Raw genomic sequence first — 144,179 nt, forward strand, 5'->3', positions numbered from 1 at the left:
GCTCCTTTCCTTCATCTGTCTCTTTGCAAAGTCAATTCTAGAGCTCTGGAAGAAGATCAATAGATGCTGCACCTTACAGACCAGACCTCCTGTGGTAATTTTACAGATGAGGGGACAGATCCCCACTACACCAAGCAAGTACTCAGCCTCAACTAGCCCCAGCTCCCCACTAGGTGTATGGCCAGTGTTTCTCAAGGTTGGACTGAGGAACTGAATAAACCTCATTGAAGTGTAGAAAGGATCTCTGATCTGATTGTATGAAGGATGTATTTTTAGAACAGCCTGGGTATATATCCTTACTGAGGAAAGAAGTGAGCCTTTCTTAAGCACCAGGGAACTCTGTAAGGCAGTAGCTATGCTTGGTTCAGATAGCGGCACAGATCATGGTGTGAGGAATAAAGCCATCAGTATCTTCTTGGGCATGAATGTGCTGAGAGCCATCCACTTAACAGTTTCAGTTCTCCTCCTCCTGCCTAGATGGCAGTCACAGCAACCAACTCCCAATCTGCAAAGGATTTGCTTTCTCCTGAAGAAGCTCTTGGTTGCTAAGCAGCAACTATGTGGGCATTAGACATCCACAAAATCTTGAGGATCTACCTCACCAGCATGTCATGGTGAAGCTCAAACATACCACTATGTGATTACATGCAAAGGTTCCATTATAAAGTGCTAATTTTACTGCATCAGCTTAAAATACCTTTTTTTAAAAAAAAGGGGATTAGAGACAAGACTTCTGTTGAGAGCTTGGGCAGGTGGATTCAGTATGGTGATCAATGGAATGAAGTCTAGTTGGAGGCCAGTAACTAACCCCAGGGATCAATACTGGGTCCAATATTGCTCTATATCTCCATTAATGAGTTGGGTGATGGGGCAGAGTGTACCCTCAGCAAGTTTGCTGATGACACAAAACGGAGAGGAATGGCTGATATGCTAGAGGTTGTGCTGCCATCCAGGGGGACCTCGACAGGCTGGAGGAGTGAACTGAAAGGAAGATCAAGTTCAACAAGGGGAATTGCAAAGTCCTACACCTGGGGAGGAACAAGCTTTTGGACCAGTATATGCTGGGAGCTGATTGACTGGAAAGCAGCTTTGCAGAGAAGGACCTGGGGGTCCTGGTGGACACCAAATGAAAGATGAGCCAGCAAGGTGCCCTGGTGGCCAAGAAGGCCAACAGTCTACTGGGCTGCATTAGGGGGAGTGTTGCCAACAGGTCGAGGGAGGTGATCCTTGCCCTCTCCTCAACACTGATGAGGCCACACCTGTGTCCTGTGTCCAGTTCTGGGCTGTCCAGTACAAGAGAGACATGGTTATACTAGGGAAAGTCCAGCAAAGGGCCACAATGGTGATGAAGGAACTGGAGCACCTCCAATAGGTGAAAGGGCTGAGTGAGCTGAGGCTGCTCAGCCTGAAGAAGACAAAGCTCAGAACAGGATCACATCATGGTGTACAAATGTCTGAAGGGAGAGTGAAAAGAAGACAGGCTCTTTCCAGTGGTGCCCAGTGACAAGAGGCAATGAGCACAAAAGGAAACACAGGAAATTCCTCTTGGACATCAGGAAACACTTTTACTGTGAGAATGAAGGAACACTGGCACAGGTTGCCCAGAGAGCTATTGGAGTCTCCATCTGTGGAGCTCTTCAAAATACATCTGGACATGGTCCTGGGAAATCTGCTATATCTGTCCCTGCTTTAGCAGGGGCATTGGATAAGATGATATTCAGAGGTCCCTTCCAAATTATAGAGGCTTTCCCACAGCAGATAAGGGGCAAATACTTCTCCTCTGACAGGACTTGGAGCAGTCAAGTCAGGGTTCTCTGTTTCCTTCAAGGAGATCATCAGGGTTCCCTGTTTGCATTATTGGGCTCTCTGTTCCCAGGCCCTTGTGCCCAGGGGCACCAGTCTCTCACCATGGAACCTGACAAGCCTGAGGTTAACCCACATTGACAAGGTCAGGAGAATATGGTCAATATCTTGCAAAGCAGGCTTTCCCCCTTTGGGGCATTTGCCATCCTCGCTGAGTGGCGGTTCACCAGATGCCGCAGTCAGGAACGGGCTCAGACAGCAATTAAGCAGGGAAAGGCACTTGGCATAAGGTACAAGGCAAGGCACAAGGCAACTTTATTGCAACAGGTTACAGATATTTATACTCTTCACACAATACACGCCAACCTGTTATTGGTACTTTCATGTAAACATACATCACACCATACGCATGTCAACCTACTATTGGAACACATACATCAGGCCATCAGGTCATACACGTCAATCTACTATTGGTGTTTTCATGTATAAATATATTAGGATTGGTTGCAAAATAGCAAAGTCATGGTGACTTGAAAAAAGTCCAGGAAAGTTGTTTACATTCTTTACAACTTCACAGCTGCAGCTGCTCAAATTCAAGGCCTACCATCCAGTCGTTTCCCACAATTCCCCCTTTTTATTTTTAAATTGAAAAACAAGGCTTGGGAGAAATTCTGACCAATCACTCGTTGAACACAAGATATCAAACAGGGGACACATAATAAAATGCACAAAACTTCAAATAATGGTACAATGACTATATTCCCAAATTTAGCACTAACATAAAAAATAATTAACTTATCAAGAAAGACTATCAAACATTTGTTAGATATAGAAAGGTACACAAGAAACAAATGCAAAAGAAAGAATTTCAAACAATGTCAAACCAAATAACTATGGATCAATACAAAACATGTTTAGTTAGCTTAAACAAATTACTTAACTTATTCTCACTATTCTCTATCAGAAATTAACTTTATTTTAGTTATTGTTTCAACACTTTACCAGAACCGACCTATAAACAAATGGCCTTGAACCAAACTTAACGATTTGATGACCTCAGGGTTTGTGTTTCTTAACTTTTGTTTAAAGGTGTTTCTAATATAGGGTTTGTTCTTGAGAGCTTTTATTCAATCTAAAAATATTTCTGTAAATGGAACTCCATTCAATTTAGGGTTATGTGTTTTTTGTTTTTATTTTAAGGGTGTTTGTGTATTTGTGAGCAAAACCAAAACATACACACATACAAACTCTCACAGTGAGAGTCACTGTCACTGTCAAACACACTTTCATACAGACATACTTCTGAGTTTCATATCACTGTGTTTTATGAACTAAGGAATTATCATTCTTGTGTTTTGCCCTGAGATAAGATCTAATTATGCATTTATGTTTTATGAAAATATAACTTGTAAAACACAAACATATTTCTGTTGGATGTTCAATTCAAAACTCAAATACACACAAACATTTCTATAGTTCAAAGATAAATGTATACTCTTTCTATTTCTAAAGCAAGACCGATACTTCCCCATGCTAATGGACTTTTGGACTTCAAAGAGAACCTGTTAGTAGTCACTACAAAATATTTCAAAAAACTCTACTTCTCCACCATGTTTATGCATGCATCTTAAAACAATTTTAGCTATTTAGATAAACAACTTCAAAAAACGGTTAGTAAGACCATCTCATGAACCTGTGTTTCCTTACTCCCCCCTTTTTTTCTTTTTTCTCAATTGGAGGTTGGGGGTGAAGGAAAAAGGATTGTTGTGTTGTCTTTCCGCTGTCAGTGTTCATGTCCTGAAATTGAACTGTTAGGTTAATTGTTACATGAATAATAAGATTTGCTTTGGTTGCTGTTAACTTTTGAGCTTAGTGTTCCATGTAAGGACAACTTTTGTTCTACAGTTCTTTAAGTATGAATTATTTGCTTTTTATATAAGTTGTTTGTGACATCTACTTGGGTAGATGTGGCCAGTATCACTCAGTCACAGGCCTTCAGTTTCTCTCTCATCATGTAAGTGGTACTTCTTCTGCGCTCGGGTGCTGTATTTTGGGGGTCTTTCTTAACATCATTTTTCACTTTCTCTTTCAAATGTTTTTGGAGGGCTGTCAACTAGTAGTAAAATAGAATTAATTTCAAACTATACAAGATGTTTGCTTCAGGGACGAAGTTCTTTTCTATTAGTGCTTGCTCTAGACTAAACACAGACTAAAGTAGTATTATCTAATTAAGTACAAATACATTCTCCCGCATGGTTTGTGGTTGGACCATGCTACTGTTGAACAATTTAAACAGTATATTGATAAAAAACAAGGAAAACAACATAAAAAATTCATCAGCAGTTAGAGAGGAGAGAGATATTCCAAATAATTCTCGTTACTCATTATAAAACTACTGGGACGAAACATATATAAACATAAGCATTGTAAAACAATCAGTGTAACAAAACAATACCAATTTTTATAAAGGCAACAGAAATATAACATCAATAACTATAGTATTGTCTGGTAATTTGACAGTATTATTCAAACTATACTGGCAATTAATTCTTTTAAAGTTTTTCTAGTTTGGATATGATATAGAATATTGAGTTTGTTTTCAAATTCCAGCTAAATTCATAATACAAATTTAATCATGTTATAACTTTCTATACTGGAGACAAATGCAAGTTTTGATTCTAACTCTGATTCTTGCTTGCTAGCAATATAACACTACATAAAAAAAGAATAAGTTCAAACACATTGTTGGTGACAGAGACTTTCTTAACTCTGGAATAGTAGATTCAGGGATCTATTAGGGCAAGAGGCCTGCTACGCAAGAAAGAAAAAACCAATGCATTTTGTTCTTCAAGATGCATGGCCTGCATTGAATGGCTAATGCATGGCTGTAGTTACTGTTCTGATTAATACAAAGATGACAAAAGCAATTAGAACAGTTTCTCTAATTTACTGTATTCTGCATCATCTTCTCAGTCTCAGGCTAGGTTCACCGGAGCCACAGATTGGCTCCTCTTATTCATGAGAATTATTAATGAAAGATTGAGAATGAATACTTTTTGATTTGTGATATAACTAAACGAATAAGGATTACTCGAAGGCATATTAAAGGTATTGTTAGTCATACTAATTACAACATCAGGTGCATCTCAGGTTTTTTCAATACAGACCATACATTTCTTGCACTTGGGATCAAATTAAAGATTTTGTTTTGTTTTCTCTCTTTTTCCAAAATTATAATCAATATTATCTCAGTAGGAAATTAAAAATATAACCACAAAACTAAAAATATAACCACAAAGGTCTTTCCCTTTAGAACACTGTAGAAATGTTGCCCACTATTCCAAGAGGGAAGGAAAAGTTAATTTATTTACTTTCTAATATATTTAGTATGTTTGAGTCTACAACAGTGAAAAAATACTGTTTGATTATTCTTTTTTATACTCAGCTTCAAGCTACATGTGCAGTTCAGAAGGATGGAGAAGGCCAGATTCCAGCTTACAGCTGGTTCTTCAGATGTGATCTACATTATCTGCTTGTATTTTTAGTTCTTTTGTCTGTGAAATTCTGGTAAGAGAACAAAATTCACAACATAAGCAGCACAAAGGAGAACAAATAACTGGTTGTAAGATCATGTAAAAATCAGTTGAGTAAACTTTTCAAACACAATTCTAAAGATGTGATCAGTGTAATGCCAACCCAGGGTAAGGTCTCTGGCTTCAACCACTTGTATTCACAGCACTAACTGTGGGGGTGTTTCAAGAAGACAGTTTTCCCACCCCTGCAGACTGAGGGTTTAGAGAAGCACTGAGCAAATGTAGTAGCAAAAATATAAGAGGAGTCACAGTTGCTTCACTTGTTCAGTACACATAGAACCTGACAGGATCACTCCACTGTCACAGTCACTTCTCAGTCTATAACAGGGAGATAGATGTTTTATCTAAGAGTTAAGGAAATCCAGGGCTCCCCTGGTGGTCTAGTGGTTAGGATGCGGCGCTTTCACCGCCACGGCCCGGGTTCGATTCCTGGTCAGAGGAGTTTCCTGGGCAGATGGAGCTCGTCAGCCCTGTAAGGCCATCCATCTAAGAGAAGGTCACTCTAAACAAACAAACCTACGTCCTGAGCTCGCTGCCACCGAGCTTCGCTCGGCCCCGGCAGTTGAACCTCAGGATTAAAGGGTGGGCTCAATTCAGCGCACACTATGTCTCACCTAAAAAAATCCACTGTGCAGGCTCGAAGGGTAATGACCTTTCCCAAATCTTCGTTCGTGAAGACGCGAAGACTGGCCATACATAAGGAAATCCTCAGCCTGCTGGCTTTTCATTCATCCTATTTGCAAAGTTGTAGTTTTTGTAAGGTAGGAAAGTTCTACTCTCTCCCTAGTTCTGAGAAACTGCTGGAGGGGATTTAAACTTCCCACTCGGTTGCTAGGCAACAAATTATCTCTATTGTGTGAACACGCTTCTAGTTTTAAGTTATCTACAAGTGATTAGAAGGACTAAAGAGAGAGATTCTGCTTTCTTTTCTCAACCACTTACATGCTTGGTTTCTGCGGGGCAACTCCCCCGCGAGCCGGTCTCTCACTAATTCCCAAATGCCAGAGCAAAGGAGCTAAAGATGGAAACGAGAACTATGGAAAGGTGTGTACTTGTTTGTTTTAAATACTTATTCCCCAAGAGTAACAGAAAAGGGAAAGAAGACTGTTTTGTTTCTCTTTCTGACTGCAGCCTCTGCTGCCGTTCCTACTCACTCTCTCCCCCCTCCCCCTTCCCCGCGGGGCGGGGAGGAAGAGAGAAAAGGCTGGAGCTACTTTTCGTTTCTTTTCTTGCTGCTGCAGTCACTGTCGGGCTCGCCGTCGGTCTGCTGTTCCTTTGGCCGCTCCGCGCGCCGTGGAACTCCTGGGGACCCCCGCAGAAGTCTGGCTGGCTCTGCAGAAGCAGCTCTCGGTGCTGCCGCCTGCTTAGCCGCCGCCTCTGTCGCTGGGGTCCCTCTGCCGCTCTGCCGCCTCCTGCCGCGGCTGCCAGCGCTGCCTTCCCCCCGACCCGGCTTGGCGCGGCGGCAGCCCCAGCGCACAGCTCCCAGCCCTGGCGTGCGGCCCCGGCACGCCAGACTCAGGCAGCAGTTTGAATAATCCTAAAGTGAATTCCTATGCTCTTGCGTTCACCTGAGACACTCTAACAGGAGGAGATTTTCCCAGACTCTCATCTCTGGGTTTTAACAGTTACTAACAAACTTATGGTCGCTTCTCCACACACACACACAACCCCCAACACACACACACAGTAGCACGGTACCGTTAGCAACACTGTGAGCTCACAACGACATTGGACACACAACACAATTAACACGAGAGTTAACAGAAATATGGGAAGGCAGTTCTCTAGCCTTCCTCTCCTGTCAACGAGAAGTGGCACTTTTTCGGGGTTGCTCTGTTCTTATTTCCCTCTGGGGCTACTCCGTTCCTGTTTTTTTCTTGCATTGTTGCTGCCGGGCTGCCCTCCGGGTACTCCTGCCCTACCCACGCGGCGCTGCCTAGTGCTGCTCCGCCACGCCGTTAGGATTCTCCGGCAGCCGTAGTGGCTCTCTGGTGTTCGTCTGCACCACAACTCCGCGCGGGATGGCAGCGGTCACGATTCGAACTCGCACTGTTCGATTGGTGCAGTGTACGCTGGGCAGCAATGTGCTCCCCCCTCCAGCAGGGCGACTGCATGGCCGAAAAGTCTTGTATTAGCGGCAAGGAGGGGTGGCCTTTCTCTTTTTACTGTCACCGAGGGTGATTTGCTAGGTTTTTCTTCATTTTCTGGCTTGAAGGGTGGTGATTTTTTTGAAGCATGATCTTTTAAAGTTTTAAAGACAGTTCGCCACAGTTTCAGGATGCTGGCAGCCTGCTTAAGAGACTCAGTGGCTGCATTAAAAAGCACTCTCCCTGCAGAGTCCCAAATGTCTGTACAAAACGCTGACTGAGCATCTACCCCATTTCTTTTGCACCAACTATGTAAGGTGCAGAGCGCACATTTCTGATATCTCACACCGTGCTTCTCTGTTAGCACTATGCCAACAGATTCCTTCTCCACGGATATCTGTGCTTCTGTTATTTATTCCCCAATGGCTCACCTTCTTTCCAGGTGTCCGTAAATGAAGTCCAGACTTCCTTTTCGGCTCTAAGGTCCACCGGTCAGCTCTCAGGTCCGCTGACAAATGCTATGTTGCCACCGCTCCCAGGTCCGCAGTCTAATGCAAGAAATCCTCCTTGCAGTAAATCTTCTTCGCAATAAATCGCATCGGGGTTCACCAGATGCCGCAGTCAGGAACGGGCTCAGCTCAACAGGGAAAGGCACTTGTCATAAGGTACAAGGCAAGGCACAAGGCAACTTTATTGCAACAGGTTACAGATATTTATACTCTTCACACAATACACATGTCAACCTGTTATTGGTACTTTCATGTAAACATACATCACACCATACACATGTCAACCTACTATTGGAACACACATCAGGCCATCAGGTCATACACATGTCAATCTACTATTGGTGTTTTCATGTATAAATATATTAGGATTGACTGCAAAATAGCAAAGTCATGGTGACTTGAAAAAAGTCCAGGAAAGTTGTTTACATTCTTTACAACTTCACAGCTGCAGCTGCTCAAATTCAAGGCCTACCATCCAGTCGTTTCCCACAGGAGGGCAGTGCCAGAGACCCCCGGGATGTCACTGGGTAGCGCCTGTGACAGCCCCAAACTCACTGATGTTCAGCAACTGCATGCTCTGTCCTGGCACACTTGGACCAGGCCTCCTACAAGTGCATATGCATGGCGTGCAAGCTCCATCAGGACTGTGGTCCTCCACTTGGAGTACTCTCTTTGTGCAGAGACTTGGCAGGCAGATGTGCTGTGGGTCCTGCACAGTGGCCATCCTGGGGCTGTGGGTACCACTGAAGACTCACAGACAGTTCCTTCAGGTACCTCCTTTAGGTACTGCTGCAATCAGGTCAAGACTCTCAATGCAGGTACAAAAACGAAACTTCACTTTATTGATTACAGAGGAGTATATATATCTGAGTATACACTTCAAACAGCATCTGATTGGTTGGTTCTGAGTACACAGCTGGTCTTTTTGAGTTTTCTTTCAAGTCCCTTTATCGTACTTAAACATCCTGGTCTGTGACATCCCTCAAGTTTTATGGCTTTGTTTACTTCGTTTCCTGCGCGTCCAAGGTCACTTCGCCCTGGGTCAGTCACGACATCTTCTTGAAGAATGGCTTCCACATTACAGCACCTGTTAATCCCGCAACATCTCCCCCTCTCTTATCAAAAACTGCATCAGCTATACTATGAATTCTACTAACAAAGCACTGAATAATACAAGGTGCCATACAGAGTACAATTCCAATAATTAATACAATGATACATATCCACTTCAAAACATCCTTGACCCATGAAGATAAACCTAATGATAGTAACCAATCGTCCAAAGGATTTGTGCTCACAGTGATCTTTTTTGTATGTTCTTTTAACCACTTCAATTGCTCCTGGATGGACTCTGAGTGATCTGAGAGATTAAAACAGCAGAGTCCTTGGTATTCCTCACAACCTTTTCCTTGTACCAATAGCAAGTAATCAATGGCAGCTCGATTTTGGAGCACAGCCTTGCGCATGCTGCTCATATCTTGTGCCAATTGGGATAGTACATTAGTGGTGACATTAGCTTGTTTAGCAGTCCAACACGCAAGGTGTTGTAATTGGGTCAACGCTTCCTCTGCTGCGATTTGGGGAATTATGGCAGCAAACACTCGAGCTGTGGTTCCCCACAAGCTTACCTCATCAGAACAGTCTGAGGGCAATTGTTCGAGACTTCTACGAGCTCTTTGTGTTTTGCCATGCAGTATGATTTGCCATTGCTCCTTAGAAGGTGCTAGGAGAGCAAGTTTTCCAAGATAACAAGCTCCCCCATGAACTTCTTTGGGGATGCCTTGCCACGCTCTATCACCACAGATAAGGTATATCTGATGTGGCAAGGAGGTAGCATAGGAATAATTAAGGTGAATATGGCCTGAATCCCATCCATAAACACGATCAGGAGAACAATATTGAGATGTGTTGTAATTTTTATGAGGTGTTAACCAGGTACGTCTTTTCTTTTCTGTTAAATTGTACGATCCAAAAAAGACACATCCTGAACCATTTGATGGTCGACTATCCAGTAGGTTTAACTCCTGAGGATCCCAAGGCAAAGGTTCTTTAAAACTTTTTAACACCATACCTAAGCAATAACTAGCATTTCGTGCAGTACAATTTATACTTACTACATTCTTAGCAAGCTCAAATGGACTTACAGGAACACCGATTAGGCAAGTCTTAAAAGGATTAGTTGCTGCCGTGAGATGCAAGCAAAAGGCAGAGGTGTTTGTCTGAATTGCCCATTGAATCCACAGATTTTCTTGGGCTTGCGTCTCACCGATGGCAAACAACAGGAGAAGAAAAGAAAGAGTCAGGAAGGTAATGCCTTTTTGATCCACGGTCGAACCCATTTGGCTGGGATCCAGATGGTATCGTTACCTGTAGAGACACAAGCGTAGCCACGACCCCAGGTTATTAATTGCTGTGGACCTTGCCAAGCATTCTGTTTGGGATCCCATATTTCAACAGACACATCTGGATATTGGACAGTAGAGGATAAAAAGTGCAAAGACATTGGTGCTATATATTGCGTTTTGGGAGCTTTTGGCGATTCAACAAGATTTTTCCAATTGTGGACATATAATGCTTTTAGAACTACCTGTTGTGGTGACAGGGTCTGCTCCCCCTCTTTCATTAAAACACGGAATAAACGTTTAAGGTCTTGGTGCTTTCGCTCAACAATAGCTTGACCGGTGCTGTTGTATGGAATGCCGGTAGTATGTCGTACATTCCAGCGTGAGAGAAAATCATTGGAATAAGTGCTAGTATAATTTGGGTCATTGTCAGTTTTAATTTCTTCAGGAACACCTAAAACAGCAAAGGCTTGTAGCCAATGTAAACAAGTGGATTTACTGGAAGTACTCGTTAGTGGCGTAGCCCAAGTCAGTTTACTGAACGTATCCACGGTAACGTGAACATATTTAAATCTGCCAAACGAGGGAACTAATGTAATGTCAGTTTGAAAAAGGGAACGTGATGAAAGACCGCGGGGATTCGTTCCCATCTGCTGTAAAGGAGGGAGACGGGCACAATCAGGGCAGGCAGAAATAATGGATTGCGCTTCAGGCTTTGAAATATTAAACTCTGCACTGAGGCTGGGGGCGGATTGATGAAAAAACGCATGCGATTGTTGAGCGGAAAGGAAAGCAGTGGACTGAACTGCAGGAGCACTAACAGCGGTATCAATCATGGTATTACCTTCTGCAAGGATTCCAGGAAGCAGAGAATGACTTCTCAAATGAGTTACAAAAACAGGATGGTGTCTAAGATTAACAACATTTAGTAATTCTAGTAACAGATCAGCAATGACAGGGTTAGCTACTTTTCCCAAAAGAGAGTCTTCGATACGGTTAACAATAGAATAAACATATAAAGAATCAGTTACTAAATTAAAAGGTATAGTAGAAAAGGTAACAAATGCTAATACAACAGCTTTTAGCTCAAGGACTTGCACAGAAACATTTGGAAGTGAGTCAGTAACAACTTTCCAGTTGCTGTCCTGTAAATAGGCATAACCATATTTGTGAGTACGTCCACTAGCATCAGTAAAAACAGTAAGGGCATCTGGGAGGGGAGAGTCAGAGAGGATTTTCAAGGGTACAAATGGGAGATTGGCTGAAAATATAGGAGACGCAGGAAAGTGATTATCAATGTTTAATCCAACTATAGCTGTAGCAAAGGTGACAGAAGTATCTGCCCATTCTTCGACCAATTGCAGGTTAGAAATAGGCAAGATAAGGTAATCGAGATCTCTACCAAATAAACAACGAGTCCTATGTTTAGCTTTGAGCAGCAAATCACCTAATTGATCTACTCTTTTCTGGATAGATGTTGTTGGGGTGGATTTTGTAAATACCCATTCAAGAATATAGCATGCTTTGTGATCAGCCTCTAATTGCCCAATAAGGGCAAAAAATTCTCTCGCAACATTGAGGACAAACAGATAAAGAGGTAAATGCGCATCATAGCGATGGGCACACACATTCTCTAATTTCGTAGAGATATGTTGAAGAGCTTCTTGTGCAGCTGGAGTTAGGGTCCTGGGCTCTGCTATAGAGGTTGAATTTTTAAGGAGGTCAATTAGTGGCTCTAATTCTGTATTAGAGATTCCAGCCCAAGGGCGAACGCTTTGAATGTCCCCAATTAACTTTTGAACATCATTGACTGTCTGAATTGTAGGATGAAGTGATAATTTTAAAGGTCGAAAGCGATTTTTCGTGACTTCAAAACCCAAGTAATGCCAGGGATCTATCTGTTGAATTTTTTCAGGAGCAACAGATAGGTCCCAATTTTGTAGTTCTGACAATAATTCATTTTGTTCCTTTTCTGGTAGGGGTTCAGGACTGGCAACAAGGATGTCATCCATATAATGATAGGTAATGTAATTGGGGTGACTTTGACGCCAATTTTGTAAAGCTTGATTGACATACCATTGACAAATGGTTGGACTATTTTTCATACCTTGCGGTAATACAACCCATTCGTATCTCGCCATGGGTGCCGAATTGTTGATTTGAGGAACACTAAAGGCAAAACGTTTAGTATCGTCAGGATGAAGGGGAATGCTAAAAAAGCAATCTTTAATGTCAATAATGAACAAGGAGTAATCTTTGGGAAGACCAGCTGGAGAAGGAAGGCCAGGTTGGAGTGCCCCTAAAGGAAGCATTTGGTTATTCACTTCTCTTAAATCATGTAAGAATCGCCATTTACCTGATTTCTTTTGAATAACAAAGACAGGTGTATTCCATGGACTCTGAGAAGGGACAATGTGTTTTTTCTCCAGTTGTTCTTGTACTAAAATATGTAATTGTGTCAATTTTGCTTGAGGAAGTGGCCACTGAGCAACCCAAATAGGGTCATCGTTTATCCAGCCTAACTTGATCAGTGGTTGCCCTTGAAGTTGCTCAGTGGCCCCTACTAAAGATGGTTAGAAGTGAGAACCATACGTCATTGACTCAAAGCATCACGACCCAATATCCATAAAGTTGTCTGCAAGATGTATGGACGTACAAAAGCGACGTTGCCTTCATTATCTGAGATCTGAACAAAATTTTGACTTTGAATGGTTTGGGCTATTCCGGAGACACCTAGAATAGATTCTTTTTTCGCATGTTTTAACCAAGTATCTGGCCATGCATCTGCTGGAATTATAGTAACATCAGAACCCGAATCTAGCATCATTTCGGCTTGTAAGTGAATTGCAGGGTCATCTGCAGAGGTGACAAGGACTGATCGGAGTGGTTTGTTATTTGAGAGTATTTCTGTGAAGGCAACTAAAGGTCCTGTACTTCCAAAACCACCTGTTCTTTCAGTGTTAGTGATACAATGCTGAGGCACCTGAGGATAAAATGGTATTAGTTGAGCAATTTTACTGCCTGTAGGGAGAAAAAAGGGTGGATGTAAAACTCTCAGCATAATTTGAACAACACCATTATAGTCAGCATCAATAACACCAGGTTGAACAAAAAGCCCTTGTTTGGTGGCAGAAGAACGTCCTAAAAGTAAAGTGGCAAGTCCGTTTCCAATGGGTCCCTTAAAAGTGGTAGGAATTAAATGAACTGAGTTATCTGTGATAGTTACAGATTGAGAAGTTACCAGGTCAAGCCCTGCACTGCCCCGGGTGGCTGCTTCGGCAGCGTACTCGGGTTGGGGGGGGTTTGGATAGGGTTCACCGCCGCGCCCCCCACGCGGCTCCTGAAGTTTCCCTGGTCTTGCTTTGTTGGTCCAAGTAAGGGTGTCCCATCCTTTTTGAATTTGGATCGACAATCCGCGGCTCTGTGACCGGGTTTTTCACATCGATGACACATTCCTGTAAAAGAACTCATAGAAATAGCTTTAAATCCCCCCTTAAAGCGCTGGGGACACTGTTTACGAAAGTGCCCAAGTTGTCCGCAGCTAAAACATTTTTCCGGATTTTTATCTCCACAACCTTGCAGCTGCGCTTTTGTAAGCGCAGCAGCTAGAGCAGAGGCATGAATAGTTGCTTTCTCTTTCTCTAACTCTAAAGGAGCTCGAGCACACTGTTCAATAATTTGAGTAAGAGAGGCCCCTGCTGGTAGAATAGTGATCATCCTTTTACAGGCTGTGTTAGCATTTTGAACAGCTATTTCACACACCATAGTGTCTTTCATGTTATGTGGTATGTCCGGTGCTACTTCAACTCCTTCTTTCACTCTATCCACAAAGGAGAGGAAAGGTTCATCATCCTGTTGCCTAATATGCAGATAAGGCTGCTTTGGTTTACCCATCTGTGGTAATGTCATGAAGGTTTTGAGAGCAGCTGCTTTGCTTTGCGCAAGAATACGAGCGTCCAGGGCGGCTTGCATCTGCGGGTCTACAAATTGCCCTTTTCCCATTAATTGATTTAAAGTAGCAGTACGCAGGGGATCTCCGATTGGCAAATCTAAGTTCGCTACCTGAGCTACTTCTAATCTCTCTTGCCATTTCGTCAAAAACAGTAAAAAACTTGTGGGTCCCAAAATTAACTCAAAAATGCTGCGTATATCAGCAGGTACCAATTCCTGATAGCGAATGATCGTTTCAACTTGTTTTTTGACTAATCGGTTATCTATACCATAGTCAATTACTGCTTTTTGGACTCGTGTGACTAGATTCCAATCCAGAGGTGCCCATTGCCGTTGGTTCCCCTGTACAAACACAGGGGCTGCGGTAAAGCTAAAATCACCTGTGAGTTCTGCATTTGTAATGATTCCCTTCCATCTCTTGTGATGATCAAAATTCGGATCACGGGGAGGTACTGAACTATCAGGTAAGGGAACCTTGGGGGTAGCACCCGAGTCCACAAGGGATCGCCCTGGTAGTGTTCGTTTTGGCAGCGGCGATTTATTCCACCAATCTTGTAATTTTTGCGGCAAACTTTGATTCTGACTCGCTGAAGGAGCTGCATCATCATACACATCTGGAGGATAGTGTTTTTGATAAGCAACTATCTCTCCTTTTTCTACCGCACTTAACGGAGGTGCTCCCTTTGAAGTAAGAAAGTCATCAGCGGTCTCTTCATCCCAGTGTCTTTGTTTAACCATATTAAGGACCCAGTAACGCCGTTCAGGAGAAATGCTTTCCACAACAAATTCCTTATTTAATTGCTGTTCAATATTTTTTAGTCCCTCAACGATTGCTTTATGGGCTGCTTTATACTGACTCTTTATTGCAGGCTTAGTTGCAGCTTCCTTATCTAAAGCTTTCATTTCTTTTAACAATTTTGTCATGACATTTGTTTGGGCTTGCAAAAGCGTTGATAGATTAGGATTAGTATCAACTTCCATAGGTTCAGACGGCAGTGGAACATGGGTTGGGTCAATCGGGGGTGCGGAAGGCACGGGTTCGGGCAGGGGATTCCACAGGGGAATAAGATCGTCATATGGTCCCCGTTCAGCTGCTGCAGCAGTATAAGCTGGCACCCCGAGGTCGATGAGAGACTATTCCTAGTCCTCCTCTGCATGTTCAGGGTTAGTATCTGGGCCGGCATCGTGTGGGGTGGGCTCTTCCACCTCCGGTGCAGACGGCACTGGGGCGGCAGCTGCTGTAAACACAGCAGCATGTACAGCAGCTTCTACACTCGCTTCAGCGCCTAACCGTTCAATAAGCAATCGGACCTGCCGATATGTCGGCGCAAGAGCCTTGGCTTCTTTATTATTTGTTTGCACCGCTTCCCATAATTCTGCCCCAACTTTACGCCAGGTATCGTCCTTAAAAACATCCGTGGAATCATGTAAAAATCCGCGACGTTTCGCCCAGAATAATAAGTCCACTACTTGAGTACGCAACAAAGTTTCATCTGCCTTTTTCCCCAAGTTCATTACTGCATCAACAGTAGCACGCTCTACTGCAGAAATAGACGACCCCATCCCGAGCAATTCAAATCAGCCTCGATGGGCTCCGACTCACCGGTCGACTGTGGCCACAAAACACGTCTCTCTCGGACGTCCGGTCGCAACCGCACCTCGGGAATTTGCAGGTATCAAGTCGCACAGAGCAGGATCACGTCGCGGGGTCACCAAGATGCCGCAATCAGGTCAAGACTCTCAATGCAGGTACAAAAACGAAACTTCACTTTATTGATTACAGAGGAGTATATATATCTGAGTATACACTTCAAACAGCATCTGATTGGTTGGTTCTGAGTACACAGCTGGTCTTTTTGAGTTTTCTTTCAAGTCCCTTTATCGTACTTAAACATCCTGGTCTGTGACATCCCTCAAGTTTTATGGCTTTGTTTACTTCGTTTCCTGCGCGTCCAAGGTCACTTCGCCCTGGGTCAGTCACGACATCTTCTTGAAGAATGGCTTCCACATTACAGCGCCTGTTAATCCCGCAACAAGGTACCTTGTGCTAGCTTGAGTCATGCTGGTTGTCTGGGGGAAGCATGGGTTGTGGAAGGTGTTTGACTGCGGTTCAGCATCCCTGGGGGTATGTGAGAGGGGAGGGAACTTGGAGAGGGCAGTATCACAGCGCATGAGACAGACACAGCAAACTAGATGCTGAATCAGTTTAATAGATAAAGAAATCATGCTTATATGTTCGCAATACACTTTGATCCTATACATTGACAGATTTATAGTTTTGTTTTCCTACATAACTAAAAATAACTAAAGTCCATCTGGACACCCTAATCTATTGTTTTGTCTCCTATCGTCCATGTCGTTCCTACACAACATTCCATCCTCTGGGTCAGAACACGGTCAAAACATCTTGTCCAAGTTTTCTAGCACATTCGCAGCACGCATTTAGGCCAGGCGATGTCCACAATTCCCCCTTTCTGTTTTCAACAATAAGTTCATCATAACTTGGTTATGAGTTTGCCACATACCTTTAACAACTTGAATCACAACAGTAATTACAATCATGCAGATAATAAACATCAAGATTGCAATTCCAATAAAGGCCCAAGTTCTCAAATTCAATACAGTAAACCAGTTTTTCGGGTTTATCCATGATACACTATCCTTAAGAGTTTGTAACACTGAGTTTATAGCTGTTGCAGTCGGTGTAATTGATCTTTTAATTGGAACTTCAAAGTTTCTACATGTCCCCGTAAGGATGTGTCAAAAGCACCCTGAATGTGTTGCTTGACTAGGTCTCAATTGTGTACACTTTCATTCCAGGGCAATGATATAACACACAAACCTTGCTTTTGAAACTCCCAGTCACATTGTAAACTAATGTGAGTGTGCAAAGCATCCTGTCTCCCAACCACATTACCGCTGTCTCTAAGGCTCCTAGTCTTACCATAATTTCTTCATCTATTGTTTCTTGTGTTCCAAATTCCTTTGTAACATTCATGAGAGCCTCACTAACTGTTTTTGCAGTTTGTATGCATGTAGTTAAGTAAGCAACAGCTACAGATGCAGTCACTAGTGTAATTATTGCAGAAATCTGTGCAAACAAACCAGCCCCCAAAAACATTTGGACCTTTTTCCTTTCGTTTCTTCCTCTAAGATTTGGACTATCTGTTCCAGACCCCCTTCTCTTTCCCACTTACGTGTCAAATTCACAGAAATCCATACATCAGCCCTTCTTCTAAAAGGCAATAAAGCTGTGTGAGGAGTAATGTCCTGAGGCTGAACACATTTTAAAAACTGTTTGCACAGAAGTTATCTGAAACAAAGAATCATTTTGTATAAGAGTAACATTTTCCAGTAAACCAAATATATATGGATGTGAGGTACAAATAATAGAACGATTATGATTAATAGGAGAAAACACTAAAGACTGATTATCATGTTCGATCCATTGATTAGTACGATTTACAACAGGAAGGCCTAAGCGCCAAAGGTTATATTTGACTGTAGATTGATTGAAAGAATCTTTTAACAGTAACTGAAGCACTGGACCTGAAGAACCCCCATTCCTCCATGTGAATTTACTAATATATGTTCCATTAGGTCCCCAATCAATAACCCATCCATATGACATGTTAAACAAATGAGGTTGCTTGCCTAGACAAGGTTTCCATTGAAATTGATGTAAAGATGTATATTTGGGGTGAAAGCAGTTTGGAAGAGGGGGATGTCCAGTAATATTAACATAATCTCCCACTACCCCAGGCCAATCTATCTGAGTATACTTTGTCTGATCTCTAGAAATTTGATGTCCGACTATGTGTGGATATGTTGTAAAAGACAGGCAGTGATTTGATTGATTTTTTGTTACACAAATAGGTGGCATGTCAGTATAAAAAGTCCTATTAAACATTGTCAGATTCTCATGCAGATCCCTCCATGTGGGCTCAATCCAAAATCCTCCAACCCATCTAGTGTCAGAATTGCTCAGGGGCATTTCTGCATCCCACCTTGTAAGAGGTTGAAACAGCAGTGAGTCAAGTACATGCGCCCAATAAACATCTGTCTGTATCATTAGTAATTGTACCAAGAGTACTGTGATGATGATTTCCATAACTGTTCCATCTGCCTCTTTAACCATCCTTGTTGACATTCACTGGGCGAATTCTTTTCGCAGGTAGCCAATACGGTCCTGTTGAAAGAGAAACATGACCGTAACCTCGACCCCATGTTAACAAAGGTACTGGTCTGATCCACTGATCAGACTGAAGATCCTTATACATAACATATGGGTTTTGTGTATGTGGTTTTGATAAGAATCGTTGTTCATGAGCTGTAAGAGAATCAAAAGCAGAGACATTCAAAAAATTCAAAACATACTGTGCTTTAAGCAGTCTTTCATGTGGGGACATCACAGCTCCCCCTTTCTGTTTTTCTAGCATGCGTTTCAGGTTGCCATGAGCTCGTTCAACAATGGCTTGCCCTGTAGGTGAGTGTGGAATACCTGTAACGTGTCTGATATCCCAGTCATTAAAAAATCTATGTAGTGCTCCCGAGGTATATGCAGGTCCATTGTCAGTTTTGACCATATTTGACAATCCCAAAACCACGATAGCTCGAAGAAAGTGAAGACAAACATCTTTGGCCTTTTCACCTGCATGTTCAGTTGCAACTAGGAAAGAGGAAAATGTATCAACAGTAACATGAACATAGTTTACCAAATTCAGGGATATGAGTAACATCTGTTTGCCATATTTCATTCACAGGGAGCCCTTGAGGATTTGCTCCAGTCTGAGAAGGCAAAGGTGTTACCTTTTGGCAATTCGGGCACATATTTACAATTTCGCAAGCTTGCGAAGTAGTGATCTGAAAAGTCTTCTGAAGTGCCTTAGCATTTTGATGATAAAAACTATGTGAAAGACAAGTTTGTTCAAGAATGTGAGGAACTTGTGTTGCAGCTGCTGTAAGTTTTTCTGCAAGTCGGTTTCCTTCGACAATAGTTCCCGGTAGTGTGTGATCTAATGTGAAAAACATAAAACCTGCACTTCCTTTGAGAGATTAAGAGAAACAAAGCTTTAAGAAGGTGATGCTTTAAGACTCTTTTAGTTTTTTATTTTTCTAATTTTGTAAGCTTTATAAGTTTTATAAGAAGTAGAAGCAGCAGCCCTTGTTCCCTCACCCTCTAGTACTCTTTAGTTTACACATTCCTTAACCCTCTTACCCCATTCTATGCTCCCCATATCAATCCTACCCCTGAATTCGGTAGAAATGTTTATTCTTTTGTCAAGGCAAGGCCTATGCTGTTTAGAGAACACTCATATCTGGGCCTGAACAACAGAACAGAATCAAGAACTAGGTGACCGTGTACCCTTTGTGCTCTGAGGATGATGAGAATGATGAAAAGGTGGTCCCAAAAAGCCCACAAACCCAATTCCCATGGGGTGGGCCAGGGGGTGGACCAGAGCAAAGGCTACAGGATGGGCAAAACTTGGATTGGTCAAGCAGTATTATAAAATGTAACATCTCAGGCACAGCCAGCGCGCGTCCTGTAACATCTATGTCTTGGCACAATTAAACCCTTTCCTTATCTCACCCTCAATTAACTGCTCCTGAGTTATTTTTTCTTTTAGCATCAACATTTCAGACATCAAAGGTCAAATAACATTCTGTTGTGTACTTCTTTTACAAAGCTAAATTCTAAACATTGTAAAATACCACATACATAAAAAGAATCTGAAACAATATTTACAGCCTCATTGTCAGAGACAAAACACCTCAAGTGCTGCTCTGAGTTCTACCATTTGTGTAGAACCCTCTTGTTTTACAATGTGTGACTTCCAATCATCATCACTTTCTTCCACTCAACTACTGCTTTATGTGATTTACATGAACCATCAATAAAGAAAGTAACAGCATCGGTAATGGATGAATCAGAACAGATAGGAGCATCTGATAATTGTAAATTAGAAAGAGATCATAACAGTTTATGTGAAGGTAAAGAATAAATAATTTGCCCTGAGAAATCTGCAAATGCAATCTGAATTGGCATTGACATTTACAATAAAAACTCCAAATATTGTTTTGGAACAGGAATGTAGATAACCTCTACATCTCTGCCTACCAACTCATGTATTCTGATTCTGCTTTTCATCAGCAGTTCTTCCCACATCTCGACTTGTGACCAGACTGTTTTCGGAGAAGTGTGTGCTAAAAATGACCATTCAATGCAGATGAGTTAATTTCCTTTCAATTGGCCTATTAAAACAAAAGGTTGAAATTTAGCATTAATTAAAAAACAACATAGCTGCAAAGTAGGAACAAACCATCCAGCAAATGTATTCTGAATTTTTTCTGATACCAATTGTAAATATTTCCTGCCTTCAGGTGTCATTTCTCTAGGAGAATTTAAATCTGCGTCACCTTTTAATAGTGAAAACAGAGGAGACAAATATTCCATAGTTATTCCCAACATAGATCTGACCCAACTGATTGTGCCTAAAAGTTTTTGCAAATCATTTAAAGTTGAAACAGTAAACTGAATGTTTAATTTTTGAGGTCTTACCATGTGTTGCAGCAAAAGCCACTCCAAATATTTCTGGGGGGTTACATTTGAATTTTTTCTGGAGCCAATTTTAACCCACACTTTTCCAATTCGAATTTTAAATGTGCAAAAACCAGTTGTGTATCTGATTCAGTTTGTGTTGCTATTAAGATATCCATATAGTGATAGATGATCGCATCAGGGTACATCATTCAAGTGGGTTGTATGGCAGAACCGACCACAGATTGACAAATGATAGGGCTATTTTTCATGCCCTGCGGTAAAACAGTCCATTTATATCTGTTCATGGGTGCCTGATTATTGATAGTTGGAACAGAAAATGCAAAATGTTTACAATCATCAGGATTTAACAAAATAGTAAAAAAGCAATCCTTTAGGTCAATTACATACAGTGACCAATCCTCAGGAATTACAGAGGGGTTTGGAATTCCAGGTTGTAAAGGACCCATATTTTCCATTACATTATTTACAGCTCTTAAATCTTGCAACAATCTCCATTTACCTGATTTTTTTGGTATTACAAAAATTGGTGTATTCCAAGGGCTAGTTGAGGGACAAATGTGACCTGCAGCTAATTGTTCTGCTACTAATTCCTTCTCTTTTTGCAGCCTCTCTCCCTTCAACAGCCACTGATCAATCCACACTGGCTTCTCAGTGAGCCGGGTTAATTTAAGGCGAGGCTGCTTAACTTCAGTGGTCGCTTTTATAAATTGGTTGTCAGAGACAATCCCCATTGCTTCAATAAATCCCAACCCCATAGGGTGCAGGAGCTGTCAAGGACAAAAAGACGAATGTACCCGTTTTGACCATCTGGTCCAGTCACACGCAACAATTTTAAAGACTGTATGGGTATCGTGGGGCCCACAACACCCTCCACCGTAGCTACGGTAGCTGTGAGGGGCCAATCTTGTGGTCAGTCCTTTTTTGCAATAATAGTAATGTCAGCACCGGTGTCAACTAAGCCTTGAAATACTCTGTCATTAATTTTCAATGATAACATAGGTCTTTCATCTGTAAGTGATTGTGTACAAAAGATCTGAAGAGTGTCAGAACTACCAAAACCCCCTGTACCCCTTTGCTGGATATTTGACGGAATTGCTGACAAGAGGTCTGGTATAGGAACTAGCTGAGCAATTTTTTGTCCATCTGGTATGTTACAGGGAGGTGTTGGTGTCCACACCATGATCTTTATGATCCCTTCATAATCTTTATCAATTACTCCAGGCAAAACAAAAAGACCTTGTTTTGTAGTTGACGAGCGCCCTAGCAGTAAGGCATGGGTGCAGAAAGGAAGCGGTCCCTTTAAGGTTGTGGGAATGAGGGTAACAGAGCAATCCTCTATGTTTACAGTAGTTGCTGTAATTCCATCCATGCCCGCACTGCCTGCGATTGCTTTGGAATAGGACTGAATTCTTCTGCAATTTGCAAAGTCGTGGTCCTGTTGTTTTTCGGAATGCTGGACTGGGCACCCCTCCTCCCATTTCCCAAATGTGATAAGGGTTTACCTTCCTTATCAAATTTTGATCGACATTGACTAGCCCAATGAAATCCTTTCTTACACTTAGGACATCATTTGGTAGGGGGCTTTCCTTCTTTTCCAGATTTTTGTGGACAATTTCGCAAAATGTGCCCTTCCTTTCCACACCCATAACAAGTAACTGCTACTTTGTTAACTGTTAAGTGTTGTGCGAGGGCTGTTACTAACATATCAGCCTTAAAATGTTCAGTACCTATATGAGCACAAGCCTTAATATAATCGATCAGTGTTGGTGATTTCATGCTGCTCCGGAGGGACTCTAGGACCCTGTGGCAATCTGCATTAGCATTTTCAACTGCAAGCTCTTTTAGCAGAGCCTTGGCCGCTTCTGCAATGTCTACCTGACATTCTATAGCTCGTTGTAATCTATCAATAAACTGAATAAAAGGTTCTTGAGGTCCCTGTCGTATCACATAGAAAGACCGATCAGCCTTTCTTGTATCTGTTATTTTACGAAACGCCTTAAGTGCTAATTTAGCAACTAATTGCAATAATTCTTTAGTAAAATGAACTTGAACATCTGCAGAAGCAAATTGTCCTTCGCCTAATAATTGGTCAGGATTTATGGCATTTCCCCCTTGCATTAGTAAAGTAAAGCTGCGCGGCCACCAGTGGAGATTGCGCCCTCGTGGAAGAGGAGAGGAAGAACTATGGAGCGCACAGAGGTTTGCCAGTCCAATTTAGGGGAGGGGAAGGGTGTCGGGCGGGCCGTGGGGGTCCTCAGACCGGTGGGAGGGTGGGCAGGGCAGTCCTCTATGGAGTGTTGCAGGTGAGCAGTGCAAGGGAAGATCTGTGGTGACACAGTGGGGGGAGGATAAGGCCAGGGTGGATAGTGGGAGGTTGGGGAGTTTTTGGCTGGGCTGGGGTCATGGGAGGCACCCGAGCCCCGGGTGGGTGCAGGGGCCAGAACCATCTGGTTTTGGCTCACCTACAGCTACTGCCCAGGTTCGGTTTGTTTTGGATTTATTTATTGCATTCCGAAAGGGTGGTCAGGACAAAGGGATGTTCCTGGCTATTTCCCTGCATTTGAGTATAGATGGGTGGCAGAAAAGTAGGGAATGAAAGGCTTGCCCTAACCATTTTGAGTGGGAAAGTAGCCTTTGTACCCCTATGTGGTTGCGAGCTATGCTGGCGGATGGTACATACCTTCGGTAGGGTCTCCCATGTCAGACAGGTCCAATCTGAAGGGTCAGATAAAATATGTCCATGGGCAGGATGAGCTCGCTAGCCTTCTGGCAGTCATCCTAGGAGGACAACTCTAATTCCAAACCTGGGCAGATGGAACTTGCTTAGCCCTGTAGGGCCATCCATCTAAGAGAAGGACACTCTAATCAAACCTACGTCCTAAGGACCTCACTGTCAGCCTCTAAGCTTGCTAGACCCTGAAAGATGAACCTTAGGATTAAAGGGTGGGTCCAGTTCTGCGCATGCTGTGTCTCACCTAAAAAATCCATTGCGCAGGCTCGAGGGTGATATCCACTTTTGTAAAGCCCTGTAGTGACAGGCAAGGGTCGAAACTGCAGGTGATAAGGTGCACTGGAAGCCGCAGACCCAACCCTGCATGCCGGCAGTTCAGGACATTGGTCACTAGAGACGGACCTCGGAGATGACAGTCTCTTTGGGCAGCATCCTGAATGACCAAGAAGCCTTTTTCAAGGAGAACAATGCTTGCTCCACTCAGAGAGGGGCCTAGAAAAGGTGGCCTAAACAAAGCTCATCTCCATCTTTCACCCAGACAACGGGCATCTTCTTCTAATGCGGTCACACAAAGATCAAGAGACAAAGGCATATACCTGCCTTCAAAGGTGTACCCAAATTGACTCTCGCATGCTGGAACATCAGAACTATGCTTAATACTGTGGATAGTGGATGTCCTGAGTGTCGTTCTGCCCTAATTGCCCACGAACTATCATGTCTCAACATCGACATCGCTGCTCCCAGTGAAGTTCGTCTCCATGAAGAAGGCAGCCTTAGAGAACATGGTGCCGGTTACACACTCTTTTGGTCAGGTAAACCCAGAACTGAAAGGCATCTCTCAGGAGTTGGCTTCATGATTAAAAACTCTATTCTTCCTAAACTCGAAAATCTGCCGACAGGTCATTCTGATCGCATTATCTCCCTGCGCCTTCCATTACACAACAAGCAACACGTTGTCCTCTTTAGTATATATGCCCCAACTCTCCAAGCTCACCCTGCTGAAAAAGAAAAATTTTACACCGACCTGCGCTGCCTTACCCAAAAGGTTCCTGCAGATGATAAGATCATTATCCTTGGTGATTTCAACGCCAGAGTAGGAAAGAACTTTGAAGCCTGGAAAGGAGTATTAAGCAAGCATGGTGTTGGAAACTGCAACGATAATGCTTACCTTCTGCTAGAATTCTGTGCGGAGCAACAGCTCACCATCACTAATACTATCTTTCAGCAGAAAAATAGTCTGAAGACAACCTGGATGCATTCTAGATCTAAGCATTGGCACCTCATTGATTATGTCTTGGTGCAACGGAGTGATGTCTGTGATGTCCACCATACCCACGTGATGCCTAGTGCAGGATACCAAACAGACCATCGACTTGTGCGCTGTAAACTTAACTTCAATCTTAAGTTCAAACCTAAAAGGGGCGGTATCCCAAGGAGGAGACTCCAAGTTAACAATCTCCAATCAGCCACAGTGAGAGACAGATTCCAGGCAAATCTTCAAACTAGGCTTGAAAATCATTCTATAGATTCTGTAGATGCCTCTACTGAAACACTTTGGCACCATATTAAAAACAGCATCCTGCAGTCCTCTGATGAATCCTTAGGGTTCTCCTTCAGGAAGAACAAGGACTGGTTCGATGAAAACAATCAAGAGATCCAGGAATTGCTGAGGAAGAAGAGATCTGCTCACCAAGCACACCTTGCACTGCCATCCTGTCACGCAAGAAAAGCAGCCTTTCGTCTTGCATGCAGCAAGCTCCAATAGAAACTCTGTGACATCCCGAACAAGTGGTGGATCAATGTAGCTGGAAAAACTCAATTATGCACAGATACGGGTGATCACAGAGGATTCTATGAGGCCTTGAAAACAACATACGGGCCTACTTACCAGGCCCAAAGCCCTCTACTCAGTGCAGATGGTCAAACGCTTCTTGACAGATAAAACCTCCGTTCTGAATCAATGGTCTGAACACTTTCAGACTCTTTTTAGCACTACTCGTGTAGTTCAAGACTCAGCAATTCAGTACATCACACAGCAACCAGTGAAGGATGAATTGGATATTGCCCCCTCTTTGGGAGAAACTCTTAAGGCCATACAGCAGGTGAAAATTGGCAAGGCAGCTGCGGTTGATGGAATTCCACCTGAAGTCTGGAAACATGGGGGCCAAGCACCCCATGCTAAATTTCACAAGTTTGTGGTGCACTGTTAGGAACTAGGTGAACTACCATCAGACCTTTGTGATGCAGTCATCATTACCTTGTATAAGACGAAAGGAGTTAAATCAGACTGTTCAAATTACCATGGTATTACTCTGCTCTCCATTGCTGGCAAAATCCTGGCAAGAATACTTTTGAACAGACTAATACCCGCTATAGCAGAAGGAATTCTACCTGAAAGCCAATGTGGTTTCAGAGCCAACAGGAGTACCATAGACATGGTATTTGTTCTCAGACAACTGCAAGAGAAGTGTAGGGAACAGAACAAAGGTGTCTATGTAACCTTTGTCGACCTCACCAAGGCTTTCGATACTGTGAGCAGAAAAGGTCTATGGCAGATTTTGGAACGTTTAGGATGTCCCCCCAAGTTGCTTAAAATGATCATCTCACTCCACGAGGATCAGCACGGCCAAGTCAGATATGGCAACGCACTTTCTGAGCCCTTTCTAAACAAGGTTGCGTTCTTGCACCAATCCTATTCACAGTCTTTTTCCGCAGGATGCTCCAAAGGGCAACGGCAGACCTTGATGATCAGGACGATATCTACATTCGATATCGCACTGATGGAAGCCTATTCAATCTAAGGCGACTGAAGGCCCATACTAAGACCTTAAACCATCTTGCCCGGGAGCTGCTTTATGCTGATGACGCTGCCCTTGTCGCCCACACAGAAGTAGCTCTGTAGTGTTTAACATCCTGCTTTGCAGACGCTGCTGAATTTTTGGGCTGGAAGTCAACTTAAAGAATACAGATGTTCTCTATCAACCTTCAACTCAGGACGTCTTCCATCATCCCCATATCACCATTGGCGTATCAGACCTCAAATCAGTCCAGCAGTTTAATTACCTAAGTAGCCTCATGTCCTTGGATGGTAAGATTGACGGAGAGATAGACAACAGGTTAGCTAAGGCATACAGTGCTTTCGGAAAACTCCATAAAAGAGTTTGGCGAAATAAACACTTGAAGAAAAGTACCAAGATCAATGTTTACAGAGCCATTGTGCTGTCTACTCTTTTATATGGATCTGAATCCATATAGTGCTTCCATCAACGCTGTCTCCGTACAATCCTAAACATCCACTGGTCAGATTATGTGACTAGTACATCTGTTCTAGAACAAGTAGCAGTTACAAGTATTGAGGCCATGTTGCTGAGAACACAGCTGTGTTGGGCAGGACATGTCTCAAGGATGAAGGACCACCGCCTCCCTAAGATCCTGCTTTATGGTGAACTTGCCGCTGGCTACCGCAAGAGAGGAGCCCCAAAGAGAAGATACAAGGACTCCCTGAAACAACATTTCAGCCTTGGCCATATTGATCAACATAACTGGTCTACTCTGGCCTCCAGTCGGGAGGTCTGGAGACACACCATCTATAACACTGCTGCTTCCTTTGAGAATGCATGCAGGATCACTCTTGAGGAGAAAAGACAATGCAGAAAGAATCGTTTCTTGCAGAATATACCACCTAAGGAGTCCTTCTGCTGTGCCTTTTGCAACCTAACGTGTCTATCTCGTATTGGCCTTTTTAGCCACCAGCACGCTTGTAACAAATGTGGGTAGAGCCCTTCCCAAATCTTTGTTCGTGAAGCCTAGCCATGATGATGAATAAAGTAGCCTGTGCCAAACACAAATCCTTATATTCCACCGACCACATAGTATATTGACTAGAAGTAAGAATAAGTTTAAAAATAACTTTCCAGTCATGTGGTACTAATAAGTACACCTCAGAGATTGCTTCCAACAAATTTTCCATGTATGCTGACTGCAAACCATTATTAGTAACAGTACATCGCAACTCCTTAATTAAATCATAAGTGACATTTTCATGCCGAGGTGCTTGTCCCAGTGTAACAATAACTGGCATAGCATGTAGCACATCCTCGTCTCTATTATTGATAATATCTCGCAAGGATATTTGTACTTTAGAACCTGCCACTCCAGAGATCCAGATGGGCTCTGCAATTCTGTGTCTTGATGGCATCAGTGTGCACTGTGCAATAGTATCTACTAAAGCTCTGTACCTCTGTGGATCTGATGTGCCAGGCCATCAAATCCATGCAGTCCAGTATGCCCGATCATCCCTTTCCTCCTCCTGGTCGAAGGCAGGGATCCTCTATTCCGGTTCCCAGTCAGAGTATTCACTGTCTGACCTTTGCGATGCCAGATAAGAAGTCCCCTCACCAGGATCAAAGGAGGTGATTTCAGCTCTTCTATGTCTGGAAGATCACTGATTGCCTTCTTGTGTCTCTGCAGTCACTACACTGACAGCCTTCTTGGGTGATCCCTTCTTAACAGCTCTCTTCCCTGTCAGTTCACGTACCTGGGCTTCCAGCTTAAAGGTGGGTTCACCATCCCACTTCCTCATGTCTTCCCTCTGGTCACACAGAAAGAACCAGAGTTCTCCATGTGGCCTGCATTTGGGGATTCCTTTCCCTCTGACTGGGGCAGGAGAGAACTCTTGGGCTGTCACTGAGAGCTGAGGTGCTGGCCTGAGGGGATGCGGAAGTACCCAGAGTTTCATCTATGTTTTGGAGCCAGGAGAACACCACCTCTACAGTTGGTGTATTCATTTGCGGGTAATATAATGCTGCCAGGTTGTTGGAATATGATGCAGGGGCGCTTTGAACCACCTTCCTCCATATGGCCATTGTGCAAGGGACATCCTCTGGATCTTTAGGGACGTTATCGCTTCTTAGATTATTATAAACAATTTCCAGCACTGCTAATTCTCTCAGGTACTGGATACCTTCATCTGCAGTGGTCCACTTTCCTGGGGAGTTGACACAATCTTCCTTAAATGGATATCTTGGTCTCACACTTGAGAGAAACCATCTCCAGAGACTGCAAATTACTCCTTCTTTTCCAATTCGTCTTTCAATTTCCTATTTTCTAACAAGGGATCCCAGCTGTTGGGCTTCACGACCTTCTAATTACTGACTATAGGCCCCATCATCCCTGCATTGAAACATCCAAGTAGAAATCTGCTCACCTGGCTGGCAGTTGTTATCTTTTTGCAAGTTCTGATGAGGTCAGGGACTGGGTAACTTTGGTTTCCTGTTTGATTTGTCTCAGTCCTTTCAATTTCTTTGTTGAAGGACCAGCTTCTTGATCTGCCCCCTCCCCTCCTGATTCTCCTCCTTCTCCTTCTTCTTCTTTTTCTTCCTCCCTTACTAATCGATGATATCGACCTGTAGCTTGCCTTATCCATTTTTAATTTTTCACTACTGGTGCAATTACTGTAGTTGTTGTGGTTTGAGTTCCTATCTCAGCCATAGTGTCCTCCAGTGCAGTTTGGGTCCCTGCCTCTACTACAGTCCACTGAGAGTACTAAACTGTGGCTTGATAGTCACCGACCAGGCCCCAGTACAGGGCGAGAAGCTGCTGGCTTTTGTTGGGGTAGGCAAGGCACCCTTCCATCAGGTGATGCATCAGTTTTCTAGGGTTGATTACCTGTTCTGTTGTACAGTCTCAGGTAATGGAAAGTGATAACTGCCCTAGGAACCTGCCCAAATTCTTCCACACACCCTGCCACCCAGGAATTGGACTCCTCAGGGCACATTTCAATATATCCTCACCTAAAGGCTGTTTTCTCTTACACCAGGATGACACCAGATTCCATGAACCCCATAGTGTGCCAACAGTATTAGTTAATAATATTAACAGTATTAAACAGCTTACATAAGGATTAGCAAAGACCATGGGAGACTTCATTACAAAACCATTCACATGAATCTCAGGCAGGGAGAGGAAGTTGTATTCCCTCATCGTCCCCAGAAGATATCTCCCCCAGCATGACAAGGCCGTCAGTGCAAGGGCAAAGAATGGAGCCATTATTCATATTAGTATGTTCCCAAACACAGCAAAATAGAGATATAAGCAGTGCAGCTGACAAATTCTGTGTCCTGCACAGGAACTTGCTACTCGATAGTTACTATTACTATAGCATGCAATATATATATAACTGTCTTTGTCTCTCCCCATGTTCGGGTATCAAAAAGACTGGTGGGTTGACCTTGGCTGGATGCCAGGTGCCCACCCAGCCACTCTATCACTGCCCTTCCCAGCCAGACAAGGGAGAGAGAATAAGATGGAAAAATGCCTCTTAGGTTGAGATAAGGCAGTTTACTAAAGCAAAAGCAAAAGTTTGTGCTTGCACAAGCGAAGAGGAAAATAACAAGGTTTATTCTCTACTTCCCATTAGCAAGTGATGTCTGGCCACTTCTGAGAAGCTGGGCTTCAGCATGCATAATGGTTTCTTAGCAGGCAGCCATTGGAAACAACGAATGTCCCTCTTCCTGCTCCTTTCCTTAGTTTTTATATCTGAGCTGACGTCATATGGTATGGAATATCCCTTTGGTCAGTTTGGGTCAACTGGCCTACATGTGTCCCTTCCCAGAGGGAATGTTACAGTGCTGACGCTGTGCTCAGCACTAGCCAAAACACTGGTGTGTTATCAACACCCTTCTAGCTACCAATGCAAAGCACAGCACCGTGAGGGCTGCTATGGGGAAATGAACTTCATCTCAGCCAGACCCAATACAAGGTGCTAGGCTCCTTCCTATGGTGAAACTCCAGAATCTTTAAATGCCAGCTCATAGCAAGGCCATTACAGTTGGAGATGGTTTGCTTTAAACCTTGCAGAGCCCTAATGAGCAACCTGTTGGACATGTTGCTGAAGCACAGACCCTATGAAAGGCTCATGATTAAGAATGATAACAGCAAAGGAGAAGAGCAGAAAATGATTTACAAGTGAAGACAGGGAGTCAAAAGACCCCAAATTTGCTGCAGAACTGAGTTCATGCACAGAGCTTTTTGGACTGGGGTGATCTATAGTGTAGCCCATGATTCTCATGAGACCCTATAGGCACCTAGATTGAAGTTACTGTGACCTGGCACCTCACTCCTTTCCAGCAAGTGCAAGGGATGGTCAAGTTCATGCTCCCCCATTTTTGGGTAATAGATAAATTTAAAAGAATAAGGAGTCCAGAAGAAAAAAAGCCATATGGCATCTGCTGGACGCTGATATAAGGTCACTTAATCTCATGAAGTTCCTCAAACTTTGATAAACACATGCTATGATCTGATGAAAACGTGGGAAGGGATGATGTGAAGACATCATAGCTTTTCCTCGCAAAACGTCCTGCAGGAAGGGAACATGGTGACACTTTTGATCTCTGTCATTTGTCCATCAAAAAAGAATAGATGTTAACACTACCCAGAGTTAGCACTTATGACTGAAGTCATGCAAACTCCAAGGAAAAAAGTATAAAAGGAGATTGGAATGGGGAAAAGATGGGAGGAAGATCTTCCATCCAAACTGCTGGGGTTGACTGGTAAGTTGTACTTGCCTTCCTCCTCCCCCAGGGATGCCTGTGTTGGGTAAGAAGTTAAGCTATACATGCTAATTACTGCTTTGAGGGCTAGAACTTGTTTTGTGGTCACTATAGATATTAGTAGATGCTTTTGTATTAGAGCTTGTGTTTGTGCTTGTTTTGTGTTACTGATAGATTTTTTTAAACCTATTTTTGTAGCTAGACACTATCACCAATGACTTACAAATCTTATTAACCTGCCACAATTTGCATTAATAAAAAGTGTGTTCCCTGTATACTGTTAGAGTGAGTGCTAACAGTTGCCGGCAGTTGGGAAGGCTCACTTTGTGGACTTAGCTCCCCCCACCCAAGAAAGGGCAATCGGAACATAATCTCCAGTTATGTGAATCTGTTCAGTGAAGTTCCCTTCGAATTAGGGAAGTTGACAGACTGATTGGACATTAAAGGGTTTCAATTTCCTGGAGGCACTGACAGACAAATCTCTGAGGGTTGGAAAATCTCCCCTCTCTAAGGGTCAGGCATATCCCATCCCTTTTTACGTGACACCCATGTTTCCTGCCGGGTATGCAAGGAAGTGTCATGATTCCAGACAGGACAGGGTTAATTTTTGCAGCAGCCAGGAGGGAAGTTATTTTATACCACCTCACATCATTTCCGGGAGCAGGGGGAAGGGAGTCTTTTCTGGGGAGAAGGGGTTCCTTCCAGTTGAGAAAACATGGTGGATGGAGTGGTCCTGTATTGTTTTATTGTTGGAGGATTTCCATGTAAATTGTTTCTTTTCCTTATACCTTTCATTATTAATATTGTTGCTGTTTCTGTTTGTTTTCTTATCTCATTGCTATTTCCAGTACATTGTTCTTTTCTCGACTTGTGATCTTTGCCCTTTGTGCCTCCAACTGGGGGAGGGAGAGATGGGAAGTGGTACGTGGTTTTAGAGGGAGTACTAAATTGGAGAATGCCATTCCTAAACCATGACACAAGGCATGAAGCATTACAGGTTGTGGGTTGGAGTTGCTGCTTTGTGGAGAGCAGCTGTTTCATGTGCCAGCACCTTTTCATAAATTCATAGAAGGGAAAATGCAGGAATGGAAATAGGGTGATCCACAAGAAGATTGCTGGCAATTTGACTGTTCTTCAAGGTCCCAGGTGACAACCTTCCCTTTACCATCAAAACCACCTACCATCCATATGATTTCACACTAAAAAACCACACTTGTTTAGATCAAGAGTACCTTTACACAGTTAAGAGGGTTATGTCTTCCAAACCTCCAAATCGCCTGGCACTGACCTGCTGAAGGCCCCAGTTCTACCACAGTGGCAGGTGGGTGCCTGTTGCTGCGAAGGACAAGTCAGGAAAAGGACAAACTGAGAACAAAACCCATAGGGGAAGACTTTTACCACTTCTATCAAGTTTCTTCATACATGTGTTTCTTGAGTACCTATTTACAGGTACAGATATTTACTGACGCAGTCAGTCTGGTGTGAACAGGGTAGGTAGTGTGGTGGTTCCCCCACACACACCTCCTTAGGCCGCACTACGATCTCAGAAATGCTCATTAGGCCTCGGCCTAAGTTACCAATCCAAATTGCAGCCAGGATGGAAAATTACTATTACTAAAGCCAACTCTCTTTGTGACCCTTTAAACAGTGGTCCTAAGTGAGACCCTTTGAGCTCTCCTGGACTGCAGTGGGCTGTGACCAGCTAGCGAACTCTCACATTCACTATCCTTGGAGGACTGCCACCACTGACAGATGCTGTATGAATATGCTGTATTTTGGTCTGTGTCTGGCCTTGCAGCCTCCGAGAGTCAGTTCTTTTCTTGCCAAGTTATGAGAAAACAGGAACTGATAAACAGAACTTTGTCCTTGAAGGGAAACATCTTGTGTACACTGAAACTGTTTTGTGGTCTGGCTACTTGCCGACAGCCAGTCAATGACAAGTCAAGGAGAAAAAGGAGACTGATGAAGTAATGACCACCAACCCATAAAGGGAGATCCCTGATGTACACTGCCCAAGCGCAGGGGGATTTCCACTTACATAAGGGAGGAGGGACTGGAGACCTCCTGCTGGGCATGAGCTGGCCACATACGCCCAGATAGATGTCACAGACTGATTGTATGAAAGACAGACAGTTCCTGCTCCAGGCTGAGGCTGCTAACACCGAGAACAACGTTGCCTCCGCAGGGATGCCCGCTAAGTGTGTTAAGCCTACCGAAGCCCAAGGATGCAGCAGCTAGTCATACTCGGAATCTTTACCATATTGTGGTCGGTATGTACAGCAACTGTGTGAATAATGCATGAGTGAGTGGGAGTTGTCTTGGGGTTTGTGGGGTTTTTTTCCTTGGTTTTTCTTTTCATTTACTACTTCTTTGCAATAAATGTTGCTTTCCTGAATTTTAAACGGTGTCATCGTTTTGCCTCAGAATCCTCTCATTAATAGAATGTTCCTCTCTTAGATTCTTAAGTATGTTAGATTCATAAGATAGGCCTATAAATGAGTTACTGTTGTGATATACTAAATTCTATATGCATCTTTTGTTAAATTGTTTAAATTAGACTATTGATTAAGTGCTGTTAAGTTTAAGTGCTGTTAAAACCTTAAGGCCAAAACTGTTGGGCAAGTCCAGGACTAAGTTTGGAAGGGAGTCCACTCTGAATCTTGTGGCTTAATGGGAGGATCTCCCTTATGCCTTTTTATCCCTTTCCCATCCTTACCCTTTTTTCAACCCCAGCCTCTATGTAGATCATTTCTGGTTGATTTTAGTTTTAGACTGATTGATTGGTTTTAGATTTTAGCTTGTTTTTTCTCTGTGTGTTTTAACCATCTAGTAAGTAGTAGAGTGAACTTGCCAACTAACTTTGTCACACTTTCACTTTAAACTGGCTTTTGCCAATACCTTTGCTGGTGATTCTTTAAGCTACCTAAAACACTCATTCATGACAAATTTGTGTAGTTGGCAGGATGGCAAGCGATATCACTGACTACTTATGAAAGCATGGAATAAGTCCAAGTCCTAGGGTTCTTGGACACATGAGCTCGGGATAACTGGCAGGATTGGAAATCTGTGGAGGAACATCTAAAAGTGGTTAGGGGCTGTTTAAAGCCTAGGAAAGACTGCGTTAAAAAGTTTTGGAAAGATAAGAGCATAGAGCATCTTGAGCAGTTGTATTGGGTCTGGCTGAGATGGAGTTCATTTCCCCATAGCAGCCCTCACGGTGCTGTGCTTTGCATTGGTAGCTAGAAGGGTGTTGATAACACACCAGTGTTTTGGTTAGTGCTGAGCACAGCGTCAGCACTGTAACATTCCTTCTGGGAAGGGACACATGTAGGCCAGTTGACCCAAACTGACCAAAGTGCATGCTTGGTATGGACTACCTAAGAAGAGGATACTTTAAGGACCCGAAAGGGTACCGGTGGGCTTTTGGAGTAGCCACGGTGATTGAAGAGGAGTCTAAGCAATTGTCTGCCCTTCCTGGTCTCTCAGAAGACCCTTCCATTTTAGGACTACTGCACGTTAAAGATCAAGAAGTGCCAATAGCCACGACAACTGTACACAGATGACAGTATCGGACGAACCGAGATGCTGTGATCCCTATCCACAAAATGATCTGAAAGTTGGAGAGCCAAGGGGTGGTCAGCAGAACTCATTCACCCTTCAACAGCCCCATCTGGCCTGTTGTGGATAATATATTCAAATTGTCTATATATATAATTGTAAATATATACTTTTTTGATAGAACCCCTTTTCGTTCAAACTTCTTTCAGTTTTTTTCTGTGGTTCGGTTTTTTCTTCCCTCTCTGGGAAGCAGACCTTGTTGTCAAGTTTCGGGGACTTGGCGGGAAGCCAGCTCGAAACTTGCACAGTAGCCCTATTCAGATGTTCGAAGAGATATGATAACCATGAACAATAACAGGATCCTTTGGCAGGAAAACTCCAGTGGGAAAATTCTGGTGAGAACTTCTGGTGGAAAACTGACACAGAATTTTTTGGTAGGAAGTTTTTTGACAGGCAGAAACAATGGCGAAACATAATTTTTGGCATTTGTATGTTATCTGTCTGTTACACGCCACCCCGTGGTTCAACATTGTTTTTTGGCATATCAAGGTAGTTTTCTTCAGTGGTGGTAATACGAATATAGTGAACAGAGGGGGAGAAAGAAACAAGCAAGTGGTCTATCATGCATTTAACCAGGCCAATGCCAATAATTAGGAAAAAAATTCCAATGACAATTGCTATTGCAATTTGTGTTATCCATTTTCCCCATCCAGTGAGTCCAAAAGACTCTAGGATGTTGGTAACCCATGTTCCATCTAATACTTCTTGCAGCTGCATTGCATAAAACAAATTTTTAGTGTGATTACTTATTTCTCTCGTTGTTCGTGTCTCCTCAAAGGAGGTCGAAGCATTATAAATTGTTACACAGCATTCAGCTTCTGATAAATTTAACATTCCACAAACACCTTGTTCTTTTAACAATAACATATCTAATGCAAATCTGTTTTGCAATGTCATCTTAGTAGTTTGCTGGACTTGAGTGTTTAATTCTCCAAATGTTGTGTCCAATTGCTTAAAACACTTAATTGCCAGGTAATATCTTCTAATACAAATTGGTGTCTTTTTAAGGTGACATAGGGGGTAAAGAAATTCTCAAGAAAAAGGGATGCTTTTTGCCCCGTGGTGTAATAATCTGGAAAACCAACTCCTTTAATTGCCCATTCTGGCCTTTGTGTTGCTTTTGAAGAGGGAATAATACTGCGATGATGAAGACGTTCTTTAGACCCTTTAGTGAAAGTAAAGACATGTCTGGGGCAAAGAGAGGGAATTCCAGGTCCACACCTAAGTCCAGCATGCTGCTCTAATGACAAATGTGAATAAAACTTTCCATCAGAGCATCCCCAAGCCATTCCCAGAGGGGCTATATATTTTGCAGTTTTACAGTCAGTATTGTCTGCATGATCAAGGATGGTGATTTTTGGTTTAGTATTTATTGGAGTACCGTGGATTGGGTAGTAGGTGTAGGGAACTCCACAGGGATTAAGAAGATATCTGTAGGTCGAGTTACAGGATTCATCCTGATTTCTCCAGCCTTTAGAAGGATATCTCCAACAAGTACACATATCTCTTAGCAAAGTTCTGAGGGAAAACCACGTTTCTGGAGGATCTCCTGGTCCTTCTTTGCATGTTATAACCTTTGAGCAATTGAATAAAGGACTTTCTTCTACCTGAGGCACGGTAAATTTGGGTTCTGTAAATTTGGATTCAAAAAATGCTTGTACAGACCATGCCCACATTAAGTTTTTCTGGTTAATTGGAGTTATATTGGTTACATTAGGAAGTTGTACACACCAGGAAGGACTAAAACCTGTGGCATATTTACTTTTGTATACATCTGGTGAGTATAATGGGTCAAAGAGTGGATCCCATGTGTAAATAAGACAGGGTTGTCTAGCATTATATTTCTCAACGGTTATTATTCCAGGTTTAAATTCACCTTTACTTGATGTAATAGATGACTGAGGGGATTCAATTTGAGATAAGATGGTTACATTTACCTTTGGACGTATTGTTTTACAATATTTGGTGCGTGACATGCAGTCTTAAGTCATATTAGGAGGTGGGGTGTAAGTTTGGTAAAGGCCATGCACTATAGGGATACCTTTCCAGAGTATTTCAGCTCCGTTGGTCTTGTTGGTCCACTTTTCGGGTAGGGGCAATGGGGCTGTCACATTAGCCATGTTAAAAACAAAAGATAAATTCAAAGATATCATAAAAAATCACAATCCTTGTTCAGCAGTTACACATATACCCTGATTGGTATGATTCCATATTTTTGCAAACCCTTTGACTAGTTCCCAGGCAAGGTTCCTTTGATTTTCACTTTTAACAGTCTGTTCTGCTGAGCACATGTACAAGGTAAGTAACCATACAAACATAACTAACAAATTATAACTACAGTTACCAGTAAATTGAACCATAGTCCAAATTTGAGATTATTCATTCACAGTTCTGAATACTTTTCTCCGTTGGACAGTTACCTGTAAAAGAAAAGACAAAGGTCTGTCTGGCCCCTTTTAGGGCCCAATATTAAAATGTAGGAACAATCCACCGAGAGCTTATTTTGTGTTCTTTGCCATAAGCATCTTTTGCTTTCCAGGTGTATATGTTCAAGGGAGTGGTGAATACCATTGGTACAGCTCCTACAGAAGGTAGTTCCACTAATACAGGTTGTCCAGGAAGGTGAGAGGGTTTCTGATTACTCTCAGGCTTTGATGTTGCTGGTATCAGAGAGGGAGGCTGTGGATAAAAAGCTGTGAGTCTGGGACAGCCATTTACTCCCCATCTGTCATTCACCATTTTTACAGCATCCCATAGTCGCTCAGTCCAGTTGGATTTCTGAGGTTTTAGAAATCGTTTAAGCAGGCCATTTGTTCTTTCCACTATGCCATTTGCTTGTGGATAATATGGTGTGTGAAATATCCACTGGATTCCTTCTTCCTTGGCCCACTCCTGGACGATGGCAGCTGTGAAGTGTGACCCGTTATCTGATTGGATAGATACAGGTTTGGGGAAAAAACTGAACCACATTTTAAGAGTTTCTAGAGTGTTTGTACTGGTTGCTCGAGGGAAAGCTTCTACTTGCACTAATCCTGACCTGACTTCCACTCCCACTAACACATACTGTTTTCCCTCAGACTTTCGAAAGGGTCCAATATAGTCTATCTGCCATGTGTCCCACAACCCTTTTCTGTCTCTGATATGTAACGGGGCTTGTTCTAAAGGGTGATGCTCGAGTCTGGTTCTGCACTGTTCACATGAGGATATGCAGGTGGGGCACATCTCTCAAGTTACTAGCCATCCCCTGCTTCCTGCCTCTCTGTATAGGTCTTGTGCTCCTGTGTGCTGTCTCTTTAAATGCAACCACTCTAACAATCTGTCCCAGTTCTCTGCGGGAGTTTTTACACTTAGAGGGGCTAATCTGGCCAGTTCATCTACTTTGTTGTTCCAGCAGCTAGCGGGAGTTTCTTGATGAGAGGCTACCTATCTGACTAAAAAATTCCCTTTCTTTGCTATAGCAAGAATTTCTTGCCATTTCTCTTTTTGCCAAACAGGGACTCTATTCACTTGGCAGTCATTTTTGTCCCAGAAGGGGAGCCACTCAGTACACCCTTTGAACACAGCAAAAGAATCAGTGTAGACATATACAGAGTCAGAAGTTTCAGCTTCATGATTAAATACACTCCAAACTGCTACTAATTCTCCTACCTGTGCACTGCCTTCTCCTTCAGTTACTATTTTGTCTCCTGTATGTACCTGTAAAGCTACAGCACGATATTTCCAAACTTTACCTTCCCATTTAGCTGAGGCATCAGTAAACCACACATTCTGCAATTGTTCTGAGTATGGAGGTGCTGCTTCAATCACGGAAGGTGGAGAATCAGCTGTGCTATTTAAAGTTACCTCGTCTTGTAAGGGAAGATTTTTGCGAGCTCCCTCTGTTACCTGAAAAATGGTGCAATAATGTTCAATTTGAGCATACCATTTCCGAACAGTAGCTCGCTGGGCCACCCCGTCAGGGGGTGGGGTTCCTGTCAAAACAGGCTTGATGACTTTAAAGGGTCCCCTTAAAATTAGAGGCTGCTGATGGACAATTTTTTCTGTTTCCTGAAAAGCAGTACTCACCACAAATAAGTCTTTTTCCCAGATAGAATATCGTTTTTCAGCATCTTTGAAACTGCGTAAATAAAACCCTATAGGCCCGGTGGGACCATCAGGTCCTTTCTGCCATAAGTGTATGGACAGTCCGGAGCTTGCAAATCCCCACTCAATTTGTACTGGATCGGTAGGGTGTATGGGGCCTAATGAGTGGTATGTGTTGGCCTCAAAAATCAGGATTTGTAGGGCTTCATCGTGAAGGGGGGGTCCAATCCCACCTTGCTTTTTTCCGCAATAAATCATGTAAGGGCCGTGCAATTATTAAAAAGTCAGGGATGTGTTTTCTCAAAAAAATCAGCAGGCCTAAAGCATGCTGCAAATCTTTTTTATTCTCTGGTGGTTTAAGTTGGTCTAGGCAGGTAAGTGTGTCTGGGGGAATACAAACCATTCCTTTCTTCCACCAAATTCCCAGGAATTTTACTTCTTGTGAAGGAGATGGTACCTTTTCAGGAGGGATATGTAAGTCCAGGAACTCAAGATACCTGATAATGTCTGTTTGGGTTGTTTGCACAGGCGCAATCTCATTTCCTGCTACTAAAATGTCATCAATATATTGGTACACTTTTACTCCTGGTGCAGGAGGAATGAATGACAGTTCCTGTGCCAGTGCATGATGTGCTAGAGTGGGTGAGTGTTTAAATCCTTGTGGGAGAGGGGTAAAAGTGTATTGCTGGTCCTCCCATGTGAAAGCAAAGTAAACATGTCTTTGATGTCAATAGTGGCCATGATTCGATGGGCTTGTTCTTGGATGGTTGCTATTAACTCAGCTATATTTGGGACTGCTGCAGTAAGGGGCCCCATATTTGCATTAAGACGTCGGTAGTCTACCGTTAGCCTCTAATTACCATTTGGCTTATGGACAGGCCACATAGGAGAATTGTAAGGAGAATGTGTTGCAATCACTATTCCTTTTTCTTTCAAATCTCCAATAACTGGAGTGATTCCTTCCCTTACTCCCAAGGGTAAGGGGTAAGGTTTGACATTGGTTACTAGGGAGGGAGGAAGAGCAGGGGTAGGACTTAGTAAACACAGATGTGGGATTTCTTTTCCAAAAGCCCATATGTTTCCTTCCTCATCAGCCCAAGACCTTCCCTTCAGGAGGTCTAGTCCCAGGAAACTGGTAGGAAGTTTACCCAAAATCATTAGGGTTCCAACTGCTTTCTCCTCCCCGGTAACCAGCATCTTACCTTTGCTGTTATCTGGGGTTGTATGTTCCCGAAAGCATCCGCAACAAATATGCCTTTACATGAGGGAGTGATTCCACATGCAGATGCATCTTCAATTTTCAGGGCAGATACCTGAGCACCAGTGTCTACTACAAAAGTTACAGGAGTTCTGGGGGGACCAATAGGAAAGGTTATTAACAAATCTCCTTTGGAATTTTTTGTAAGCCATCTAATGTAAAACCAACCTTCATCCCCCGGTTTACCTACTGAGGACGAAGAGAGGAGTTTCCCATCACACCCCTCTTGCTGTGATCCCTCCCCTTTCTGTGACCCCTCCAGGGCAGGGGCTGTAGCCGGCACAGCTTTCAGGGATCCCTCTTTTACTGGCCATTCTTGAATTAATATCTTTAATTTATCTGTGGGTTGGCCATCCATTAGGGATTTGGGGATTCCTTTTTGCAAGCCCACAATCCACAGGGCATTCCTTTTTTCCCTGTATCCCCCAGTGTTAGTGGGTCCTCCTTGTCCAGAGGAGAATGTTACCTTTCGGAGTCTTGCTGGAGTACTTTTGCATTCGGTGCGCCCAAATTGATTTAGTATCGGTAGTAATTGAGGGTACTGGACCATATTTTCTTCCATAATTAAATAATTCCTGTGCCACTTCTCCCGAGGTCCAAATCTTATTTTCTCCGAGGTCCAAATCTTATTTTCTCCACGGTAACGACTGGGGGTTAAAGCTCCTTCTAAAGTGGCTACAGTTCTTTCCCCTTTGGTGAGGCTTTCTATTTGTCCTTTTAGCTGAATGCCAATGGGCTTCATAGCCTCAGGGAGTCCCCTGATAAGGGGAATCATTCTTTCAGGGTCTACAGGCAGCATCATAGGGGATTCACGTCTTGGTGTTAATTCCCTATCATACATCATTTGTAAACAAGCAGCCTTTTGAACACTTTCTACAATCTGATTAACATTTCCCACTATAGCCAGAGGGTCTCCCCTTTCTAAGGGGTTGAGTCCTCCAGCCCAATAGGCTGCTCTTTGGGTAAGGGACCAGGGTGCACGGTTATCTCCTGTGGTCAGGAAAACTCCAGCTCCCCAAAATCCTTCAGCCTCTTTTTCTGATAACAAAATTTGATCACCCCCAGTGAGACTCTCCAAACATACTGTCTCAGATTCTTTAGGGGTTCTGCTATATTCCTTTTTTAACTTAGCTAATTCAGTTGCTGTATAAGGGATTTCTTTTGTAGTTATTTGAGGTGTATCATCATCTGAGCCCTCATATGTGTATTCTGTTTTAATTAGGGGACAGAGAGACACTGACAGCTTTTCCACTTGGTCACGCAAAGGTTTTAAGTCAGACAGGGGGTATATTTCTTTAGATGACTCCAGCTCTGACTCCCTTTTTCCTTCTCTCATTAATCTTGCATACAGCTCCTCTAGGAGCACAGGGGCTGTAGCCCTTTCATTTCTTTTCCTGGAGGACAGTGACAATAGCCTTTTTGTTCCTCCAACTGCATCTGCAAAGACTTAACTGAGTCTTGCAGTGAGTTGACCACTTTCATGTGAGCTTTTTGCTGCTGTTCTTTGTTGTTAATTGCAGTTATTACAGCTGCACCTAATACTGAACAAACGATAGGTTTTCCTTTACCTTTTGTCGCCCCTGCCCGCAGGGTAGAGATTCAATCAACAATTGCTTGAATATTATATCAATTATCTTGTGCCCATTCCATTCCCAGAGGAGATGGCCTGGCACCAAATTCATCTAATATATTAGTAAGTGCTTGCACATTATGTTCCATGTTACCACAAAATCGGAGTGAATACGTCCCCAGGGGGTTCCTCTTAAAAGTTACAGCAAATTTCCAAAGTTCTTCACTCCTCTCCCTGGAAAGGCCCCTCTTAAAAAGTTACCTTACAAATTCGGAGCGATCTTCTCCAGAGAGCCCCTCATGAAAGTTACAGCAAATTTCCCAAAGTCTCACTCCTTCCTCTCAAGAGTTACCTCTTAAAAGTTACGTTACAACCAAAACCATGGTGAGCTTATCTGGGGGGCCCCTCATAAAAGTTAATTTCCAAAATTTCACCCCTTTCTCCCCAGAAAGCACTAAGTTACAATGTGCACAGGGGACCCCTGGTGGTCTAGTGGTTAGGATGCGGCACTCTCACCACCGCAGCCCGGGTTCAATTCCTGGTCAAGGGAAACTCCCCCGGGCAGATGGAGCTCGTCAGCCCTGTAAGGCCATCCATCTAAGAGAAGGTCACTCTAATTAAACCTACGTCCTGAGGACCTCACTGCCACTGTCCAAGCTTGCTCGGCCCCGGCAGATGAACCTCAGGATTAAAGGGTGGGCTCAGTTCGGCGCACACTGTGTCTCACCTAAAAAAATCCACTGCGCAGGCTCGAAGGGTAATGACCTTTCCCAAATCTTCGTTCGCGAAGACTGGCCATACTATACAATGTGCACATTAACTTCAAAAACAGAACAAAACGGAAAAATAATTTGTAAAGTCAAAGTCCTTAAGTCACACAGTCATAAAGTCAAAAAAAGGAAGGTACCTTACTCTGATTGTCTTATCACAGTATGATCGATCATAAAAATTAGCAATTATCAGGTTTTGGAATGAACCGTTTTGCTTCAAGGGAATCCTGCAGACTACGCCAATAAAGAAATGTTACGATCTGCTTAAATATTGCAGAAAGAACTTTTAGATTCGAATATTCCCTCGAGCAAAATTAAAACTCATACAAGTTATTTGTTGATACAAAAACTGTTTTTATTAATTGCTAAGAGATGCAAAGAGAAAGAGGGAAAAATAAGAAAAGGTTGGAAAATGCTAAGATTACTTTTAGAAGCAGAGAAAAGATACCACCAAAAACTACCTTTCCTTCAAGCTGGTCTGTGGGGTGGGGGGGGAAGCAGTTTTTCTGCCTTTTTTTTCTCCGTCTCTGCCACTTTTCGATGTTATCTCTTTAGCTGCAGGGGGGGGTCCTTTACAGTTTTAGTTCTCTGGAATGCAGTCAGGATGTGGGCTTCACTGCTCACACCGGGCGGTGTCCCAGGCTGTGCAGAGGTCCCAGTCCAGCTGCACCTCTCGGCCCTCGGAAATATGGTCAGGGTGGAGAAACTCACGCAGGTGGCACAGTGGGTCTCAGTCCACCTCAAGACGGCAGTGGTCCAGTCTCTGGTGACGAGCAGGCAGCATATGGTGGCAGAAGTAAAGGTGAGGGCGAGGCGGGGGAGGGACCTTCAGCTGCTATAGTCAATTCTCTTTCCCACTCCTCTTTCCCTGCTTTTCCCAAATTTCTCCTCAACTTTTATAGTGTTCAAAGGAGGTTGTGTGTGGTTTCTTGGCACGTAGCCCTATTCAGATGTTCGAAGAGATATGATAACCATGAACAATAACAGGATCCTTTGGCAGGAAAACTCCAGTGGGAAAATTCTGGTGAGAACTTCTGGTGGCAAACTGACACAGAATTTGGTAGGAAGTTTTTTGACAGGCAGAAACAATGGCAAAACATAATTTTTGGCATTTGTATGTTATCTGTCTGTTACACCCCACCCCTCCTTCCTTCCAAGTTCTACATCCTCCCCCCCCAGCAGTGCAGGGAGATGGGGAATGGGGATTACAGTCAGTTGTTTCTGCTGCTGATCAGAGAGAGAAGTCCTTCCCCTGCTCCCATGTGGTCCCTCCCACATGAGACAGTCCTTCACTGATCTCTCTGGCATGAGTCCATCCCACGGGCAACAGTTCTTCACAAACTGCTGCCACGTGGGTTGCTTCTCCGTGGGGTGCAGTCCTTCAGAAACAAGATACTCCAGTGTGGGTCCCCCATAGGCCATAAGTCCTAACAGGATAACCTGCTCCAGCATGGGCTCCTCTCCCCACAGGCTGTAGGTCCCTGCCAGGACCTTGCTCCAATGTGGCCCTCCCACAGGGTCACAGCCTGCTTTGGGCATCCACCTGCTCCAGCGTGGGCTCCTCCATGGGCTGCAGGTGGATCTCTGCACTCCCATGGTCCTCCATGGGCTGCAGGGGGACAGCCTGCTCCACCATGGTCTGCACCATGGGCTGCAGGGGAACCTCAGCTCCGGCACCTGGAGCACCTCCTCCCCCTCCTTCTGCACTGACCTCAGTTTCTACACTGTTGTTCACATGTTCTCACTCCGCTCCTCTCTTGCTGCAATTTTCATCTGTGCAAAAACTTTCTTTCCCTTCTTAAATATGTTATCACAGAGGCGTTACTATCATTCCTAATTGGCTCGGCCTTGGCCAGTGGCAGGAAGGCCATCCTGGAGCCGGCTGGCATTGGCTCCAACAGACAGGGGAAGCTTCTAGCAGCTTCTCACAGAAGCCACCTCTGTAGCCCCCCTGCTACTAAAGCTGGCCACAGAAACCCAATACACCTCCCGATAAACAGTGGTGGAAAACTGGTAACAACGGATGAGGAGAAGGCTGAGTTAACAACATTTGCCTCAGTCTTCAATGGCATCCTTTCTTCCCATACCTCTTGAATGGATGAACAGCAGGATGGGGACTGGGGGAGCAAAGTCCCTCCCACTGTAAGTGAAGATCAGGTTCATTACCACCTGAGGAACCTGAATGTACATAAGTCTATGGGACCCGATGAGATGCATCCCAGAGTCCTGAGGGAATTGCCTGATGTAGTTGCCAAGCCACTCTCCATGATATTCGATAAGTCATGGTAGACAGGTGAAGTCCCAGGTGACTGGAAAAGGTCCATATTGGGACCAGTGTTATTTAATATCTTCATTAATGAAATAGATGAAGGGATCAAGTGCACCCTCAGCAAATTTGCAGATGACACCAAGTTGAAGTGGTGCAGTTGACACACCAGAAAGACAGGATGCCATTCAGAGGACCTGGACAGGCTCGAGAAGTGGGCCCATGGGAATCTCATGAGGTTTAACAAGACAAAGTGCAAGGTGCTGCACCTAGGTCAGAGCAACTCCTGGTATCAATACAGGCTGAGGGATGAACAGATCGAGAGCAGCCCTGTCGAGAAGGACTTGGGGGTGCTGGTGGATGAGCGGCTGGACATGAGCTGGCAATGTGTGCTTGCAGACCAGAAAGCCAACTGTGTTCTGGGCTGCATCAAAAGCAGCGTGGCCAGCAGGTAGAGGGAGGTGATTCTGCCCTTCTACTCCGCTCTCAGGAGACCCAACCTAGAGTACTGCCACCAACTCTGGGGTCCCCAACATAGGAAGGACATCGATTTGTTGGAGCAAGTCCAGAGAAGGGCCACCAAAATGAATAGAGGGCTGGAGCACCTCTCCTATGAGGAAAGGCTGAGAGAATTGGGTTTTTTCATCCTGGAAAAGAGATGGCTTAGGGGTGACCTAATTGTGGCCTTCCAGTACCTGAAGGGAGCATACAAGAAAGACAGAGAGGGACTTTTTACAAGAGCATGGAGTGACAGGATAAGGGGGAATGGCTTCAAACTGAGAGTAGGTTTAGATTGGATATTAGGAAAAAATTCTTTACAGTGAGGGTGGTGAGGCACTGGAACAGGTTGCCCAGAGAAGAGGATGCCCCATCCCTAGAAGTGTACAAGGCCAGGTTGGATGGAGTTCTGAGCAAGCTGGTCTAGTGGGAGGTGTCCCTGCCCATGGGAGGGGGTTTGGAACTAGATGATCTTTAAGTTCCCTTCCAACCCAAGCCATTCTATGATTTTGTGAGCCTGGAATGACAAAGCAGTGGCAAAGGGGGTGTTAACATTTGATTCACTGGTTGGATGAAGGGACACAAATCAGCCTGTTTGAGATATTCTTATTATTATTTTCAAGGTGTATTATAATTTTTTTTAATTAAGGAATTCTTAAACTCCTTTGTAGTCTTCTTCTTATTACTCAAATTTGCAGAAAGAAAGCAAATGGGTCCTTTCTGCTCTTGTGATTCTTAAAGCTGACCAGCTTTATTTACATGAAGGACAAGTGACTTCCCAGGCAGCTAGACTGACTCAGCTTTACCCAGTTTGTGTAGGACAGCAGCAGGAGCTAACACTCAGCCCCAGGGCCCTGCTCTGTGATGTCACCTCATAGCAAATTCCAATCCTATAGCTTCTGCAGGCAAACTAGAAAGCATAGCTGTTTTAAGTAGGCACAGTACAAACATCTTATGTTCATTCAGTTGTAATGGTAAAAAGCATGATTAAGACAGTAATGCCCCATTGCCTTTTAAGAAGCCATATCAGTATGGCACAACTTCATACAAGTGTACTGATGTTTGTGATGTGACTGATATAAGCATGTCAACAAAAAAAAAAAGTTTGCAATGGATAGAGCTTGCCTGGTACATCATTTTAACATATCCCAGGAGTATTTTTTAAGTCTAGAAGGACACAAATGCTTTGGAAAATGTTACCAGTAATGCCCTCAGCAGAGGAAGTAAAGTAAAAGGACTGTTTACTTCTAGCCATAATATATTCAAAAAAAAGCCAACAGATCTGTCCTTCTCGGGGCAGCAACAAGTTGCTTTGAGACTGAAGTGCTCTGAAGAATTAAGCAATGACCATGGACAGAGGCAAACCCAGCAGTCCCAGTAATGCAACATTGAACTCTTCCCAGCACCTACATCAATGCTGCAACTGGCTTTATTGAGGTATTGCAATGTTTGAAAAGGAGGGTTTACCACACAGACTGAAACAATTCAATTCTACAAAATTAGTTAGTGCCATGCGAAAGCTATAGGCAAAAATAAGAGCAAGAGATCCATCCTGAACCTTATGGAGTGGTGCACTCGGCATGCTGGTACTCAATCAGTGAATTTGGCTTTCTTGGGAAGGTGGATCACAGTTGTGTCGGGGGAGATTTGTCACTCAGTAGGTGAAACTGAGTTTCTAGTACAATTCACGACAAAGAAACATTGGTTATGAGAGGCTGCCAACATTACCACAAGATGAATCATAAAATGTTAAGCAACAATTACTGTCATCTTAGCTGGACAGAGGTGGGACTGACAGAAAATTGAGTGCAAATGCAAGGACTCTTCCAATATAGGTCTGACTGGGATGGCAGTCTTCAGGCAACTAGGCCCAGGGATTGCAACAGGTTGTATTATTCAGAAAAGTAGCTAGGTGATAATGAAGTCTTCAGTATTAAAGATTGTTGAATCATTTTCAATCAATTCCTTTTTCAGAATAGAAAATTTGAATTTTGAGGCTGGTTTGGAAGAAACTGAAGTCCCTGAAGAGTATTCAATCATTTCATGTCTCTGACAGAATTCATCATTTTTGCTTCTGAGGTCTCATTGGTTTTACACTGACATAAATGTACCAACTTCAAGTGAAGTAGTCCTAGATTGTGCTTATTTTAAGCAGCTAAAATACAGTCACTTTTATTTCAATAACTTGCTTAATTCCACATGGAAAAGCTCTGCCCCTCCACCCCATTGTTTTGACATCAGAAAATTGCTATGTACCTTTAGCTGAGAGCAGCTTCACTTTGTTCACTTGTCCCAAATGGGTTGACAGCGCTCAAGTAGAAGAAATAGTTCACATTTGGCTCCAGGAATACTTTCAGTTCAGGTCTCTTTTTACTAGCAAGGGATCTGAAAATTTTGAAGATTTTCATACATGAAAATGCATACAGATATTCAAACTAGGAAAGAATAATTTATGCAAACAGCTAAGCCACCAAACAGTATTGTTAACTACTGAAACAACAGGCACCATAGAGAAACTCCAAATTGTAAAGGCGAATACTGTTTTCACACAAAAATGGATTATGTAGGAGCTTCAGCATTTTAATTCAGGGATCCTCCTTACTTCATATGGTAAATTTTCAGGCCTTTGTTCCTATACTGCCTTCTCACCCAGTGCAGTCATTTGATATAATGCTCGCTGTATATTCATTTTGCAGCATAAGTCATCACATAAAATGCAAGCAGTACAGAAACAAATTTTCATCTGTCTACTCTAAAAAGTCTGCATTATAAAATGAACAAGCTTCTGCAGAAAAAAAACCCCTTGTAATTAATTCAGTTGCATGAAAGTGAATGCACTTGCTGTGTTTGTACAGTCTGGGCACATGCTCGACATCTAAAAGAATGTATACCTTTATCTGAGACATCACAGAAACCGTGTGCTTCTTATTAAGAAATCCTTGCTCACAAATTGTTCAGCAACAAAGTCTTGGCTCTGTATCTCTCATGCACTCTAACAGGCTGGTTTTGCAAGAAGCAGCAGCAGGGAAACTTCCTGTGCGCAGTGCCCTGCTTTTACTAAATCTCCCCTTTTTAGTGCCTCAAAAGCTAAATCCCTCCCATCCTCAACTGCTGATGTCTTCATACAGGAAAACAGGAGTCAGCACCCACTCAACCTGCTTCGCGGGCACTTTGATGTGCCAGTGAAAGTACTTTGGATGACTAGAAAGACCTGTTGGAGTGAGTCCAGAGGAGGGCCATGAAAATGATTACAGGGATAGAGTACCTCTCCTATGAGGAAAGGCTGAGAGAATAGGGATTGTTCAGCCTGGAAAAAAGAAGGCTTCAGAGTAACCTAATTGTGGCCTTCCGGTACCTGAAGGGAGCCTACAAGAAAGATGGAGAGAGACTATTTACAAGAGCATGGAGTGACAGGACAAGGGGTAATGACTTCAAACTGAGAGCAGATTTAGATGAGCTGTGTCACCAGGTGAAGAAACTACAGGAGGAAGCAAATAGGCTATGCAGTATTTGAGAAAATGAGTGATTGATAGGTTATTCTCAGAGATGCTACAGTCTCAGCAGTCTCGAACATCCACTGTAGTGGAGATGCAGGTGGACTTGGAACCCTATCAAGTAGCTAGTCAAGGATCTGTTGAAGAGGAAGGCTGGAAGTTGGTCACTAGGAGGAAGTTAGGGTTAGTTAGTTTCCTATTCGAGTTCGCTGTGTGATCAGCGGGACCCACTTACTCCATGTAGTATCAGTGGCATGATGTGTGGAAGGGACTTTCCCTTTGAACATCCACCCCAGCACTGGCAGTCAGGATGCCAGGATGAGCTGTGCTTCAGTGCCAACCACTTATGAAATAGCTTGAACCCCTTCATAAGCTGCCAGTATCCCCTTTTCAGTTGTAGTGTAGCAGGCCACAGATCCTTTGTATCCCCAACTCCAGAATCCTTGGGGTAGTCCTTGAGTCTCCCCTGGTGATCTTTGCTAGAGACTCCAGGAAGGACCATTCTCCCTGGCTGCAGCATAGAGCACATTATTCATATCTTGTCCTGTCCTGACTGGCCTAAGAGGTACTGCATGAACAATCTCCTGTTTTCCTGAATTTCCTGGGCAGGTCCCCTGACTGCAAGTGTTCTGGAGCCTCACTCTTTTCCAGTGCAGACTGGATCAGTCCATGGCAAATAGTGGGACTTTGTTTCCACTCCTGGGGCAGTTGGTTCCAGGTGTACTGCACACCCCTCCAGGTAAAGGCAAACTGTGGCCTGCACTCTGCTGCTAAAGGAATGGAGAAAAATGCATTAGCAATGTCCATGGTGGCACCACTTTGCTGCCTTGGAATCCAGTTTGTAATGAATTTCCATCATGTCTGGTACAGCAGCACTCAGCGATGGGGTAACTTCATTCAAGCCACGATAGTCCACAGTCAATCTCCATTCTCCATTAAGACTTGCACATGGGCCAACTGGGGTTGTTGAAGGATGAGCGAGTCTTGCTGACCACTCCCTAGTTCTCCAGTTCATGAATCATCTCATGGATGAGGGTAACAGAGTTCCGATTGGTGCAGTATTGTTGACGGTGCACTGTCATGGTAGTCAGCGGTACCTGTTCTTCAATCCTCAGCAGTCCCACAGCAGAAGGGTCCTCTGAGAGACCAGGCAAGGTATTCAGATGTGTAATTTCATCTGTCTCAACAGTAGCTATCCCAAAAGCTCAACGATGTCCTTTTGGGTCCTTGAAATACCCTCTTCTTCTGTATAGGGGCAACTGCTACCAGCACGGATTGTTCCTCTGGTTCAGCTTCAGTTTGAGTGGCTACAGTGCCTGTTGGTCTGCTTTCCTCCTCCTCCCCCTGAGGGTGCTATGTAGTATCGAGCAGTGTCTGGTAAATATTAGCTAGGTCCCAGCACGTTGCATAACTTCGCACCTCTGTGGAACTGCCACAGCATTTTCTTTTCAAGTATTCTACCACTTTATCAGGGTCCTGTAGTTGTTCAGGGCTGAACTTCCAAACCATTGGAGGAGAGAAGTCCTCCAAAAGCTGGTCCATTTTCTCTCACAGTCACTGCCACTCATGACTATCCACGCTCGGGGCAGATTTCTGAATGACCTTCCTAAAAAAGTCTTTTGTAACTCTAAACATGGTGTAGACCACACTTAGGAGACATAACAGACATAGCAACAAGACCATGCTTTCCTTAACACCCTGATGCCTCAGAGATTTTTTTGGATTTTTAAATTTTTATAGATTTTAGAAGTAGATGTGTAGTGAATGTAGATTTTAATGTAGCTGTATTATATCCCTTACCCTGTAGCATAATGTTTACACATACTCAACTCTACTATCCCATTTCATATCAATCCCTCTAAAATTCCATTAGCGTGTTTAGTCTTCTTTTCAAGGTAGAATTGTAGAAAAACACCTTAAGGCCTGGATCAGAAGATATCACACAGTGTAGTGGGTTGACCCTGGCCAGATACCAGGTACCCACTAAAGCCGCTCTCCCTCTGCAACTGAACAGAGGTGTTGCCGGTGTATTTTGGTTCTGAAAAAATCTCCAGGAGCAGTTAATTAGGGGTGAGATAAGAAAGGGTTTATTTGCCAAGGCTAAGATGTTATACGATGCGCGCCGGCCGTGCCTGAGAGGTTACATTTTATAATACCACCTATCCAATCCCAGATGAGCCCACCCTGCGGCCCTTCCTCTGGTCCGCCCCGGGTCCACCCCCTGAGAAATGGGTCTGGGGGCTTTTACTTCATCATCTTTACCATCTTCAGAGCACAAAGGGCACATAGTTACCTAATTTTTGACCGTATTCTGTGGTTTAGGCCCTGATATGCTGTTCTGTCAACTGTCTAGGCCTTGCCTTGACAAAAGACTAAACACTTTTGCTGTATTCAGAAGCAGGATTGATATGGGGAGCATAGAATGGGGTAAGAGGGTTAGGGAATGTATAAACAAGGGAAAGGAACAAGGGACAAGGGGGGGGAAGGTTGCTGCTTTTAAAACTTACTTATAAAACTTACAATTCTTACAAATATTAGAAAAATAAAATAAAAAAACATTAGGGGCTTAAGGCATCAGTTCCCCCCTTAGAGACTGGACAAAACCCAAAGGTCTTTGTCCAGTCTCTACTATCTACACCTACAACAACTATAAAATCGGTGCATGCAGTGAGCTATTACACTAACACTAAGTATGTACAATACTAAAATAAACAGTTGTCTCATCCATGTCCAGTTTGGTAACCATGAGGTGAGTTTGTGGAGGACATCTCCTAAACCTAGGGAGACATCATCCAGAGATATCTGGTGTATGATTTTGGTTTGATTTCGAATTGCGGCCAAATCATTATTAATTCTACCAGTCTGATCTATGTAAGAACAGCAGCTGGTATTGATGACTTTACACACGCCTCCCTGTGAGGCTAGCAAAAAATTGAGGGTCATTCTATTTTGTATTACTACACGAGACAAGCTTTAGAACTGTTCTTTCAGGGTTTCAGTTGCATCCAGAGTGTGATCTTGTATGTTTTCCATAACATCCAAAATATTTACAATTGCCTTTTCCAATTCACTTACTCCTAGAGATGGGACTAAAGCTCTGATTATGCTATGGAAAATCGTAGGGCGCTCAATGAGGGGATTGCTAGATCTTTTTGGATAAGGTTTTTCCCATTCCGGTTCATCAATTGGGTCGAGAATTGTTATATTTGGAATCACTGCCCCCAGGGCACAGGCCCGATCTTTATCAAGAGGCAAAACTTTCCAGGCTTCCTTTTCACAAATCCAGTACCATCCTGAACCCTGGGGAGGAATTAATCTCAAAGGGAACTGTGCCATCCCTGCAACAATTTCTGGGTTTATTTCTTCTTTTGAATTGTTTTTATCACAGTAGGGGGAAAGAATGATTTTTCCTGTAGTGTTTATGATCATACAGGGAACAACATCCTGATTAGAAATTACATTACTTAAGGCCACTGGATAATAGGCCTCTGTAACTGGCTTCCAGGTCCCTGGGAAATTCATCATGGACTTACCGAAGTTTGTCTCATTTAGTAAAATGCCAATTAGGGGCCACTCACTATTCTCATCATCAATTGCTGGTACTTGAGTACAAATACAGCATTCCGTTTTTCGGAGAATTTTAGATACGTTTTGGACTAGGGTCACATGCAATTTTTGGTCCCAAACTCGGTTCATAGTTACCGGTTGCACGAACAGAATACACAGAACAAGTAGTCTATTCCACATCTTCGTCATCGGTGTCCGGTTCTGATTGGTTGGTTGTTCCAGGAGCTGATGCTCTCTTGACTCTGGAATAGTGGAACCAGGGTTCTCTGCCAGCAACTTTGACAGAGGTGAGGGAAGTCAGCAGGACTTGGTATGGTCCTCTCCACTTGGCTCGCAAGGGGTCACTGTTCCACCACTTGTCGTAGACCCAGTCTCCTGACTGGAATGGGTGAGCAGGGGTGTCCAGTCCTATAGGTCTGGATAACTCGATGACCTTCTGCAGCTTCTGCAAAGTAGAGCCTAAAGCAATCAAATATTTTTGTAAATCGGCTCTCCCTCTTAAGTGTACATCCCCTGGTATGTGTGGTGCCTGATATGGTCTTCCATATAATATTTCATAGGGGCTTATGTTATCCCTCCGCCTCGGCTGTATACGAATTCTAAACAGAGCTAGTGGCAAAGCCTGAACCCAGGACAGAGATGTTTCCTGACAAATTTTACTAATTTGCATTTTCAAGGTGCCATTCATTCGTTCAACTTTGCCACTAGCCTGAGGTCTATAGGGGGTATGTAGGTCCCAGACAATTCCCAGGATGCGGCATACTTCTTTTACTACTGTCGCAATAAAATGTGTTCCTCTATCTGATGCCATTCCTAGAGGAACCCCAAACCTTGGAATTATGTGGTTTAGTAAAGCTTTTACCACTTCCCTTGCTGTGTTAGTGCGACAGGGGTATGCTTCAGGCCATCCACTGAAAGTGTCAACCAGTACAAGGATGTATTTGTACCCCCCCCATGGTGGTAACTCAGCAAAATCTATTTGCCAGTAATCTCCGGGTTGGTCTCCAGCTTTTGTTACCCCTAGTACCACTCTCTTTGATGTATCTGGATTGTTTCGTTTGCAGATTTCACACTTACCTACCGTAGACTGCACAGCTTCGATCATATTTGTTCCTATTACTGTTTTCTTTAGATGTTTCAGGAGGTTTTCCGTTCCCCAATGGGTAGCCTCGTGTTCCTGTTGAGCTATTTCCCTAAGGAGCGGTGGTGGGACTACAACCTGTCCAGTAGGGGTAACAGCCCACCCCCCTTCTTTGATTTCAGCTTTCAGTGATCTAATTAGCTGATTGTCTCTCTCATCATACTTAGGGGTGTATTTTGTCAAATCAATTTCTTTTTGAGGCACTACTGCCAAGATGCCTTTTTCTGCAGCCCCTTTTGCTGCTTGATCAGCAAACTGATTTCCCAACTCGGGAATTGTTTTCCCCTTCTGGTGGGCCCTACAATGCATAATAGCTACCTCCTCTGGTTTCCAAATACTCTGCAGGAGTGCATGGATTTGGTCTGCATGCTTGACTCCACTGCCTTGGGCTGTCAGTAGTCCTCTCTCCTTCCAGATGTCTCCGTGGGCATGTACAACACTAAATGTATATTTTGAGTCAGTCCAAATATTTACCTTCTTTCCTTCACTCAGTTCCAAGGCTCTTGTCAGTGCGATTAATTCTGCTTTTTGGGATGACACATCTGTTGGCAAGGCTTTTGCCTCGATCACTTCGTCTCTGGTTGTCACTGCATACCCTGTGAAGCGTTTACCATCTCGCATGATGCTGCTTCCGTCTGTATACAGTTCCCAGTCTGCGTTTTCCAGGGGCACATCTTTCAGGTCTGGTCTGCTGGAGAAAGTCTCCCCTATAGTCTGCAAACAGTCATGCTCAGGGACGCTGTCAGTTAGTGTTGAAGACAGAAACATATCTGGATTTACAATAGATGTTGTTTTTAAGGTAACATCGTCCTGTTCCAGCAACACAACCTGATACTTAAGCATTCTGCTGGGGGACAGCCAGTGGCCTCCCTTTTGTTCAAGCACGGCTTGAACTGCATGGGGTACATACACAGTGATATGCTGCCCAAGGGTGAGCTTCCGGGCCTCTTCAATCAGGATAACAGTTGCTGCGACAGCTCGCAGGCACCCCGGCCACCCTTGGCTAACACTGTCCAGCTGTTTGGAGAAATAAGCCACAGCTCTTCGTTGGCTTCCCAGAGTTTGCGATAATACCCCCAGAGCAACATTCAACTGCTCGTGTGTGAACAGTTCAAAAGGTTTAGTCAAATCTGGTAGTCCTAGTGCTGGAGCTGACATCAAGGACTGTTTCAGTTGTTGAAACCCATCTCTGGTCTCATCTGTCCATGTTACAACTCCCTCTTTGGCTGTTTTCAGGGCTTCATACAGAGGTTTGACTAGCAACCCATAGTTAGCTATCCACAGCCGACACCATCCTACCATTCCCAGGAAAGCCTGCATCTCTCGTACAGTGTGGGGCTCTGGGAGACGGCAAATGGCCTCTTTTCGGTCTGTACTGAGTCGCCGATGCCCACGATAGATTTCAAGTCCCAGGTAGATGACTATCTCCTTGGCTATCTGTGCCTTCTCTCTCGAGACCCGATACCCACTTAGCCCCAAAAAGTTCAAGAGACTTACAGTGAGCTTGATGCATTGGTCCCGGCTTTTGGCTGCAATTAAGATGTCGTCAACATACTGCAGGACAACTCCTTCTTGCTGCTGTCTTCTCCAGTCCTCCAGTTCCTTTGCCAACTGATTTCCAAAAAGCGTTGGACTGTTCTTAAAGCCTTGTGGAAGAACTCTCCAGGTTAGTTGCATTTTTCTCCCTGTCTCAGGATTTTCCCACTCAAAGGCAAAAATCTCCTGGCTGTCTTTGTGTACAGGAATGCAGAAAAAGGCATATTTAAGGTCGAGTACAGTAAACCATCCTAAATCCTCTGTCAATGTGGTTAACAGTGTATAGGGGTTGGCTACCACTGGGTAAATGTCCTCAGTTATTTTATTAATGGCCCTAAGATCTTGGACTAGCCGATAGCTTTTGCCATCAGCCTTTTTCACTGGTAGAATGCGGGTATTAAATCTGGATTCACATTCTACTAGTAAACCAAATTTAAGGAACTTTTCAATTATAGGTGCTAGGCCTTTTCGGCTTTCTAATTTCAAAGGATATTGTTTTTGCCTTACCGGGGCTGCTCCTGACCTGAGTGCGATGCTTACTGGTTCAGCTTGCTTTGATTTCCCAGGATACTCGCTGGCCCAGACTAAAGGTATGACAGCATTTTCAACTTCTGCAGGGATCTCTCCATGATTTTCCTGTATAAAGAAAGCAGCTGCCTCGACATATTTAGTATCTGGGATTATAACCTTTATGTCTCCCCCCTTGGTGAATTTAATTTCAGCTTCTAATTTTTCCAGTAAGTCTCTACCCAGTAAAGGCTTACGAGAATTTGGCATATAAAGAAATTGGTGAGTTACCCAGTGTTTGCCCAGTTTGAATTTTAAAGGTTTAAAAAATGGCCTTGTTTCACTTACCCCTGTAGCACCTACCACAGTTACAGTTTCATGGCTCAGTTTCCCTTCCAAAGTATTTAATACAGAGTATGCCGCACCTGTGTCAACCAAAAAGTCAACATTCTCCCCCCCCAGATTAGCTGTAACCAGAGGCTCTGCTGGGGAAGAAACCTCCGGTCCCCCTCATACATTCTGACTCACAGTCAGTTGAGGGGCTGGGGGTGGTGGTGGGGGAAATGTGTTTTCAGTTCCCCTCAGCTCCGGGCAGTCTCTTCTTCAATGTCCCTTCTTCTTACAGTTAGAACATCTGTCATCTGCTATGTCCTGCTGGCGGTTAGACCTCTGATACCTGGGGTTATGTTTATGAGGCTCTCTATAGCCACCTTCTTGTTCCCTTGTTTTCCTTTTCTGCTCCCTTTTTTGATATACCGTCCAGGCTATATCTAACAGCTCACTAATATCCTTTCTATCACCACCTGCCTTTTGCAGTTTTCTTCTTATATCATCTGTGGACTGCCCTATAAATAAGTATACCAGATTTTTCTTTCCCATATCTGACTCTAAATCAATATCAGTATATTTTCTGACAACATCTTTCAACCTGTTTAGAAAATCGGTGGGTGACTCATGTCTTGTCTAACCTCATACATTTTGGACCAGTTCACCGCCTTTGGAACTCCATGCCGAAATCCATAAATTACCCAGTCTTGATAACGTTTCAAAGCTCCTAAACTTGCTGACACATTAGGATCCCATCCGGGATCCGTGAGGGGGAAGATATCTTTGACATCCTCGCCTGGAAACTGCCCAGAGGTTTTTTGCATTTCTATTGCCTTTTGAGCAGCTCTTTTCACCATTTCCTTCTCTGTTTGGTCTAATAAGGTATCCATCATAACCTCTAGATCATTCCAATCAGGATTCTGAGTTTTGATTGCTCTTTGGACATAATTTGTCATCTTTTCTGGATTATCTCTATATGCCCCCACACAATCTTTCCATTGCTGCAACTCAACCAGTGAGAAAGGAGCCTTTATTAATACCATGCCTTGATTGGTCACGGCTTGTCTTAAGGTGGCTTCTAACGGTGGCTTGTCTTTTGCCCTTGTTCTATTTGCAACCGGATCGGGGAAAGCTAATGCTTCGCGAGGCAACTTTCCCTTCGGTTTTACTACAGGCGGGTCTGCTTCTCCTTCCCCCGAGCTATCACTTAATTCACCCTCTGCTTCCGTGTCCTTATCAAACGGTGGTAACCCTCGCTTCTCCCTTCTCTCTGCAGCTGGAATCGGCTTGCCCTGTCTGTGCGTCTCTGTTCCCTTTTCATGAGAGGCAGAGATTGGAAACTCTCTCGGTTCTTCTTTTCTTCCCCCCCCCCAAGGATGGAATCTTCCCCCTCGGGAGGGGGAAGCATGGGAAAGGGGGCGGCTCCAGCCCCACCTCCCAAGTCAGTCAGGACAGAGGCCCCTCCTGTTGGCACCGCCCCTGTCCCTCCTGGAATTCCAGGGGTTGTTCCTGCTACTGCTCCTGATGCCCCTCCCCCCGCTGCCGCCGCAGCAGCTGGGGGTGGCCCCAGGCCTGCTACGCCCACAGTGCCTGCTCCTGTACTTGTTGCCATGGCAGCAAGTCCTGTACTGATCGTGCCCGGAGCAGCTCCCGCCGCCCCCGAGCCAACTCCTCCGGAGATTCCAACTCCCCCCAGCGCAGCCATACCCGCGCCAGGGAGCCCCCCCACGGCTCCCGCCTGTCCAGCTGGAGCCGATCCAGGAAGAGCAACCGCCCCGGCAGCTCCAGCCCCCCCCGCCGCCCCTGCAGCAGGGAGTCCGATTTGTGGAGCTCCCGAGCTACTTTCTCTCCTGTCAGGTGATATCAACAGATCTAAATCATCCTCTCCGGTGTTCTTAAATAGGATTTGTGGGATAGGAGCATCTTTAACTCGATCTTTCTTTTTCCCTCTTCCTAAAACCATTTCTGCTTTTTCCGTCTCTCCTGAACTTTCGTTTTTCTTATCTCCTATACCCAATTCAGGGCGTGTTAACAGAAACAAGAACAGCTCTGCATATCAAATTTTCTGCCACCTCTGTTCTACATGAAGAAGCGAGATCAATCAAAACACTGTATCTAGTTCCAAGGGACCAAATTCCGGCCACGCTACCCCTCTCATTTGTCCAAACAACGGCCAGGCATTCACAGACAGCCTACACAGCTCTTCCTTCTTTAAAGGTGTCTCAGAACCAGCTAAAGTCTTCCAATGTTTTAGAACCAAACTCAGGGGGGATTCTTTAGGGATCTTAACTTTTGAATCCACAAAACCCATGCTTGCAAAACAAGAGCAAACCACCGTCACACACTAGGTCACAAGGCTGTTAACGTAACCTCTCAGCTATTTACCGAGTCACAAACTACAGAGCCCCACCGACTCTCCCACAGCGTCAGAGCACCGGAGGGCGTCCCCTCCAAACCAAGCAGCACTAGGCTATCTGGTTCTGACCTGGGGAATTGGCGAACTACCCCGTTCGCACCCTGAAAAGCGACTTTCCTGACTATTTTGAGGGCCCAAGTCTTTAAGTAAACTTTTCAGGAATCCGTGTCCCCTATCCCGGGACACAAAACACAAAACTTTCCTGCAGCTGCTAACTAACCAAATAGGTAACGTTTCCTTATTCGCTCTTTTCTTATCTCACCTCTATGCTCCGTGCTTGTTTTCCGTGGGTTACGTGGAGCTGGGCTTCTCAGACCGGGGTGGGAACTATCTCAGATAAAAGCCGGCTCTCTGAGGAATATTCCTGCTGATGTAAGTTTCCAGTCTGAAGAAGTCTCGGTCCAGTTCTCCCCGTACGGGTTCCACCACTGTTGCCTGTGCATTTTGGTGCTGAAAAAAATCTCCGGAGCAGTTAATTAGGGGTGAGATAAGAAAGGGTTTATTTGCCAAGGCTAAGATGTTATACGATGCGCGCCGGCCGTGCCTGAGAGGTTACATTTTATAATACCATCTATCCAATCCCAGATGTGTCCACCCTGCGGCCCTTCCTCTGGTCCGCCCCGGGTCCACCCCCTGAGAAATGGGTCTGGGGGCTTTTACTTCATCATCTTCCCCATCTTCAGAGCACAAAGGGTACATAGTTACCTAATTTTTGACCGTATTCTGTGGTTTAGGCCCTGATATGCTGTTCTGTCAACTGTCTAGGCCTTGCCTTGACAAAAGACTAAACACTTTTGCTGTATTCAGAAGCAGGATTGATATGGGGAGCATAGAATGGGGTAAGAGGGTTAGGGAATATATAAACAAGGGAAAGGAACAAGGGACAAGGGGGGGGGGAGGAAGGTTGCTGCTTTTTAAGACTTACTTATAAAACTTTATAATTCTTAAAAATATTAGAAAAATAAAATAAAAAAAATATTAGGGGCTTAAGGTATCAAAACTATCCACCAACTTTAACCAATCCTAGACATAACTACAGAAAAACTGCAGATTCACAACTATTCCTGACCATTTTTCATCTAAAACTGACAACTGTTATTAACCTGTTTGCCAAGATTATTTTTAAAGGTAAAGAACAACTACAAGAAATAAATGAACGGGACACTGAGACCATCTGCATCTGGACAAACAAAAGAGGACTGCCGTGACATAGATAAATCCTGTCACAGGAAATGGAACAATAAGGCAGAGACCTTGGACCAAGGTTCTGTACAAGTTTTAGAACCTACTCCTACCCGTAAGACATTTAAGTTGTTTTGCAATTAACCTATGAATGTTATAACTGATTCATGCTATGCTACAGTTACTTTCACATCTTGAAGTCTCCTTCCTTTGAGATTTCACTAATCCTCATTTACTTGCAAAAATACACACCATATAATTCCATGTTAGTCACAAAAAATCGAACTTTTACATAATGCACATCCATTCACACACATTCCAAATACATTAATGCAACAACACACACCAGAAAAAAGCAAAAGACATTATCAGACACTAGCTTAGCTGTTTTGCAATTTTAGAAATTCCAAAAACTATAAACACAAACAATGATCCTATATATTATTCTACAAAAGTTAAAACATATCTCACACATCAGAGGATATTCCATTCCACAAGCATACCAAACTCAATCACAAGACCAACAATAGTAATAAGAACACGCCACACATTAAGAAACACACAAAAAAGGGGGAAAGAGATGGGTCTCTTCTCTATATGTGTAAATTTACATTAACTCTTATTCAAAACAGGAACAATCACAAAGAAACAATAATTGATAAAACAGAACCAGAAAAAACACACAAACAGTAACCACTACCAAACCCAAACTCCATGATTTAAATAGACAATAAAGGGCTTAAGTATGCATGTGTGAGGAGAGAATGAAAAGGTGGCCACCTTGGTATGAGTGAAAAAAGTTGCGTGAAGATATGTATGTGTGTGAACTCAAGTACACTTTATGGCAAAGATACTTTAAACACTCATTCAACAACACTACCTCAACCACAGCAATTACAATCAAACACAACATCGAACAGCTGCTGCATGGAAGAAGAGAGGCTGCTGCTCTGAGAGTGGAAAGGACCTTTCCTTCTCCCTTCTGGACTTCTATTGGAGGGAGAAGAGATTGATCCATTGTAAATACTGATTTATCATAGGAGAGATAGTTAAGATTATGTATATGATGTATTGTAATATTTATTTGTACAGTGATTGTAATATAATTCCCTTTCCCCCCCATATAGCGTCTTGTGTAGTGTCTGGAAAACCCATCTCACACTGGGTTGAGATGTGGGAGGGGGGTTTAGACTCGGGAATTGGATTTTAGGGGTCTCAAACTAGGACACACTAGAACAAACAGTTGCTTCATCCAAGTTCGATTCGGCAACCATGAAGTAAGTTTATGGAAGACATCTCCAAAACCCAGTGAGACATCATCCAGAGATATCTGATGCAGAATTTTGGTTTGGTTTCGAATTGCAGCCAAATCATTATTAATTCTACCAGTCTGGTCTGTGTAAGAGCAGCAACTGGTGTTGATGACTTTACACACGTCTCCCTATGAGGCTAGCAAGAAATTGAGTGCCATTCGGTTTTGTATTACTACGTGAGACAAACTCTGGAACTGTTCTTTTAAGGTTTCAATTGCATCTGATCCTGAATGTTTTCCATAACAGCCGAAATGTTAACAATTGCTTTTTCTAATTCACTTACTCCTAGAGATGGGACCAAGGCTCTGACTATGCTGTGAAAAAGCGTAGGGCGCTCAACAACAGGATTGTTAGTTCTTTTTACTCTTTTTGGATAAGTTCTTTCCCATTCTTGCTCATCAATTTGGTCGAGAATCGTTATATTCGGGATTATTGCCCCTAGGGCGCAGGCCTGATCTTTATCAAGGGGCGAAACTTTCCAGGCCTCCTTTTCACAGATCCAGTACCACCCTGAACCCTGGGGAGGAATTAATCTCAAGGGGAACTGTGCCATCCCTGTGACAATTTCTGAGTTTATCCCCTCTTTGGACTTGTTCTTATCACAGTAGGGGGAAAGAATTATTTTTCCTGTAGCATTAACAACCATGCAGGGAACAACATCCTGATTAGAAATTACATTACTTGGGGCCACCGGATAATAAGCTTCTGTAACTGGTTTCCAGGATCCTGGGAATTTTACCATAGACTTACCAAAGTTTGTCCCATTTAGTAAAATGCCAATTAGGGGCCAGTCGCTATCCTCACCGTCAATTGCTGGTACTTGTGTACAAATCCAGCATTCATTTTTTCGAAGAATTTTAGACACATTCCGGACTAGTGAAACAGAGCAAGGATTTTTAGAGGCTAAAATCCTGCTCTGAGAAGAGGTTCACAGATACCACTTTGAGGAATGCTGCATTTAGGTTGTAATGACAGAGACAGAAAACGTGTTATGAGATTAATTAAGGGAGAGAAGGTATCAGGCTCTGAGAGGCCTGTTTGTCCTTGGTATGCTCTATCCTAATGAAATATATCAAAAAGGTTAGCCTAGTAGTCATAAATTAGATAAAATGGACATTCGGGGGGGTTGGAGAGCTGAGTAAAGGGGTTTTTAGTAAGACTTTTGCACATAGTCAGGAAAAGTTGAAAAGTTCATGAAGATGAGGAACAAGAACACAACTCCCATGAGGCCGAAGAAGCGGGAACGACCCCCAGGAATGTACCCAAAAGGATGACTCTGCCTCAAGCTCCACCTGAACCCCTCCTGATATGAATATTATAACTAGATGATGTAATGAATATTCATGTAAAATATTGTAATCCCTCACCAAAATTGTATAAATTACCTGACTTTTCACTGAGAACTTCGGAGCTAGTTTGTCCAGCATTATCTGGCTAGCACCCCAACATTGCTCGAAATAAATTCCTTTGCTGCTTAAAGACTCAAAATTGTCTCTGAGCAGTCATTTTATGCTGGTTTTGGCATCACTGGGGCCACATGTAATTTCTGATCCCAAACTCGGGTCATAGTTACCGGTTGTACAGATAGAATACACAGTAAAAACAGTCTATGCCACATCCTCTTCGTCTGTGTTGGGTTCTGATTTGCTAGTTGTTCCGGGAGCTGGTGCTTGCTTAACTCTGGAGCAGTGAAACCATGGTTCTTTGCCAGCAACTTTGACAGCGGTGAGAAAAGTCAGCAGGACCTGGTATGGTCCTCTCCACTTGGCTCGTGAGGGGCCACTGTTCCACCACTTGATGTAGACCCAGTCTCCTGGCTGGAATGGATGAGCAGGGGTGTCCAGTCCTATGGGTCTGGATAACTTGATGACTTTCTGGAGCTTCTGTAAAGTCAAGCCTAGAGCAATCAAATATTTTTGTAAATCAGCTTTCCCTCTCGTGTATGTCCCCTGGTATGCGTGGTGCTTGGTATGGTCTTCCATACAATATTTCATATGGACTTATATTATCTCTCCACCTTGGTTGGATATGAATCCTCAGCAGAGCTAGAGGCAAAACCTGAACCCATGACATAGATGTTTCTTGACAAATCTTGCCAATTTGCGTTTTAAGAGTGCCATTCATTCGCTCGACTTTGCCACTAGTCTGAGGTCTGTAGGGGGTATGTAAGTCCCAGACAATTCCCAGGATACGGCATACTTCTTTCACTACTGTTGCGATTAAATGTGTTCCTCTATCTGATGACATTTCTAGAGGAACCCCAAATCTTGGAATTATGTGGTTAAGCAAAGCTTTTACTGCTTCCCTTGCTGTGTTGGTACGACAGGGGTAAGCCTCAGGTCATCCACTGAAAGTATCAACCAACACGAGTGTGTATTTATATCCCTCCCTGGGTGGCAACTCAGCAAAATCTATTTGCCAATAATCTCTGGGTTGGTCTCCAGCCTTTGTTACTCCTAGTACTAGTCTCTTAGTTGTATTAGGGTTGTTTAGCTTACAGATTTCACACCTACTCACTGTGGACTGCACAACTTCAGTCATACCTGTCCCTATCACTGTCTTCTTTAGATGTTTTAGGTTTTCTGTTCCCCAGTGAGTAGCCTCATGTTCCTGCAGAGCTATCTCTCTAAGGATTGGAGGTGGAATTACAACCTGTCCTGTAGGGGTAACAGCCCATCCACCTTCCTTAATTTCAACTTTAAGGGATTTAATTAGCTGATTGTCTTTCTCATCATATTTTGGGGTGTACTTTGTCAAATCAATTTCTTTTTGTGATATTAATGCTAGTATGCCTTTTTCTGCAGTCCCTTTTGCTGCCTGGTCAGCAAAATGATTTCCCAACTCGGGAGTTGTTTTCCCCTTTTAATGAGCTCTGCAATGTATAATAGCTACTTCTTCTGGCTTCCAAATACTCTGCAGGAGTGCATGGATTTGGTCTGCGTGTTTAACCCCACTGCCTTGGGCAGTTAATAGCCCTCTCTCTTTCCAGATGGCTCCATGGGCATGTACAACACTGAATGCATATTTAGAATCAGTCCAAATATTTACCTTTTTTTCTTCGCTTAGTTCTAGAGCTCTTGTCAGTGCAATCAGTTCTGCTTTTTGGTATGACACATCCACTGGCAAGGCCTTCGCCTCGATTACTTCATCTTTGGTGGTCACTGCATATCCTGTGAAGCACTTACCGTCCCGCATAAAGCTACTTCCATCCGTATACAGTTTGCAGTCTGCGTTTTCCAGAGGCACATCTTTCAGGTCTGGTCTGCTGGAGTAGGTTTTCTCTATCCTCTGCAAACAATCATGCTCAGGGACACTGTCGGTTAATGTTGAGAACAGAAACATAGCAGGGTTTACAATAGATGTTGTTTTCAGGGTAACATCGTCCTGTTCCAACAACACAACCTGGTATTTAAGCATTCTGCTGGGGGACAGCCAGTGGCCTCCCTTCTGTTCGAGCACAGTTTGAACTGCATGGGGTATATACATGGTGATGTGCTGCCCAAGGGTGAGCTTCCGGGCCTCCTCAATCAGGATAACAGTTGCTGTGACGGCTTGCAGGCACCCCGGCCACCCTTGGCTAACACTGTCCAGCTGCTTAGAGAAATAAGCCACAGCCCTTCACTGGTTTCCCAGAGTTTGTGATAATACCTCCAGAGCGACATTGAATTGCTCATGTGTGAACAGTTCAAAAGGTTTAGTTAGATCCGGTAATCCTAGTGCTGGAGCTGACATCAAGGATTGCTTTAGCTGTTTAAATACATCTCTGGTCTCATCTGTCCATGTTACAACTCCTTCTTTGGCCGTTTTCAGGGCTTCATATAGAGGTTTGACTAGCAATCCATAGTTAGCTATCCACAGACGACACCATGCTACCAATCCCAGGAAGGCCTGCATCTCTCATACGGTGTGGGGTTCTGGGAGATGGCAGATGGCCTCTTTCCAGTCTGTGCTAGCCATCGATGTCCACGATAGATTTCAAGCCCCAGGTAGATGACTATCTCTTTGGCAATCTGTGTTTTCTCTCTCGAGACCCGATACCCACTTAGTCATCTATATACTGCAGGACAACTCCTTCTGGCTGTTGTCTTCTCCAGTCCTCCAGTTCTTTTGCCAGTTGGTTTCCAAATATAGTCAGTCTGTTCTCAAAGCCCTGTGGGAGAACTCTCCAGGTCAACTGCGTTTTCCTCCCTGTCTCAGGATTTTCCCATTCAAAAGCAAAAAGCTCTTGGCTGTCTTTATGCACAGGAATGCAGAAAAAGGCATCTTTAAGATCAAGTACAGTAAACTACCCTAGATCTTCTGTCAACGTGGTTAATAGGGTATAGGGGTTGACTACCACTGGGTATATATCCTCAGTTATTTTGTTGATGGCCCTAAAATCTTGGACTAACCGATAGCTTTTGCCATCAGCCTTTTTCACTGGTAGGATGGGGGTATTAAATCCGGATTTACATTCTACCGATAAGCCAAATTTAAGAAACCTTTCAATTATAGGTGCTAAGCCTTTTCGACTTTCTAGTTTCAAAGGATATTGCTTTTGCCTTACCGGGGCTGCTCCGGATATGAGTGTGATTCTTACTGGTTCGGCTCGCTTAGACTTCCCAGGGTATTTGTTGGCCCAGACTAAAGGAATGACAGAATTCTCCACCTCTGCAGGGATCTCTCCGTGATTCTCCTGTAAAAACAAAGCAGCTGTCTCGATTTATTTAGTATCTGGAATTATAACTTTTATTTCTCCCCCCTTGCAGAATTTAATTTGACCTTCTAAGTTTTCCGATAAATCCCTACCCAATAAAGGCTTAGGAGAATTTGGCACGTAGAGGAACTGATGAGTTACCCAGTGCTTGCCCAATTTAAATCTTAAAGGTTTATAAAATGGCCTTGTGCAAGTTTCGAGCTGGCTTCCCGCCAAGTCCCCGAAACTTGACAACAAGGCCTGCTTCCCAGAGAGGGAAGAGAAAATGAACCACAGAAAAAACCTGAAAGAAGTTTGAACGAAACAGGATTCTATCAAAAAAGTATATATTTACAGTTATATATATATATATATATATATATATATATATATATATATATATACAATTTGAATCTATTATCCACAACAGGGAGCTCCCGGGAGGAGGGAAAAAGGGAAAAGGGAAGGGGAAATGGGGATAAAAGAAGCCTAAAAACAAATATCTCCTAAATATACCCGTTAATAGAGAGCTAGTCAATAAATATAAAACGGATTAAATACTTCCCTGATCGGGACAGCAGAGGTGTGCAAGGAAGCAGCCAACTCCCCCATGCCTCCCAGAGAGACCAGAGATAACGGCAGGTCTGAGTAGCAGGCCCTGGCCTATATAAGCAAAGCCCGTCTACGGAGAGACCTGTCGCCTTCAGCCACCGGAAGAGAGAAGAGAGAAGAGAGAAGAGAGTGAACTCTCTTATCTGTGCCTTTTTATATGTTGTGTTACGGAAAGGAATAGCATGGAATACTTCCTAAGTCATTACCCTAGTTCCTTCCTGGTTACAAGCTGGTCTCCAGGAAGGCCTAGAGTGAAACCATCACATTCTCCACCACTTATTCCATACTATTTCTTTATGTAACACCTGTATATTGTGTTCATCTATATCCCACGCATATACATATACATATATACATATAGTCCATGTTTATTTCGAGGCTGTCATCTGTTGTTGAAGATCAGCACCAACAGCAGCTCGGTTTGGATTCTTGGCCCTTTCGTCGCAATCACAGTTTTGGTTTAGGGTTGGCTCATTGGTTTGGTCTGTCTCATCATCGGACATCCCTGGATACTGGTATCACCTTGTTTGGGTCTTTTTCGTCTGGTGTCTGGTCTCCTGTAAAACACAACTTAAGGCACAGAATTAGTTTTTCCCCAGGGCTAGGTTTCCTTGAGGCACACATTGGATCTCTCCATCCTTCCTCATAACCCACCAGGTATTTCCGGGCCCTTGAGCAAAAACAATCCCACAAATGGGTTTGTCTTGGCCTGAGGGAGGAGTGATCCAAATGGCCTTACCTAACATACCTTTTAGATGGATCGCTGGAACTTTGTCTCCATCTACAGTGTGGAGGGATTCTGCTTGGGCAGGACCAGCTCGGTTGACAGAGCCTCTAGTGTTGACTAGCCAGGTGGCCTTGGCTAAGTGCTTATTCCAATTTTTGTAAGTTCCCTCACCTAGTGCCTTTAGAGTTGTCTTCAACAGTCCATTACACCTTTCTACTTTTCCTGCAGCAGGTGCATGATATCGAATGTGATATACCCATTCAATACCATACTCCTGTGCCCAAGTAGCCACTAGACTGTTCTTGAAATGAGTCCCGTTGTCTGACTCAATCCGCTCTGGAGTGCCATGTCTCCACAGGACCTGCTTCTCGAGACCTAGAATCGTGTTTCAGGCTGTTGCATGCGGTACCGAATATGTTTCCAACCATCCTGTGGTTGCTTCCACCATGGTAAGCACATAGCGTTTACCTTGGCAGGTCTGTGGCAATGTGATATAATCAACCTGCCAGGCCTCCCCATATTTATACTTCTCCCAGCGTCCACCAAACCACAGGGGTTTCAACCTTTTTGCCTGCTTAATAGCGGCACAGGTTTCACAGTCACGGATAACTTGAGAGATAATATCCATGGCTAAATCCACCCCTCGGTCTCATGCCCATCTATGAGTGGCATCTCAGCCCTGATGAGCTGAAGCATCATGGGCCCACTGAGCTAGGAACAATTCTCCCTTCTGCTGCCAGTCTAGGTCTGCTTGTGATACCTTGACCTGTGCAGCTTGGTCTGCCTGTCTGTTATTAGCATGTTCCTCATTAGCTCGCTTCTTGGGCACATGGGCATCTACGTGGCAGACTCTCACATTTAGTTTCTTCACTCTGGCAGCGATGTCCTGCCACAAGTCAGCAACCCAGATAGGTTTTCCTCTACACCTCCAATTCATCTCTTTCCACCGGTCTAGCCATCCCCATAGGGCATTGGCTATCATCCACAAATCGGTGTACAGGTAGAGCCTTGACCATCCTTCTCTCTCTGCGATATCTAGGGCCAATTGGACTGCTTTGAGTTCCGCAAACTGACTTGATTCGCCTTTACCTTCAATGGCTTCCGCCACTCGTCGGGTGGGACTCCATACAGCTGCTTTCCACTTCTGACTCCTCCCTACAATACTGCAGGAGCCATCAGTGAAAAGGGCATAGCGTGTCTCTTCATTTGGCAGCTGATCATATGGCGGAGCTTCTTCAGCTCGACTCACTGGCTCTTCTTCTTCTTCTGCCAGACTGAAGTTCCCACCTTCAGGCCAATTGGTTATGATTTCCAAAATGCCAGGGCGATTCGAGTTCCCGATTCGGACACGTTGCGTAATCAAAGCAATCCACTTGCTCCACGTGGCATTGGGGGCATGATGCGTAGAGGGCACCTTCCCTTTGAACATCCAGCTCAACACTGGTAACTGGGGTGCCAGGAAGAGCTGTGCTTCGGTACCAATTACCTCTGAAGCTGCTCGTATACCTTCATACGCCGCTAAGATTCCTTTTCCACAGGGGTGTAATTGACTTTAGAACCTCTGTAGCTTCGGCTCCAGAAACCCAGTGGTTGCCCTCGTGTCTCGCCAGGCACCTTTTGCCAGAGCCTCCAGGAGGGACCTTTATCTCCAGCTGCGGTGTAGAGTACATTCTTTACATCTGGTCCTGTTCTGACTGGTCCAAGAGCCACGGCATGTGCAATTTCTTGCTTGATCTGCCTGAAAGTTTGTTGTTGCTCAGGACCCCACTGGAAATTGTTCTTTTTACGGGTCACAAAGTAAAGAGGGCTCACAATCTGACTGTATTCTGGGATATGCATCCTCCAGAAGCCTATTGCTCCCAGAAAAGCTTGGGTTTCTTTCTTGTTTGTGGGTGGAGCCATTGCTACAATCTTGTTGATTATGTCTGTTGGTATCTGGCGTCGTCCATCTTGCCATTTCACCCCTAGGAATTGGATCTCTCTGTCAGGTCCCTTGACCTTACTCTTCTTGATGGTGAAACCGGCCTCGAGGAGAATCTGGATGATCTTCTGTCCTTTCTTGAAAACTTCTTCTGCTGTGTCCCCCCATACAATGATGTCATTGATGTACTGGATGTGTTCAGGAGCCTTACCCTTCTCTAGTGTGGCCTGGATCAGTCCATGACAGATGGTTGGACTGTGTTTCCACCCCTGGGGCAGTCAATTCCAGGTGTACTGCATGCCCCTCCAGGTGAAAGCGAGCTGTGGCCTGCACTTTGCCGCTAAGGGAATGGAGAAAAATGCATTGACAATGTCAATGGTAGCATACCACTTTGCCGTCTTGTACTCCAGCTCGTACTGGAGCTCCAACATATCTGGCACGGCACCACTCAATGGTGGCGTAACTTCATTTAAGCCACAATAGTCTACAGTCTGTCTCCACTCTCCATCGGACTTACGCACAGGCCAGGTGGGGCTGTTGAAGGGTGAATGAGTTCTGCTGACCACCCCTTGGCTCTCCAACTTTCAGATCATTTTGTGGATAGGGATCACAGCATCTCGGTTCGTCCGATACTGTCGTCTGTGTACAGTTGTCGTGGCTATTGGCACTTCTTGATTCTAACTCACAGTAGTCCTAAAATGGAAGGGTCTTCTGAGAGGCCAGGAAGGGCAGACAATTGCTTAGACTCCTCTTCAATCACCATGGCTACTCCAAAAGCCCACCGGTACCCTTTCAGGTCCTTAAAGTATCCTCTTCTTGGGTAGTCCATACCAAGGATGCAAGGGGCTTCTGGTCCCATCACAATGGGATGCTTTTCCCATTGGTCTCCTGTCAGGCTCATGTCCGCCTCTACTACTGACAACTCTTGAGACCCTCCTGTCACTCCAGAAATAGAAACAGTCTCGGTACTCTTATGCTCCGAAGGCATTAAAGTACACTGGGCTCCAGTATCTATCAAGGCCCGCTATCTCTGGGGATCCAATGTGCCAGGCCATCGAACCCACACAGCCCAGTAAACTTGGTTATCTTCTTGGTCCCTTTCCTTCTCCTGGCAGAAGGCAGGGTCCCTCTACTGGTCTTGATCAGAGCATTCGTCGTCGAAGTTTGACTTCTTAGACTTTTTGCCATCGTCGAAGTGGACCTCCATCTTCTTGTGCTTCGGCGATTGCAGTTTCTTTTCGAAGAAGTCTGCATCTACCAAATAGACGACTTTCTTGTCAGTGTCCTTTTGCTTCAGCTCCCTCACTCTAGCTTTGAGCTTGGAAGTGGGTTCACCATCCCACTTCTTCATGTTTTCTCCTTTACTACAAAGGTATGCCCATAGTTGGTTACATGACTGATGTTTAGGGTTCTCTTTCCTTCGACGTGTGAATGACAGGGATCGTGAGCAAGATCGAGACCAGGATCGAGGTCTAGGCTGAGGTCGTCTTCGTCGATCCCGCCGTGATCTTCCCATTGGCCTTTCTCTGTAATCTCTATACCTTCTGTCATCTCTGTCTCTAAGGTCGCCCTCATATCTGGAGTATTCATAATCTCTCTCCATTCTTTCCCTATCGTAGGTGCGTCGGTATAGGGGATCAAAGGAGTCTTCCAGATTTTCCTCTATGCTTCTTATCCAAGCACACATGGTGTCCACGCTTGGTTCCTCCACCTTTGGATGATATGCGGGTATCAAGCAGGAAATATACAGTTTAGGGGCACCTTGAATTACCTTTTTCCATATCGGCTGTGTGCAGGGAACATTCTCAGGAACTCAGATGTCATAATAATCTGGATCAGAGTAGACGATCTCCAGCATGGCCAATTCCCGTAGGTATTGGATGCCTTCTTCCACAGTCCTCCACCTTCTTGAAGAACTCTTCAGGGACTCCTTAAATAGGTATTTCACTCTCACCGCGTGGAGGATTCGGAGCCAAAGACTGGACGCCATTTTCTCCCTTCCCATTTCTTGCTCTATCACAGGGTCTTGAGTAATGGATCCCAATTGTCATGCTTCATCACCTTCAATTTTGTGACTATCAGCTCTCTTGTCCCAGCATCGCACCAGCCAGGCGAGGACTTCTTCACCAGGCAAGCGCATATAATCTCTCCGTAAATCTCGAAGTTCTCTTGTCGTCTGTGATTGTGTAATTTCGCTTTCTCACATTATTTCTTGTCCATCTCTCCCACGTAGAATCTTTTCCACCTCCCTCTTTACTCTTCCACTCCTACGTGGAACTGCTCCCACCTCCTCCCTGTATCTCTCACGTGGAGGTGGGGACTGGGCATGCCGCGGAGATAAGCTTCTATGTCGTTCATGGCGTGGAGATGGACTTCTATGCCATTCATACTGTGGGGATGGACTCCTACGTCGTTCACGCCGTGGAGATGGACTTCTACGCCATTCACACCGTGGGGATGGACTCCTATGTCGTTTGCGATACCCAGCGGGTGGAGGTAGTGAGTAGTCTTTCAGGTGCTGAGATAAGGGCCTCCTCCAATCATCCACACCTCCAAGAGAAGGTTGGGTCACAGTCACTTCTTCCTCTCTCGCAGTCGTGCCATCGTCCATTGCTGTTGCTCCTTCTTCTATTGCTGCCGCTCCTTCGTCCACTGCTGCCGCTCCTTCATCTACTACTTCCTGTGTGGATTGGATAGGTTCTTCTGCTCCTTCTTCTTCTCCTCTTTCTTCTTCTTCTTCTGTGCGTTCTGGTTGCGGAAATGGGTCTGTAAGTTCCTTGATCTCCCTTACCCATGTCGTCTTCTTCTTAATAGGGGCAACAATGACTTTCCGGTTCTTAGCTTGAGTCCCAGTTCTAGTGGACTTAGTAGAAGTGGCATTGACTTCAAGTTGTGTTTGGACCCCAACTTCTGTGGAACTAATAGGCACATCACTGATTTCAGGTGGCGTGGTTTGGGTTTCTGTGTCGACCTTAACCTTTTGAAGGTGGTCTATGGCAGCTCAATAAGCATTAGCCAGGCCCCAGCACAAAGCAGAGAATTGCATATTTGGATCTTTGTAGGAAAAGCACCCTTCTGCCAAACAGCGGGCCATCTCACCAGAATCAAACATTTGTTCTGGTGTGAACTCCCAATTAATGGGGGGTGACACACATCCTACTAATTTACCGAAATCTACCCAAGCTCTATGCCACCCAGGGACTGGCCTGTCTGCAGCCCTTTCCAAAGTTCCAGCGAGTCCCTTCGAGGCGTGATCTTTCCTACAAGAGGGAAAGCAATACAACACCATTCTTCCAAGTTTAAGGAGCACTTCCATTACCTTTATCAATGACAGTACTGTTGCAACAAAATTTAGATAATAATTAGAGTTAATCGTAACCATGGGGATCTCCTTTACCAAACCTTTGATGTCGAAATTAAAGAATGGAAGCAATTCGTTCCATCCATCCTCAAGGTCTGGACGTCTCCCTATAGGGTAGCCTAAAACAGGTATAAATATGGCTAGAATTACAAGAAAAATTAATGAAATGGCCATTGTTGTTGTTGTTATTATTTCTTCTTATTCTTAAAACAACCCTTTGTTTATATAAACAAAGTTTTCTTGGCTGCTTTCCCAGACTCTGGCAGTGTTCCCAGACCTGTTCCCGAAACAATAGATTGGTTTGCAAAATAACACCAAGCTTGGCTGTCTTCCCGGGAAATGTTTATCTAAACAAGCCAAAATTTTGCATTTTTTTCCTTATGTCATCTGTAGACTGTCCTATAAATAAATACGCCACGTGCTTTTTCCCCACATCTGACTCCGTATCAATGTCAGTGTATTTTCTTATGACATCCTTCAGCCTATTCAGGAAATCTGTGGGCAACTCATTCTTGTCCTGTCTAACTTCATACATCTTTGACCAATTTACTGCCTTTGGAACCCCGTGCCGGAATCCATAGATTACCCAGTCTTAATAACGTTTTAATGCTTCCAATTTTGCTGGTATGTTAGGATCCCATTTGGGATCATCGGGGGGGGAGATAACCTTAATATCTTCCCCTGGAAACTGCCCAGAGGTTTTCAGTATCTCAATTGCAGCTTGAGCAGCTCTTTTTACCATCTCTTTCTCTGTTTGGTCTAATAAAGTATCCATCATAACTTCCAGGTCATACCAGTCGGGGTTTGTATTGCTCTCTGGACATAATTTGCTACTGTGCAAGTTTCGAGCTGGCTTCCCTCCAAGTCCCCGAAACTCGACAACAAGGACCTGCTTCCCAGAGAGGGAAGAGAAAAAAAACGACTTAAGCAGCCAAAGCTATAGCAAAAAAATATATATATTTTACATATGAGACAGATATATACAATGAGAATACTATACACCACAACTCCAGAAATCCCAAACAGTTCCCCAAAAAGGGAAGAGGGGGAGGGAGAAGGGAAAAGAACCAAAAGGGACAAAGACCAAACAAGTCAACCAGCCAACTGAAGGTAAATTAGCAAAATCTCACCACTTCCCTTTGAACAAGTAGGATGGCTAGACACGGCCCAGCACTCTCCCCTCACGCGTGGCAGATAACAGCAGTCGCTGTAGGCCTCAGCTTCAGATAAGCCAGACCGAGACAGGGACCCACCGTTCTCGAACCTCGCCGGAAAGGAAGAGTGTGAGGTCCCTCCTGCTGGCTTTATTTATACCTCAAGTTATGTAAAGGAATAGCATGGAATACTTCTGTGATCACTTTCCTAGTTCCTTCCTGGTTACAAGCTGGTCTTCAGGAAGGTCTAGAGTGAAACCATCACAGCTACTCTCTCTGGGTTATCTCTATACGCCCCCACAGAGGCCTTCCATTGTTGTAACTCAACCAGTGAGAAAGGAACTTTTATTAATATTGGGCCCTGATTGGTTACAGCCTGTCTTAAGGGGGCCTCTAACGGTGGCTTATCCTTTGTTCTTGTTCTTCTTTTCCACAGGAAGATGGCAAAAATGTCTGCTCCAGCTCTGAACATATTATTTCTTGTCACTCTGTTTTGCCAGTAAAATATGAAAGAAATGGTTGCTCTGATTTGTGTTGTGTCATTTTCTCCTGCATTTCTGTACTTAAATAAAATGTCTGTTCTGGATATGCTGGTTCCATTTACATTTCTTCTTGTATTTGTTTACTGAAAGAATATGGCAAAGGCAGATGCATTAACTCTTGTTGAGCTGTTTCTTTCTGTGCCAAATTTATTTGGTCTACATCCTGTGGTTCTCCTTTTCCCCAGATTTCTGACAAATCTGAATACTCCAGTTCCATCTTCATAGCTTTTTGTTTGGCTGTTTCCTGCTGTTTCAGCTCTCTTTGTACTATATCTTCTTGTTCCATTCTACCACTGGCTGCCTAGGGAGATTGTGGAGTCTCCCTTTCTGGAGACATTTAAAACCCACTTGGACGCATTCCTGTGTAACCTGCTCTAGGTGACTCTGTGTCATAGTTTGAAATTGGCCCCTCTTGAGAGTTCGAGGGGCTCAGAGGTGATTGGGTGCCAGGGCAGTGTTCCCTGGAGAGCCAATCACTGTCCATGTTGTTCGCTTCTGCTCAAAATCATATATCACAGCACCGGAAGCGGTTGGCAGTTCTGTCTTGGTTGTTTTGCTGTTGTTGTCTGCTGCTTCTAGGTGGACAAGGCCAGGGGGTGGCTGGGCTCCCTCTCTTCCCCTCCAGGGGGGAGAGGGGAGCCCTGCGACCCCCCAACTCAGCCTTTGGCTAGAGTTAGAGTCAGCATTTGGAGTGTGTGCTGTGAAAGAAGAATTTCACAGCACCTGAGGTAAGAGGAGAGAGGCAGGCTTTGCAGCCAAGCCCTCTTCCCCCTCCTTTTCTGCAGTGAAGCTGTAGAGGGGGGTTTTTTCTTTCCCTCCACTGTAAGTGGAGTAGGCCCGGCGCTGGGGAGAAGAATCCCAGGCGAAATTGGAGGCGAGCCAAGAGCTCGGGAATTGCCTGCTGACTTCCTGTTGCTGACTACCAACAGTGGAATAGAAGGAAAGCAAATGTTCCTGCTCCAATTGTGCCATTTCCCAGGACTTTGCTCTGTCAACTGAATGTGATGAGCCTGACTCCATTCTTTCTTGCATTACTTCTCCAGTGGTAAATGAGAAATCCCTATTTTTTGAAACTAGTTGTATATTTTCATGTTGCTCTGGTTCACTAATGAAACATGATGGCTCTGGACCTTCTAAGTCTTTTTGTACAGCTTTTCATGCTGTTTCTCCATGGGAATATGGAGAATCTGCTTGTTCCAACTTTGGTTGCAATATTTCCTGTTGTTCAGTTTTAGCAGTGGAATATGTTGTATCCATCTGTTCTATGCTCATCCGTGAGGTTTCAGGTTGCTGTTCTTTTCCAGTAGAATACAAAAAACCTGGATGCTCTGACTGCAGTTCAGTAGTTTCTCCTTGCACTCCCCTTGACATGGGAATATGGTTCACCTCCAGGTTGTGAATCCTGCTGTACAGGCTGTGGCTGTTCTCTTTTGTCACTAAAATATGACATAATAGAATTGTCCAAATCTACTTGTGCCAATTCTTGCTGCTTTGTTTTATTCATGGGATATGCTAAATCTGAACGTGCTGTTTCCAGATACCCAGTTTTCTGTGTCTCAGCTCTTCCAGTGAAATCAGATATATCTGGATAATCAAATGGAGTTCTGTAGTGTTTTTTTTCTGATTCTTCCATCAAACATGATAAATCTGAAGGTTCTAATGTAAGCTGTGCTGTTTCTTCTTGCTCTGCTTCTTTGGGGAAATAAGACTCTGGCTGTTCCAGTGCAAAAGGAACAGATTTTTGGTTTTCTGTTTTTTCCCTGAAAAATAAAAACTCCTAATGTTCCATTTCCAGATGTGCACTTTCTGATTCCTCCATTTCTTCAGCGGAAAAAGAAAAGTCTGGCTGCTCCATCTCCATTTGTGCACTCTCTGCTTGTTTGTTTTTTCCAATGGAAAAATCAGTGTGATCCAAATCTACTGCTTTATTTACGGCTTTTTTTACAGTTTTTCGAGTTTATTGTGTTTCTGTGCAAATAGGATATGAAATGTCAAAATATTTAGAATCTATCTTTTCAGGAATAGGTGAATTTAGTTTAATTCCTTGCTCTTCTGTTTCCTGAAGGGAGGAAGACAATTCTCATTCAGACTCTGTTAGCTTCTCTAAGTGAACATTTTGTGTTTGTGGTGGTGAGGTCTTTTGATTCTCTCTTTTTTGTAGCATAGTGCAATAGACCTGAATGCTCAGTTTCTGACCATGCATTTGTTGATGAGTGACACTCAGTTTCTTGCTTTTCTGTTTGATATACAGAATGTGGTAAAAGTACATGTTCAGACTCAGATTGTATGACGGAATGTATCACGGACTCCTGACTTGATGGACAGAAATCGCTTTATTGCCCATGATCCAGTGTTTTTATGTCATTCACTTTCAGCTGGGAGTGGTTAAACAAATTAAGACAGAACCCAGCTGCAAGTCACACATCCATCACTCTCTCAAGTCAGCCTATCACACAGACACCACACACACAAACCTTGGAGTTTCAAGCCACCCTTTTTCACACCCCTGCATGGTGAATTGCAAACTGGAGAGCTTAGCTCATTTCTGGGCAGTAAATCACAGCTTAGAGAAAACAACACAAGGTCATCTAGACATTCCTCAGACCTTTCTCTTCTTGTTCTCACACTTGGCTTGCTACAGATTGTGCAGATTCTGATGACTGAGGAATAATATTATCCTGTCTTGTTTCAGATAAAGTGGAATATTTGTACTTAGCTAATGGAGCACTAGGTAAGTAAGACTGAACTGTTGATTTCTGTGCTTCCCTCTCAGGGTGTTCTGACATGGAAGTTGTAGGCAAAACAGGTTGAGTATTTTGTCTATCTAATTCATTAACAAAATCTGCTGAAACAGACTGTAGTGCAGAATTGGACTGAATTTCCTGCTTCATCAGTTCATCCGGGGGATCTGATGCTGTCAGTGGGGATTGATCTGGTTTCTTGTTTGTAGTTTCAACTGAAGGAAGCAGCACTTGTTTGTCTGGTTTATTGTCAGACTCTAATGAAACAGATGTTGATTGCTCTGTTATTCCCAAGTTGGGGGGGAGCGTTGATCTGCTGGAGGGTAGGAGAGCTCTGCAGAGGGACCTGGACAGGCTGGATAGGTGGGCCAAATCCAATGGTATAAGGTTCAACAAGACCAAGTGCTGGGTCCTGCACTTTGGCCACAACAACCCCATGGAGCACTACAGGTTGGGGACAGAGTGGCTGGAGAGCAGCCAGGCAGAAAGGGACCTGGGGGATACTGATTGACAGGAAGCTGAACATGAGCCAGCAGTGTGCCCAGGTGGCCAAGAAGGCCAATGGCATCCTGGCCTGTATCAGAAATAGTGTGGCCAGCAAGACCAGGGAAGTGATTCTTCCCCTGTACTCAGAACTGGTGAGGCCGTACCTCGAGTACTGTGTCCAGTTCTGGGCCCCTCAATTTAGGAAGGATACTGAGGTGCTGGAGCAGGTCCAAAGAAGGGCAATGAGGCTGGTGAAGGGACTGGAGCACAAGTCCTATGAGGAGACACTGAGGGAGCTGGGGTTGTTTAGCCATGAGAGGAGGAGGATCAGAGGAGACCTTATCACTCTCTGCAAGTACCTGAAAGGAGGTTGTAGCCAGGTGGATACCTCCCAGGCAACTAGCAACAGGACAAGAGGGCATAGTCTTAAGCTGTGCCAGGGGAGGTTTAGGTTAGATATTGGGAAGAAGTTCTTTACAGAGAGAGTGATTGGGCATTGGAATGGGCTGCCCAGGGAGGTGGTGGAGTCACCGTCCCTGGAGGTATTTAAGAAGAGACTGAATGTAGCACTTAGTGCATGGTCTAGTAGACAAGGTGGTGTTAAGTTAAAGGTTGAACTCACTGATCTCAGAGGTCTTTTCCAACCAAGTTGATTCTGTGATTCTGTAACATTCTTGCCTCAGTCTTCACCAACAAGTGTTCCAGCCACACTGCCCCAGTTGCAGAAGGTGAAAGCAGGTATTGGGGGAATGAAGACCTGCCTATGTAGGAGAAGACCAGGTTTGAGACCATCTAAGGAACCTGAAGGTGCACAGGTCCATGGGACCTGATGAGATACGTCTGCAGGTCCTGAGCAAACTGGCTGAGGAAATGGCTAAGTTGCTATTCATCATATTTGAGAAGTCATGGCAGTCTGGTGAATTTCCCACAGACTGGAAAAGCGGAAACATAACCTCCACTTTTAAAAAGGAAAAAAAAAAGGAAGACCTATGGGAAACAACTTGACTAGAGACAGCTTAGGCCTTGAGTTTGAGCAGTTGCAGCTGTGAGATTGTAAAGGAATGTAAACAATCCAGGAGAAAGCAATTAAAGAAGAGCTGCAGTAAATAACAGGTGTTGTTTTTGAGATTTGCCAGCACGTGAAGGAATATTGACCACCTATCAGAAGATGAATTTGGATGCATGGACAGGAACACCTAACCAATGAAATATAATATACTAGCGTGTGAACAGAAGAAAAGAATATAAAACTAAGCCTGCTGTAAATAAAGTGTGCCTTGTGCCTTGCCTGCTAAATTGCTGTCTGAGCGCATTCTTGGCCATCGTCAATTGGTGACCCCTAAGACGTGATTTATTGCAAAGAGGACCACAGTGAGAGAGAACGGTGGCGACAGAGCCCAATGAAGCAAAGTCGGCGGATTAGAGAGCCGAAGTCCAGACCTGATTGTTTACAGACACCTGGAGAGAAGGTGAGCCATTGGGAAAATAAATAATGGGCACGCAGATATCCATGGAAGAAAAATCTATTATCATGATATTAACAAAAATACTAGAGAAACGCAGTGTAAAGTATGATGAACGTGCCCTACGCACCTTGCTTGTCTGGTGCAAACGAAATGGGGTAAATACTAATGCTCAGACTGCATTTTGTATAGAAACTTGGGACAATGCATGGAAGGTGCTTTTTGATGCAACCACTAAAGGGGATGCTGTAGCTACAAATTCTTTAACTACTTGAAGGCTTGTAATTGACTCACTGAAACACCTCAAAGCAGATCGGGAAGCTACTTCTGCAGCAAGTAACGCTCTGCAGCCTGAGGTGTCTGGGACTGCATCCGGAGCTGCTGCGGCAGGTCCCTCTCAAGCCCACAGAACCCCAAGGGGAATCAACTGTGCTTCATCCTAACAGTGTCAGGGGGCCAGGGACCACTTCTGTCGTGGACTGTGCAAAGGTCCCGCTGCCCTCAGATATGGGGGAAGGGTGGGAGGCTCCTGCTCAGCTGTCATCATCTTTGAATTTACAACACCCGGAGACGAACTCGCAGGGGGTGATAGAGGAGCCCACATGTCGCAGTTTGAGAGCCCCAAAAATCCAATTTCCAATTTCCAAGCCCTGCCCCCAATTTGTTTTAGTGTGAGAGGGTTTTCAGACATACAGCTACTAATACGGGGAAATTATATCAAAAATTATTACTACACAATAAATACTATAATACATTATATACAACAATTCTAACTATCTCTCCTATGATAAAACAATATATATATATATACAGATCAAATCCCTCCTTTCCCTCCAAATAAAAGTTCAGAAAGAAAACAAAAGAATCACTTTCAAGGCAGCACAATCTTTTCTCTTTCAAGCAGCAGGTTCACTCCATCGTAGCTGGAAAATATCTCTCTCTCTCTTCATTAAAACGCAGGGGTTTTCCTCTCACCCCTTGTGCTGGTTTAAGAGTTAACCAGCAGGGGAAATGAACTCAACTCAAAGGAGAGATTATAAGTCAGAATCACAATTTATTAAAATAATACAGTAAGTACAATTATACAAACAAACAATTGGTTTTAACCCACAAAACCCAAATGTATAACCCAGCACCCTGGGGCATGAACAAAGTGGTGTTCCTTGGGCCCCCCCCCTTGAGTCCACAGTAAAGGGAGAGGGGAAAAACCTGCTGGTGGGAGAGCTGTAGTCTTCCTCTGGATCCCACAAGTGGTGGTAAAGTTCTGAAACTCCAGGTTTATATATTCTCCAGTTCAGGCAGGAATGCTCAGTCGTTCCCTCAGAGCGGGGAATTCCATAAAAGGATGCTCAGTTTGTTCCCTCAGAGAGGGGAATTCCATAAAAGGGTATGAGGACAGGAACACCACCCCCCACCTCGCAGGCCCCCCCCCCCCCCCGACAACAGTTTCTGGGAAAATGGCATGGAGGGCCATAGAATACACAGTTTTGGGCTACACCCATCCAGTGATGAATCAGTCCCAGCTGTTCTAACTAGGACATTATCCACCCCTTCTTCTATGCCATCCATGTCATGCCCAAATTAACCCCCTTTAAAAACTATATCCCTTTAAAATTATATACATCTATATATATATATACAATGAAACATTACAGACCATTCTCACTCAAAATTAGGTCCCCTTGTGGTACACAACGTGTCTCCCCATCTTTTTGCATTACCCACCAGGTGGAACAAGGTCCTTGAGCAAAAACAATCCCTCGGATGGGTTTGCCTTTGCTTGAGGTGGGACTAATCCAAACAGTCTTCCCTAACATTCCTTTCATATGCACTACGGGGACTTTATCTCCATCTACAGTATGCAAAAGTTCTGATTGGGCAGGGCCAGCTCGATTGATGGAGCCTTGGGTGTTGACCAACCAGGTGGCCTTTGCTAAATGCAGCTCCCAGTGTTTGAGAGTCTCCCCACACAGTGCCTTCAGGGTGGTTTTCAGCAGTCCGTTGCACCGCTCAACTTTTCCAGCAGCTGGAGCATGGTAGGGGATATGATACACCCACTCAATGCCATGCTCTTTGGCCCAGGTGTCTACGAGGCCATTCTTGAAATGGGTCCCATTATCAGACTCAATTCTCTCCGGGGTGCCGTGTCACCACAGGACTTGTTTTTCAAGGCCCAGGATGGTATTCTGGGCAGTGGCATGAGGCACGGGGTATGTCTCCAACCATCCAGTACTTCCTTCTACTATGGTCAGTATGTAGTGCTTACCTTGGCGGGTTTTGGGGAGCGTGATGTAGTCAACTTGCCAGGCTTCCCCATACCTGTACTTCGACCACCGTCCACCATACCATAGAGGCTTCACCCGCTTGGCCTGCTTGATGGCAGCACATGTCTCACAGTCATGATGACCTGTGAGACAATGTCCTTGGTTAAGTCCACCCCTCGGTCACGAGCCCATCTGTATGTTGCATCTCTCCCCTGGTGACCGGAGGTGTCATGGGCCCATCGAGCCAGAAATAATTCTCCTTTGTGCTACCAATCCAGATCTACCTCAGAGACTTTAATCCTGGCAGCTTGGTCCGCCTGCTCGTTGTTACGATGCTCCTCATTAGCCCGTTTCTTGCCTACATGAGCATCTACGTGACCGACCTTCACACTCAGCTTCTCTACCCGGCCAGCGATGTCCTGCCACATCTCTGCTGCCCAGATGGGTTTCCCTTGGAGCTTCAAGTTGGCCTTTTTCCATCGCTCCAGCCATCCCCACAGAGCATTGGCCACCATCCATGAGTCGGTGTAGAGATAGAGTCTTGTCCACTTCTCTCGTTCAGCTATATCCAAAACCAACTGAACGGCTTTAAGCTCTGCAAACTGACTTGACCCACATTGTCCTTCGGTCGCTTCTGCAACTCGCCGTGTGGGACTCCATACAGCTGCCTTCCATTTTCAGTTTGTCCCTACCATGCAACAGGAGCCATCCGTGAAGAGCGCATATCGCCTTTCATCTGCTGGTAGCTTGTCCTATGGTGGGGCCTCCTCAGCCCGTGTCACCTGCTCCTCTTCTTCTTTAGAGGATAGTCCGAAACTCTCACCTTCGGGCCAATTGGTGATAATTTCCAGAATCCCAGGGCGATTAGGATTCCCTGTCCGGGTTCGCTGCGTGATCAGAGCGATCCACTTACTCCATGTGGCATCGGTGGCGTGATGTGTAGAAGGAACTCTTCCCTTGAACATCCAGCCCAGCACTGGTAGTTGGGGTGCCAGGAGGAGCTGCGCTTCGGTGCCGATCACTTCTGAGGCAGCTCGAACTCCTTCATAGGCAGCCAGTATCTCTTTCTCAGTTGGTGTATAGCTGGCTTCAGATCCCTTCTATCCCCGACTCCAGAATCCCAGCGGTCGTCCTCGGGTCTCCCCAGACACCTTCTGCCAGAGGCTCCAGGAAGGGCCATTCTTCCCGGTTGCAGTGTAGAGCACGTTCTTCACGCCCTGTCCTGTCCTTACTGGCCCAAGGGCTACCGCATGGGCAATCTCCTGTTTAATTTGTTCGAAGGCTTGTTGTTGTTCAGGGCCCCACTGGAAATCATTTTTCTTCCATGTCACAAGGTAGAGAGGGCTTACAATCTGACTGTACTCGGGGATATGCATCCTCCAAAAGCCCACAGCGCCTAGGAAAGCCTGTGTTTCCTTCTTGCTGGTTGGTGGGGACATGGCTGCTATTTTGTTAATCACCTCCATTGGAATTAGACGGCGTCCATCTTACCACTTCACTCCTAGGAACTGAATTTCTTGAGCAGGTCCCTTGACCTTACTCCGTTTAATGGCAAAACCAGCTCTTAGGAGAATCTGGATTATCTTCTCTCCTTTCTCAAAGACTTCGCCTGCTGTGTTCCCCCATACAATGATGTCGTCAATGTACTGTAGATGCTCTGGAGCCTCACTCTTTTCTAGTGCAGTCTGGATCAGTCCATGGCAAATGCTGGGACTGTGTTTCCGCCCCTGAGGCAGTCGATTCCAGGTGTACTGCACACCTCTTCAAGTGAAAGCAAATTGTGGCCTGCACTCCGCTGCCAAAGGAATGGAGAAAAAGGCATTGGCAATGTCAGTGGTGGCATACCACTTGGCTTCCTTGGACTCCAGCTCATACTGGAGCTCCAGCATGTCCGGGACAGCAGCACTCAGGGGTGGTGTGACTTCATTGAGTCCACGGTAATCCACTGTCAGCCTCCACTCTCCGCTGGACTTACGCACTGGTCATATAGGGCTATTAAAGGGTGAGCGAGTCTTGCTGACCACCCCCTGGGTCTCCAGGTCACGGATCATCTTATGTATAGGGGTCACAGAGTCTCGGTCGGTGCGGTATTGCCGACGGTGCACTGTTGCTGTGGCTATCGGTACCAATTGTTCTTCAACCTTCATCAGTCCCACAGCAGAGGGGTCCTCTGAGAGACCAGGCAAGGTGTTCAACTGTCTAATTTCCTCTGTCTCCACAGCAGCTATGCCAAAAGCCCAACAAAGTCCTTTTGGGTCTTTGAAATACCCACTCCTCAGGTAATCTATGCCAAGGATGCACGGGGCCTCTGGGCCAGTCACGATGGGGTGTCTGTGCCATTCCTTCCCAGTCAGGCTCACTTCAGCTTCCAGTACAGTCAACTGTTGGGATCCCCCTGTCACCCCAGAAATAGAGATGGATTCTGCCCCTACGTGTCTTGATGGCATTAAAGTACATTGTGCGCCGGTGTCCACTAAGGCCTTATATCTTTGTGGCTCTGATGTGCCAGACCACCGAATCCACACTGTCCAATAGATTCGATTGTCCCTCTCCTCTACCTGGCTAGAGGCAGGGCACCCCTAGTCCTGGTCATGCTACTCATTGTACTCTTCTTGTGAGTATGACCTGGAGGTCCCTTCAAGAGGATCAGATGTATCATCATTCCTGTACCGTCTGGAGTCTTGCCCACGAGAGACTGGAGCAGCATTTACCCTTGAAGAGTTCCTTGTGGTACTTGTTCCTCTTTTTAGTTCACATACCTGGGCTGCTAAGGAAGAGGTGGGTTTCCCATCCCACTTCCTCATATCTTCTCTGTGCTCATGGAGGTAAAACCATAGATTGCCACATGGCGTGTACCTTCTCTCCTTAGCTGGGGGATGCTGGCTCCTGATAGCAGACACTCTTGTTTGTCCTGGCGAGATATGGAAGATCCCTTCCTTAGTTTCCTCTCTTAGCTTCTGGTGTCCCTCTTCAGTCTTCTCTTCCAGGCTTCGGACATGTTCAGCCAGTTTGGTTTCCACAGATGAGACGTGGGCTCGTAATGGGGTGGTGACAGTGTCTTCATAAATCCTGAGTTTACTGACCCACCTTGTCCTCTCCCTCCCTCCATTGCAGCATTGCTAAGTAGCAGGAATACATTTCTGGCCCGAGTCGTGCAAACTTTAACCACATCTGGGAGGTGCACTGTACACCATCTGGACTTTTAGGGAATCTTTCATCCTCTGAAAAGATTATCTCCAGTACAGCTAACTCCCTTAAGCACCGGATACCTTGTTCCATTGTGTTCCACTGTCCTTGCTGTACGTGGAGGTCCTCCTTACAAAGGTATCTCTCCCTCACACTGCACAACAGTTGCCGCCAGAGGCTGAGAGTTTCCTGCCTCCTTCCAATCCCCTGATCAATGACTACATCTCGAGACAGGGATCCCAGCTGTCTGGCTTCACTCCCATCTAGGATTGTATCGTTCGCTGCGGCATCCCAGATTCGGAGCAGCCAGGTCAGAATGGACTCGTTCGCCTGTCGTGTGAACTCTCTCCGGAGCTCACTTAGCTCACCCAGGGATAGGGACCGAGTGATTATTTCTGGCTCCGTCTCCTCCGGTGGATGTGAAGGTCCTGCCTCTTCGTCATCATTTGCTATACGGACTGATTTAGTCTTTGATTTCCTTTTCTGGACAGGGGCGACTGCTATTGGTTTTGGTGGTTCTTCTGGCTCCTCGATGGTTTGTGTGGACACGGTGCTGGTTGGTTTATTTCTTTCTCCCTCTGACTCAGCTGTGGTTTGGGTGGACGTGGTGCCTGCGGATTTGGTCCTTCTCTCCTCCCCCTGACAGTGCTGTACCATGTCAAGTAGTGTCCAGTAGGCAGTGGCCAGGGCCCAGCAGGTTGCTGTGAGTTGGCCATCTCTGGAGCTGCCAGAGCATTTTCCCTTCACCAGTCTTATCATGCTAACAGGATCCTGCAGTTGTTCAGGGGTGAATTTCCAGATCATTGGAGGAGAAAACTTCTCCAAATACTGACTGATGTCCTCCCACTCCCCGTGCCACTCAGCATTATCTGCTCCCAGGGCAGGTGTCCAAACAACCTCCCTAGAAGGCCCTGTTCTGACCATAAACATGGTGTACACAGTACAGAACAGACAGAGAAACGCTAACAATAACATTATGCTGTCCTTAACATCAAAAGGGAACTCAATATTTTCAAAAACTGTTGTAGCAGGTCTGAAGGGGAAGAAGGAGGTGAAAGGCTGTAAACAACCTGTTCCCCCAAAGGGCTGGGTACGATTTTTAATGAGGCCCCAGAGGTAGCAACCCAAACCAGGACAGGCAAACAGGACTGAATACACATTTACAATGAAACTCATTGCTTCTGATGTTAGAATGACATAAACATAATATACTAATAAAGCAATTTGGATCCCTCTCCCTGGTCTTAAAGAGAGCATCAAAACAGGCAAATAATACCCCATCTGTGGAAATATGAACAGGCTCAAATACAACATCCATGTGAATGCATCAAACAACATGGTGATCAGGGAGTTTCTATATCCAAATAGACAAATGCTTAAAATGAAATTGTGATTCTGACTTCTCTCTCTCTGCCCCACGTTGGGCTCCAAAAATGTGCTGGTTTAAGAGTTAACCAGCAGGGGAAATGAACTCAACTCAAAGGAGAGATTATAAGTCAGAATCACAATTTATTAAAATAATACAGTAAGTACAATTATACAAACAAACAATTGGTTTTAACCCACAAAACCCAAATGTATAACCCAGCACCCTGGGGCATGAACAAAGTGGTGTTCCTTGGGCCCCCCCCCTTGAGTCCACAGTAAAGGGAGAGGGGAAAAACCTGCTGGTGGGAGAGCTGCAGTCTTCCTCTGGATCCCACGAGTGGTGGTAAAGTTCTGAAACTCCAGGTTTATATATTCTCCAGTTCAGGCAGGAATGCTCAGTCGTTCCCTCAGAGCAGGGAATTCCATAAAAGGATGCTCAGTTCGTTCCCTCAGAGAGGGGAATTCCATAAAAGGGTATGAGGATGCTCAGAGTGGGGAATTCCATAAAAGGGTATGAGGACAGGAACACCACCCCCCACCTCGCAGGCCCCCCCCCCCCCCCCCCCCGACAACAGTTTCTGGGAAAATGGCATGGAGGGCCATAGAATACACAGTTTTGGGCTACACCCATCCAGTGATGAATCGGTCCCAGCTGTTCTAACTAGGACACCCCTCAGCCCTTCGGCTCCAGCCGAAGGTCTCTCTCCCGTGGACTGTGAAAACAGGGACAAGACTCGCCTCACCACGGTCATATCACGGGGTACTAGGCACCCATGACAGTCCCTTCCTCAGGGGATTCAAGTTCCTCCTGAGTCAGAACGTTTAGGGCTTTCAGTTCAGTTTTTGCCCTTGAGCTCCTTTGCTCTGTCTCAAACTGCCAGCATGGCGAAAGGGGGGAAAGGGAGGCCACTTTCCCCTGCATTCCTTCTGACCATCCTTGTCCAGCTCCAGGACCTCTCTGCATTTCAGGACTCCCTCCAAGTGGAAGTCCACCCCCTCCTTCCAAAAGGGGTCTCAAAGGGTTTGGGGAAGTAAAGCCAAGTCTCACCCCAAACAGTCTCTACTGAGCTTGGATCTCTGTCTCTCTCCGTCAGACAGCTCTGTGTCTCTCAGCTTGGTTCCATGCCAACTTTGCTGCTTCCCTCTTATCTTCTTGGCTTTCAGCCACAGCTCTCTGTTCAGTGCTGCTTTGCCGCCATTTCAGTGTCTCTGGCTGTCCACTCACAGCGAAGAAACTTCCCCCAGCTCTTGACCACAGTACTCGGCCCAGTTTAACACTGTTCCGAGTTTCCGCAGCCCCAGCCGGGGGCTGGGGGGCCTTGACCCCCAGCAGGGCTCCCTGGCCCCTCTCTCCTCGTGGTCTCAAAACATGTCTACCTCTCTTCTTCCAGTTACATAATCTCTTCTTTTCCGGCCTGCTGTGATATGTTTAATTTTGCAGGGGCACTGATTGGGTCAACACGAAGAACACCACCCCTTGGGATTAACCACATTCCAACTCCAGGGGAAACCCCTCTGTCCTAGTTAGAACAGCTGGGACCAATTCATCACTGGATGGGTGTAACCCAAAACTGTGTATTCTATAGCCTTCCATGCCATTTCCCAGAAACTGTTATCAATAGAGCATTTACACCCTCTGCCCAGAGCAGCCTGACTCCTCAGGCTATAAACTAGGCATTAAGAGGCCTGCGAGATAGGAAGATGTTCCTGTCCTCACACCCTTTTATGGAATTCCCCGCTCTGAGGGAAGGACTGAGCATTCCTGCCTGAACTGGAGAATATATAAACTTGGAGTTTTGGAACCTTTTTACCACTCGTGGGATCCAGAGGAAGACTGCAGCTCACCGCTCTCAACCAGACTGCAGCTCACCGCTCTCAACCGGACTGCAGCTCACTGCTCTCAGCCGGACTGAGACCACCACCCTCAACTGGACTGCAATCACCACTTTTGACCAGACTGCAACAGCTCTCCCACCAGCAGGTTTTTCCCCTCTCCCTTTACTTTGGACTCAGGGGGGGCCCAAGGAACACCACTTTGTTCATGCCCCAGGGAGCTGGGTTATACATTTGGGTTTTGTGGGTTAAGACCAATTGTTTGTCTGTACAATCGTACTTATTGTATTATTTTATTAAATTGTTATTCTGACTTATAATCTCTCTTTTGAGTTGAGTTCATTTCCCCTGCTGGTTAACTCTTAAACCAGCACACCCTCTTTAACCCATGACACCATGTTAATAGACTTGTCAGTTGATGAAGGAGTCGGAGGACCAAGATGCTGGCCCCTGAGTTCTTGAACGGAACCTACTGCACCTCCTTTCCCCCTGGGGCAACATGTTGTAACCATGCAACCGGTGCAGGTTTCCATTTCTGCTCCTGACCCTCGCAAATTTTGGCAGAAGATCAAAGAACAGGGTTTAAAGGAGGGAGACTCCGATATGGTACAAGGCCTTTGGGGGTGGCTCGTTGCTCACATACCCCGTAATTCGCAACAATGGCGAAGCACCTGATGAATGGGAACCATTTAATTACTCTATTCTTAAGGACTTGCGTCAAACTGTTATGCATCATGGAGTTAGTTTGCCCTTTGCACAGTCTTTAATTAGCGGCATTTGGACAAGTAAGCATGATATTCGTTTGGTTGCACAGGTGTGTTTTAACCTGACTCAGTTACTAATGTTTGAAGCACATTGGAGGAGGCTAGTGGAACAGGCAGAGTTGGGAAATTTGGAATGCGATCAGGACGACCCTAGGTTTGGGGCTGGCCTTCCTCAGTTGCTTGGGGATGCACCACTTAATATGCCACAATTGCAGGCTCGGCTTCATCCCCTTGTTTTGCAGCAAACCAAAGAACTCGCTGCTCAAGCTTTGCTTCTTGTCCCTGATACAGGCAAGCCAAAGCAATCGTGGACAACTATTAAACAACAAAACAGTGAGCCTTATGTGCGGTTTATTGATAGAATAAGAGAAGCAGTGGAAAAGCACATGTTTAATCAGGCAGCTCGTGATACACTTATATTACAGTTAGCCCGAGATAATGCTAACACAGACTGTAAACGTGCACTGCTATCTGTGCATAGTGATGTGAACCTGATTGACATGATAAAAGCATGTGAAAAGGTGGGCTCTGTGTCTCACCAGATGGCAGTCCTGGCTAACACATTTGCGGTGGCGGTGAGGGTAGAGAGGAGGTGCTTTCACTGCGGGCAGACTGGACATTTTAAAAAACAATGCCCACGCAGACCCCCCACTGTGTTGAGCTCAAGTTCCATGTTATTTTGCTCATGTTGCCATAAACCAGGTCATTTTGCTAAACAATGCCCCTCCAAGTTTACTCTCCAGGGACAACCATTGGCTTTGGGAAATGGGAAGCCGAGCGCGAGGGGAGGTCGCGCACAGACACAAGTTGCTCCCTGGAATTTGTTCCAGGCTTATGCGACCAACTCACTGCAAAGACAGCCGGAAGTGCCAGAGTGGATGTCGCCACAGCAGCAATAACTACAGTCAAGGACTCTAAGGTGCATAAGGTACCATTACAAGCACACGGGCCGTTAGGAAATGGTTTAAGTGCCTTACTAGTGAGATGCTCTAGCGCCACGATACAGGGTCTTTTTGTTCTCCCAGGCGTCATTGATGCGGACTATACGGGACAAATCCAAGCCATGGTGTGGACCCCCTCCCCACTGGTCATTATACTGGAAGGGAGCAGAATAGCACAACTGGTACCTTTCGTCGCGAGGGTCCCAGTAGCGGACTCACGGGTGTGAAATACAGAGGGTTTTGGGTCCACAGGTGCTCCACAAATCTACTGGACCACAGCCATCAGTTCTGATAGGCCATCTATGACCTGTGTGCTCACACTAACACAAGGAAGGTCAAAAAGCGTGCGAATCAAGGGAATGATTGACACCAGAGCTGATGTTACTATCATAGCACATAAAGACTGGCTGAAAGACTGGTCCACAGTGTCAGCAGAAGCTGCGATAGCTGGAGTAGGTGGAACTACTCAAAGCTTTCAAAGTAAATTTTCTGTACAAATTGTGACCCCTTATGGACAAGTAGCAACGACAAGGCCTTTTGTTGTTATGGTACCACTGAACCTGCGGGGAAGGGATGTTTTGAGCATGTGGGGAGTGTCTATTGGAACTAACTGAAAGGATTTTTCCTAGGGGTCACTGTGTGTGAGGGCATTAAGGGACCCACCCTTAAGCTGCAATGGCTGACTACAACTCCCATGTAGGTAAACCAGTGGCCCCTGGCACAGGAAAAACTGCCTGCCCTTCATGAGCTGGTAAAAGAGCAATTAGAGCAGGGTCATATAGAACCCTCTCATAGCCCATGGAATACTCCTGTGTTTGTGATTAAGAAAAAATCAGGAAAGTGGAGGTTTCTTCATGATCTGAGGCAAATAAATCGAGTAATGAAAAGCATGGGGGCATTGCAACCTGGCATGCCTTCTCCTACCATGATTCCAATTGGTTGGGACATACAAATTATTGATTTGAAAGATTGCTTTTTTACCATCCCCTTATATTCTGAGGATGTTGAAAAGTTTGCCTTCTCTGTCCCAGCAAATAACAATCAGGAACCTTGTCAGCATTATCAATGGACTGTTTTGCCTCAGGGTATGAAGAATAGCCCTACCATCTGTCAGTGGTATGTAGCTCAAACTTTGTCAGAAGTTCGGCGGCAATTTCCACAGGTGTACTGTTATTATTATATGGATGATATCCTTGTTGCTTCACCAACCCAAATGCAATTGCGCCAGGTTATGTCAGTAGTGGGACAGTCAATGCATGCATATGGGCTACAAATTTCCCCAGAAAAGGTGCAATCTCAAGCACCATGGAAATATTTGGGAGTCAAAATTTTGGATCAGACAATTCAACCACAAACTGTCCAAATTTCACAAGAGGTTAAAACACTAAATGATGTACAAAAACTTTTGGGGACCGTCAATTGGATACGGCCCTTGGTCTGACCACTGCTCAATTGACCCCTTTGTTTCAATTGCTAAAAGGCGACAGTGATTTACTCTCCCCTAGGAGTCTAACTACAGAAGCAAAAACTGTGCTGTGCTTGGTAGAAAGAGCAATAGAGACCAGGAAAGCATACCACCTTGCAGAGGACCATCCTCTTAATTTGTATGTGGTAATTAATCTTTATCGCCCTGTTGGTTTGTTAGGACAGTGGGACACGCAATGGAGAGACCCCTTGCATTTCATTGAATGGAATTTTTTGCCCCATCAACCACACAAAACTGTGAGCACCCTTGTCGAGCTAGTTGACAAGGTAATCTGTAAGGGACGGCAACGTTGTCTTCAACTTACTGGCAGAGATCCCCAGAATATTGTTTTGCCCATGCGCCAGGATTACCTAGAATGGTGTTTGGCAAACAGCATTGATCTCCAATTAGCGTTGTTGCATTTTGCAGGAGAGGTCTTGTTTCACATGCCCTCTCACAAATTTTTTGCAGCTTCATTTGGAACTACACCTGATAGAGAAGCCCTTATTGTCCCCTGTCCCAGTTAAGGGACTTACAGTATTTACTGATGGGTCTGGAAAGACAGGGAAAGTGGTGGTCACATGGCAGGAACAAGGTCAGTGGCATGAGCTAGTAGGCCAGGAAGATGGGTCCCCTCAATTGGTAGAGCTCCATGCTGTAACAATGGCATTTCTACACTTTTCTAATGTTGCCTTGAATCTGGTAACTGACTCTGCCTATGTTGCAGGTGTCCTGCAATGCCTAGATTGTGTTGCATTAAAAGAAGTAAATCACCAGCAATTATTCCATCCACTAAAACTCCTATGGCATGAGCTACAGCATCGAGCACAGCCCTATTATGTTTTGCACATCTGTAGCCACACTGGTCTGCTTGGATTCATTTATGAAGGTAACGTGCAGGCTGATGCATTGACAGCCCCTGCATGGGCTGCTCCTGTACCGGACAAATGGCAACAAGCAGTGTCTTATGCCTTTTATCATCAAGGTGCGTGTGCTTTGCAGCGTCAGTTTGACCTTAAGAACGGTGAAGCGAGAGACATTATTGCATCTTGTGGAGACTGTCAGCCTCACATACCTTTGCCCTCAACAGGTGTTAATCCCCACGGGTTACGAAATCTGCAAATCTGGCAGACAGATGGGACACATATCCCTGAATTTGGTCGCCTCAAATATGTTCATGTGTCAGTCGACACGCACTCAGCTGCGTTGTGGGCCTCTGTCCATGCCAGGGAAAAGAGCAGAGATGTCATTTCTCATTGTCGTCAAACTTTTGCTGCTCTAGGTGTTCCTCATCTTATCAAGACTGATAACGGCCCAGGTTATATGGCGACCAAAACTTCTACCTTTCTTAACCAATGGGGCATTTCTCATGTCGTAGGTATCCCGCATTCCTCTGTGGGCCAAGGTATTGTGGAACGCACCCATCAAACACTGAAACGAATGCCTGAAAAACAAAAAGGGGGAATGCATGGTGAAACACCACAGAATCGTATATGGAAAGCAGTGTACACACTAAACCACATCGCAGTACCTCCCAATGCAGAAAATCCTGTAATCTTAACACATTTTTTATTGTTACAGGGAGCAAGAGATGAACTCCGTCCTAAGGCCAGAGTACTGGTCCGCAACCTTCAGACACGAGAATGGGAGGGTCCGTGGGAGCTTATCACCTGGGGATGTGAGTATGCTTGTGTTTCCACAGATGGCGGACCCCGGTGGGTTCCTGCCAGGTGTGTGTGTCCTGCTATTGGCCATGGTGACAATCAAAGGTGACCTGAACCTGATCAGAAGCGATCTGAACCTCCAACATCTGAACCCATGGAACAGTAAAAATGTCTGGGTTACCCTGATGAACGCCTTAAACCAAACCACGTTTTGTGCCTCATACCTGTTCAGTGGGGATTCCGTTAAATGGCAGTGAGGCCAGCCTTGTAATGACCGACCTTAGACCCCTAGAGAAGACCTTATGCAGTTATGTGGAATTGTACAGACAATTGGGATTTGTGGGATCATTCTCTCCCGCGTGCTTTGCCACCTCAAGAATTAGGCATCTTAGGGAGTTTAACGGCCAAGAGCTGTGTTTTCTTTAACTATAGGCCTGGTCACGATATATACAAGGATGATACAACGGTCCTACAAGATGTATCCCCTAGCATACCCCTTTATCAGAATTATTCTGCTTGGTGCCAACATCTGGGGTGCGATAAGACTGATCCTGCCCCAGGGGTTGACGTTGCGAGACGATTGCCCCCTGGCCTGTTTCTCGTATGTGGAGACAGAGCCTGGCCGGGAATTCCCTGAAAAATAAAAGGAGGACCTTGTACCATTGGTTGTCTAGGACTGTTGACACCAACTCAGAAACTTTTAGTAAACCACACTCACCTTCACGCACATACACCATATAAGCTTAGTTTAGTATTGACATCTGCATGTAAAAATGACATACAGTTGTGGAATCATGGCGAGATTGTAGCTTCTTCAGTGCTTGCCCCTGGAGTAGCAGCAGCTAAAGCATTAGGAACATTAAATAGAATGGCTTGTTGGGTAATCAAGCAAGCAAATAAAACTTCTCAAGTTTTGTACCAATTAGCAACAGATGTAGATAGGGTACGTCACGCCACACTTCAAAATAGAGCTGCTATTGATTTTTTGCTTTTAGCATATGGGCATGGGTATCGGGATTTTGAGGGAATGTGTTGTATGAATCTATCAGATCATTCTGAGTCTATATACAACAGCATAGCAGATTTGCAGGCAGCAACTCAAAAGATAACACAGAACACAGGATTTTTTGGCATTGATGGGTGGTTGAATGGATGGGGTCTTAGTGCTTGGATCAAACAAGTAGTAAAATTAGGCCTTTCTTGCCTCCTAGTGCTCATAATAATCGTATTGCTACTACCGTGTTTGTTATCCTTTCTGCAAAGGGCCCTGCAGAGGATGGTAAACTCGGCTTTTGTAGCAGAAAAACAAAAAGGGGGAATTATGGGAAACAACTTGACTAGAGACAGCTTAGGCCTTGAGTTTGAGCAGTTGCAGCTGTGAGATTGTAAAGGAATGTAAACAATCCAGGAGAAAGCAATTAAAGAAGAGCTGCAGTAAATAACAGGTGTTGTTTTTGAGATTTGCCAGCACGTGAAGGAATATTGACCACCTATCAGAAGATGAATTTGGACGCGTGGACAGGAACACCTAACCAATGAAATATAATATACTGGCCTGTGAACAGAAGAATATAAAACTAAGCCTGCTGTAAATAAAGTGTGCCTTGTGCCTTGCTTGCTAAATTGCTGTCTGAGTGCATTGTTGGCCATTGTCAAAGACCCAGGGAACTATGGGTCAGTCAGTCGCATCTCTGTGCCTGGCAAGATCACAGAGCAGATCCTCCTGGAAACTATGCTAAGGCACGTGGAAATAAGGAGGTGATTGGTAACAGTCATGATGGCTTCACTGAGGGCAAATCATGCCTGAAAAATTTGGTGGCCTTCTCTGATGGGGTTATAGCAGTGGTGGATAAGGGAAGAGCAACTAATGTCATCTACCTGGACTTGTGCAAAGCATTCGACACTGTCTTGCACGACATCCTTGTCTCTAAACTGGAAAGACATGGATTTGATGGATGGACCACTTGGCTGATCGACTGTATGGCCACACTCAATGAGTTGCAGTCAATGGCTCCATGTCCTAGTGGAGAGCAGTGATGAGTAGTTGATACTGGGGCCAGTACTGCTTAACATCTTTGTCGGTGACATGGACAGTAGGATTGAGTGCACCCTCAGCAAGTTTGCTGATGATACCAAGCTGTGTGATGCAGTCAACACACTGGAGGGAAGGGATGCCATCCAGAAGGACCTTGACAGGCTTGAGAGGTAGGCCGTTGGAAACCTCATGAAGTTCAGCAAGGCCAAGTACAAGGTCCTTCACCTGGGTCAGGGAAATCCCAAACACAAGTACAGGCTGGAGACTGAATGCATAATGGATTGAGTGTAGCCCTGAGGAGAAGGACTTGGAGGTGTTGGTAGACTGAAAGCTCAATATGTCTCGGCAATACATGCTTGCAGCCCAGAAAGTCAGATGTATCCAGGGTTGCATCAAAATAAGCAGGGTCAGCAGGTCGAAGGAGAGGATTCTTCCCCTCTGCTTTGCTCTTGTGAGACCCCACCTGGAGTACTGCATTCAGCTCTGGGACCCCCAACACAGGAATGACGTAGCGCCTTTGGAACGAGTCCAGAGGAGGGACACTAAGATGCTCAGAGGGCTGGAGCACCTCTCCTATGAAGACAGGCTGAGAGAGTTGGAATTGTTCAACCTGGAGAAGAGAAGGCTTTGGGAAGACCTTGTTGCAGCCTTCTGGTACCTAAAGGGGGCCTACAAGAAAGTTGGTGAGTGACTTTCTGCAGGGGAAAACTGTGATAGGACAAGGGGGAATGGCTTTTAGCTGAAAGAGGGTAGGTTTAGATTAGATATGTAATGCCCCAGCCTGCTCAGCAGGATTAGGGGAAGGTAATTCTCAGGTGGTTCAATAACAACTTTTACTTGCAAACTTTAGAACATTCCAATAGAACAAGGCACTTGGCAAACTTTAACTTAGCAAACTTTAACTTATCCAGATACAACAATGCACTTAACAAGACAATGACTGAAATTTTTTGGTCTGGCTTAAGATATATTTTGAGGAGAAGAAGGTAGAAGAAAGAGGAAGAGAAAGAAAAAGGAGAGAGAATGGTAGTCACTGCCCTAGGATCCAGCATGGTCTCAGCAGCTTTTAAATCCAGGGTAGCAGAACTTGCCACGCAGCACAAATCTCATGGTCCTTTATCTGTTCTAGTCCACTAGGACCCTCCCACAGGCGAACTTATGCTAATTTCAGCACCAAAGTCTCATGCCTGCACTTTACACAGAGCCAGAATGTTCTCAGCGGGCTAATGCAGTTGGTTGGTGCCATTACAGTGAGGACTGGTGGCTGACTTTCCTAATGCTTATGTGCTACTCATCGCAGTGCTGTTAGGATCCAATTACTAAAAGATGCCTCTGCCCGAATTAAGGTGCAAATGAGATCATATGCCAAAGTCAATAGCTCAGATTTTATTTAACAGTAAATATGAGGTAGAGAGAGAGGAAAAATGGTAGGAAAATGGGGGGCGAGGGGGAGAGAAAGATTAAGTACTACGTGGATTCCAAAGGCGTCCCACCAGTCCTTCTTCTTCTGGTCTTCTCAGTGGTGAGGGTCCCAAAGTTGTGCTTCTGGGGTACCACTTTTATACAGTCCAAGTCCCAGATGTTCCCCCAACTTAGGATGGCATGGGTGTAAGCAGTTGTTTTCTTTCCCACAGCTTGCACAGTGGAATTTTGTCTGGTGTGCTAATTTCAAACCTTTACCTTTGTTTAGGTCTGTGTCCTGGGTTACACAAAAATTTTATTATCTACCTTTTCTTTTCTCTTTTCCACAAATACGCCTACTAATTTGGACTGTGATGGAAACTTGAGATAAGATAAGCATGGTACTGTTATCCTAGGAGAAGAATGCATCCACAAGTGTGAAAGATTGTAATGCTGATGGCTCAGACAATCAAGGTGCAAGCTGATGATGTGCAAAATAACCACCCAGGTCCTGAGGGTGTGCACACCTGCCACCTCAGGCTACAAGCTGGGTGTTGAACAAGATAAGGAGAGAGGCAAAATCCTGCTAGGCGGGGTAGTGTTTCTTTGTCCTTACACAAATGACTCAGCTGTTGTCATGGTTTGAGATCCCCAAAATTCTAATTCCCTAGTCCTAGCCCCCTGTCACATCTCAATCTAATGTGAGATGGTTTTTTTTCAGACAAAACACACCAGACTCCAAATGGGGGAAAGGGAATATATATTACAATGACTGTACAAATAAATATTATAATACATTATACACACGATCACAACTATCCCTACCATGACATAAGTATTTACAATGGATCAGATCTCTTCTCCCCTCCAAATAACAGTCCAGGAGGGAAGAAGGACAGATCCCTTCTAGTCTCTGAGCAACAGGATCTTCTACAGCAGCAATCTGTCCTCTTCTGTCTTCCATGCAGCAGTTGCAACTGGATTATTGTAGCTGGATCTCTTTTCAATACACACAAGGGGGTCTCCAAACCCCTCGGCTCTCCTTCGACTCCAAGCGAAGGCCTCACCTGTGGACTGCGTAGCAGGGACAAAACTCTCTTCACCACAGGTATATCACAAAATGCAGGGGCATCTTTGTGAAAGTCCCTTCCTCAGGGGATTCACCCCTGAGTCACAACATCTTGGGCAGTTTTCAGTTGAAAGTCTTTGCCTCAAGAGTTCCACCAGAGCTCCTGTGCTCTGTCTCAACTGCCAACGTGGCAGCAGCAGCGGGGGAGAAAGCAAGGTCACCCCCCTCTGCATTCCATCTGGTCGCCCCAGTCCAGCTCCGGGACATCTTTGAGCTTCTTAGCTCCTCTCCCTGCAGCATTCCAAAACTCCTCTCCTAAATAGGAGTCCATGTCCCTCCTTTCCCGGAGGTCTCAAAAGAGTTTGGGAGGTCTGGTTCAGTTCTTACCCCCAAAACTCTGTAGCTCTGCTGCCGGCTCTCTCTCTCTTTCCAGGAGTTCCCTCCTGCTTGGCTGTAATGCCTCTGCTTCTTCCTCTTATCTCTTCTGGCTCTGTGCCACTGTTTCTCCAGTCAGTGCTGGCTGCTGCTACTCCTGCCGCTGCCCACGGTGGAGAGAAAACTCCCGACCTTCATAGCTACAGACACATAGTCCAGCTTAACACTGTTCCATGTCTCTGTAGCCCCCAACTGGGGCTGGGGGGCCCCAGAGGCCCCAAGGGGCTCCGAGCTCCTTCCTCGTGGTCTTACAACATGGCTACTTCTTCTACTACCAAACTACAACTCATCTCTTCCATTTGGTTGTGGTATGTTTATATTTCGCGGGAGCGCAGATTGGTTCAAATCTCCAGTGTCACCACCCCTTGGGGGTTACCACTTTTTCTTAGCTTCAGGGGGAAAACTAGGTTCAAACCACTACAGCTGTGAAAACTCCCCTCTGGGAAAACATCGGGACAATTCACACATAACCTGAAGATATTCATCTTTGCTGATGGGTGTCGCTGGGTATCTGTCGAAAGGCCTCGGTCCGAAGGGGGGAAGAAAGACACACAAGACACACTAGGACTGTGAGACAAAGAGATGTCTGCCTGCTCAGCACAGCAGGCAGCTTTTTATTCATTTCTCCCACTTCTACTTTCCCACACACACAACACAAACATATTCCCACAAAAACACCGAGGAATGCGCACCTGCACTTCAGCCACACAGCTCAAGGCTGTGTCCATGGGAACTATCTAATTAGCTCCACTGCTCCCATGGAAAATGGCCCAACACTTTGTAACATTCCAAACCCCTCAAACTTCAGTTGTGGGGCTGTGACTTCACTCCACAGATGGGTCATAATGGATCCACCTGTGCTGACATAACAGGCAGCTGTAACACCTTAGAAGGTGTCAAAGATTCCTGAAATGTCCTGTGATCAAGTATTACATCAGTGTAGAACTACCTGCCCCAATGGAGGTATCGGGGGTGTTCCCACCTAGCCTAAGCCCAAGAGACCACACTCAAACTTCACTTAGCAGTGGGGTTTCTTCCCTCACCACACAGGACTTTCCTTACCTGACCCGGGGCTTCAACCACCACCTCCCTGCATCACGGCAGATCAAAGATATAGCAGGACTCAAACCGTTCCTACCTACTCAGCCCAACTTACCAAAAAAATCTTCATTGGTTTCCAAACCCGAAATTTTTTCTTGTCCTTTTTCTGCAGCTGGAGAAAGCCTCCCAACTGCCACCAACAGTCTTTGTTATCCCCTTTTCTCCCTCCCTCCAGGGACCACCCACTCTGATGAGGTAGGAAGGGGTATACAAATACCTTGGTAAACCATGATTTCATTTGGTGTGGCTGTGGCGTATTGAATCATGGATTCAGCTCATTAGGGATACTGAGACATTTATTTGTTACAGTCACTACCTTTTATACCATGTTAATGTTACTATTTATATCATGTTTCCACCCCCTAGTTCCTTATAGTAGCTTTCCACAGTCTCTACTTGTCCCCTCTAGTAGCCTCCCACTACACCCGCTGAACACGGCAAGGCCCACAAATCAATCTCATCACTTCCCACAACCAGTCAAGGCCAAAACACTCCCTGTTGATCCTGATGCCTAAGGAGCTGAGGAAAAAAAACTCCAAAGCAATTTAATTTGAGATAAGATAAGAAAAGGATTTTATTCATGTCTCCAAGACACAGAAGTTACAAAATGCACATGCCCCTTCTGCCTTAGATGTTACAATTTATAATATTGTCTGTCCAATCCCAGGTTTTATCCACCTTCTGGCTTTTGCCCTGGTCCACCCCCTGTCCTGCCCCTTGGGAATTAGGGCTGGGGTCTTTGAGATCCTTTTCTTTGTCATTCTCATCCTCCTCGGTGCACAAAGGGCACATGGTTACAGTTCTTGACTGTACTCTTGCGGTTCAGGCCAGGATTAGATGTCCTCAAACAGAAGAGACCTATCTTAAAGAGAGACTAAACATTTCTAATGGAATTCAGGGGTATTGATATGGGGAATTGGGGTAAGAGGGTTGTAGTTACTATGCTAAGGGTAAGGGAATAAATGCTGCTGTTTCTAAAATCTACTTCTGCTATATAACTACTTATAAAACTTAGAAAAATTAGAAAAATAAAAAAACTAAAAGGACCTTAAGGCATCAATCCTAATTAACTAAATGCAGCTGCTGCTGGCTTAACTTGTTCCCACATCTCCCTTTTCTTTTTTTAACATGTAGGGTTCACTGCGAAGAGGGCCAGGACCCGGGCTTCTTGTCTTCGGGCTTGTTGGATGTGCTTCCAGAGTACTTAAAATATTAAAACCAGACAAATTATTAAAAAACCTACTACTGATACTGATATATTACCCAATACACTGGCCACTGTATGCATGGCCTGCACTGAATGGGCCAATGCAGCAGTAGCCATGGCTGCGGTAGCTGCTATGATTATTGCAGAGATGATAAAAGCAATTAGGCATCCAATGATGATTTCTTGATTGTGTTAACAGTTTCATTAATTTACTGTATCCTGCATTATCCTCCCAGGCTCCAGCTAGGTTCACTGGGAGCCACAGTTCAGCTCCTCCGCGCATGGGAATTACCAATGATAAATTGAGAGTGGATGCATTTTGATTCATGATATAACTAAAATATTGATCATTTACAGTGATGTTAAAGGTATTGTCAGTCACACTAATCATAACGTCAGGTGCGGCCAAGAAGGCATATGAGTGACAGGTACACACCATGACTGAGTCATTATACCAGTTTGTAAGAGTTAGTAGACACAATGAATTATCTCTGGAATATGTTCTTCCATGTGACATTTGGGCAGGCCTTGTGCTGCTCAGTATTCACTGGTCTCCTTCCAGGATTCTTGAGAGACAACTTCTGCATCTGCAGAATTGGAATGCGTCTTGGGTTCACTCATGATAAGGTTTCATCAAATGTACTGGAAACCAGCAGGGTCCTGTGGGAGACAAAACACAAGCATACCCCTTCCCCATATTAACAACTCAAGAGGACCTTGTCATTAGGTATCGTCTTGTGGGTCTTTGTACAATACTTATTGATTCAAATTTAAAAATAAGGGTAAATACAACTTTATAAACTTGGGGTGGCATATTCACCCTTTTTTGTTTTAAAAGTATGGTTTTTAATACAGAGTACACATTTCTTGCACCTGAGAATAAGTTAAGGTTTTTGTTTGTTTTGTTCTGTTCTTTTTTTTCCTCTTTGTTTTTCTTTTTTTTCTCTTTTTTCTTTTTTCTTTTTTTTTCTCCTTCTTTTTCTTTTTTCTTTTGTTTTCTTTTTTCTTTGTTGCATTATTTTCTATCAGTTGTGTTTTCAAGAAAGATTTAAACACATATCAAAACAGTCTCCATATACATATCTTAAGACAACAAATAATCTGGCATTGTTCTAGGTTCATAAGGATTCCCAAAATCACAACCATTGAGACACAAAGGGTGTAAGCAAAGCAACTTTATCCTGTTACTTGCAATAGCAATTAATACACACCGACCCCTGAATTTCTGCAAAGCCGCTGAGCAGGAGAAGGAGATGGAGCATGGAACTCGGCAGGAGGGGCAGGCAGACCATGCACCTTTCAGGTCATCCCCTGGATCAAAGCAATGTGCATCTCATCTTGCCCCCCGTCCAACTCAGAACCATCTCTTATATCCCCCTCACAGGAGTGGAATTTTCCAATTGTGATATCAGCTCATGCGTGGCCAGCACACGAACCAAGACCACAATGGCTTATGATACCAACTCCGTGCCAACAACGACTCTGTTGTTTCTTTTCCAAAAGTCAGGTTCCCAACAGTGAAACTATACAATATTTTCCCACGCCACATCAACGAGCACAACCACGGACCCACTATGGCAGGACCTCAGACACAACTCAGGTCCCTGACACAGGCAAAAATCAATCAATCAGTCTGAAGTTTTAACATTTTTTTTTCATTAATTTTAATATTATTCTTAACCTTTTTCTTTAAATCTCGACTATGGCATGTGTATGAGGGCATCTAATTGTACACATGTACCTAGGACTAGGTGTTTGTTGATTTAAAGCACAAAACACACAAAATAACTTCTTTTTTTTTCTTTTTTTTTTAAAGTTACCAAGAACAAAGTTATAGGCACTTAAATTATCAAATAGATTCAATGGTTCCAATGCTGTGTGTCCATTCTTCAGATGACTCATGCATCCAAGCTCTCCTTCTTCTGTTGTGTAGTTGAAGTTCAGACCTGACACACTGGCATGTTGGCGGGCTCGGAGACTCAGAGAGAGAGAGAGAGAACTGTCCTGTGCGGTGCAGGGAGGGGGAGGGGAATGGCCGGGCGCCGATTTTTATTTTTTTTTTCTCTCACTGACACCACTGCCACCACCACTTCGGCTCCCCCACTGCCAGGGTGGGGGGAAGCAGCCAGGAGCCTCTGTTTTTCTTTTTCTACTGCCGCAGTCACCACTGAGTGTCCATCGCCCCTCCGCAGCATCCCACTTTCTTCCAGACTTCACTCCACCGATCACACTGATCAGGTGGATACAAATCCGACTCCTTCTCAGGGTTGGTCAGTCCCAGATCCAAGGGGCCGTCTGGCAGTGGTGGTGATGGCGGTGGAGGCGGTGGTATGCACCCACCCATGGGTTCACTAGGAACCTCGGCTAAGGATGTCTCCGTGGGCAGTGCATTGGATTTCTTGGACCCAACATAGACTTTCAGGGCCTCATAGAGGGTCCGCCACAGGCTTAGAAGTTTTGTGTATTCTTTATAATTTTTAATAGTTTTGTCCCAAAGACAGGCTCCAACTTTGTCCCAAAGACAGGCTCCAACTTTGTCCCATCATTCCACATCATAAATAGTATGTGTATTTAAGTCAGGATCATTGTCACGAGCCCATGCTAACAGCTGCTTTAAGTCCATATCTGATAGCACTCGCTGTTGCTTATACAAAATATGTTTAAGTACTTCGATTACATTCTTATGCTCTACAGGCATAGAGTTCCCCATCACATCCTCGGCTGCTTACCTTCTGTCCAGCAGTAAGGTAATTGCGGTGCACCTGGGCTTCCTTTCAGCCTATCATCCAGCCAAGCTATGCCACTGGTAAGACACCCTCCCTCCAACATCTTATTCAAGTCCCTGTTTGGGCACCATTTGTGGCGTATTGAATCATGGATTCAGCTCATTAGGGATGCTGAGACATTTATTTGTTACAGTCACTACATTTTATACCATGTTAATGTTATTATTTATATCATGTTTCTACCCCCTAGTTCTTATGGTAGCTTTCCACAGTCTCTGCTACTCCCCTCTAGTAGCCTCCCACTACACCCGCTGAACATGGCAAGGCCCGCAAATCAATCTCATCACTTCCCACAACCAGTCAAGGTCAAAACACTCCTTGTTGATCCTAATTAACTGAATGCAGTTGCTGCTGGCTTAACTTGTTCCCACATGTGGCTACTGAAACAAGAAGTCAGGCCCAAAAGAATTAACTGAGAAATCTGGACCTGCTAAGAAGCTACCAACATCTAAAGGATCTGTGCTCATTATATTCTGCCTACGGGACCAAAAGTTAAAAGAATGGTAGAAGAAGCATACAATAGGCCTAGAGGTAATAAATTAGGATGCAGTAAGATGAAGTAGACATTTGAATAGGGGAAACAGGCCTGTAGCCAAGGCTTTCTCCAAGCTTCAGTGAGCGGGTCGAGAACAATGGAAAAGTAGGAAGATCAAGCTGAAGAAGATGAGATGAGACCCCAGACTCACAGGAGGAAGAACGGATCTCCCATCAAGACTGAGGGCCAAGAGAAGCACCACCCCAAACCCTGCCCGAGCTCCACCTATACTCCGTCTGTCATTAATATGTATAGATAGATGTTGTAATCACATGAATACACATTTAATCATATATGAAAATTGTATAAAAAGTAGTGATTTTGTGTGAAACCTTTGAGTAAGTTCTTTGTGGTGTGAACCACTCTTGCTCCCAGCGCTGTCAATAAATACCTTTGCTGCTCAAAGATCCAAAAGTCTCTGAGCAGTTCTTTATACCGGATTTTTCAGATTTATTTGGCGCCTCGCCGCAGGACAATACTTCTCCACCCGACTGTGGAATCACTCGGAGGACAGGACCCCCTTGGGTGCCCTCGGGTAAGTCTTTTTCCCCGAAGGGACTCCCTTCTTTGATGGCTTCTTGCAGGGGCTGGACAAGAACACTGCCTATTGATAAAAGATATTTATATCTGGTTTTGTCTATTCTGGTTCTGGTTATTCTGGTTCTGGATTCCTATAAGCCAAAGGCAGGACGCCGTCTCTTGCGGGGATACAGGAGAGGACGCTCTTCCTGGGGAATATCCCCTCTGGTCTGCTGTGTTCTGGTTTTGTTTGTATTTGGCCAAATATTGTTTATTTCGAGGGAAACAAGGCATCTAAGTTTCCTTTTGGTTGTTCTTTTGTCTATGCTTTAAGGCGCCTATTATGTATTCTTGGAAAATAGCAGTTGTCACAGTATTTTGTGTGTTTTACGTTGCTTTGCTAATTTTGTGTTTTCTTGCTCTGTGTTGGAAGCAAAATCAAGCTCCTGAAGTGTTTGTCCGTCCTAAATCAACCATAGAAACAGCTTGTTAAATTTGTATGGGGAGGGGATCTGAAAAATTGACTGTGAATGCACCACATAGCTTGAAACCCAGAATTAAGATCTGTCCATTTTGCAATTGTTCATTATATGTGTGTGCTTTATGTAAGAATTGTTTGAAATACATTCTTGGACCCCAATCTACCCAGGAAATAAGATTAGATTGGACTTTAAATTTATATTGTATTAGATGTGGAACTAATCAGACTTTGGAGGAAACTAGGTGTGCCCGATATTACTGTTGCAGAACTCACAGCCAAGTGTTTCTTTTGAAACGTTTAGAGTCATAGAATGTGTGGGGTTTTTTAGATTTTCGTGTCTCTTAAAAGTATACAGATTTGTTATAGAGTGTGCATTTGGTGGTCAACAGCGGCATCTTGTGGATTTTTGTGGATATACAGGCTTTTTGTAAGAGTTAGGCATATTTGTGGTCTAAGGGTGACATCTTGTGGATTTTTGTATTAATGCAAGTTGGTTATAAAACTAGTGAATGTAGGCGGTTTTTGTCAAAAAGTAGTATTTGGATCTGAGGGGTGAATATTGTTTGGAGTATAATAGTTTTGATTATCAGGATATTTTAGATCTAATTGTCTATTTTCACAGTGTGAGTCAAAATAAGTAAGGAGATAAATTCCAAGACTCCAGTGGGGTGCATATTGAAGCATTGGAAAGATCTGGGAGGAACTCCTGGGGGAAACCTGATTAAAAAGACCTTTTTAAAATATTGCCAAAATTGGTGGCCCCTGTATATTTTAGATGATGGTGAAAAATGGCCCCCTCAGGGGAGTATTAATTATAATTAATCCTGCAGCTTATGTTATTCTTCCACAGGGAACAAAAGTGGGACGAAGTGATGTATACTGACATTTTTCACTTTAAGAAACAAGTCAGAGTGGCAGAAAAGTTGTGGAATTAATGTAACCCCCCAGTATCCCCTTGTGTTGGCATTGGAAAAGAATCAGAAAAATAGTAAACTGAGAAAGCATTGCTGTGATGCTTGTAGTATAGGTCAGAGGTGTCTTAAGCTGGGAGAGAGATAGTGATGAGGAAAGTATCCTGGACCCTCAGGAACTGCAGCCGACACATTTTAGGGGACCAGAACCGGCTAGGCAAGGGCCAAGCAGCCCGCAGGAGTCGGGACTAGGGGCGGAGGACTCTGAGAGTGTAGCAGAGAGCATAGAGGACCGAGAGGAAGGAGTAAGTAGCACCCATCATGGTCAGACTGCAGGACAGAAAGCTAAAAGCAAGACTGGGGTCAGGACAAGAGCTAAAACAGCAGAGATGAGCCACATGCTGGTACCCCTGCACCAGGTAATAACACCTGCAGGTACTCAGACAAAAGTGAAAGTACCCTTTTCAGTGAGTGATTTGAACAGCTGGAGAGAGGAAGTTAAGTGTTTTAAGGAAAATCCTGAGAAAGTGGCTAAGAGATTTGAATTAATTGCAAAAAATCAGGGTATTGATTGGGCAGATACAGACTTGATGTTATCGGAGTTGACAGAAACGGAAAAAGAACTTGTAATAAAAACAACCAGACGAGATGTAGAAGGACAGATTGCAACGGGGGTCTTAGGGAATATAGATCAAATTTTTCCATTGTGGCAACCTAATTGGGACCCAAACGACCCAGACTATTATAAACTGCTGGCCCAATACAGAGACTTAGTTAAGGTGAGATTACGAAATGCTATACCTAAAGCAGTAAATTGGGCAGCCTTGTATGACGTAAGGCGGGGACGAGATGAAACCCCCACAGAATTTTCGGACAGACTGAGAGCTGCCATGAGAAAATACACTACCCTAGATCCATCATCAGATGAAGGTAAACTACAGTTGGTGGGGTTATTAATGGGACAATGTAATCCTGATATTAGAAAAAGGTTGCAGAAAATAGAACACCCTGCTAGTAAAGATTTAGAGGTGTTGATGAATGAAGCTTGGAAAGTGTACAACAACAGAGAGGAAAGGGAAGATAGAAGATGCACAAAGGTGGTGGTTGCAGCTTTAACTCAGAATCCAGCAACATCAGGATGGTATATTAGGGGTCGTGGCTGAGGACAGGCAACACGGGGAGGGGGAGGTTTGCCCCTCCAACAAGCAGAGGTGGGTCAAAATCAATGTGCCTATTGTAGGCAAGAGGGGCATTGGAAGAGAGAGTGTCCTAACCAGGCAAATAGAAATGCCGGAGGGGCTATCATAGCCCACCAGAGTAGTGAATGAAGGGGACCAGCTGGTTTATCCCTAGCAGACCCGCTGGTTACAATTCGGCTAGGGGAAGAAGAAGAAAAATTGGATTTTTAAATTGACACTGGAGCTATGTTTTCTGTTTTCAATCAAGAATTGATACCTAAGAGTGATAACTATGTACAAGTTGTTAGTGCCACTGGCCAATCAGAAAAGGCTTTCTTTTTGAAACCCCTAAAATTTAAAGTTGGAAAAAAAATTGGAGTGCATCAGTTTTTGTACTTATTCACCGAAACCCTTATTGGGCAGAGACTTATTAGAAAATCTGGGAACTATAATAGAATTTAAACAAGGTAAGATTGAATTCAAAGTAAAGGAAGAACAATTATTGGCAGCTCTGAGTTTGGCTATGAGCTGCGCAGAACCAAAATCAAACAAGAAGGACAATGACCAAATTACAAATCAGGTATACCCCCTGGTGTGGGCCACTGGCATACCAGGTAAGTCAAAATGAGCAACTCCTATTCAAATAGAACTAAAACTAGGAGCTAAGACAGTGGCTAAGAAACAATATCCACTGAGGCTAGAAGATAGAAAAGGAGTTGAACCAATAATTGAAAACTTTTTGAAATTAGGGCTGTTGATAGAGTGTGAATCAGACTTTAACACTCCAATTCTTCCAGTCAAGAAACCAAATGGGACTTACAGGTTAGTACAAGATTTAGGGGCAGTAAAAAACTATACATCTTGTTGTAGCAAATCCTTATATACTTTTAACTAAATTAAGGGATAATTTGATTTGGTTTACAGTGTTAGATTTAAAAGATGCCTTTTTCTGTCTACCCCTAGCACAGGAAAGCCAAAAGATCTTTGCTTTCGAATGGGAGTCTGTTAACAGAGGGAGAAAAATGCAAATTACTTGGATAGTTTTGCCTTAGGGTTTTAAGAATAGTCCCACACTTTTTGTTAATGAGCTAACCAGAGAGCTAGAACTATGGCAACAGCCACTGGGAGATGGCGTTCTTCTACAATATGTAGATGATCTCCTGATAACAACTGAAACAAAAGAGGGCTGCATTCAGTGGACAATATCTCTCTTAAACTTCTTAGGTTTAAGTGGTTATCGAGTCTCACAACAGAAAGCTCAGCTGGTCCAGGAGAAAGTCATGTACCTGGGATATGAAGTATCGGGAGGACAACGATCCCTGGGGATGGTGAGGAAAGAAGCCATCTGCCAGACACCCAGACCAGAAATGGTGAGAGACCTCCAAGCCTTTCTAGGAATGACAGGTTGGTGTCGCTTGTGGATATATCAGTATGGGATAATTGCGAAGCCTTTGTATGACCTGCTGAAAGTAAATAAGGATTACATAATCTGGCCCCCTGAGGCAGACGAAGCCTTCAAACAACTGAAGCAAGAGCTCATGAGGGCTCCGGCATTGGGTTTGCCTGATGTGACGAAGCCCTTCTGGTTGTTCTTGTATGAGCATCAAGGAATGGCTTTAGGGGTCCTGGCTCAACAACTGGGGCCGTGCAAAAGAGCAGTAGCCTACTTCTCCAAACAATTGGATGAAGTAAGCAAAGGATGGCCTACTCGCCTGAGGGCAGTTGCAGCGGTGGTTATAAACATAGAAGAAGCCAGAAAACTTACTATGGGACAGAAAATGACTTGGTATCCCATACTGTATCAGCAGTGCTGGAACAAAAACGGAACCATTGGTTGTCACCTTCCTGGTTCCTGAAATACCAACTGATCCTGGCTGAATCAGATGATGTAACCATTCAGGTAACTAACATTGTCAACCCAGCTTCATTCCTAGAAGGAAGAATCTCAGCAGAACCTGTTGTACACGACTGCTTGGAGGCCATTGAAGCAGTGTACTCCAGTTGCCCAGACCGTAAAGAATCACTCCAAGATGCAGACGACTGGTTCTCGGATGGCAGCAGTTTCGTGAAACAGGGCATAAGGATGGCTGGCTATGCGGTGACCACAACAGAACAGGTGATTGAATCCAACCCTTTAACTACAGGAACTTCAGCCCAGAAAGCAGAACTAATAGCTCTCACCCGAGCTCTTGAACTGGCAAAGGGAAACCAAATCAACATCTTGACTGACTCTAAATATGCTTTTGCCATTGTACACGCCCATGGAGCAATCTGGAAGGAGAGAGGACTATTGACTGCCCAAGGAAAAGCTGTTAAACATGCAGAGGAGATCCTACAATTGTTAGAAGCCATCCAACTCCCATCGTAGGTGGCTATAATGCATTGCAGGGGACACCTGAAAGGCAACACTGTTCCAGAAATAGGAAACAGAAAAGGTGATGCAGAAGCCAAATTAGCAGCTGCAAAAGGTAATGAACAACCGGTGGCAGTTTTAGTGCCAGAGGGATTAGACACAGATCAACAGGTAGAGTATCAGGAAACAGATTATTAGTGGATACATAAAAATGGAGATAAGCTGTTAGACAACTGATGGGGTCAACTGAAGACAGGCCAATTAGTGTTACCAGAAACATTAATATGGCAATTTGTGAAAGCAGAACATGATAAAACTCATTGGGGTTTGGATCCACTCTATCAACACTTAAAGACTAGAGTAGCAGGGCCAAATTTATTTACCACAATAAAGTGAGTCACATCCCAATGTGAACTTTGCCTGAAAAATAATCCAGACACCAAAACTAAAATTAATCCAGGGGCAATAAAAAGAGGATGCTTCCCAGGTGAGATTTGACAGATTGATTTCTCTGAACTCCCAAGAAAAGGGGGGTATCGTTATTTATTAGTTTTGACTGACACATTTTCTGGTTGGCCAGAGGCATTCCCATGTAGAACAAATAAGTCAAGAGAAGCGGTTAAAGTCTTGTTAAACGAGATTATACCATGGTTTGGAGTACCCAAGGGTATCTCTTCAGATAGAGGTTCACACTTTTGTGCAGAAGTGGTAAAAGTAATAAATAAAGCACTGAAAATTGATTGGCAATTGCATACGCCCTACAGACCACAAGCAAGTGGGCAAGTAGAAAAGATGAATTATCTCATTAAACAGGAAATCGCTAAAATATGTCAAGAAACAAATTTTTATTGGTACCAAGCTTTATCTATTCCTTTAATCAGACTAAGGGTCAAGCCGAGATCAAAAGAGAAACTGAGTCCATTTGAAATTCTGTTTGGCAGACCCTACATGATGCAAACTGTGAATAGTAAAGCTTTAGATCAAATCGGTAATCAGTATGTGTAGGATTATGTTATGACTATAGGGAAACAATTGCAGAAAAATGCTACGGTGGTGTTAGAACACCAACCCAAGCAACCTGATTGTAAACTACATCCATTCAGTCCTGATGATTGGGTATATGTTGAGAATCTTTTAGGAAAACCTCTGCAAGAAAAGTGGGAAGGACCCTTCCAGGTGTTGCTGACTACCTTCACAGCAGTTCGGGTGAAAGAGCGACCGACTTGGATCCACTACTCCAGAGTCAAGAGAGCTCCAGAGAACAATCAAGAAAGCTCCTGAGAAACCTGAAACCATGGGCCTCCGAACAAGAAGGACCTTCCCTCAAGTCACAATGCTGATTCTTGGACTTTTGATAAGTATAACCTTATCCCAAACTCCCACTTTAAATTGGCCATGGTCAAATGTACATATTGTAGAATCACTTCAATGATTTGGTGAATCACTGCCAACTAGCTCAGGGCTTATACCGAGTTTAGCTATTTATGTTTTGTATAACAAGTCTTACACATGACTAGACTGGAATAAGACCCAGGGTTCATTAGATACCATAGTAGGAAAAATGAGAGAGGAGATGCAGATTGGATGCAGAGGTGTAAATGTGTTAATGCATGAGACAAAACAAATTAAGTTGATAGTAACACCCTTGAAAAACCGGTCACTTACATTTAGCCACATGGGAAATACTGGCCATGTCGTTTGGCTAAAAAGAAAAGGACCAGTTTCTTGCCTGTGGGATGACACTAAAAATAAAAGGAACAAAGCCCAATGTGAGATCAAGCTACTGTTAGATCAATCAGTCTCAGTTATGTGCTCATGGGCTAGCAAAGACAGGAGTGCTTCTAAAATGTTTATCATCAGGCTTGTGGAAAGCCCCACTACTGAGCCACCTGTTAAAACAACTTCCAAATCAGTTACAACCGATACACCTACAGTTCCTTTTCTGAACTGTCAAAGTGTCCACAATTTAACCTTTGCTGGACCTTACGTAATTAGACAATCAAAGGAGCAGAAGCTACTGTTAGATCCCACATATTCACTGAAAAGAGTTCAAATAAACATTCAAGTAAACATATCGCACATACAAAAGGATTGTCAGCCCTATATACAGCAGAGTCTTAAGGGCTGGAATGCATGGCTGGTAGCCAGATCCCATCGCACCAGAATCCAAAGAGATGTAACCGGATGGTTTGGCACAGGATTAGGTGTACTAAACACCATAGATCAAGAAGTGTTAGTTAATAAACTAAGTGCCGTCACTTCTGATCTGGGAAAACTCAAAGTCCCTTTAAGATCATCTTTGCTCACTTTGACAGAAACACAATCATTGGCAGTCAGATTGTTGACATTGGCGGCTAACCACACTGCAGAAGATTTTACCAAGATTACCGACTATGCCGGTACCATCCATAGAAGGTTTGCACAATGTCTCCAAACTCAACAATGGGTATAATCTGTAGCTGCAAGAATATTAAGGGAAGGAACTTCAGGAATACTGCCACAAGAGATAAGAGAAATAATAGCTAGAAACAGTTCCACTACACAATTTGAGAAAAATTACCAAGCGTGGTGGCAGTTAGTGAACTTCACTTACAATCCTCAACACGAACAAATTGAAGCTTACGTACTCACTATCAGTGCAGCCAAAGGCAAGACCATCTTTTCTATCTTGACATTAGGAGCTATACATCAAAACGTTATTATCAGACCCATAGGCCAAAATGTTTGGGTAAGTTATGATCACACCAAGGAAAAGTGGCAGTCAGTCAGTACTGAGGCATGTATTGCTAAAGGACAATTAGGATATATCTGTGAAAATGCTGTAGTAGAAAATGAAGATTTATGCTTAGATACTGAAGATAGTGTGTGTACCTTTGAGATGCTTCCCCATGCTAAAGCCCAATCACAAGTCTATTACACAGGAAATGGATGTGCATGTGTTAGGATCTTTTGTGTTAATTTTACAATAGATAATTGTCATGAAGTAGCGAATGGTACTAATTTTTGCATATGTAATTTTACTCAAGTCATAGGCTGTGACTTTGATTATATTGTTCCAGTGACTACTAGACAACTGATTGAAGCTGATTATACAATGTATCACGATGTGCCAAAATTGCAGATAGCAATGGATATTAATCTTTTTAAAGCAATGCTTAGACATCCTGATATAGAGAAACTGGTCCAAGAAGTAAACAGAACAACTCAGTGAATGCTCTGGCAAGTGGAACATGACACTGAAAATATAAAAACTATTTTAACTAAAGTGGAACAAGTGGGAGAGCGTCATTGGTGGGACATCTTTACAGGGTACTCCCCTACAGCAACACAAGTGTTTCACTATTTGATACATCCAATATGGTACAAATTGAGTACCATAGTCAAAAGGATGCAGATAATGTAGGCAGTGATGCATACCTATCAAAGCCCATTGAAACTGGATGAAAGAATTCGTAAGTCATAAGAAAAGGTGGTACTGAAACACGAGGCCTGGTCCAAAAGAGTTAGCTATCTCCAAGCTTCAGTGAGCAGGTCGAGAACAATGGAAAAGTAGGAAGATCAAGCTGAAGATGAGATGAGACCCCAGACTCACAGGAGGAAGAACGGATCTCCCATCAAGACTGAGGGCCAAGAGAAGCACCACCCCAAACCCTGCCCGAGCTCTACCTATACTCCGCCTGTTATTAATATGTATAGATAGATGTTGTAATCACATGAATACGCATTTAATCATATATGAAAATTGTATAAAAAGTAGTGATTTTGTGTGAAACCTTTGAGCAAGTTCTTTGTGGTGTGAACCATGCTTGCTCCCAGCGCTGTCAATAAATACCTTTGCTGCTCAAAGATCCAAAAGTCTCTGAGCAGTTCTTTATACTGGATTTTTTGGATTCACTACCAGAAAAAACCCACAAACATTACAAAGTGTTGCTTGTGGACAAGAAACAAACTCAATTTTCATGTTGCAATGCTGGAGACTGTGTTCTGCAAACACAAAAACAAACTGTTTAATGTTTTCATTTTATAGTCTCTGATTTTGTTGTAGCTTTATTCACATGTTTACTGCTTACTGTACTGTCCAGTACAGTTCTTCGTTTTTCTGGAGTTGACTTTATTAGGAGTTTCCATGAGTAGTTTTGACAGGAATTGGAAACAGTCCTTTCCACTTTTGTTCGAGTGGCTCACTAACTCTCATCCAGACATGCATCCAGTATCCTAGCTTATGAAGAAAAACTTGAACATTCCAGGTTATTAACAATACAATGATTCACAATTCCATCTCTGACCACCAGTAGCAGGCGACAGGGCATCATATTCACTATGCCCAGCAGGTGGCAGTGTAGAGGCAGTTTGCAAAAGCTTCACTGAGAACAAAGGCGAACTTGGTCTCCATTCACCTTAGAATCCACTCAGGCTTTTCCCCCAGGACCAGGAGATCCAGTCTCCTAATATTCAGAGGGAAAGAAACCAATATATTTTTTAATCTCTCCCCCCATCCCGAGGGCTTGCCTCCCCTGTTCCAGGTTCCAAACCTCAGCAACAAGGAAGGTTTTTTCCTTAACTCCGCCTTCCAGATGGCAGGTTACACTTTAGCAGGCCACTCAACCATCTCGAAGCAGGGAAGGCTCCTCTCTGCCCCACCACAGACACAAGAAAGGAGAGTTCAGAGTGAGGGGAGGGGTTTGGCTTTACCGTACCAAACTCCTCCTCCCCGAACAAGGCAAGAACACTCCACCCCCTCAGGCCACAAGGCTGGAAAATCCTAGCTCCTGTGAGAGGTGGGAAAGGTCTCCCTTCTCCCTCCCCAGGGCAAAGGCAGAAGATAAAAGTGCACCTTCCCGAGCCACAAGAAACTGGTTTCTCATCTTCTCCCAAGCCAGGGAGCTAGGGCAATTAGGAACCCTGCCCAGTTGCCTAGCAACAAATGACTTCTCAATACAATGCAATTACTTCTTTTGTGTTACTAACAGTTCTTTCTCCTGGCAAAAAGGCACAGAATCTACCAGGGGTTTTTCCTTCTGCTTTTCCTTTGCCAAAACTATTATTTCCTCAGCGAAAATATCAGATTTCACCAGTTCTCCTCAGTCCATCTTTCTAGGGCTGGGAACAGCTCTTTAAATGGGGAGCATTCAAGAAAGTTTCTAACTTCCATCAGCTGCTGGAGAGATCAGCCCCAAGCCAACATAACGTCTCCCTTTGCTGCAATGCACAGTTATCCCCAAACAAAAGACATCTCCTGACTTCTCAATGTATTCTGCAAACTACTCAAAAAATGTAAGACCCCAGTCTAGTTTAACTGGGAGTATTACTTTTAAAAATATGTTCAAGACTCCAAGAGTTCATCCACTGAACTTTTGCAGAGCCTTTGGTTCTTATATTGATTCAAAGGAATCCCTACACAGTATGTCATCATGGCTAGGCTTCGCGAACGAAGATTTGGGAAGGGCTCTATCCACATTTGCTACAAGCGCGCTGGTGGCTAAAGAGGCCAATGCGAGATAGACAAGATCGGTTGTAAAAGGCACAGCAGAAAGACTCCTTGGATGGTATCGGCAAGATGTGATTCTTTCTGCATTGTCTTTTCTCCTCTAGAGTGATCCTACATGCGTGCTCAAAAGAAGCAGCAGCGTTATAGATAGTGTGTCTCCAGACCTCCGAACTGGAGTGATGAAGATCAATATGGTCAAGGCTGAGATGTTGTTTCAAGGAGTCCTTGTATCTCCTCTTCGGAGCTCCTCTCTTGCAGCAGCCAGTGGCAAGTTCGCCATAAAGCATGATCTTAGGGAGATGGTAGTCCTCCATCCTGGAGATGTGCCCTGCCCAACGCAACTGTGTTCTCAGTAACATGGCCTCAATACTTGTAACTGCTGCCTGTTCTAGAACAGATGTATTAGTCACATAATCTGACCAGTGGATGTTTAGGATTGTACGGAGACAGAGCTGATGGAAGCGTTCTAAGAGACACAGGTGGTGGCGGTAAATGACCCATGATTCGGATCCATATAAAAGAGTAGACAGCACAATGGCTCTGTAAACACTGATCTTTGTACTTTTCTTCAGGTGTTTATTTCGCCAAACTCTTTTATGGAGTTTTCCGAAAGCACTATAAGCCTTTGTTAACCTGTTGTCTATCTCTCCGTCAATTTTACCATCTGAGGAGATGAGGCTACCTAGGTAATTAAACTGCTGGACTGATTTGAGCTCTGATTCACCAATGGTGATGTGGGGATGATGAGGGACTTCCTGAGGTGCTGGTTGATGGAGAACTTCTGTCTTCTTTAAACTGACTTCCAGCCCAAAGAGCTCAGCAGCGTCTGCAAAGTAGGATGTTAAACGCTGCAGGGTTGCTTCTGTGTGGGCAACAAGGGCGGCGTCATCAGCATAGAGCAGCTCCCGGACAAGATGGTTTAAGGTCTTGGTGTGGGCCTTCAGTTGCCTTAGGTTGAAAAGGCTTCCATCAGTATGGTATCGAATGTAGATACCGTCCTGATCATCGAGGTCTGCTGTGGCCCTTTGGAGCATCATGCTGAAGAAGATTGTGAATAGAGTTGGTGCGAGAACGCAGCCTTGTTTCACACCATTAGTTATCAGAAAGGGCTCAGAAAGTGCATTGCCATATCTGACTTGGCCGTGCTGATCCTCGTGGAATGAGTTGATCATTTTAAGGAACTTGGGGGGACATCCTAAACGTTCCAAAATCTGTCATAGACCTTTTCTGCTCACAGTATCAAAAGCCTTGGTGAGATCAACAAAGGTTACATAGAGTCCTTTGTTCTGTTCCCTACACTTCTCTTGCAGTTGTCTGAGAACAAGTACCATGTCTGTGGTACGCCTGTTGGTTCTGAAACTGCATTGGTTTTCAGGTCGAATTCCTTCTGCTATAGCGGGTATTGGTCTGTTCAAAAGTATTCTTGCCAGGATTTTGCCAGCAATGGAGAGCAGAGTAATACCACGGTAATTTGAATAGTCTGATTTATCTCCTTTCCTCTTATACAAAGTGATGATGACTGCATCACGGAGGTCTGATGGTAGTTCGCCTAGTTCCCAACAGTGAACCGCAAACTCATGAAATTTAGCATGGAGTGCTTGGCCCCCATGTTTCCAGACTTCGGGTGGAATTCCATAAACCCCAGCTGCCTTGCCAGTTTTCACCTGCTGTATGGCCTTAAGAGTTTCTCCCATAGTAGGGGCAGTATCCAATTCATTCTTCACCCGTTGCTGTGTAGTGTACTGAATTGCTGAGTCTTGCACTACACAGCTAGTACTTAAAAGAGTCTGAAAGTGTTCAGACCATTGGTTCAGAATGGAGGTTTTATCCGTGAGAAGCATTTGGCCATCTGCGCTGAGTAGAGGGCTTTGGACCTGGTATGTAGGCCTCTATGCCATTTTCAAGACCTCATAGAATCCTCTGTAACACACAGTATGTACTGTATAGAAAAGCACACTTTTATTGCAGCCAGGGCCACACAGGGGTTTGAACCTCCATGTTCGTGTCTGACAAGTAAAAAAAAATGAGAGCTTTTTATACATTGGAGAAAGCAAGTTTCAAATATTATCTGTCATATACATTTTTTGAGAATTGTTACAATGTCCTGTTTGTAGCTATCTTATCTAATTATACATTTGGTTACCTATTCCCTATTCTTATTACTATAGGATTGTTACATAAAGTCTTATCATTTCAAGCAACTATACCACCGTCCATCTCCCATTTCCCTTGCAAAGTTTTTGATTACTCCTGCTATGTGCTAAAGCACTTCTTTTCCATCTTCCTCTTGTCAGTCTCTTTTGCAAGCCATTACATTCCCTTATCTTATCCATTCATGCAAGTCGCTACATCCCCTTTATCCTAACTGCCTGCAATTGGGCAGGCCCCTACTTGCAGGTGGTTACATTTTGCAAAGTCACACATGCTAAGTTTCAAAAGTTATGCTAACATGGTTAAGCTTTATTTTATTTTATTTTGTCTTTGTTTCAATATACCTTGAGATAGCCTTAGAGAAAACACTCCACATGCTTCACAGGAGATACTTTTAATTTTAGGAGGAAATAAGGATTTCAGCAAAGGTTTAAAAGGGGTAACATAACCAAGGTAGAACATTCCGCAAAGCACTGACCTAGCACACACCAATCCACAAAACTCAGCAGAATCCAACTCACTGCTTTTAAGTTACCCAAAAGAGATTAAGAAAAGAGTAAAGAAAGAAAAAGATTAAGACTAAAGAAACAGGAGTAAAGAAAGAGAAGCAGAGAGAGATTAAAAGAGTAAAGAAATAAAGAGATTAAGAGAAGAAACAGGAGTAAATAGCTACCATCAAAGTCCTATGGAAATCCAGCTCCACAAGGCAGATGTTAGGCTCCAGAGGAGAAAAAGAGAGATGACCTCATGTGCTATTATATTTATGTGGTCTGGCCCTCTGTGGCCACTCCTCCCAGGCTCCAGGGGGCGTGGTGTGGGCAGTCTCCAAGGCAGCCCTTTTAGACTGACAGCTATTCCATATGAGTTCCAGGGCTGCAACCCAGACATGTGAGTTCTGAGACTGCCATGAGGCTGCAGGCCTGGCCCTTCCCCCCACATAAGTTGGTTCTGACCCAATAATTAAAATACTAATAATAACTGATGCAGTGTCTCAAACAGGATGAGGATTTCTTGGGAAGCTACCTCAAGATCTGCCCCAGAGACTAGGGATACTGTCCAGGTGTGAACCATCCTGATTGGATGGGGATGTGGGAGGACATAGACCGAGTGTTGAAGGAATATTCTGCCCCAATAGTTTGGAAGCTCCCCCCTGACCAAACACGTATTCCTGCTGCCCGAGGGATGGACTCACGCTGGAGAGGTCCATCAAGGACTGTCTCCTGTGGGAGGGACCCCACAGGAGCAGGGGAAGGACTCCTCTGTCTGAGCAGAGGCAGAAATGACAACTGACTGTAACCCCCATTCCCCGTCCCCCTGCACCACTGGGGGGGAGAAAGGAGAACATGGAAGGAAGGAGGGGTGGGGGGAAGGTGTTTTTAAGACTGTTTTCTCACTCTTTGTCTCTTATCCTGTTAGTAATAAATGTAAGTACTATCCCCACTTAGAGTCTGTTTTGCCCGTGAAGGTAATCAGTAACTGACCTCTCCCAGCTCTTATCTCAACTCATGAATCCTTAGCTGCGGCTTAGAGAGTGACTTTAGTGAGTACCTGGCATCTGGCCAGGGTCAACCCACTACAGTGATCCAAGAAATACAGATGATACTATCAGAGGAAGTTAAAAAATGAGTTTGCTGTATGTATGCAGTTACCATGCAGCAACACAGATGCAACTACCCTCCTTCTTGGAGGGCTGGCAGATTTGCTAGAGTTCTCTAAAAAATACCTAGTAAACACCAGTTATTCTTTGGCCAGAAGAAACAGTATCTCCAAAAGCAAACACTGACTTCCCAGAAGGAACAATTCTCACTAAAATTAGTAAATGAACACCAAGTCATTTTTTTTTCTGTTATATTTATTGTTCTTTTGGGAGGCACAATGGAAATTTTGGCTTTCGCTCATTTTCTTTTCCCTTGCAAAACAGCAGGGTACAAAGTGTAGCCATCAATCTATAATCAGTATATACTTCAGAAGGTCTCAAATTAAATTTTCACATTTCCTGATAATAAAAGAGGCACATGGACCAGACAGCAGTAGTAGCTGAAATAAGACTAGTTTAAGCAATACTTGCTTAAAAACCTGTGTTGACTGCTATTTTAAGGCAGGTTTGATGGACGTTTGACAGGCAATTTCCTCAGGCAATGAAAAGAATTATGCCTACAGAAAAACATTAACTTTGATTGTAAAGAGGCTTTAAGAAAATACTTCACCAATGTGAAATTATTTTGATGCTACACTTCCTTTAGTTAAAAGACATCAATGGATCTTTTTGTTCAGAATTCAGACTTCTCAGCTGTCCCTTTACCTTGCAGCAATGGTGCTCTAATGTCACAAAAGGAAGAGGTTTCTCAGGGAATTAGTAATTCGGGCAACACTGCAGTGTCCAGAATCTCTTAGTCTATGTTCTCAATAACAGCAATACCTTGTCCACAGCTAATGCAGGTGACCCAACGGCTTATTTCCCACCATGATGCCTGTACAGAAAAAGCAACAGTGAAAATTATTTATATCTATGAAACCATAGTAGCTCTTGTCCTGATTTTATGAAAGGAAACTAGCTATCAACTAGGTATTGCTAAAGATGACATTTTAGAACGTGTATTTTGTTCTTTTACTAGAAAAATATCATGAAGCCTCAACTGATGTTGAAATATTTCTATAGAAAAACAATTACCTTGAAGACCATCTAGTTCCAACCTCCCTGCCATGGACAGGGACACCTTCCACTAGACCAGGTTGCTCAAAGCCACATCCAACCTGGCCTTGAACACTTCCAGGGTTTCTAATGGTTAAATTTCTCTAATGTGAAACTAGGGCTTACATACTGAAAACAACTCTGAGTGGCAGAGCAGAGCAAATTCAGCTACTTCAGATGGAGCAGTTAAGGGTGCTGGCAGCCCCCAGGCAGTCTCTCCTCAACCTCAGCAACAGGAGGAAGGAGGGGTGCACATGCCTGCATTTTTCAGGAGGAGTTGTTATAATAGGGTTGTAAGAACTTCTTTTTCACTTATCAGAAGTGTGATAAACTGAGAAAATGATTCTAGCTAATTAAGAGAAAACAGTGTAAGGTCAATATGACCTGGAGAGAAAAGAAAAACAAGTCGTAAAACTTAATTGGGCCCCTATAAAGAGATAAAACAAGTTACCTCCCTTTTACCTTGTGTAAGATTTATAGTGAGAGAATTTTGTTTAGTTTGCTAGATAATAGCATCTTTCTTAAAATTTATAACTTTGTATAGATAACAAGGGAACATCTGCTGAAAGTCTGATTTAACAATATATTATGAATGCTTGTTAAGAAATCTCTGTGGAATGCCTGACCTAACAATGTGTAATGTTTATACTCATGTACCTAACAATGTGTAATGTTTATACTTATGTATAATGAATATTCATGAATTAGCTGGAAATAAAGGTAGAACAAATGTCTTCTTTGGGTGTGACAGGCGTTGGGAGTTGTTGAACCCCTTCCCTGATCACCCAGCACTGAATTTGTTTTTATCATATAATAAAATTCTGATTAGAAATTGCCCAACTAGGTTTCTATTTCTCACAAAACTTGGGGACTTTGCCCAACATGATACCCTTTGTGTTCTGGGAGATATTTAGCGCCTGAGATAGGAGCGCGCCCGCTGTTTTTCAGCGGCCTATTCACAGGCATAATATTTCAACAAGGACCAAGGGTAACGCATGCATATGATAAAAGCAAGGAATTAAAAAGCTCCTGGAGTGCTGCAGCAAAAAGCCCATAATTCTTGTCCACGAAGACCCGAGTGAGAACAACGGACTGTGAGTATCACTTCGGGGGGGCGGATAAAGAGGTCGGAGTGAATGATGAATGAGACGCAGAGTAGCTGCGACACGAGAGTGGAGTCCTTCTAACCTCGTTTCTGTCTCACCGCGAGGGGAGCAGCAGGTGAAGGGACGAAGCGGTTGAATTGATGAGTGGACCTCTGGGGTCGGTGGGAGTTTTTCAGGAAGGACCACTGAGTCAGTGAAAAATCCTAGAAGAGATCCCAGAGGATCGGTGGGAAGGTAGGAAAACTTTAGAAGGGACCTCAGGAATATGGGGCAGGGAATTAGTAAATTAAGTTGCCCCAGGAAGGAAAGGAGCAGGCAGGCATTGCCAGATATACCCTTAGACAGTCCTCTAGGGGTAATGATCTTAAACTGGGAAAAGAGGGAGAGTACTAAAAATAAAGAAAAACCAAAAATGATTCAGTACTGCATGATTGAGTGGACTAAAGAAAAAATAAGGAGTGATGGTATCTCTTGGCCTGTGTATGGATCATTTGAGGGTTGGATCTGCCAAGCCCTCAACAGTTATGTAAACGGCAAGGAGCCGATAAACTCTGAGGAGAGTGAATATGCTGCTTGCTGGAAAGAAGAAGTTTGGCCAGAACCTACTAAAGTTTATAAGTTGACAAAAGAAAAGCAGGCTGAAAAGAAAGTAACAGAAACCAAATGGGAGCCATTAGACAATTTACCTCCACCCTATAATCCACCCCCTCAGCAACCCCTTTTACGACCCCCTCCACAGACCCCTCAGCAACCCCTTTTACAACCCCCTCCACAGACCCCTCAGCAACCCCTTTTACAACCCCCTCCACAGACCCCTCAGCAACCCCTTTTACAACCCCCTCCACAGACCCCTCAGCAACCCCTTTTACAACCCCCTCCACAGACCCTTTCATCACCCTCTTTACAGCCCCCCTCGGCTGCTGTTCCCACAGCGCCTGTGAGTTATTCCCCACCTGTACAAACTTCTTTAACTGCAGACTCCACTACCCTGCAAAATCATAAGAGTGAAAATCCTGAAAAACCTAAGACTTGGAAGAAGAGACAAACCACCCCAAGGGAAGTTAGAGCCCTTTTAGTAGAACAGGACAGCTCGAGTGAGGAAAATGAAGGGGTGTGCTCAACGAGAGAATTATACCCACTTAGGGAAGTGCCTTTGGGGGGAGCGCGAGGGGGAATTGGGTTTGTAAATGCTCCCCTAAGTTCAAGTGAAGTGCGGGCATTTAAGAAAGAGATGGGGAGGTTATTAGAGGATCCCTTAGGAGTAGCTGAACAACTAGATCAATTTTTGGGACCAAATACATTTACCTGGGGAGAAATGCAATCCATTCTGGGAATACTATTCAACCCGGAAGAGAGACAGATGATACGGACAGCAGGGATAAAAATATGTGATAGGGAGAATCAATCGGGCCCCCTGGGGGACAATAAAATGCCCATTAATCCTCCCAATTGGGACTCTAATTCTGCCGCAGACCGACAACACATGGCAGATTATCGCACCTTAATAATAAGAGGAATTAAAGAAACTGTACCTCGTGGACAGAATGTCACAAAAGCATTTAAAAGCCAGCAGGAAAAAGATGAAACCCAGAGTGCATGGCTAGAGAGATTAAGAAAAGATTTACAGCAATACTCAGGAATCGACCCAGAAACTACAGCTGGACAAGTGGTCTTAAAGGTCCACTTTGTAACTAATTCCTGGGACGATATCCGCCAAAAATTAGAAAAATTAGAAGGTTGGCAGCACAGAGGGCTTGAAGATTTACTGAGAGAAGCACAAAAAGTCTATGTGCGAAGAGATGATGAGAAAGCAAAAACAAAGGCAAAAGTATTAGTAGCTGCCATCCGAGAATCACATAAAGGTGTAAAGTCAGATGAGAGGAAGAGTTTTAAGGGAGAAAGGAAAATGGGGGGTCTGAAGAAACCTCAACAAACTGTCCCAAGGGGCCAGGAGCTTGCATGTTATTATTGTGGAGAAAAAGGTCATCTGAAGAAACTGCCCCAAGAGACAAAAGGATGCACAATTGTTTGAGGAAGCTGAAAAAGATTAGGGGAGTCAGGGGCTTTATTTCCTGGGAGAAAAACATCATAAAAAGCCCTTGATAAAATTGAGATTAGGCCCCCAGGACGAAGAATATGAATTTCTAGTAGATACCGGTGCAGATAAATCATGTGTTATCAAAATTCCTCAAGGTTGTATAACCAGTAAAGGCACAATTAGAGTAATTGGAGCAAAAGGAGAAGGATGCCCAGTGCCTATAATAAAACAAGTTCAAATTGAGGGAGAAACCAAGATTACAGTGGGAGATTTACTTTTAGTACCTGAAGCAGGTTGCAGTCTTTTAGGGAGAGACCTACAGGTTTCCCTGGGAATAGGAGTTGTGCCAGAAGAGGGAGAAATGAGAGTTAAAATAATGACTCTAAAAGAGGAAGATGAAGAAAAAATTAACTCCAGTGTGTGGGCCTCAGAAGACCAAGTGGGAAAATTAAAGATAGACCCCATAAAAATAGAAATCATTGATTCCAACCACCCAATACAAATAAAACAATATCCTATTTCTCGAGAAGGAAGAGCAAAACTTAAACCCATTATAGACAAATTGTTGACAAATGGAACTTTAGAAGTCTGTATGTCCCCTCATAACACCCCTATACTTCCAGTAAAAAAAAGGGGATGGTACCTTTAGGCTAGTCCAAGACTTAAGGGAAGTAAATAAAAGAACAATTGCCCGATTTCCTGTAGTTCCTAACCCATACACCCTTTTGAGTCATATTCCTCCTAATTACATGTGGTATAGTGTTCTCGACTTGAAAGACGCATTTTGGAGCTGCCCACTAGATGAAGAAAGAAGAAATATCTTCGCCTTTGAATGGGAAGATCCGCAAACACGGAGGAAACAACAATTAAGATGGACAGTTCTTCCTCAGGGGTTCAGAGAATCTCCAAACCTGTTTGGACAGGCCCTAGAAAAGATACTATTAGAATTCCCTAAACCCCCGGGAATAGAGGTTATCCAATATGTAGATGATTTATTAATTGCTGGAGAAAGTGAAGAGGGAGTCAGAGAAATCACAATAAAACTCTTAAACTTCCTGGGGGAAAAAGGGTTAAAAGTTTCCAAGAAGAAGTTACAATTTGTAGAACAAAAGGTAAAATATTTAAGTCACTGGCTAGATAAGGGAACCAAAAGATTAGATGCTGAAAGAGTGAGAGGAATATTGGCCCTAGCTCCCCCAAAAACCAAAAGGGATATAAGAAGGTTACTGGGATTATTAGGATACTGCATATTGTGGATTGAGAGTTACAGTGGATTAGTGAAATTTTTATATGAAAAGCTTACCCAAGAAGTAGTGAAGTGGAATGACAAAGATAGTGAAAAGCTAGAGGAAATTAAAAGAGCTCTAACCAGAGCTCCAGTTCTAACACTCCCTGAACTGAAGCAACCCTTTCAGTTGTTTGTAAATGTAGAACAAGGAATTGCTTATGGAATATTAACCCAAGAAAAAGGAGGACATCGAAAGCCAGTAGCGTATCTGTCAAAATTACTAGACCCTGTCAGCAGAAGTTGGCCTGTGTGTGTGCAAGCTGTCGCAACCACTGCTATATTAGTGGAAGAAAGTCGTAAAATCACCTTTGGAGGAAAAATTACAGTTTTCACCCCCCATGCTGTACGAGCACTACTGAATCAAAAAGTAGAAAAATGGCTAACAGATGCCCGCATTTTAAAATATGAAGCTATATTAATCCATAGTCCAGACTTAGAACTACTAGTAACTAACAATCAAAATCCAGCACAATTTTTATATGAGGAACCAAGTGAGCTGACTCAAATGCTGGAACATGACTGCTCTGATCTGATACAATTACAAACCAAAGTCAGAGAAGATTTAGAAGAGGTGGAATTAGAAAACGGAGAAAAATATTTTGTTGATGGCTCTTCCTGATACAAAGATGGGAAGAGAATTTCTGGATATGCAGTTATCAATGGGAATAACATGACAATTGTAGAATCAGGAAAACTTAGTTCAGCCTGGTCAGCACAAGCGTGTGAGTTGTATGCCCTCTACCGGGTTCTTGAATTATTGACAGGAAAAAAAGGTACAATTTTTACAGATTCAAAATATTGTTATGGAGTCGTGCACACATTTGGGAAAATTTGGAAAGAAAGAGGGTTAATAAGCACAAGAGGTAAATCACTAATACACGAAGAATTGATAAATCAAGTATTAGAAGCTTTAAGGAAACCCCTAGAAATAGCAATAGTACATGTAAAAGGACATAAAAAGGGAATATCATTCATAATCCGAGGGAATAATTTGGCAGATGAAGTAGCCAAAGACGCAGCTGAAAAAGGGGAAATAACTGAATTGCATATATTAGACTTACAACAGCCTGAGAACTTAGAAATACCAGTATTTTCAGAGAGGGAAGAGAGAGAACTAACACGAATAGGGGCAGAGAAGCAAGAAGGGGGGGTATGGATCTTAGCAGATGGGAGAAAAATGGTTTCAAAACCAATAGCACGATCAATATTAATGAAATTACATCAAACTACTCACTGGGGAACACGAACTCTCTGTGATCAGTTTTTACAATGTTATGGGTGTATAGGAATTTTTGAAATCGCTAAGCAAGTTACCAGTCACTGCTTGACATGTCAAAAAGTGAATAAAAAGGTTATGAGAAATACTCCTGTAGGGGGAAGGGATATAGCATACCGACCCTTCGAGCGAATACAGGTGGATTTCACAGAACTCCCACCTGTGAATAGATGGAAATATCTACTAGTAATAATCGACCATCTGACCCACTGGGTGGAAGCAATACCTACTGGAAGGGCTACAACAAATTTTGTAATCAAAGTACTACTTGAAAATATAATTCCTAGATACCGAATGGTATATAGTATAAATTCAGACAGAGGAACTCATTTCACCTCAAAAATACTTAAAGGAATAACAATTGCATTAGGAATCATGTGGAAACACCATACTCCCTGGCACCCCCAAAGTTCAGGGAGAGTTGAGCGAATGAACCAGACTCCGAAGCAAGCCCTAACTAAATTGATGATTGAAACTCAGATGTCATGGGTCAAATGTTTACCCCTGGCCTTACTGCGTATTCGAACCCAACCCAGGACAGACCTTGGTCTATCACCATATGAAATGCTTTATGGAATGCCTTATATCTGGCTGAAGGATGCAGTAGGTGACTATAGCAATACTGATGCCAAATTAAGACCATACATACAAACACTTGCAAAAAGGTTGACAGAAATAAGAGAACTAGGAGCTTTAGCCCAAACAGCACCATTAAATTTCAAGATACATAAAATAAACCCTGGGGATTGGGTCCTAATAAAGAGATGGAAAGAAACTTCTTTAACCCCATTTTGGGAAGGTCCCTTCCAGGTACTGCTCACGACAGAGACCGCAGTGCATACAGCAGAACGAGGGTGGAGACACGCGACCAGAGTGAAGGGACCTGTTGCTCCATCACCCCTGAAAGAGTGGACTGTGTCGTCAGCGCCTGGGGACCTACGACTTAAACTCCAAAAAAGACCTTTATGAATCCATCACCTGAATAGAGAAGACATATCGAAGGCTGGAATGAGTTATCCCCAGAATAAAGAGACTTAAAGGCCCGACAGGTATTTCCTGAAAGTTTCTGTATAAAACCTAGCCTGAGATCTTGGTTTCAATTGGCCCCAGGACAAATTCTTAGGAGACAGCGTTTTGTTTCCTGGAAAGAAGGAGCCATCCCCTGGCAGAGTGGAGGGGCAGGTGCATATTTTACTAATCATTTAGTTAACCCAATCCTTGTGTTAGTTTGTGACCTTGAAAAAGAAGATCCCCTAACTCCTGGACCTCCACCACCAGATCGCATACACTGTATAAAACATCCGTGGGCTCAGCATGATAGTTGGGTAGAGTGTCAGTGTAGGCACTGTCACCGTAAATGGTCCTGTGTGGCCTTTAACCGACATATACATTGTCCTGAGTGTCGTGACACACAAGGAGATCAACCCCAATTGAAGTCAGTACAGATAAATAAACTGTTCTGTGGGTGGGAATTGTTATTACCAGTAAATTGGGAAATATTTGAAACTGACTGGTATGCAGCATTAAGATACAGTGCGAAGAAATTTTCTGAAGAAACAGCCCAAATTGACTGCCCGCTGGATGACTAACTTTATAGACCCCATGTAAAGAATGTCACAATGGCTAACAATTTATATATTGACTAATTAGTGAGAATAATAATTTTGTTGACAGAATCCGTTGTTGTGAGATAAAGCGAACCTTAACCTGGAAAAGGAAAAACTGGGTCTTAATTAAATTAGAAGATCTAAAAGGGGCAAGACCAGGTTAACCTCTGAACCTGCCACTGACAGCCAGCCACGGGATGCAACCCCGTTCGGGCATGGGCCGTGGAGGCTTAAGTTATGCTGGACCCTTTTGGATACTCTGCTGCTTTTGGGCTCACGCCCTGTCTGACGAGTGTACAAAATGCTACCAAATTACACGATATAAAGGTCGTATGATTCAAAGCTTAAGCTACCACTCATTTGTCAACAAAGTCTGCTATGACTCTAGACAACTGAACACTTGCAACACGGGTTCTCGGCAAATATGGGTAGCAAAAAATTTAGGAAAAGGGGGATCCAGGCTGGGACTTAGTTGTCCTAAGGGAGAGGAATGGATTTGTTTCACTCAAGAAGGCCATTGAGACATTTCTGACGGTGGTGGAATGCAGGACATGAAAAGGGAGGAAATAATAAAACAGAGGGTGCAAACTACATTAAAAGAAACCACACAAGGAAAGCCTTCCAACACAGGTGACTTGTACCAGAAATTGAAAGACAAACTAGGAGAAGATTGGCAACTCCCGGGTTATGGAACTAACCTATATATTGATCTAATGGAACATATTATTCAAACCTTAAATTTACCTAAGTGCTGGATTTGTAGTGGACCTTTGATGACAGAAGAGTGGCCCTGGAAAGGTACTGGTCTCACCCCATGGGAAATTTTAAAATGGAATCACTCCCAGAAAGCATCAGAATCTAGGCCCCAAGGTTGGATTTTAATTTCTGACGTAATTGGGCAACAATGCATTGAATGGAGAGGTAAGGAAACATATAAAACTAAAGTAGGAGAGTCCCCATGCCTATCAGTGAAAATAATAAATACCACAGGAGAATACTGGTGGCCAAAAAAACCATTAGGATATTGGACTAACAATATGACTGCAGATTGTACTTGGCATGATGAAGCTCAAAGCTGGTGGTGTAATGAAACAAATGTGAAAAACCCTTTTGAGAGCATAAAAGAATTAAAAATATATTGGGACCAAGCAAGTAGTACTGATTTAGAATAGGTAACTCCGGAAGGATTATTTTGGATATGTGGAAAGCGAGCATATACACAGCTCCCTAAAGACTGGAGAGGAGTCTGTACACTAGGTATAATCCAACCAGGGTTCTTCTTGCTGCCCCCCGAAAAAGGTATGAGTTTAGGTGTACCTTTGTATGATGATTATGGAACCATACGCCGAGAAAAAAGGGATAACATTGGAGGAACCCAAAAGTGGTACGATGATGAATGGCCTCCTGAACGAATCATTGCTACTTACGGACCAGTTACTTGGGCCCAAGATGGGACCTGGGGTTATCGAACCCCCATATACATGCTAAATAGAATTATCCGCCTTCAGGCAGTCATGGAAATAGTAGCCAATAAGACAGTTCAAACTCTGGATCTAATCACAAGTCAGCAATCAAAAACTCGAGCAGTTGTGTATCAGAATAAGCTCGCCTTAGATTATCTGTTAGCTGAGGAAGGGGGTGTGTGTGGTAAATTCAACACTTCGGATTGTTGTTTACAAATTGATGATAATAGACAGGCAGTTATGGATATTGCAAAGGATATCAGAAAACTGACTCATGTACCTGTACAAAAATGGAACTCCATGCTTGACAGCAAATGGTGGGATAACTTGTTAGGAACAGCTTGGTGGAAGAAAGTAGGATTCTTTCTATTATGCGCGTTGGCCAGTACAATATTTTTACCATGTTTAATCCCTTGTTTCATTAGATTGATAGTTTCTGTAGGCAAGCCCAGAACCGAAAAACACCTCTCAGGAGTCGGCTTCGTGATCAAAAACTCTATTCTTCCTAAACTCGAAAATCTGCCGACAGGTCACTCTGACCGCATTATCTCCCTACGCCTTCCACTACACAACAAGCAACATGTTGTCCTCTTTAGTATATATGCCCCAACTCTCCAAGCTGACCCTGCTGAAAAAGATAAATTTTACACTGACCTGCGCCTCCTTACCCAAAAGGTTCCGGCAGACGATAAGATCATTATCCTTGGTGATTTCAATGCCAGAGTAGGTAAGAATTTTGAAGCCTGGAAAGGAGTATTAGGCAAGCATGGTGTTGGAAACTGCAACAATGGTCGACTTCTGCTAGAATTCTGTGCAGAGCAACAACTCACCATCACTAATACTATCTTTCAGCAGAAAGATAGTCTGAAGACAACCTGGATGCACCCCCGTTCTAAGCATTGGCACCTCATTGATTATGTCCTGGTGCGACGGAGAGATGTCCGCGATGTCCACCATACCCGCGTGATGCCCAGCACAGAATGCCAAACAGACCATCGGCTGGTGCGCTGTAAACTCAATTTCAAGATCAAATTCAAACCAAAAAGGGGCAGCATCCCAAGGAGAAGACTCCAAGTTAACAATCTCCAATCAACCACAGTAAGAGACAGTTTCCAGGCAAACCTTCAATCTAGGTTCAAAAACATTCCCACAGTTTCTGCAGATTCCTCTCCTGAAACAATCTGGCACCATATTAAAAACAGCATCCTGCAATCCTCTGAAGAATTCTTAGGGTTCTCCCTCAAGAAGAACAAGGACTGGTTTGACGAAAACAACCAAGAAATCCAAGACTTGTTGAGGAAGAAGAGAACCACCCACCAAGCACACCTTGCACTGCCATCCTGTCACGCAAGAAAAACAGCCTTTCGTCTTGCATGCAGCAAGCTCCAACAGAAACTCCATGACATCCAGAACAAGTGGTGGATCGATCTAGCTGAAAAAACTCAATTATGCGCAGATATAGGTGATCACAAAGGTTTCTATGAGGCCTTGAAAACAGCATATGGGCCTACATACCAGGTACAAAGCCCTCTACTCAGCGCTGATGGTCAAACACTTCTGACAGATAAAACCTCCATTCTGAATCCATGGTCTGAACACTTTCAGACTCTTTTCAGTACCAACCGTGTAGTCCAAGACTCAGCAATTCAGTCCATCACACAACAACCAGTAAAGTACGAATTGGATATTGCCCCCACTCTGGGAGAAACCCTCAAGGCCATACAGCAGGTGAAAATTGGCAAGGCAGCTGGGATTGATGGAATTCCACCTGAAATCTGAAAACATGGGGCCTTGCACTCCACACCAAATTTCATGAGTTCGTGGTGCGCTGTTGGGAACTTGGCGAACTACCATCTGATCTTCGTGATGCAGTCATCATCACCTTGTATAAGAAGAAAGGAATTAAATCTGACTGCTCAAACTATCGTGGTATTACTCTGCTCTCCATTGCGGGCAAAATCCTGGCAAGAATACTCTTGAACAGACTAATACCCACTATAGCAGAAGGAATCCTTCCTGAAAGTCAGTGTGGTTTCAGAGTCAACAGGAGCACCACAGACATGGTATTTGTCCTCAGACAACTGCAAGAGAAGTGTAGGGAACAGAACAAAGGTCTCTATGTAACCTTTGTCGACCTCACCAAGGTTTTTGACACTGTGAGCAGAAAAGGTCTGTGGCAGATTTTGGAACGTTTAGGTTGTCCCCCCAAGTTCCTTAAAATGATCATCTCACTCCATGAGGATCAGCACGGCCAAGTCAGATATGGTGATGCACTTTCTGAGCCCTTTTTAATTAAGAATGGTGTGAAACAAGGCTGTGTTCTCACTCCTACCCTATTCACCGTCTTCTTTAGCATGATGCTCCAAAGGGCCACAGCAGACCTCTTAAACCATCTTTTCCGGGAGTTGCTTTATGCTGATGACGTCACCCTTGTTGCCCACACAGAAGCAGCCCTGCAGCGTTTAACATCCTGCTTTGCAGATGCTGCTGAGCTTTTTGGACTGGAAGTCAGCTTAAAGAAGACAGAGGTCCTCCATCAACCTGCACCTCAGGAAGTCCCCCATCATCCCCACATCACCATTGGCCAATCAGAGCTCAAATCAGTCCAACAGTTTAGTTACCTCGGTAGCCTCATCTCCTCAGATGGTAAGATCGACGGAGAGATAGACAACATTAGCAGAGGCATATAGTGCTTTTGGAAAACTCCACAAAAGAGTATGGCGTAATAAACACTTGAAGAAAAGCACCAAGATCAGTGTTTACAAAGCCATAGTGTTGTCGACTCTCTTATATGGCTCCGAATCATGGGTCATCTACTGCCACCACCTGCGTCTCTTAGAACGCTTCCATCAACGCTGCCTCCGCACAATCCTAAAAATCCACTGGTCAGACTATGTGACCAACACATCTGTTCTAGAGCAAGCAGCTATCACAAGTATTGAGGCCATGTTGATTAGAACACAGTTGCGATGGGCAGGGCACGTCTCCAGGATGAAGGATCACCGCCTCCCTAAGATCTTGCTTTACGGTGAACTTGCCACTGGCTGCAGCATGAGACAAGCCCCGAAGAAAAGATTCAAGGACTCCCTGAAACAACATCTCAGCCTTGGCCATATCGATCACCATAACTGGTCCACTCTGGCCTCAAATCAGGAGGCCTGGAGACACACCATCTATAACGCAGCTGTCTCCTTTAAGAACACACGCAGGATCACCCTTGAGGAAAAAAGACAACGTAGAAAGAACCGTGTATTGCAGAATACACCATCTAAGGAGTCTTTCTGCTGTGCCTTTTGCAATCGGATATGTCTGTCACGTATTGGCCTCATAAGCCACCAGCGTGCCTGTAGCAAATGTGGATAGAGCCTTCCCAAATCTTGGTTCGCGAAGCCTAGCCATGATGATGATCATGATGATGATGACAAGGAATGCGAATATCAACAATGCCGATAGATCCAAAGACCACTCAAAGTGCCAAAGTACTGTTAGTCACCGGAACTTCACCTTCCCGGGATGAAGAAAATGTCAAATTAATATTGTCCAGATTAGAGCAAAAAACTCGAATCAATAATTTTATAGAAAGAGAGGAGGGATTGTGATAAACTGAGAAAATGATTCGAGCTAATTAAGAGAAAACAGTGTAAGGTCAATATGACCTGGAGAGAAAAGAAAAACAAGTCGTAAAACTTAATTGGGCCCCTATAAAGAGATAAAACAAGTTACCTCCCTTTTACCTTGTGTAAGATTTATAGTGAGAGAATTTTGTTTAGTTAGCTAGATAATAGCATCTTTCTTAAAATTTATAACTTTGTATAGATAACAAGGGAACATCTGCTGAAAGTCTGATTTAACAATATATTATGAATGCTTGTTAAGAAATCTCTGTGGAATGCCTGACCTAACAATGTGTAATGTTTATACTCATGTACCTAACAATGTGTAATGTTTATACTTATGTATAATGATTATTCATGTAGTAGCTGGAAATAAATGTAGAACTAATGTCTTCTTTGGGTGTAACAGGCGTTGGGAGTTGTTGAACCCCTTCCCTGATCACCCAGCACTGAATTTGCTTTTATCATATAATAAAATTCTGATTGGAAATTGCCCGACTGGGTTTCTATTTCTCACAGAAGGAAATGCAAGACTTAAGTTTCCCACTCCTTAATTCTCTAAAAGAAAATAGGAAAAGAAAACAAAAATTCCAAAGAAAATTAAAAGCAAACTCCTGTGTAAGACGTGGCTGCTGCCTTCTCCTAAAACCCTTCAACCACAGTGCTAGCTGTGAGCATCCACCAGGACATTTCAGCAGACTCTGCCTGCTATAGACAGAAATGGCACAGAACAGTGATTACACGTGTCATGGTGGAAAAAAAGATCTGATGCAGAACGTCCTCTTGACAGTCCCGTGTGTCCCTGTCAGGAACAGGGTTTCTGATGAACCTCTGCACATTTAAGGTATACTTTTCACAAGATGTGAAGTGCAAAATAAATCCAGGAAGCCAACCTTAAATACCTTATTAAAACATTATTAAGCACCAGCTGAAGCTGACCTGAGAAAGCCTACTGATAGAAGTCTTTCACCCTCAAGCACCCTAAAGACTTGTACATTGCCCCAGACACATTTAAAACTCAGTTTTATTAAACTCAAATATTTGTTGATGAAAGATTAAATGAATAATGCTATCTTCCAGTTGTGGGGCTAGTAACAATTTATATTTCAGGATCCCAATACTGTTTCATCTAAAATGGTTAGAGAAAGCTTCCTTTAGGTGCCAACATCAAAGTTTTTGAGCCCCCTCCTAAGGTTAAGCTCTTGGAACTGTGCCATCTGAAGATGATTTGGATAGCACACGTATGGTGCCACACAAGCAAGCCAAAAGAGTCCAAATTTCTGAAAATGGACTAAAGGAGAAAGAAGGTGACAACAAAGCTTTTTAAATGCATCCTATTAAGAAATGAACACTTTGTTCAAAAGCCATTTCAAAAAAGGAAACCTTGCAATTGACTCCTGTGGGCTTGGATCAGCCCTAGAGGAAGCAAAAAATCCTGTAATGACAACAGAATGGAATATGAGGCAAGTTGCAGGACCTGGACTACAGCACAAAGGTGACAAATTCATACAGAAATTTACCAGTGAGGAGAGTTTAATTCAGTTGACTGGAAGTTTAGTCACACAGTATGCATGTTAAAAATCTTTTGCAGGCATAAATACATCAGCACTGTGTTCACTACCAGCAGCTAACAGCCACATACATACCTTAATTCATGAAGCAGATGAGCTGTGATCTGTGATCCTGAAGTACCCAAAGGATGACCTATAGCGATGGCACCTCCATTGACATTGGTTTTTTCAGGGTCAAGGCCCAAAACTTCTTAAAAAACCTCATTTACCTAAAGCACCAGAGAAATTATACAACTTTCCACACAAGCTTTCAGCAGTATGTGCGCGCACAAGATTAAATGAGGTGAGTTTCTTCTCCAGGTCACTTTGAGAAAAATATTAAACATTGTGTTTATAAAAGCATACTCAGTCAACATACAAACTGTCAAGCTAACCCAGTGTAAATTCAAATACAAAGCAAGTATGTAGTGTATTTTATAAAAACAGGTGTGGTATATTCTGATGCAGTGTGTCGATGAAGAGCCTGTTGCTCTGACAAAAAAAGGCCTTGTTCACAAATGGAGAAGTGTGACTAACTGAAAACATTACTGTCCAGCAAACAGAGTAAAATGTCATGTCACGTGAGGATATTTTTATTCCATGGAATGCTGTCACACCATTTTCATTTTCCACTTGCCTGAGATTTTTGTAATGACTGTGCAACTGTGCATTAGAAACTAGATAACCCTAAGATTAGCTCAGTTGGTTAGAATGTGGTGCTAATAATGCCAAGGTTGTGGGTTTGATCCCGGTATGGGCCATTCATTTAAGAGTTGAACTCAATCATCCTTGTGGGTCCTTTCCAACTCAGAATATTCTGTAATTCTGTGAATTATCTTTTCAGATGGACAGAGGTCAGGCAGGCTCCAGACATGCAGGAACACCTACCTTGTGACAGGCTACATGCATGAGTTGACTGTTTCTCCTAAAAAGATCAGGAATAATGTCACTGTTCATGTTAAAACTTCTTACCTCTACCAAATCCATGTCCTTCAGGGGCAATCCTGATTTCTTCAGAACCTTGGTAATTGCAGGTACAGGGCCTATTTGGAAATTGCATGCACAGTTAGTTAAATAAAAAAAATTCAGTAAATAAAGGTTTATAAACATGCTATACATAGGATAGCCTCATCAGATCCCCTCCCATGAGCCTCTGTGCAGCCAATGAATTCTGAATATGCCACTCACCTGGTTTATTAAGTGGTAAGAGAACTCCTAAATCTCAAAATTACTTGGTAGCCTCCACAACATACCACCAGGGAAAGTTAGGAGTGTCACTACTGCTGCACTGCTATGTTGGTAAACACACGCACAGCTTTCAAGTCAAGAGAAGTGACAGTCCCCAAGACAAATAAAACAACTTCATGACAGTTTTGAGGTATTCTCCTTTCCAGTACTCTTGGTTCAGCTTATTCTTTCCTCACAACTTGCAGCCTCCAGGTATACAAAAAAGGAAAAAGCAGACTGCTCTAGAGTTTGCTGGTCATGTGTTTAGTTATGAGTATTGTTGTTTTGGTGTTCTTAAAATATCTGAAAATCTTCTAGTCAAAAAAGCTAACAACACAATATTCCCTCGGAACCAAGTCCCAGCCAACTGAAAGACAGTAAGATTTATTTTTTTGAGAATATTATAGAGTTTGGCAATAAAACTGATCTCTGGAAGAAAGCTGATATCTACAACCTAGTATAATCCACTAGGGGAAATTAATCTCAAAGCCCAACTACCTAAGAAAAGACACATTCAAAGAGAATTTGAAAGGGTTAATTATGTATGTGCTGGTAGGACAAAGATATTGAGATGTTAGCTGATCATTATACAAAAAACCCAATTCTAAAACGCTAACAATCCTAAATGCTATCTCCCTATCAAAAAATGGTGCTGAAAACTCATAGCTCAAACAATAAAAAACATAAAATTAAGTAAATGACCAAAGAGACAAAAAAATTAAAAGAAGAAAAAGCCCAGTTCAAAGCTTGGTGAAGTATTAGAAGGCCTCAGGCGACTTAATAGTAGACTCACAGATTTCACAGATTATTCTGAATTGGAAGGGACCCACAAGGATCATCGAGTCCAATTCTTAAGTAAATGGTCCTGTGGTGGGTTGACCTTGGCTGGATGCCAAGGAAGGTCTTGGCCCATCAAGTGGAGAACAAAAAGGATGCGATAAATCTGCTTTTAAAAAAATGAGATTAAAAAAAATAAAAACCACAACCCCAAGTTTTTCTTTCCAAAGAACTTTGTGTGCTTTTTTAAAAGGTATGGTGGGTTGACCTTGGCTGGACACCAGGTGCCCACCCAGCTGCTCTATCACTCCCCAGAAGGAAAGGGGAGAAGAGTAAGATGGAAAACAACTCGTGGGTTGGGATAAGGCAGTTTATTAAAGCAAAAGCAAAGCAAAAGCTTGCATGCACAAAAGCCAAGCAAAAAAATAACAAGGTTTATTCTCTACTTCCCATCAGCAGCGATCTCCATCCACTTTCCCGAGAAGCAGGGTTTCAGCACACATGATGATTTCTTAGCAGATAGCCACTGGATACAATGAATGCCCCTCTTCCTGCTCCTTTCCTTAGGTTTTATATCTGAGTTGATGTCATATGGTATGGAATATCCCTTTGGTTAGTTTGGGTCAGCTGGCCTACTTGTGTCTCCTCCCAGAAGGAATGTTACGGTGCTGATGCTGTGCTCAACAGTAGCCAAAACACTGGTGTGTTATCAACACCCTTCTAGCTACCAATGCAAAGCACAGCACTGTCACCATCCAAAGGGGGAAGGGAATGGGGCCGTGACACAACATGGACGGGTCCGGAGTCAAGGTAGAGGTGCAAATAGATTCCTTTATTGAGGTGTGCAGGGGTTTTATGAGTTCAGGCGGGGAAAGGGCTAGAACATGGGGTGAAGCATGAGACAGACAAACGGGGGAACAGATCGGGGTAGGGACACAGGCAAAGGGGGAGGAACGTGGGAGGAACCGAGGAAGGAAAGGGCGAATGGCAACTGTCTTCTCTCTGCAGCTTCTTCAGCCTATCAGAGAGGGAAGCAGGGAAGCAGGGAAGCAGGCATGCCCTGGCATGCCCGGGAAATACAAATATAGGGGCAACATACAGTGTGCATATTTAAAACCACATAACTGTAAAGTCCATATAATAAAGTCCTGTCAATTGCTGTATGACTTTTTCCACTCCTGAAACCGCTCCCATCCTGAATCTTGCTCCTTCACACAGCACTGTGAAGGCTGCTATGGGGAAATGAACTCCATCTCAGGTCCACATGGGGATCAAACTCACAACCTTGGTGTTATTAGCACCATGCTCTAACCAACTGAGCTACTCTCAGGGCTCTCTAAATGCATCTCATTATGGATGGATTTTAGTATGCCCATTACACATGATAGTAATGGGAGAGTCTCATGCGGACAATACAAAGACCATTAATGACAGCCAAGTAGACTTTCCCCCCCCCCCCCCCCCTCTTTTCTAAAATAACGAATTCTCTCACTAGACACTGAAAGACAGGACTCCCTATCACTATGAGTATGTGAAAGGACAGTTGCTCAGACTGAGTTCCTGTTCTCAGATCTGTTGCTGTCATGTCAATGAATCTTATCTGGTCTTTTTCAGTTTCCGGGGACAAGCTGTGGTGTTAAGGAGTTAGGATACTGTTTCTCCATATGATTTATGAAGTTTTTAAACAAGCTAGTTGCCTGAACTAGAAAGAATGGGCTAGTTTAGAAAGCACAATGACATCATGAAGTCTAGCAAAAGAAATCCCCCCTCTACATTTGCTTTGAAGGTTGCGTTAGTCAGATAGTCTGATCAAGAAAACAAATCTGATAATGCTTCATTTGCATTTTTACTGACACATAGAACCAGTCAACAATGATTTCTCTGAACAGAAGGACAGAAAGGAAAAGCAATGTGCATATGAGATACAATGCTGTTTGCAAACTAAACAGAAGGGAAAAATCCTTGGGTGTCTGGATTGGCTTTGAGGGTTTGTTTGTGTTAACAGTTACTTGATGAGGAAGCATAAAATATGGGACTAACAAAGAAAGAAAGTAGTTGGTTTGCCAAAATAATATCTCAACAGATGTGTATCCTGGAATCCAATCTTAGCTTGGGTCACTGAGTCACTGCTGAAAAGTGTACACATAGTCAATATTCCTTCAGAAAATGTTTATTTTCTTGACTTACTAACAGAGACAGTAAAAAAGGAAAACAGAGGTGACTGGGGGGCTACAGTTCAGTGCTAATGCTATAGCTCAGACACTGCACATACCTTTTTGTGGTGGGTTGACCTTGGCTGGATGCCAGGTGCCCACCCTGCCACTCTATTGCTCCCCTTCCCAGCCCTACAGGGGAGAGAGTAAGGTGGAAAAACAACTCGTAGGTTGGGATAAGGCAGTTTATTTAAAGTAAAAACTAAAGCGGAAGTTTGCGCGCACAAAAAGCGAAGCAAAGCGAAAGACAGCAGAAAGATTCTCTACTTCCCATGAGCAGCGATGGTCAGCCACTCCCGAGAAGCAGGGCTTCAGCATGCGTGATGGTTTCTCAGCAGGCAGCCATTGGAGACAATGAATGCCTGCCTTCCTGCTCCTTGCCTCAGCTTTTATATCTGAGCTGACGTCATATGGTATTGATGCCTTAAGCCCCTAATGGTTTTTATTTTTCTAATATTTGTAAATTTTATAAGTAGTGGAAGTAGACTCTAAAAGCAGCATCCCTCACTCCCTCCCTTGTCCCTTTCCCTGTAGCATCCTTGTTACACATTCCTTAACCCTCTTACGCCATTCTGTGCTCCCTATATTACTCCTACCCCTGAATCCAGTAGAAATGTTTAGTCTCTTGTCAAGGCAAGGCCTAAATTGTTTGGAGAATGTTTGTATCTTGGCCTAAACCACAGAACACAGTCAAAAACTGGGTGACTATGTACCCTTTGTGCTCTGAAGAAGATGAAGATGGGATGAACAGAGGGTCCCAAAATACACCCCAGACCCATTTCTTAGGGGTGGACCCGGGGTGGTCCAGAGTAAAGGCCACAGGGTGGACACATTTGGGATTGGATGGATGGTATTATAAAATGTAGCATCTCAGGCACAGGGGGGCGCCCGTCTTGTAACATCTTTTGCCTTGGCATAATAAACCCTTTCCTTATCTCACCCCTAATTAACTGCTCCTGGAGATTTTTTCAGCACCTAAATCCCACGGCAACAGTATGGAATATCCCTTTGGTCAGTTTGGGTCAGCTGGCCTACTTGGGTCCCCTCCCAGGATCTTGCCCTCAACTGAGGAAGGAATGTTACAGTGCTGATGCTGTGCTCAGCAGTAGCCAAAACACCGGTGTGTTATCAACACCCTTCTAGCTACCAATGCAAAGCCCAGTGCAACGGCCTAAAGATGCACTCAGACAGCAAGTTGGCAGGCAAGGATTTTATTATAAACAAACTCGTTCTTTTTATCTCTTTTTCCCCTTTCCACGCGCTCATATTTTATCTCTAATTGGTTTCTTGCTTTTGTTCACATGCCCTATTTCGCCTCTTGATAGGTAGTTGGCATCTCTTCTCGTGTCCAAACACATTCTTCTATCTGCAGCTGTTTTTCTTCTTTTTCTCACGCCTTCCTTTGATGTTTACTCTTTTGCAAGGCTACAGTTGTAGCTGATCAAGGTCAAAGCTGCCTGCAACCCAACCATCTGCTACAATTCCCCCTTTTTGTTTTTCTGCTACAAAAGCGGAGTTTATCATCCTCTGCAGGGCCCTTTGCAGAAAAGATAACAAACACGGCAATAGCAGCATGATTATGATCAATACCACCAAACAATAAATGCCTAGCTTTACCACTTGTTTCACCCATATGCTAAGACTCCATTTATCCAACCACCCATCAATGCAAAAAATCCTTCATCCTGGGTTATCTTTTGTGTTGCTGCTTGTAAGTCTGCTATGCTCTTATAGATGGGCTCAGAATGATCAGACAAATTCATGCAACTCATCCCCTCAAAGTCTTGACACCCATGTCCATGCTCTAAAAGCAAAAAATCAATAGCAGCTCTATTTTGAAGTGTAGCATGGTGTACACTATCTACATCTGTTGCCAATTGATATAAAATTTCAGATGTTTTATTCGCTTGCTTGCCTAGACAACATACCATTCTATTCAAAGTTCCCAAAGCTTTGGCAGCTGCCACTCCAGGGACAAACAGTGAGGCAGCTACAATTTCGCTATGACTCCACAATTGTATTTCATCTTTGCACTCATGTTACTGTTAAAGGTCGTTTATATTTCATATGCGCGCGGAGGTAAGTGTGGTTTAACAAAAGTTTCTGAGTTGGTGTCAGTAGTCCTAGGTGACCGATGGCACAAGGTCCTCCTCTCATTTTTCCAGGAATTCCCAGCCAGGCTCTGTTCCTACATATGAGAAACAGGCCACGGGGCAATCGTCTCGCAACACCGACCCCTGGGGCAGGATCAGTCTTACTGTGCCCCAGGTATTGGCACCAAGCAGAATGATTTTGATAAAGGGGTATGCTAGGGGATACATCTTGTAGGACTGTTGTATCATCCTCTTGTATATCATGGCCAGAGTTATAGTTAAAGAAAACACAGCTCTTGGCTGTTAAACTCCCTAAGATGTCTATTTCCCGAGGCAGCAAAGCAAGCAGAAAAGAATTATCCCACAAATCCCAATTGTCTGTACAATTCCACATAACTCTGCATAAGGTATTCTCTAGGGGTCCAAGGTCGGCCACTACAAGGCTAACCTCACTGTTGTTTAACGGAATCCCCACTAAACTGGTGTGAAAAGGCTGCTTGGGCTATGCAAGTGAGGCACAAAAGGTGGTTTGGTTTAAGGCCTTCATCAGGGTGACCCAAACATTTTTACTATTCCACGGCGTCAGGTGCTGCAGGTCCAGGTTGCCTTTGGTCGTAGCCATGATCAATAGCAGGACACACACACCTAGCAGGAATCCACCTGGGGCCGGCATCTGTGGAAACACAAGCATACCCACACCCCTAAGTAATGAGTTCTCATGGGCAGTCCCACTCTCGCGTCTGGAGGTTACAGACCATCACTCTAGCCTTAGGCTGAAGTTCATACCCTGCTCTCTGTAACGATAAAAAGTGTGTTAGAATCACAGGATTTTCTGCATTTGGAAGCACCATTAGGTGGTTCAATGTGTACACCGCTTTCCAGACTCGATTTTGTGGAGTTTCACTGTGCATTCCCCCTTTTTGTTTTTCAAGAATCCGTTTAAGTGTCAGATGTGTGCGCGTTCCACAATGTCTTGACCTGTAGGGCAATGCAGAATACCTGTAACATGAGAAATGCCCCACTGACCAAGGAAAGCAGAGGTTTTAGTTGCAGCGCAAACTGGGCCATTATCAGTTTTGATGAGATGGGGAATACCCAAGGCTGCAAAGGCTTGGCGCCAATGTGAGATAACATCCCTGCTCTTCTCTCCGGAATGGACAGAGGCCCATAATGCAGCTGAGTGGGTGTCGACTGACACATGCACATACTTGAGACAACCAAATTCAGGTACATGTGTCACATCAGTCTGCCAAATCTGTAGACTTCGCAAACCATGGGGATTAATGCTTACTGAAGGTAGAGGCATAAAATGCTGACAGTCACCACAGGATGCCATAATGTCCTTTACCTCAGAGCTTGTAAGATTAAACTGATGCTGCAGAGCACACGCACCCTGATGAAAAAAGGCCTGAGAGGACAATGCCTGCTGCCATTTGGCTGGTACTGGTGCAGCCCACACAGGAGCTGCCAATGCATCAGCTCGCGCATTACCCTCATAAATGAATCCAGGCAGACCAGTGTGGCTACGGACATGTAAAACATAATAGGGTTCTGATCGACACCGTAATTCCTGCCAAGGCAGTTTTAACAGACCAAATAGTTGTTGATTATTTACTTCCTTCAATGTGGCACTATCCAGGCGCTGCAAGACACCTGCTACATAGGCAGAGTCAGTTACAACATTCAGTGCAACACAAGGAAAATGCTGAAATGCCATCGCTGCAGCGCATAGCTCTACTAATTGAGGGTATCCATCCTCTCGGCCTACTAGTTCATGCCACTGACCCTGTTCTTTCCAAGTAACCACTGCTTTCCCTGTCCGTCCAGATCCATCAGTAAACACAGTGAGTCCCTTGACCGGTGTGGTGGACACTAGGGGCTTCTCCATTAAACATAGCTACAAATGGAGTTGCAAAAACTTGTGAGAGGGCATATGAAACAGAACTTCTCCTGAAAAATGCAACAATGCTAATTGAAGATTGGTGCTGTTTGCCAAACACCAGTCTAGGTAATCCTGATGCATGGGTAAAAAAATATTTTGAGGATCCTGGCCACTGAGTTGTAGACAATGTCGTCGTCCTTTACAAATTACTGTGGCAATGAGTTCAATAAGGGTGCTCACGGTTTTGCAGGGCTGACGGGGCAGGAAAACCCATTCCAAAAAATGCAAGGGGTCCTGCCATTGGGCATTCCACTGTCCTAACAAACCAACAGGTTGAGAAACATTAATTACAACATATAAATTAAGAGGATGGTCCTCTACAAAATGACACACCTGTTTTGTTTCTATTGCCTTTTCAACCAATCGAAGAGCAACTCGTGCCTCTTTAGTTAAACTCCTGGGGGAGAGCAGGTCACTGTCACCCTTTAGCAACTGAAACAAAGGGGCTAATTGAGTAGCAGTTAGATCAAGTAAAGACCGTACCCAGTTGATGGTTCCCAAAAGTTTCTGCACATCATTTAAAGACTTAACTTCATGTGAAATTTGGATAGTCTGTGGCTTAATCATCTGATCTAAAATTTTGACCCCCAAATATTTCCATGATGCTTGTGTCTGCACCTTTTCTGGGGCTATCTGCAGCCCATATGTTTGCAACAACTGTTCCACCACTGTCATGAACTGGTGCAATTGCAACTGGATTGTTGCAGCAACAAGGATATTGTCCATATAGCGATAACAGTATACTCTCAGAAATTGCCATCGAACTGCTGACAAGGCCTGAGCTACATACTATTGGGGCAATACGGTCCACTGATATCATTTACAAGGTTCCTGATTATTGATTGATGGGACAGAGAAGGCAAACTTCTCAACGTCTTCAGGGTGCAAGGGAATGGTAAAAAAGCAATCCTTCAAATCAATGATATGCATATCCCAACCAATAGCGATCATAGTAGGGGAGGGCATGCCAGGTTGTAGTGCCCTCATGCTTTTCATTACTTGATTTATTTGCCTCAGGTCATGAAGAAGTCACCACTTACCTAATTTTTTTCTTAATGACAAATACAGGAGTATTCCATGGGCTGAGGGAGGGTTCTATATGACCCTGCTCCAATTGCTCTTTTACTAGCTCATGGAGGGCAAGCAGTTTCTGCTGTGCTGGGGGCCACTGGTCTACCCACACAGGAGTTGTGGTCAGCCACTGCATCTTAATGGTGGGTCGCTTAATGCCCTCACACACAGTGACCCCTAGGAAAAATCCTTCTGCTCAGTTCCCATGAACACACCCCACATGCTCAATGTGTCTCTACCCCACAGGTTCAATGGTACCATGACAACAAAGGGTCGTGTCGTTGCTACTTGTCCGTCAGGATTTACGATTTGCACAGGGAATTTACTCTGAAAACTTTGTGTAGTTCCATCTACTCCAGCTATTGCAGCTCCTGCTGCCACTGTGGGCCAGTCCTTCGGCCACTGTTTATGTGCGATAATGGTTACATCTGCCCCAGTGTCAATCATACCCTTGATCCGCAAACTCTTTGAGTTCCCATTGTGAGTGTGAGCACACAAGTCATAGTTGGTCTGTCTGAACTTATGACCTTCGTGCAGTAAATCTGCTGAGTACCTGCAGTTGTCTGAGAACAAATACCATATTTGTGGTACGCCTGTTGGCTCTGAAATCACATTGGCTTTCAGGTCGAATTCCTTCTGCTATAGTGGGTATTAGTCTGTTCAAAAGTATTCTTGCCAGGATTTTGCCAGCAATGGAAAGCAGAGTAATACCGCGGTATTTTGAACAGTCTGATTTAACTCCTTTCTTCTTATACAAAGTGATGATGACTGCATCATGGAGGTCTGATGGTGGTTCGCCTAATTCCCAGCAGCGCAATACAAACGCATGAAATTTAGCATGGAGTGCATGGCCTCCGTGCTTCCAGACTTCAGGTGGAATTCCATCAATCCCAGCTGCCTTGCCAATTTTCACCTGCTGTATGGCCTTAAGAGTTTCTCCCATAGTAGGGGCAGTATCCAATTCATTCTTCACCCGTTGCTGTGTAGTGTACTGAATTGCTGAGTCTTGAACTACCCAGCTAGTATTGAAAAGAGTCGGAAAGTGTTCAGACCATCGATTCAAGATAGAGGTTTTATCTGTCAGAGGCATTTGACCATCTGTGCTGAGTAGAGGGCTTTGGATCTGGTATGCAGGGCCCGTATGCTGTTTTCAAGGCCTCATAGAATTCTCTGTAATCACCCGTATCTGCTCATAATTGAATTTTTCCTGCTAGACTGATCCACCACTTGTTCTGGATGTCACGGAGTTTCTGTTGGAGCTTGCTGCATGCAAGATGAAAGGCTACTTTTCTTACATGACAAGATGGTTGAGCAAGGTGTGCTTGGTGAGCAGTTCTCTTCTTCCTCAACAATTCCTGGATCTCTTGATTGTTTTCATCAAACCAGTCCTTGTTCTTCTTGAGGGAGAACCCTAAGGATTCTTCAGAGGACCACAGGATGCTATTTTTAATATGTTGCCAAAGTGTTTCAGGAGAGGGATCTATGGAATGGTCTTCGAGCCTAGTTTGAAGATTTGCCTGGAATCTGTCTCTCACTGTAGCTGTTTGAAGATTGTTAACTTGGAGTCTCCTCCTTGTAATACCACCCCTTTTAGGTTTGAACTTGAGGTTGAAGTTAAGTTTACAGCACACAAGTCGATGGTCTGTTTGGCATTCTGCACTAGGCATCACGCGGGTATAATGAACATCGCGGACATCTCTCTGTCGCACCAAGACATAATCAATGAGGTGCCAATGCTTGGATCTAGGATGCATCCAGGTTGTCTTCAGTCTATTTTTCTGCTGAAAGATAGTGGTGGTGATGGTGAGCTGTTGCTCAGCACAAAACTCTAGCAGAAGGCAACCATTATCGTTGCAGTTTCCAACACCATGCTTGCCTAATATTCCTTTCCAGGCTTCAAAGTTCTTACCTACTCTGGCATTGAAATCACAAAGGATAATGATCTTATCATCTGCAGGAACCTTTTGGGTAAGGTGGCACAGGTTGGTGTAAAATTTATCTTTTTCGACAGGGTCAGTTTGGAGAGTTGGGGCATATTTACTAAAGAGGACAACATGTTTCTTGTTGTGTAGTGGAAGGCATAAGGAGATAATGCGATCAGAATGACCTGTCGGCAGATTTTCAAGTTTAGGGACAATAGAGTTTTTAATCATGAAGTCAACTCCTGAGAGATGCCTTTCGGTTCTGAGTTTACCTGACCGAAAGAGTGTATAACCGGCACCCTGTTCTCTAAGGTTGCCTTCCTCATGGAGACCAACTTCCCTGAGAGCAGCAATGTTGATGTTGAGACATGACAGTTCGCGGGCAATTAGGGCAGAACAATGTTCAGGACGTCCACTATCCACAGTATCAAGCATGGTTCTGATGTTCCAGCATGCGAGTGTCAGTTTGGGTACACCTTTGAAAGCAGGTGTATGCCTTTGCCTTTTAATCTTTGTTTGACTGCATTAGAAGATGCCTGTTAGCTGTGGTTGACCAATCAGGTGAAGGGTGGAGATGAGCTTTGGTTAGGCCACCTTTTCTAGGCCCCTCTCTGAGTGGAGCAAGCAGTGCTCTCCTTGAAAAAGGCTGTTTGGTCATTCAGAATGCTGCCGAACGAGACTGTCATCTCCAGGGACAGTCTCAGGCGACCAATGTCCTAAACTGCCTGCATGCAGGATTGGGTCTGAGGCTTCCAGTGCACCTTATCACCTGCCGTTTTGTCCCTCACCTGTCACTACAGGGCTTTACA

The sequence above is a fragment of the Pseudopipra pipra genome, chromosome W (assembly GCF_036250125.1).
Source record: "Pseudopipra pipra isolate bDixPip1 chromosome W, bDixPip1.hap1, whole genome shotgun sequence".
Taxonomy (NCBI): Eukaryota; Metazoa; Chordata; class Aves; order Passeriformes; family Pipridae; genus Pseudopipra; species Pseudopipra pipra.